We start from the raw sequence: 126,460 nt of genomic DNA on the forward strand, positions 1-126,460 counted from the left end.
TAGGAGTCCTTGGATCCAATGGGCAAAACATCAAAATAGCAGCAAATTATCTCCTAGAGGCTAAAAAATTCTGTGATTTTCTGTGCTCTAAGATAGTGACAGATTTGATTTTTGACAGACAGGGACAAGGCCTCATAATTGTGGGGTCCTTCTAAATTTTGTGACTATGATTAGAGCCCCCAATCTGTCACTTTGCACCACTCATTTGGAACCAGAACCAAAAGCCTAGTGCCCAGATAGGATAATTTTTTACTTTTGTTTTTTTTCTTTCCTAGAAAGAGAGTACTCTGTGATCTTTTTTTGGCTCTTTGTCCATAAAATTGTGGTTGAATTATGTCCATTGTCCTTTCAGAATTCCCCAGCATCCAGATATGGCCAACTTTCTATATTACACAGGCTTCCATGCAGCCAGGATATTATCTGGACAACATCAAATATCGATTGTTACTTACACTCAGGTTTATCAGGTTTTGTTTGGTTGGTTGGCTTTTGGTAGGGAACAGAAATAGTTTATATTTATTTATGCCCAGTTTCCCCAACCTCCAAATTTTTTTTTATATACCTCCACCATGATGACCTCCCTGCACTGGGCTGAACCAGATTTCCCTTAAATTGGTGGCAGCTGTCCTGCAGGAGTAGCATAAAGTGGATTGCCTGGGACTGGATTCTGTCTAATCATGGCCTAGTTACTTAACCTCATTGCCTCAGTGTCCACATCTGTAAAATGAAGATAATAATGGCATCTACTTTGTCAGTTGCTGGAGTACTAAGTATGTTGATACATACACAGGAGTTAATTTGGTGCCTGTCACATACTGAGAACATTAGGCATTAGCTAGTATCTTGTCCCATGCATGGGGCCATACTTGCAGATGATATGCAAGTGAATTCTCTGAAATCTAGACATTTGTCTGGTGGTATGAAGGATGGTTTGCACATTGGAAAGGGGACAATGGTCACTGGTTATCAGGGTGCACGTCTCATTCCCCAAGGATGCATATGAAAAATAAAAACCCAATTCGTTCATATTTGTACCCATAAGTACAGGCACAGGGAATTCCAAGGCACAGGGAATTTACCATCCCATTGGGTAGAGAAGTCAGAAGTTGAGATTTCTTTTCTGCTCTGTGACTGACCTTGAGAGCTACCATCTAAGCTGACGGAGTAGGAGGCTGGTCTCTTGCATGCCGAAGACACTCCCATACTCTTTCAAGAGTGTTTTACTCATTCGGAATATTTATTAAACACCTACTGTGTGCCGGGTACTACTGTAGGTCCTGGATGTGAGGCAGTAAACAAGACAGACAAGGTCTTTGCTCTTTTGAAGCTTGTATCATCAAGACCCCAACAAACTCCAGAATGCTATTAGAACTTCAGTAATCACCTCTTATTCAGTACAGCAGATTCTGAATGACCCCGAATGACCATAAGATTCTGAAGTGTCCTGTGAATCACCCAAAAAGGATGATATGACAGCCACTATAGTTTTGATGATATGCCTATTTTGTTGCATTCTACTATTTTTGGGAAATAATCTAACACATCTACATTTTCCATAAATACTGAATTAAACTGAATGGCCCATTCCTAGAACCCGTAGAAAAATAGACGCCTTTACTTGTACCATTTTGTCAGTTTTCACTTGTTTTCTTTTAAATTTTGTAAATGTTTTTTTTTTTTTTGAGAGAGTGAGACAGAGTGTGAGTGGGGGAGGGGCAGAGAGAGAGGAAGACACAGAATCGGAAGCAGGCTCCAGGCTCCGAGCTGTCAGCCCAGAGCCCGACATGGGGCTCGAACTCATGAACTGTGAGATCATGACCTGAGCCAAAGTCAGACACTTAACTGACTGAGCCACCCAGGCGCCCCGGTTTCACTTGTTTTGTATGTTTTCCTTGTATGTGGGCTTTGGCCTCTCACCAATTATTATTTCCTTTCTGAGCTGCTGGACTGTAAGCTCCACCAGGGGAGGAACCTTCCTAAGCCTGTGCACTTCCCACTGAGGAAGGACATTGCCTGGCCTGTTGCTGACCTGAGTCAGAAGGGCCTGGGAAAATTGAAGGGAGGAAGGGTCTTATCTGCTGCCTGGTGATATATGCAAGCCCTCTCTCAGAGCCCTGCCCCGGGAGCTTTTTTTCTGATGTTCGACAGAAAACTTTCATGGGAATGAGGTCCTAACACATTCCTTGTCCTGTGTTTCTCTCACCTTCTCTGAAATGACCCGATGGGGTAAAATTTCTCCACATTTCTTCCAGCACTAATGATCTCTGCTTCTAGGGGTCCTGGGCAGAAATTTAAAGAGAGTTTGTGAGTTGTTCCTCTTTTTAATCTTGAAGGAATCCATCTTGTAGGAAGCCAGAAAGAAGACACTAGGGGTGGAACAGACAAAAGAGAGAGAGAGAGAGAGAGAGAGAGAGAGAGAGAGAGAGAGAAGGGAAGGCAAGATTATGCCACAGAGGGAGAGCTGGGCAGAAGAAGGGAAAACTCACATATAGAAAAGGACACTAATGATAGGGAAAGAAATTTTATTTTCAAGCTTTTAAGAGAATAATACAAACAACAGAGAGTTTTAAAAAACCCTAAAAACTAGTTTAAAAAAGTACTTGACAGTGTCCCTTTAATACCCATGGATGGCGCGGCCATTGTGCATTGACAATGAGAAACTGTGCAGGTGACCACCCCAGTGGCCTTGCTGGCAAGGCCCCAGGAACCAGCAGTCTGGGCTGGAGGGACAGTGCTCCCTGACAGGGTCCCTGGGCCCTGCCTCGCTGCATGGGAGGGACCGGGGAGTATGTAGCACTGAGGGATTACACCCTCGGGTGAGGGTCCCAAGTTGCAAGGAATACTTAGATTGGTCTCCACTCCACTCCTTGGGACACATCCAGCCAATTTATTCCCATCTGCTACAACAGCTATCCTGGGGGGCCCCTGGGTGGGAGGTGCTCTGCCCTAGGGGGCCCTGGGTCTCTGCATGCGCCAAAGCAGGAGAAGGCATGACATTGAGCATGTCCTGGCCATGGGCAGGGTTGGGTAGTTGGGAAAGTCGCTCCTGGATTGACAGCTTTGAAGGCTGAAGCCACAGCAGCAGGACTGTGCTTGAGATACCCACAGGAAATCTGTACTTTTCTCTAGTTGTGTGTGTTTCTTGTAAACATCTTTGAGCCAAACCACCAGAAAATAAAGTAACAAGGGCACAAAAAGACACCCATCTCCAAACCTAAACCCTCTTTGAGCCCATCTGAAACTGGGAGTTCCCGGTTTGGAAGGAAGCCAAAATCTCCCTCCCTCTGGGGGCTCACACCAACATCTCCCTCCCTGCACCTTGCCCCAGAGCCCCTAAAGCCATCTGAGTCAGGAATCCTGCCCACCCAGATGAGCCCAGGAGCCACAAATGCCATCTGTCATCCTTGCCAGCCCACACCCATCCCTCTCCCTCCCCACCACTGCCCCAAAAACAGCCCAGGGAGAAACAAACAAACTCAAGGGGAAAACAAGGCAGGCTACAGTGCTTTTCCTTTGCACACTCTTTGCCCCTTTGCATTTTTTCTCCCACCACTTGCGCACACAGGGACGCCACTGCCGCCACCTCACCGTCGCCCTTCCCAAGCCTCCTTTTCTCCCAGGTGCCCTCACCCGAGGGCAGTAATCCCAGGTGGATGGGCACATCTGGGATTTTTGTCCTTGTGTTTTGTTATGTTCAAGCTGTATTGCGCTTCCTTGTTGAGTTTGTACTGGTTCTTCTTGCTCTTGTTGGAGGATGGGGGTTGACCGATTAGAATCACAAAAAGCGCCCTGGACACCCGACTCACTCGCTCCAGCTCTGACCCTGCCTCCAGGGCCCCCATGAGGCCCACTGCCTTCTGCCTGCCCTCTGCTCCGGCCCCTGGGATGCCACTTTGCCTCCCCACACCTGCTCCCCAGACTGTGGCCTGCCAGGCCTTGGCCCCTTCCTGGCCCAGCCTCCCCATCTCTGTGCATGGTCACGGCCTCCTTTCCAGGTCTCTCCCCTCACACTGTCGTGACCCTCATGACAAGCTCCCGGCTCCCGCCCTGGGGGCCCCGCTGTTCATGAGGTCGTAAGTGACTCAAGATGTGCAGGATGGTGTAAGCACAGTGGTGATCGGACAGAGGGCCTGAGGGGTGGCTGGCCGCCCTGGCAGGGCCTTCCTCAGGGCCGGGGGCACCCACAGCCTCCTCTTCGGAGGAGGGGACATCGGCCTGGGTGGATGAGGAGGTCCGGGGGTTTGTCCTGCCTCCTGACTTTTGATCTTCCAGGTCTTTCGTCCTGTCATAGTTCAGCACTTTCCACTGCTGGTTGACAGCCTGCCACCGTTTAAAGATGCGGTACACAGAGGGTCCCTCGTGCACGATGAGACCTGGAGGGGCAGGGAGGGAGAGAGAAAAGGACAAGAAAGAGACAGGATGTCACTGCTGGAAAAATGGTCTCCCTATGCTTACACACAGATGTACACATTGGGGCAAGCTGGATTTGTATCGGTTTGATTTGTTCTTTTCAAACCTCCCTTTCAGATCTGAGCCCCTGTATGCCTAGGCTTCACGAGTCTTCAGAAATAGAAGGTGGAAGGCTACCACACGAGTTCAGGAAATGGTCCAGTGCCTACATGCAACGCGTTTGCCCACCTCTCCTCCACCCCTCCCACTTCTTGGCTTGACAAAACCCCAAGTCATCATCTGTTGAGGCATAATATAAATATATTTTCCTCCCTCTACCATGTAGCCATGGCACCAGGCATTGAGCAGATGTTGAATGAACCGTGTGCTTTCAAAGGCACCATGAAAGATACCAAGGGTCATTCCATACCTGCTAGATGATGTCTGGAATTACATTGGTTAACTCTTCGCTATTTAACAAATAGTCGAATTCTCTTGAAACACACCCCTGGGAAGGAGAGCTTTGATACAGTTCTACTGGCCAGAAGCAGTGTAGAGTCAGAAAGAAGCCATACCAGACAACCGGAAGATAAATATTATGTGCCTACTATGTGCCAAGCACTAGGTGTAGTGCAGTGAGCAGGACAGGCAGAGTCCTGCCCTCCAAGAGCTTATATTCTAGCAGAGAGACAATAGTAGGCACACAACCAAACTGATAAGACTATTTCAGGTGATGGCAAATGCTATGAGGAAGATGAAATAGGGTTAAATAGCCACTGGCTGCAGATACTGAGGGTCCTGCTTTATCGAAAGGATGGTGAATAAGGAGGTGGTGTTTACATTGAGACATAAATGATGAGAAGGGGGGGACCATGCAAAGATCTGGAGAGAGAGCATGTTGGTGGTAGGAACTGCTAGTGCAAAGGCCAGGAGGTGGGAATGGAATGCACGTGCATCAGAAAGAAGGTCAACGTGGCCAGGGTGCAGTGATGAGTGGGAAGTACAAGGAGATAAGGGGGCACAGAGGGGCACAATATGATGAGGCCTTATAAGCCATGGCAAGGGATTTCTGTTTTGTCCTGAGTATAATGGGAAGCCATTGAAGGGTTTTAAGGGAGGGGTGAGGGGTGATGTGATCTAGTTTACCCTGCAGAAAGTTCATTCTGGCTCCTGTGAAACAATAAACTGATGAGGGAGAACAGTAGGAGCAGGCGACCAAGCAGGAAGTGATGTAGTGATTCAAGCAGGAACGGATGGTGGTCTCTACCAGGGTTATAGCAGTAGGTTGCATGGAAAATTGTGTGGTCAGGACGTATGTAGAGGCAGAGCTCACAGGCTTGCTGACAGATAAGTTGTGAGTCAAGTGAAAAATCTGGACAGCCCAGGAGCTTTTGGCCAACAATACACTAGTGGTGTGCCATTTACTGAGATGTGGATAGCATGAGGGCAGGGCGGGGAGGATTTATGTGGTGGTGGCCATGACTATATTAGTTTCCTACTGTTGTTGTAACAAATGACCACACACTCAGTGGCTTAAAACACACAAGTGTTTTCTTATAGTTCTGGAGACAGAAGTCTATAGTGAAGGTATCAGAGGGCTGGTTCTTTCTGGTGGCTTTGAGAGGAGAATCCATCTTCTTGCCTTTAAGCTTCTAGAAGACACCTGCATTCCATGTCTCTTTCCTACATCACTCCACCTCTTTGTTCCAATGTCACATCTCCTACCCTTCTGTCATTGTCTCTTTCTTATAAGAACCTTGTGATTACAAGTCCACCCAAATGACCCAGAATATCCTCCTCATTTCAAGAGTCTTAAATTAGTCATGTCTGCAAGTCCCTTTTGCCATAAAAGGTAACATTAACAGGCTCCAAGGATTAGGACCTGGATCTTTGGGGGGTCATTATTCAGCCTACCACAGTGATTAATAGTTATATTTTGATTATGGTAAATTTAAGATGTCTGTTAGAAATGTCACTGGAAGGGCCAGGTATACAGTTGAACATATGAGTCTGAAGGTTAGAGAGAGGTCTGGCCTGGAGGTAGAAGTCATCAGTGTAGAGGTAGAATCTGAAGTCTCAGGAATGGCCCAGGAAGGCAGACAGATTAGAAAAGAGGGACAATGACAGATTCCTGGGCCTTTTGATATATAGAATTTTGGCGGAGGTAGAGCCAGCAAAGGAGGTCCTGAATGAGCAATAAATGGCATAGAAGCAAGACCACCAAGTGTAAAGACCCAGAAATCTAGAGAAGGACACATTTCAATAAAAAGAGTGTGCTAACTCTTAAATTCTGTTGAGAAAACAGCTCATGTGGAATGAGGGGTGACCACTGCCTTGGTGGGCACAGGTGGAAGGAGGTTGATAGAAAATCAAGTAGTTCTCATCCAAGTGTCTTTTTCTTCTATGATTCATCAGTTAAGATGGAAGGGATACAGGAGGAAGTGTTGAAGATTATTGGGGAGAAGAAAAAGGGGGAAATGATTATCTTAGAAAAGTGGGAGACTGAATTTACAAAGGAGATATGGTAGAATTGTCTGACAGTGCTCAGCAACCATTTGAGGTTTGTGGCCACAAATTTGAGGTGAGTTGTATAGTTTTTCTCCATAACTTCAACTGCTGGCTAGGTGCACCTATGGAGTAAGAAAGTTGGGTTTCATTAGTGTAGACTTTTTCTGTGAAAGAAAGACAAGTAAGAGAAGACATAAGATTTACGGATGTTGGCAAGGGAGGGATTATTAAACTGACCCGTGGAGTCTGAGCTGGAGAGGAGGAAAGGGATACACAAAAGTGATAAAGAATAATGAAAAAAGGAAAAATGGAAAGTAATAGGGTCAATGCCAAGAGTTCTCTTTGAAGTTATAGAATTGCTAGAGTCAGTGAGCTACAAGGATAGGGGTGTGGAGTGATGGGCAGAGTGGGATGTTTAAATCCAGATTTTGGAAGTGGTATTGTTCTTGGTGATGATGAGGTCTAGGGAATGTCCACTTGAGCAGAGGCTGAGGTGAGCTAGAGGAAAAGGCTTGTGGAGTAAAGAGATAACCAAAGAGTTGGACAGGTTATCTGTATCAGCCATCCTCAGTGCTATTAGGACAAATGTCCCCTTTTTATAATAGGTATAGTTTAATATTCCCTTTCCTATCCTGAAGTGAAATTCATAAGGTAATATAAGCTACTATGGTTTCTTTTTTAAAAATAAATTAATATAATGCACTGACAAATAATGTAAAAAAGAACAAAGGAGACGTCATTTAGACCAGACAATATAAGTTTCAGCATAAATTCTAGGGCACAACTACATTAGAAAACAAACAAAAACCTCAAACATTTCTGAAATGCCCCCCTAGGAGATGGTACCACCTCCACTGAGAGGCACTGATCATAGAGATGCTGAAGACAAGAATAGTGGGAGGGAGTGCATGAACCAGCTGCACCCAGGAATGGGAGGAGTGAGTAGGCAGCCAACAGCCAACAGCATCAACAAGGGGAAAGGGACAATCAAATATGATGATATGCACTTCAAAGGGGCTGGGGCTTCTGAAGGATAAAGGAAGAGAGGTGGTTTGGAAGGGGTGATGGAGAACAAGAAGGATGTGGACCTCACCTCCAGTCCCCGTATAATACAGCATATGGGAAAAAAAGCAGCTACCACTTGAGAAAGCAAGAAACAGTGTCCTCAGAAGAAGCTGTTTCCATGAAAGGAACACTCAGAGAAGTTGCTGGTGACAGGCCATGACACCCAGAGGAAGGGCTGGGAAGATGAAGCCAGCTAAGGGATGGGCAGAATAGGAAAGTGATGATTGTCCATATTGTGAGAGTGGTGCAGGAAGCTGGGCCCTGTGATGGGGAATGAGATGACTCGGGATTCACCCTGCAGCAACTGTCAGTGTAGGGATGGCTGCTGGCCTGGCCTCTGGAGGGAAGAGCTGACTCACAGGAGCAAACAGTGATGAGTCACTCCAGCATCCTCAATGTCAAGCAAAGAGACCAGATGGAAACCTCTCAGTGCTCCTCCAACCTTGAACACACTGTGATTCTAGGAGACAAGATAGCCACCCACCACCGCTCCTTCTTCTAGTATGACAATAGTTCCTGAGATTGCACTCTGGCCACATGTTTTCAAAAGTTTGTTGGAGAGACCATCTCCCTGTGACCCAGTTGTTCCTAATCTTTTCGGTCACATGCCCCTTTGAGGATCTGATGAAGGCTAAGGACCATCTCCCTGGAACACAAACCAGACATAAGAGTTTAGGATTCATATATCTTCTGAAGACCATCAATGGATCCCTATTTGTGGCCTGATTCTAGACAAGGAGACCTCCTCTCTGCCCCTTGTCTCATCGCTCTCTCCCAGTGTACCAACCCTCATCACTTCCTTCAACCTTGTGAATATGAGTCCTATGGCACTGCTTCATTCATATGTTGATTAGTTCCACAAGCTCTTTTCCCTGTGCGGTAAGCCCCTCGAGGACTGAGTCCAGGAATGGTTGAGGCCTGGGCAGTCAACACAGTAACAGGAGTTTAATGAAGCCTTGGTGATGATGGAGGAGATAGGGGCCTCAGGGAGAGAGAAGCAGAATCTTTTGAAGCCCCAAACTAACTCTTTCCAATAAGAGCCATACACTTGATTCTTAATTAGCTTCTTGATCACACAATTTTACCCTGATTGAAGAGGGTGGCTTAAATTTTTGGTCTGAATGCTGCCTTCTAATTATCTAACTGTCTAGTGATCAGGAAGTAATTAAACCACTTTAATGGATAGGAGGCTGAAGGGGAGAAAGTGCACCTGTTTTTGTAGATAATGCTTGTTTGGCAAAAGTGAAAAAGCACAAACTACCTTATTTGCATCCACTCCCCTTAGTTCTTCCTCTGCTTCCCGCTCTACAAATTACTTATTGATTCCTTGGCTTGTGGAAATAAAAAAAAAAAAAAAAATGGAGGAAGATGGGTGGGGATCATCTAATTGGGACAAGTGAAAATAGGCAAGTTGAAGAGTTGGGAGAGAAGGAAGATGAGTTGGAAATGGCAGTGGATGGAGAGAGAGGATGAAATTAGAATAGGAGGGAAAGAAGTTACTGGTGAAGGGAGGCAGAGAAATAGTAGAAGAGGATGGAACATTATAATGCATGGCAACACCAGCAACTCAGTAAGTTTTGATTCACTGGGTGCTTCTCTCAAGTTGTTTTCTTTTTTTTAAAGTTTATTTATTTATTTAGAGAGAGAGCTTAGGTGGGGCAGAGAGAGAGGGAGAGTGAGAATCCCAAGCAGGCTCCGAGTTGTCAGTGCAGGGTCCGACGTGGGGCTTGATCTCACAAACTGTGAGATCATGACCTGAGCCGAAATCAAGAGTCAGATGCTTAACCAATTGAGCCACTTAGGCGCCCCTCTGGGGTTGTTTTCTATTTAATTTAATAGTTACCTTGTAACCACCCACAAGGTGCCCCACCCTGGGCTGTATTGTTGGGACATCCAGTCCCAGAAGAATTGCCATCTTCATCTCCCTAATGTCTCTCCACCTTTGGGGGCAACTCTTCCTCATGGAGCTGGAGGATCCTTAAGTGTCAGAACCCTTTGCTTGTCATCATATCTCTCCCCTGAGCCTCCAGCTGAAGCGGCCCTTTGGTTAGCCCATGAGGAGCGAAGGAAGGTGGCCATTGTGAGTGGGTGGTCCTGTCTGCTTGGCTCCCTCTTCCCCTAAGTCGCTGATGACACAGCTTTGTCAGGGAGTCCTCAATCCTTGGTTGGGATTGGCCTCCCAATCATGGCCTGCTGAATTTTGGCCACTGGCTCTTGCTGTATCCCAAGCAGTGAGATACAATTTAATTCTATTTAGGTGATATTTCCTGAGTACCTACTATGTGCTTCTTTGAACACCTGTGATAGGACAAAAAAAACTTGTTCTTATTATATACGGAGGTAACAGGCCAAGGTTAACTGAGAAGCCTGCAGAGAAGCCTCTGGCCCCTCAGCAATGCCAAAATCCCTTCTTCCCACCCCCTATTTCCTGTTACTATCCTGATCTAAGTGGCAAAAAAGTTGCAGACAATTCTACAACAGTGCTTCTCAAACTTTAGCATGCATCAAAATCAGCCAGGGACCTTGTTAGAACCCAGATTTCTGGGCTCTGGACCAAGAGTCTGAATCAGTAGGTCTTGGTTGAGGCCTACGAATTTGCATTTCTAAGATGCTCTTGAGTGACACTGATCCTGCCTGTGTGTAGAGCACACTTGAGTAACACTGCCTAGAACATGATCCTTGTCGTGGCCTACTGCCTCATGGAAGGCTCGAGATTTTGATCAAATAAAGAGCTGTGGGTAATTTTTAAAAAATCTCTGGTTCCCGATGCAGTAGACATGAAGATGTGAGGCAACTAAAGAAATGGATGCTGCTTCTTCTGGACCCAAAGAACTTTGGGTCCCATGTTTTAGAGGCAACTTGCCAGTGAACGTGCATCGGACATGCAGAGTATCTACCACTTTCTAGCCTTGTGGATTTAGGTAAGTCACTTCCTCTTCTGAGCCTCAGTATTTCTGTCAGTAAATTGGGACTGATACCATCTTTCTTATAGGGTTGTTATGAGATTAGATGACGTAATGAGTCGTATGTGCTGATGCCTGGCACTGTGCCTGGCCGCATGATATTGAGTATTGGGGGGTGGGGTGGGGATGGAGATGACAAAAGAGGAAAAGCTCACTCATATCTTTTCCTCCTTCGCCAACCCTGTTCCCACGCACAAGCACCTGTTCTTCGTCTCCTAATTGTCCTTCCCAATCCTCAGTCTGAGTCATTGTTTACAGATGAACAAGATGCTGGCGCCAAAAGGAGCTCTGGAGGCCAGCTGATTCTGCAGATGTGGTGACAAGCCTCCACTCCTGCCTCCTCTCCCCCTGCCAGGAGCCTTCAGCAGTGCCAGTGGGGGAATGCTCCCTGCCTGCAGGGCTGTCCACTGTCACACAGCTGCGGGGCAGGACTTACACGGAAGGCCACCACTGCCAAACTCCTCTTCCGGACATTACCCCTCAAGAGCCCAGCCCTGTCAGAATCTGCACTAAAGAACCTGTCGGGCAAGTGTGGGAAAGATCAGTCTAACCACCTAGGGTTTTGGTTTTTTTTTTGCAGGGGAGTGGGGTGGTTAGGAAGTGGCGTTGTGAGGTGACATTGGCAGTGCCTCCACCTCCCCAGTATTCATGGTGACAGCTTTGTGCTCCTCAGAAGTGTAACCAGAATGTTCTTCTGGGGGTCTCCATATGGATGATGAGATGTGGATCCAGGGGCCTCATTTGGGCAGGCTCCCCTTGACTCAAATGCTTTGGGTCCTGGTTTGGCCTACTCTTTCAGTAATAAAGACCCAAAGGACAGAAGATACTGAAAGCCTTCGATGAGGGTGAAGCAAAATCACCTTCCCCTTCCGTTTCCATCCCGTTAATGCCTTGTCAGTGTCCAGGGAGAGGCTGTCCCCTTGGCAGTGACTTCTATTACAATTCCCTTCCTAGCAGGGTCCTTGCTGGACTGGTTGACCTTGGTCACGCCGTACAGAATGTGTCTAAACCCATCAGGGCCAGAACCTTGCTGGTCCCTCTGCCCACCCAGGGCATTGCAGAGACCTGTGAGAAGACCTCAGCCAGAAAATCATGAAGAGCACTGACGCTCCTTGAAATGAATGTGCTTAACTCGGTAGGACTGGGCAGGGAAGAGAGATATCCTCGGAGCCCCAAATTTCCTGCATTGGTATATGTGAGGGGTCCATGCCTGCAACTGTGTGTGTGAAGCTGATTCCCAAGATACTGTAGCTTTTACCTATGAGACTTCTCTACAAAGCTCAGGGCTCTCGCTATCTGGACTGAAACTGCCAGAATTGCATTGCTCAGTCACTCTAGGTGATGGTGATGAAGGTCACAGTGACGATGCTGATGATGGCAATGGTGACAATAGCAAGTACTTATGGAATGCTTGCTATGTTCTGTCACTCCAGCAGGGCTTTGCAAAAAATACAAACAAATAAATAAATAAATAAATAGGCTTTGCAAATCTAGTGTACCTCTCACAGAAAGCCCATAACGTAGGTGGTATTATCTGCACTTGACAGAAGAGGAAACTGAGCTTGGAGAGGCTTAACATCCTGCCCACAGACACACAGCTTGTCCATGTTGGGGGAACGTACACTCAGGTTCATCTGAAACAGAACAGTGCGGTGTGCCTGGGCTGCTGCTGCCTCCATGCTGCAGGTCATGTGCTCCCCCAGAGACAGCAGTTATGGAGATCTTTTTTTATAATAATCTGTAGGTATGAGTATACAATTTCTACTTGAATTTCTAATAAGCTGTCTTTTGTACTTTGTGTTTTGATGTATATGTGTTACATTGTTATAATAGAGTAGTTAAGGATATGGGCTTTGAAATCAGATGAAACCAGGTTCTACTTGTATGGCCTTGGGTGATTTACCTCTTAGTCTCAATTTTTCTTATCAGGAAAATGGGCATTTTAATAGTAACTACATCATAAGGTTATAGGGAATAAATAAGGTAATGCACGTAAAGTACTTTTTAGTGTTTGGTACATAATGAAGAGTAAATTTTGGTTCTTATTTTATAAGCATTATTACGAAGTAAGTTTCACACGGCTTCATCTCAAAGGAGTTATGTTAAAGTTACAAAAGTAGTTTATTTAAGCAAATATGCCCAAATTCTAAAAAGTGTTGTCTTTTAAAATCCTGGGATTTTAGGGGCGCTTGGGTGGCTCAGTCCGTTGAGCGTCTGACTTTGGCTCAGGTCATGATCTCACGGTTCATGAGTTCAAACCTCACATTGGGCTTGCTGCTCACAGCATGGAGCCTGCTCTGTATTCTCTCTCTCTCTCTCTCTCTCTCTCTCTCTCTCTCTCTCTCTCAAAAATAATAATTAAACATTAAAAAATGTTTAAATAAAGTAAAATAGAATAAAATAGAATCCTGGGATTTTAATTTTTGTTTTACAACTTTTTTTAGTAGAGTCACACCGAATGTGGGGCTTGAACTCATACTCATGACCCTGAGATCAAGATTCACAGGCTCTACCGACTGAGCCAGCCAGGTGCCCCTAAAATCCTGGCATTTTAAAAGATTACCCTGGCAAACTGGGACACTCTCTCTTAGGCTATCCTAGTTCAGAGCATTTCTGGAAATTTCTCAATGACATAGCCTGTGACAGACATGACTAACTGTCCACCAAAAACCCACTCTTCTCTTTCTCAGTAGAGAGCCGCCACTGAGAAGGAATTACATTTTTAGCACTTTGCATCCACGGGGAGCCAGGTGACCAGCATTTCATGTGAACATGAATCAGGCCAAGGTTAAAGAATGGGTATGAGGGGGAAAGTGTGTGTGTGTGTGTGTGTGTGTGTGTGTGTGCGCCTTATCCGTGCTCACTTTTATTTTCTATTAGCTGGAGATAAAAGACTCAAGAGCCTAGGGGACTGTGGCCACAAAATGGAAGAAGCCTATGTCCCTGAATCTGTGTGAAGGAGAATCTCCCACTGATCAGGAGCTTCCTACTGCATTAAATCACTGAAATTATATACACTTATTATATGTGTAATTTGCTCGGGTTACACTAACTAAGATACCTTCAGCGCCAGGGTGGGGGCCATAAGAGAAAAGCAGGTTTTGGCTCAGTGGCATATTTCATGTCATCCCTAAAATCTATAATTGGCTCAAGCAGCTACCTGATTTACCAGATTGGGGCTTTTTCTAGCCATAGACCCACTGTCAATGGACAGACACGCCATTGCCTGCAGACATGGCTGCAGGCATTTAAGACAGTTCCCAAGAGGTGTTCCTAAAATATTTTGAGCCCTGTCAGCACACTGCAATAAATGAATTGCCTCCCCAGGGGTCTCCTTTGAGGGGGACAGTGCTCACTTAGCGTGTCTGCTTCTAAATTCGTCATCTTCATTTTCGGAGCATCTAACAGCTCAGCGGTGGAGAGAGGTAGCCTTGCATAGGATGCCCTGGGTGGGGGGAGGCAGAGAGTGGGTAGACTAGGAGCTAACAGTTAATCTGGAAAGTTGGAGAAGCCACATGCATTTAATGGAACACGGATTGAAACATCATCTTGCCCATTTATGTGGCTGGCACTTATCAGTTGTTTGGTCTGGCCAAACATTATTGGGAATCCCCCCCCCCCAAAGCCACAGTTGTCAACCTCTGAGAATTATGACATCTTCTCACAATGGAAGGGACTTCAGAATCCTAGAATGTCAGATCTAGAAGGACTTGCAAGTTATCCGGCTCAACCCTCTCATTTTATAAATGAGTTAAAAAAAAAAGAGCTATAAAAAAAACTATAAAAAGAGCTATAAAAAAAAAAACATGAAGTAACTTACCCAAGGTCATCAAGGTTGTTAGTGGCTAATCTAGTCTTCAGACCTAAATTTCCTATTTCCCAGTCTCTCTAGGGCACCAGGCTGCCTTCTCCATATTTTCAGTTTCCTAATCAGGGAATTAAAAGGTTTGACAGATGGGGTCATTTCTAGCCTGAGGGAAGGAAGACAGGAAGGAATCTTTGTGCCATGTATGTGTTTTTAGTTAATGTGAATTAAAATTAAGTTTGAAAAATAATGTTTATCTTCTCCTGCTGCTCCCCACCTTTGCCCACTTCCTATAAATCAGAATTTGAGTTCCTTTATCTCAGAGGGCAGGCACCAGTTATCTCTAAATTATAGGAAAAGACCTCAAGGAACAGCACACAGAGGAAGCTTTAACAAAAGATTTCCTATAATTTTGTTAATTACCATAGTCCACTGTTTTAAAGGTTTGGAACAATCTCAGAAATGTTGTTTTCCTTCCTTTCCTTGACCACATCCTACTCACAAGTAAAAAAAAAAAAAAAAACAAACAAACATGATAAGTGTGAGGTCCGCATTTTTGCAGATTTGACTTTTGGGTGGTCAATCTCTTGAATCTGTAGAGTGAAAAAAAAATGTTTTTGGTGCCAAAGACCTTAATTAATTTGCTCTTGTTAAATCCTAATAACTTGACCTACTGGAGCAGAGACTGGCCCATTTGTTTGCTGCGAGATTCTGTCAAGCTTCTCTGCTGGGGCAGACAGCGTCATTAGAGATGACGGAAGAGGAGGCAGGTGTCATGAAGACATTCAATGTAATCAGATCTTCTCATTGAGAGGACACGGGTGAGGAAACCAAAAACCTTCCAGAAGAGGCACTGCTCCAAATAACAGCAGACTCTCAATTATATGAGGACATGAGGTCTGGCTCTCTAGGCTGTGACGGGCTTCTGGTTTTAACAGTACCAGCAAACCTTTACAGAGTGAGGAATAAACCTTGATCCTAGGGGAATCTACCTGACCAAGTGCTACCCAGCCAGGTCACTGATTTTTATGAACTCCTGCTCCTTTATGTATGCCATCTTTTCAACACTCTCAACAACCCTTGGAGGCTGGTATTGCTATCCCATTTCTCAGATGAGAAAAGGAAAGCAGAGAGTGGTTATGCAAATCGCTTGAGGTCCCAAGGTTAGTAAGAAACTGAGCAATATGTTGCCTGACCATTATGCAGCATGCTCCCACCGCTCCTTCCAGAAACTTGCCACTCTGGGTTTTACGACTCATTCCCTCCTGTTTTCCTCATTCTCTGTCTTCATCCATCTTTTAAGTGTTTAATACTCCCCAGGTCTCCATCCTTAGCCACCCACTCTTTGAAAGCTCCTCCTAAGTTATCTTGTCAAAACCCACAGCTTTACCCACCTTCTTGTTGACCCCCAAACCCATGCTCAAGTTTTATTATCCAACTACCTATAGAAATCTTTCCTTACCTCTGCCCTTCTCTTTAGTCACCAATCCTCATCAGAACGGGTCCAGCGCCCTCAAATCCTTCCTCTATGAACAAGAGGCCATAAAAGGCCCTTTTTTTCTTTCTACCCCTGCAAGGAGACTCTTTCCTGGCATAGCCTTCTCTTTGCAGCCCAAAATGCACTCCATGTGTCTTGCTTCTCTTCTACTGCAAACTCTTCACCTAGGAATTACCTCTTACCGCCTAGGTTTTAGGCTCACAGTGGTCCTTTTGTTTGGTGCTTTTGCCAGAGATACACCTTTCGTTCACCAATTGCCAGCCCCACTCTCGTGCTCAGCTATGGCATCCAGTCTCCACTCAAACCAGAGCCCTGGGGTTTCTGCTTGCTTCAAAGTTCATACAGCCCTATCTCATCCACATCCTTAGTGCTTCCCAAAGTCATCCCAAACACTTCTTCCCCACTGCACTTTTTCACATTTCTTTTCTTTTTGTTCAGACTATGACAAGCATTTTCCAATTGGCCCCTCCCTGCCTCTCTAGTCTGTCCAGCTCTTGGCCATCCTCCCCATAGTTGCCAAAGTTATCCCTTTAAAACACACATACATCTGACCATAATTCTTTCCTATATAAAAGATTGAAAAGAAAGATTTCTTATCGATGCCACTCTATCACCAACAGGTTAAAGTCTGAACTCCTTAGCACATGATTCCTGACACTGTGGGATTGGGCTCCACCAACCTCCATATCCTTATGGCCCATCACCCACCTTCCTACTCTGGCTCTTGACACTGAGCCATCCATACAAGCATGCTCCGAGTTTCCCAAGTGTACCTGGTTCTCTCAAGTCTCTGTGCTTCTACACATGCTAGTCCCTCTGCCTAGAATGTTCTTTCCCACTCTTCTGGACACACTTCGACCTATCCTTCAAAACTAGCTGAAGGATAGGGTTCCTTCCTTCATAAAGCTTTCCTGGACTCCTCCAAGAGAGAGGTAATTGCTCTCTGTTTTGTTCCCCCTTTCTCTACATCTTATCCCAGCTCCCACTGTGCTATGATTTATTTGTAGAGTATGAGCTCCTTGAGGGCAAAGATTCTTGTCTCATTCATTATTTTATTAAATTTCCCTAGTTTCAGGAACAAAACCAGACAGCCAGGAGATGCTACTGAATGAACAGATATGACCCTTCTGAGCCCCTTCTAACTTAGTCATCTTCTGTGTTCACTTATCTCTGTGTCCCAGCTCTTATTATTGACATAAATGATTAACTTGTCTACTACCCCAGTGAAATGTAAGATCCTTGAGAGCAAGTGACTCTCTTATTGGGAGTGCCCTTTCAATAAATATTTTTTCATCAATGAATGGATTCCCTAAGTTCATGTTGACCAGGGGATTTAGCTTCCCCTGCCCAAATTCCCTTCACCAGAGGAGAGATAAACCACCCAAATTTCATCTCAACTTCTTAAGCCACTCTCTCAGTTGGTATCAGAATAGCACTGATCAAAAGGGAAGTGTAACAATGGCTAACTCCCAAGACCCTGAATACAGGACAGGAGCAGCTAGGGCTCACTAAATTTCTTATTGCTCAGCTATTACCCTATGGGTGAAGGTATTACTGGACCAATTTCCCCTCAAGCTGCCTCCCCATCTGAGCTCTGCATTTGCAATTCCACAGAGCAATCAGAGATAAAAAATAGGCAGTAGAAGTCACCCTGGAATTGGAGCCCAAGGTTCTTGGTCCAATTCTCAGCTCTGCTATTTGTTTAGCTATGTGTCCTGGAGCACAATTACTTTAAAGCTTTTCTCACTTGTTAAATATGGATCATAATACTTACCCTGATTATCTTTTAGGGTTATTGTGCCCTTTCTCAGTTCTTCTCTGCCTTTTAGGGATTTGGTGCTTTGTTCTGTCCACAGCAACTTAGTTTTGGTTTTTCACAGTGGCATGGATTGGTCTAGGAAGTTAGGACTCTAAGCCAAGAGACGTTTAATCTGTAGGGGTGGTTTGTATCCAAGAATGTACAACCTTTTCATATAACTAAGTCTAGAGCTATTGTCCACAACCCTGGGTCCATGCTGCATCCAACAGAGAATGCAGACCCTCCTGGCACCCATTTCAGGCAAAATCCTTTGGTGAAAACCAAAGACTTTTCCCTGGAGGCCAACCAGGTGGACATAGGCATGGATGGGGCTGATGTGGCTTCGTGGAAACAAGATGACCACGTCCCAGACTCTGCATCTTCTTAGCTTCATGGCAGAGAATATCTGCTGAGCTGGTGTTGGTGACCAATGGGGTGTCTCTTGTCCTTCCCACCCTTAGGAGTTTTACCTCGGAGTGCTGCTCTGATAACAAAAGTAAATCTATTTTTAAGTATTAATTAAAGCTATATATTTTATGTTTACTCAGATTCTTTACTATCTGAGGCCATTTAACAGTCTTACAGAATAGAAAATTTTTTCTTGGTGTCTGAAAACTAGCAAAAGTCCAAAGACTCATCTTAACAGATGGTCTCATTCCTTTCTTACTCAGCCTTTTGAGCTAACACATGGATAGACTCATTTTCCTTCTTCTGATGATTGATTTTTATCAGGGACTGGGTTGCTCCATCCATCCAAGGAGCTTGGGTCTATGGATATGGATACTTTTATGTGACATCTTTTTTCAGCCAACATTTCTTGAGAACACTCACATTTCCCATTATCACTTCTACCTACTTTCCAGTAAGGAATCATCTCTTCCTCTGCCCACTCTTTCAGATCATTTTCTTCCACTTTCTTAGGACTTTTGGAAGGGAAACTTCCCCTTTCCCATGGAAATAAGTGACCAAGTTTTGAAACAGATGACCACCTTAATAGTAATATAGGTGCCACCCTGTAGCTCTCTTATCCATGCTGTCCATTTTTGTGCAGTAAGAAGATCACATATGTCTCATTCTGGCTCACCTAGCCAGGTCTCTGTTCCCTTTTCCAGCTCCTCTTCCTCTCAATGGTTCAGTGAAACAGGTTTGTGTGGCCAGTGGTCCAGATTCATGGATAGAGATAGGAGGTGGTAGGACAGAGGTGATGGCATACTTCCTCCTTCTCTCAAAACAAACTAGACCCCGGGTTGGCATTCTGTCTTGTTTGCCCTGGAAGTCTGATAAGGTTAGTGTCAGCTGTGTTACAACATTCTTTGGGTTGGAAGTAACCCCTGACTGGTGGGTGCTTCACTGTGAATGTCTGGTGGGAGTCTGTAGCTTTAGGCTTCCCAGAGTACAGTGACACTTGTAACTGTGCATGACTCTTGTGGGGAAACTATGTCAAGGTGGACCCTGCACCCCTCCTTGTGGGTCTCCTCTCCTTCTTTCTAAGCTATTATGTTGGGGCTGAGAGACTAGCCCTACACCAGAATATGGAATGCAGCAAGGACCCACCTGCAGAGAGGGTAAGCTAGACCTGCCTTGTGGAGGCTGTGGTTCCTGTCCTAAATTCCTCTAAGTGAGTCTAGTGCTAGCTGTGCTGTCTGGTATTTCTGTGAGTCTAAATGCCTAGTTGAGGCTAAAAATAAATATACCCCTAGAGACATTGCAGGCTCCACCTGATTGCCTCTTTCAGAAAGTCCCTAAAAGGCTGATACTTTACAACCACTTATGCAGTACTGGGTGCTTTCCCTCAACTGGCCAGAACACTACAGAAGAGAAGTGACCAGTACCTGAACTTCACCCTTAAAACCACCATCATCACCACTGATTATCATCACCATCATCAAAATCACCATCATTTCAACCACCACAAGAATTTGTGCATTTCAACTACTATCCATTACCTTCCACTCTCTTGTTTAGGTTGTTTAGGTCACATATTACTCTCTTTCTGATTCTGTCTCCTAGCATTTTCTTCTATGGACAACCTATCTTAGAAAAAAAATGCTGAACTGAGAGTCCTCCTCTGCTGCCTGAGTCAGCCTAAGACAAATCCTTCAGTATAAGTTTCACCATCTGAAAAATGGAAAAAAAGTTACTGGCCCTGGGAAAATGCACTCAAATGGAATTAGCTCCTGTTATAATCAACAAAATGATAGAACAGTCTAAACTCTTTAAAGGTGAGCTAGTCTAAATATAAATATATCTGACCACTTTTGGACAGCACCAAAAGCAATTACAGTTCCTATGCATCCCCCTCTTGTCCGATGGCTGTCTCCAAGCAGTCACTGGCTTGTCAGAGAAGAATGGATAGATCATGGTGTGGCTTTGCACTCTGGGAAATTATATTCCTAAAAGCTTAGAAGGAATGAAAGCAATATTAAAACTCTCAATATTTAGCTTGTTGTGCTGCTTCCAGAAATCGGGTGACTGATGTATGTATGTACATAAGAGAGAGAATTTCAGAGATGGAAGTGGGCTGGGGGGAGGCAGATGGAGAGGAGCCAAGAAAGAGACAGAGGACATGACGGTTCTGTGGAGGCCTACTCAGTGGGAGACACTATGACAGGAGAAACCAGAGTGCCAGGAAGGCCCAAGCAGGAAGGGGTGCTGGGTGCTGGGTGGCTCAGAGCCACAAGGAGCAGGACTGTTTGTGATGGCTCTTCCTACACCTGGGTCCAGGTGCACTCAAAGTCGGAGGTGGCATCTGCAGATGTGCCATAAGAGATACTGAAGACTCCTGGTGTCTGATGCAAGAGGATAATGGAAAGAGCACTGGACCACTAATCAAGAGATCTTGCTTCAAATCACAGCTGAGCAATCTTGAGCATATCACTTCCCTTCTCTGGGCCCCACTTCTCTCAACTTCAAAGCAGGAGTTGTACAGGTTGATCACATGTTCTCTTCTATGTTCACGTCTCTTGGTCTTCAAGTCTGTGGTCCCCTGAATGGTAGGTGGTATCTATGCTCCTCTTTGACTCCCATGCTCCCTCCAGGGGAGGAGCAGTATGCTTCCCTGGCCCACCCCCAACCCCCCACCTCTGATCTTGGGTTCGTTGATGACTTGCATTGGACCATGGGTTGTGGGCAGAAGACACAGTGTGCCAGTCCTCTTGTGCTTCTGCACCTGCCTAGAAGAGCACACTCAGCAGTCCCTACCTCTCCAGCCTGGGCCCCAGCATGAAGAGACACTCAGAGCAGGCTGGAACCCAATGCACAGTCAGAAGCTAAGCCGCGCCAAGCCCAGCTGAGCCACAGGCACCATGCAGACCCATGAATGGGAAATCAATGCTTGTTGTTGTGAGGCACTGCAATTCTGGAGTTGCTTGTTACCATAGCCAAAGCTGACTAATACACCACGTGTTGGGCAAGCATGTCTCACAGAAGCTCACATCAGGGACCAGTCAAAAGCCTGCCTGAAGGAGAATGAAGGGCAGCTGGAGAAGCTCCTACAGGCTCTCCACTGCTGCCCCCCTCATGCCAGAGCCATACACCTCCATATGGAGACACCCCTGGCTTCTGGCAGCAACAACCCACGCCTCAGCAGGGTGGGAAGGGATTTCGGTGGAGGGGGAACTAAATTAAAATGCTCAAAGTCAAATTCCTCCTTATTCACAGTCCTCTCTCTTCCACGGTCCTCCAAAACTGGGCAGTCTGTTTCTTTCACTGTCTAGGTGCCATAAAAGGCCGCCTTAAAAAAGGCTCTGGAACTTAGGGTTGATGTATTGGTTTAGTGAGCAGGGAGAGGCAGCAAAAAGCTTAGACAAGTATCCAAGCACCAGCATCACTAGTCTCTGGCTGCTGTAATCAGCATGCAAGTCTCCAGGCCTCTCTGATTCCTAATTTAAAGAACTCCAAAGAAATCCACATAGCATCCTCCTAGCCAAATCCTAGCTAATAGATGTTTTCTTGCCAAACAGAGCAGTGTAGCATAATTGATATAATATACAAAGTAAAGCACAGAGAAGACCACTGTGGAACTTAAGTGCTGTCAGCATCATGGCCTAGGGGACAACCTGAGAGTTCCAAGTAGGATGTATGACTAGGGCTTAACCATGCTTCATGTCATTCAGAGAAAACCAGGACCTCAGTCATTTGAATGAAGACTCCATAGTTGAAAACCGTAAGCATTTTTGGGGGAAAACAGAAAAGACTCAGCCCTCCACCAACCAACCTAACATACTAGAAGAGGAAGGAACATAGATTTGGGGATGGTGTGAAGGAACAGGCAGGAATTAGAGTGGCGGGTTTCCAACTTTTTTCTGAAACATCGAAGACTTTAAAACAAAGTTTTACCTAGAAGAGAAACATATGTAAACGGATAAAAGTGTAAAAACTAAGGGTGAAGCAAGGGTGAAGATTCAGAACCTCTCTGTGTTGCATTCCACTGCCCACTCCCAAAACTGGTTTCCTTGAAGCTGTGAGTGGAACACCAGGACTACATACAGTTTGAAAAACACTAGACTAGAGAAATCTGGGGTATTGTGATAGGCTCATGGAAAGCTGAGAAGGGGGGCAAGGGGCAGGTATCATCATGGCTGTTTCTGGGCATTTTGCTGTGAAGAGGATGGAGTTAAATGTATAATCGTCCCTTGTTATGGCTTGGCAGCCATGGAGTACGCAACAGAGAAGAGGGCTTGCACATCCTGTCTGAGGCAGATAGTCTGACCAACTGACCTCTCTCAAGTCTTCTTAGAGGCGAGCCTCCTTATCCTAATCTTCAACTAGGCAAGAACAGATTTGCTCGGGAAAGATTTAGACCTTCCTTCTCTGGCCTACTTCCTCCCCCATCCCATCTACCCCTCAAGTCTAAGATGTTGGCTCCTCCTGAGCTTGCAAGTCTCAAGCCTGGTGCTTTGGCCTTTAAGAGGGAGGGATCCTGAGAGATTGGTCTAACTCACCGCCACGTGGCTCTCCACTTCCCATAGAGACACGCCCCAGACCCACCTATGCACACCACGTCCATGAATCCGTACATCCCATAGCAGATCTGGAAGAGGAGGTCTTGGCGCTGCCATTTTGCCGAGGGACTGAAGGTCGACCAGATGAGCCAAGAGATACTGGCAATGAGGAAGAGGGAACCCAAGATGGCGGCTGCAATCTGCACCTTCTCAATGACTGTCAGAGAGATGGCCTGCCACTGCAAAGAAGAGAAGGGCGGGTTAGCTGTTGCTGGGACACCCTTACTCCATTTCCATTCCATCCCCATGCTTCTTGCTTCTGCTGCCTCGACCTCTCACCTCTGGTTCAGGATTTAATACAGGGCTTTTTAATTTGTAACACAATGGCTATTTTTACAAGTTTCTGAGTTTTATACTGCACTTTTAATATGGAGGAAACCTATAGCACACCAAATGATCAGAAATTATTGTAGGGAGTGAGTTCTGGGCAGCCATCACAGAGAAGGAAGGCCTGTATAACTGATTATGATACAGACAGAGAAATGGGAAGCAGAAAGTAAAAATGCACAGCCAGTGTGGGTGGTATTCTAGGGCCCAGAATATTCTTTCCGGAGCAACATTGTTTATTTTCACACTAATAGGTGCTTTTCACACTAATAGGACACAGGCCTTTCTTTTGCTTATTTTCTACAACAACACCTGGCGTGTCATTTAATATAAGTGCTAGGGATTACCAATTTAACAGACAAGCCGAAGACATGGGATGTGGGGGAGAGATAAGAAAAACAGTATAATTTACTGACTATATATAAACACTGAGATTTCATTTTTTAACAGAAAAAGCACCATGCTAATAGCAGTATTGATGGATGGATTGAAAACTGGGGTGTGGGTGGGCTTCAACTCTGAAATTCTGTGATTCTATGGCTGGCCTAGGTAGCACAGGCGTAAGTGGACCTGGAGTTGGATTTTAGTTTGGGATTTATTCATGCTCTCACTCAACAAATATGCACTCTGCTAGGTGCTGGAGATAAAGCAGTAAGCAAAAACACGTAAGATTTCCACCCTCGTGGAATTTAAAGTCTAGAGAACACAGATGGTCAAATAAATTTATTTACAGCTGCAATTTATCAGGCATAAGAGAAGAAGGTACACAGAACCGTGAGAGCCTTTGATGGGGGATTTGACTTGTCAGAAGAAGCAATGCTTGAGTTAGGTGAGAGTTTAGGCAAAGGGAGGAGGGAAGAGTGCTCTAGGCACAGGAGAAGGCGTGTGCAAAGGTCCTGTGGCAGCAAAAGCATAGTGAACATGAAAACCTGGAAGAAGGCCAGAGTGGGTGGAACAGAGAAAGCAAAAGGGAGTGTGGGGTGAGACAGCTGGGAAAATAAGAGAAGATCGTGTGGAATCTTGAAGAATATGCACAGAATTTTGGCTTTGTCCTAAGAGTAAACATGCTGCTATTGAACACTTTCAACCAGGGAAGTGACAGGATCAGATGTGGGAAGGTAGAGGGCGGGACAGTCTTCTGATTGTAAGGATTTGTGTAAAGCCCTGCAGAGGACACCCCCCAGCAGGCTTTTCAGCCTGAACGCCCCAGGAAAAGCAGACAACCTTCCATCAGCCAGTAGTGAGTCCTCGCTATGCATTAAATGGCCTGGATGGAAGCACTGATTCTGGCTCAGGAGGACTGACCAGTGGCCCCGAAGGAATTGTAACCATTGGAATACATTTCACTTGCTAGTCTAGATGTAGGACATCAGCCTTTACATTTAATTGTGCAGATAGCATTCCATTACAGGTAATTGGGCCTTTAAATTTTCCACTGCTTCCCCTAGCCTAGGGTTACACAAAACAAGGGAATTTTCCAGAAGATGGCCTGATCCTACAGACTCCTCTCAAACCCTCTACCACAAATGTTTTTTCCAGTGCCTGCCTCTCTGTGAAGAGGGTCCTTAACTGAGCTTTTTGTTTTGACCACTGGGTCATCATCAACCTTCACTTCCTCCTGCTCCAGACTTTAAAACCCCCCAAATGTAGTGGCGCAGAAAGGTCCCCTTAATCCCAAGAGTCACCCTAACCCCTGATCCCCCAAGCTGGCTGTAGAACGTAAGCAGGGCCCCTGACTGCTGTTTGAAGCATGATGCACAAGGAACAGGGTGGGGTGCTGTGGCCGGGCTCTTCTGTCTGTCCCATGTGAGCCCCCACGAGAGGTGTGGGGAACAGAGCAGCAAAGAGCGAGCAGAGAACAAGAGAGCTCTGAACTCTCAAAGGGAAAGTTGGTGAGGGGAGAAGGGTTCCAAACGAGGTTCTGATCATGGTATCAGGAGACCCTCCACGTCCTGGCCTCCTGTGCCGCAGCACCAGTGAACGGAAGAGCCTGAGGACTGGATGTTTCCTTTCGCACCAGGAAGGGTCCCTGAGCAAGGAGTCGGGACCCGGTTCTGGCAGAGCTCTGCCCCAGCCTGTGCAGTGTGGCCTCACAGAAGCCAGTAAGTCACGAGGACTGTCAGTTTTCCCTTTCATAAAAAATGGAAATAATTGGTCCTGCCCATGTCCTAGAGTATTGTGAGGGCTGAGTGAAATAGCTCTTCAATCAGAGCTTTGAACGGGACGAGCTGCCATCATCTCCACTCTTCGTTATGTTTCAGCAAAAACACAGTGATGCACGTCAAGGTGGGGGACTCCTAAACGCACCCAGCCAAGTCTTCGCCTGCACACTGGAGGTGAGAGGAGCCAGACCCCTGTATGCAAGCCTGCCCCATCAGGGCAACCCTGGGTAAATTGTGCCTCCACTGTTTCATCTGTAAATTGGGAATAACAATGCCCACTGCACTGGGTTGGTTTCAGTTTTAAATGAGATAATATGTGTGAATACTTAGTGTGACTGCCCCCCGCTCCTGCCCCACAAGCACTAACTAAACATTTATTTATTTTTTATTTTTTTTTTTCAACGTTTATTTATTTTTGGGACAGAGAGAGACAAAGCATGAACAGGGGAGGGGCAGAGAGAGAGGGAGACACAGAATCGGAAACAGGCTCCAGGCTCTGAGCCATCAGCCCAGAGCCTGACACGGGGCTCGAACTCATGGACCGCGAGATCGTGACCTGGCCGAAGTCGGACGCTTAACCAACTGCGCCACCCAGGCGCCCCACTAAACATTTATTAATGTAACTGCAGTTCAGGTGGCTCCCTCGGTTAAGCACCGACCCTTGATCTTGGCTCAGGTCATGGTCTCATGGTTCATGAGATCAAGCCTCGTGTCAGGCTCTGTGCTGAGAGTGTGGAGCCTGCTTGGGATTCTCTCTCTCTCTCCCTCTCTGCCCCTTCCCTGCTTATGCTCTGTCTCTCTCTCTCTAAATAAATAAATAAACTTAAAAAAAATGTTTAAAATTTTAAAAATATATAACTGCAGTTCAGTTGTAGCAGAGAGGGCCTGGGTACCACCCTAAAACTCCTTTCTCAGTGTTGCTTCTGCCACAGACAGAATCTTGCAGAGTATCTCTGGGATAATGTGCCGTCACAACCACTGTCTCTCACAACTTTGGATGGGGCATGGACCGTGAGGTGCATACCCCGAGACCTGGGAGAAATCTCCCCACTCTGACCGCAGAGGTATCCTGCCTGCTCCGTCCTGTCCTGCAGGTGGCTCAGCTGGGCTGTGGGAGCAGAAGTCAGCGCCACTGTGGCCGTCTCACTCCTGGCTGGGTCCGAGAAGCCCAGGGACACAAGCGGGAGCATCTGGGCCACAGCCACACAACACCACCGCTAGGCCAAACTACTTCCTCTTTCTGGTGCAATCTGGAAAAGTGCAGTGGCATTTACTGAGCACACACCATGTATTTCCAGGAGCAACAGAATCCAAGGGAGTCAGTCCCCAGTGTTCAGAAACTCACAGTTAAAGACATATTAGTAACTTAAATTAATACATCAGTATCGTCAATGCTGCCATTTGCTCACCATACTTAAAAAGATTAGAATAACCTTTTCTTTCTTTCTTTTTTCTTCCCAGGAAAAAATTATCCCTGAATGGTTTTTCATTCTACGAGTCAAGCTCCAATGCCTGTTTATGAGCCAAGGGGACACTGTGGGGTAGTCCCGTGGATCTGGACTCTGACCCTTTTCTAAGGCTTGAGTGAGCTGAGAAGGAAGAAGAGAGTTAATACACCCCAGAGGGCATGGAATCAGCAGTCTCATGACACTGCTATTTTAAGACACTTCAAGATTTGAAATGAATGATTAAAGATGGAACCAGCACAGCGAGAGGCATCTCTTACTCTGACCCCTCCATATACCATCAGGATGGCTGAGGTGCCTGGGAGTCTTAGGGCCTCCTTCCAGAAACGATGCCCCCTGCTGGCCCACATGCATGCAGTAGCTCACACACGCACGCACGCACGCACACGCACGCACGCACACACGCACGCACGCACACACACTCATTCCTGACAGTGCCTCATTTACGACTACATTGTGTTTAAAATAAAACGCGCCAGACACTGCAGCTCCAGGTTTCTGGCTCACCCTCCCTGCAAAGACCCCACCCCCACAGTCACCCCGAACCACCGCCCTCCTGGGCTCGCAGAATCGACTCTGCCCCCTCCCCCTGAGAAAGGAGAAAGGGAACAGCTAGGTCCGGCCCCTGAAGCTCCCTTCCTCACTGGCATGCTGGCTGATTGACTGTGTGGCAGCTTCACTGGCTGACCATGCACATGTAGAGGTATTTCCAGAAGCAAAGTGCTCTCTGTACGTGTGGGTGCGCCTCGCAGGGACCGCTGTTGGGTTTGGAGGATTTTCGAGGCAGGGCAGGGCCCGCCAGCAGCTCCGGACAGGGCAGGAGGATGGGAGACAACAGGGTGCGGGTGCGGCCCTGTCCGAATCCCTGCGGCGGGCCCCACCCGGCCTGGCCCTCTCTGCCCCTCAGGGTCGCCCCTTCCCAGTCCTCCCTTTTCCTTTTTCCTTCCATTCTGTTTCTCGCCACCTCCCTCTCCTGTCTCTTCTCCATTTCCCCCTGTCCCTTGTCACTAGGAGTGTGGTGGTCCGTGGACCAGCGGCATCAGCATCACCCCTGGGTTGTTAGACATGCAGAATCTCGGGCTCTGCCCCAGACTCCTGAGTCACAGTCTGCTTTTTTTTTTTTTAATTTTTTTTTTAATATATGAAATGTATTGTCAACAGTCTGCTTTTTAAACAAGACTCCGGGTGAACTGAGTGCACATTAAAGTCTGGGCAGTGGCCCTGAGTCTCCTCCCTCCTCATTTCTTCTCCCCCCCCCCCCCCCTTAGCTTTCCCTCAGTCTTCCTCCTCACACCCCTCACCCTCTGTCCTTTTTCCATTCTGCTATCACCTGACCTCTGGTCTGTCCCTCTTTCCTTTCTTTTCCTCCCTGCCTCCCCTCCGTCGTTTCTTTCTTTCCATCCCCTTCCATCCATCCATCCAGCCAGCCAGCCATCTCTCCCTCCTTCCCTCCCTCCCTTGGCTCACTGATCCTGTGTACCATCTCACGCTCACACTTCTTTCTTTCTAAATCTTTCCTTTCCCTTTGCCCCATCCCTTTCCCTTCTTACTGAGGCCGAGGAGAAAACACGAGTTCTCTCATCCCCTCTGCCCACAGGCCACTGCCGTCTTGCCCACGCGGCCCGTCTCGTTCCTTTTCTCCAGACTGGCCTGGACTCTAAGGGGAGACCATCCTCGCTCCCGGTCATACCTGCAGAGGATTCTTTGTGCTTATGGCGATGACATGATACTTGTAGTAGCACAGCTCACAGCTCCAGCAGCCCCGCTCGCTGATCCACTTGATGAGGCAGGGCTGGTGCGTGCACTTGACCGAGCCATCACAGCGGCATGGGCTCAGCAGCTCCCCCTGCAGGGAGAGAGGCAGAGGGCGGTGAGGTCCCCGCCTGGCGCGTGGAGCGACGGGTGGGGCCACCCAGGTATGGCAGACCACACCACTGAAGCCAGGTCACGGGCTTTGTCGGGAAGCACCAGAGGTCCATGGGGGACAGGGGAGCCAGGCAGCCTCAGTGAATTCAACTAACAGTTCAGAGCCTCAGCACCCATTGGGTGCCGCCCAAGGCCTAGGGTGCCTGTAAAAATGAGCGGGTCGGTGTCTATGGAAGCCCCTTGCTGTCCAAAGAGGGTGCCAGCCTGGCGGACTTCTCTGTGAAGGGGGTCTCAAGCTCTAATGCCCTCAGAGCCAGGCAGACCATGCAAGTGACACAGGCAGCCAGCTGGTAGGGACACGAGCCAATCTAAGGTCCAGACCCCAAGTTAAAGAAAAGGAAAGCCACTGTCAGCGCCAGCCCATTCTGCACGTGGGAATCTAGGGAGCGATTTTTATGTAAAGTCTCCCAATAGTGAGATGCCCACAACAAAGGCAAGTCTTCTAAACATATCGTGAGCGTCATTTTGCCCGAGTTTGGAGCTCTGGTCTGAAGCCTTTGCACTCCCCCGCAGACCAGCACGTGGAGACTCAGGTCCCTCTGTGAAGCCTCCCTCCCCGGGCCCCTGAGTGACTAAACCTTGGCAGGTGGGGGCAGGCCTGAATCCCAAGGACCTAAGAGGTGTGTATCCATCCCTCCAGGCATGTCCTTTGGGCCTGGCTGGGAGTGGCCACGAAGCCTAGTCTAGGGTAGGCCTGGAAGCAGGGAGGCAGAGGACCTGGCCCAGCGAGATGGTGGCAGGATCTGAAGACCCTTGTGAGTAGACTGCAGAGATGGGCTTAGCCTCCAGAACACCCTGTGACGACATGTCAATGACCGTGACTGAAGCTGGCGTGTATCTGCTTCCTGCCAGGCCCGACGTGGTGGCCCCAAAGTGCCTCTGTGAGCCTCCCTGACTTTTTTTCTCTCTCTCTCCCCTCCCCGTTCCCCCCTTCCCCATCTGGCTTGTCTTTCTCCCTCCCAGCTCAGAGTCCATGGTTTCTACTTGCTAAATCCCACCACCCCCAAGTCCCTCATTTACTTTCGTAAGGACTTGACAGTTGGGCCACCCCCCATCCCCAGCCTGTGCCTTCTTCTGACCTGCCCCAGGTACTCTTTCTCCTTACTCCCTATGCCTTCCCTTCCCATTCCAACTCGTTTATTGTGGACCCAGCCCCTCCACCTCACTCCTATCAAAGGACCCAGAAGATGTCCCTGTGCCCCACACTGGTGTGTTTGCGATTTGGCCACGTAAGCCACGTCCCTGCTAACTTGGAGATCCCACCATTCAGGAAACCACATCTTGTTCCCCATTTTGAATAAGCAAGCACAGGAGCACCTGACCTGTAAGACACACATTTAACCCATGGTCTTTGCTGTTGACTGTAGAACCAGCTATTCCCTCCAAAGATGCACAGAATCATCTTTCCCTTCCAATTCAACCCCTATCACTCAAAGACCACACCTTGGCCTGGATGAGGTCTACAATGTTCTTTTGTACCTGGTCTACCTGTCACACTGCTTCTCTATCTTCATGATAGTTCCAATACCACCTCCTACAGGGAGTCACCCCTGACTTTTCCAGGTTGAGCTCAGTTCTTTGATCTCTGAGTGCCTTGTGCGAGCACCTTGGGCAGATCCCTGTTAGAGCACTGAGTACCTCCTTATAAGGATCTGTGAGTATGCCTGTCTACTTGTCAGAGAAGCCCTGGAAGGCAGGGATGAGGGGTTGTTCACTCCTTTCCCCCAATGCCTAGCCCTCCTCCCCAAAGGCCCTCAACAACATTTGTGTTTGAGTAAATGAAAAAGTTAATCAAGTGTCTGTTCAGGTTCCCTGCACTGTCCCGAGGAACAGGAATGAGACTGCCCAGTCCAGGAGAATAGGGACCATGTCCACTTGTGGACCTCTGGACCCCAGCACCTTGCCCAGTGCCCAGCACTCATTGTATGTATGCGCCATGAATGAACTTGGTGGTAGAAATTCTCAAAGTGCCTGGTCCCCATACAACCCTTCCTGGTTCCCCACGCTGCTCCTCCAGTATTGACGGGCCCCCTTCACGGTGGCTCCCGCCCTTCCCATCCCCTCTGTTGCGGCACTTCCCCCATTTGTCTCTAGGTTACTACACCGTGATCCCTTACAGGGACAATATCTTTTCCATCTTTGCATCCTTAACACCTAATATAGTGCCTGAAACAGACTCTCCATCCAATATTGGTGGCAAAATGCATTCATATCTGTTTGATGAACAAGTTTTGCTCCCCTCAAACATGGCCAGCTCTGGCTCCAGGTGGGCAGCTGTGGTGCCTGGGAGAGTAGAAGAGGCAGGAGACGGCCACACTGCTGGACGCTCACCACACCCTTCCAGGTCCAAGGGCTCTTGGTAGTGAGTCGTTGCTGTGTGGCTCTCAGAAAGAAGCAGGAGGGAGAGAGTGGGGAGAGGTGTTGGGGGAGGGGCAAAAGCCCTCATCATTCATGGCAGCATTTCCCAGGCTCATTAATTCTAACAGGATGAGCTGGGTTTGATTAATCGGGTTGTTAAGCAGCCACGTCAAATTGCCAGTGGAGTAAGAGACATGACTTCCGGTCCCTGGCAACATTGCCAAGTGGCAGAGAAGTCTACACTCCTTGCTTCCAAGCAGCAGCCAGGAGACAGGGCAGGAAGAGCTGCTGGCCAGGCACAACTGGTCACAAGACCTGGACTCCCCATCGAGGCTGTAGATGTGCAACCACCAGGGCACAGGAGTCTCAGCGCCTCAATATACTTATCTGGGGAAAGGGAGAGCATGACCTGGCCTGGCTGGCCCCAGCACCTGGTTAACAGGCCAAAGGTGTGCTGTTTGCCCAGGGGCTCCTGGTCCCTCACGCTTTCCCTGGGAACCAGACAACCCCAAAAGGCAGACTACGAACTTGCTTCAGGTGCTACAAAGATTAGAAAGAAAGGTTTAACTTGATAAAGGAAGCAATCTAGGATTTTAGCAAAAATAATGATGATGATGATAATCATAATAATAACAACAATAATAATAATAAATCTGGAAAGATGTTATTTTAACCTTAGCATTTACATAAGTTTTGTATGTGATGATTTAGTATATTTTTATGTACATTTGGGAGAAGGGTCATAATCTTTGTCATGTTTAAGTCTTCTAAGAGGCCGCTTTACCACCTTTGACCGGTCAGGCCTATGCTTCTTCAAGAGCAGAAGAGATGGAAATGAGCCCTAGCCAGACGAACTCAGGTTAGCCTTAAGATGATCTGTGCAGGAAACTCTGTTAAAAGCTGAAGTGTTGGAGCAGGAAGTGGTAAATGCCTCTGAGTGTAAGAACGACCCCTATTGAAGAGAAAGGTTAAATGACCAGCTCAGAGTCACTCAGCCAGCCAGTGGCACGGGCAGAATCTAATGCCAGGTCTTTGTGACACCAGCCTCCAAGCTTCTCAGCACCCCACTCTGTTCATCCCTCCTGTGGACTCTGTCCCCACTGTCCCTCCCACACCTGTGCCCAAGGTCTCTTCTCTGTCTCTCCTCCAGCCTCCTTGCCCAGCTGGTACCCCTCTGCCAAGTCTCTCCAGACTGCTAGCTACAGACCTGTCTCCTCTCCCCATGCTGCCACCCACAGTTGAGTGGTTCTTCTCTGTGTCTTCCAGGATTGGAGCTGTTCCTGTGTGCCCCATAGAACTCAGCACATTACAGGTGCACAGTAAGGGGCATTTGCTGAATGGATGGGCACCAGGTGTAGAAGAGGATGAGCCCCTCTGGTCCAGCTCCTGAGACACCAGCCCTCGGGCTGGGGGGATTATTATGATCTTGTCTGCAGAGCTCAGCAAACTCCACGGATCAAAGGGGCTCATTAAATGCAAAGGGCCCTAAACGCTCCTTGATGTTCTACTTGAAGCTTTGGGGCCCAGGGAATGACTAAGGCAAGACAAATCAGGTCTTCTCGAAAACCCTGGCCCCCAAGGGACATGGTGTCGGGGAGGCATGAAGAGCATGTTTTTCAGAGATTGGCTCCTTAGGTTTTGAATGCCTCTTCACACTTACCAGCTGTGCAAACTTGGGCAGGCTGCTCAACCTCTCTGAGGCTTCTTTATCTTTCTGTTGCAAGCAACTCTTACCTCCTCCAAGGGTGGCATGATGTCATGCCCACAAAGTGCTAGATACAGTGCCTGGCACAAGTAAGTCCTCTTGTGCAAGTATTGCAATTCTAACTCGTGTTTCCATGAGGACTTTAATTTCATAGTTTTTTTCTACTATAGCTCTATTCTGTTCTCCTACTAGCAAATAAGGAAGAAGCCATGCCTTAGGTAAAGGGTCTGTCAAGCCCCTGTGGGAGGGTGAGATTAAAGAACTATCGAAGACAGTCTGCCCTTGTGAGATGGATGAGGGATCAGAATATAGATCCTGCCGAATTCCGGTCCAGGACTGTCCTCTGTCTTACCACGGGGATGCTGAGAGCATTTGGGGGGCTCTCCTTCCCTGGGGATGTTGCACAGAAGAGCACGACCCTCCTGGATGGGTTAAGCGGGGTCACGCTAGAGGCAAGAGGCAGGACGGGTGGATCTGCAGCCTTTGGCTGTGGCTGAGCTGGTGGGCGGGGAGGAGAACTGGGTGGATTCTCCTCACTGCCAATGACAAGGCAAGCTGCAGGTGTGAGACTCCAGTCGTTTCTCCATTCACAGATTTCTTTCTGTTTATTTTCAGCTTTCTTCCATTCTTTCTCCTCTCCATCTGAAAGGACTTGCTTCTGGAGTCCTTAGGTTACCTGGTTGCCATGACAGTGGCAGGTAAGCCAAGACTTCCCATTCCACCCACACAGGCACCAGGCATCCCTGCCACAGAAAGACACAAATACAGTCTAGTGACGCAAAGACAGCCCCAGCCCTGCTGCAATGTGCAGCTCCAGAAGATCAGAAAAAAGGAGACAACAGAAGCCCTAGCCTTGGGGTGCAGTTTAGGTACATCATCCATTACCGACACTAATGTGGTGGTTAAGAGCTCGGACTCTAATCCTAGGAAGGCTCAGGTATATCCAGGCTCTTACAATCTGTGTGACGCTGGGAAAGTTGCTTAACCTCTCTGGGCCTCATTCAGTCATTCCTGTATTCATCAAGCATTCATCTAGTATGTTCCAGGTTCTGTTCTAGGTGACAAGGATACAATGGCAAGTAGAACTAACCAAATTCTCTAGTAGACAGAGAAAGACAATGAAAAATATAAACAAATAAACTATAAGTACCTAAGATGCTGTCATGTGCTATGGAGAAAAATGAGCAGGGAAAAGGACAGTAGAAGAGTAGGGAGTAGGAAGGTTGGTATTCTAAATAGGGTGGCTGACAGGCTTCACCAAACAGGGACATTTGAGTGAAGACTTGGGGAAGGTCAAGAGGCACACCATGCAGATACCTGGGAGCTGAACATTTCAGGCAGCGGGAACATCATGTGCAAAGGCCCTGAGGCAGAAGCATGCTTGGCATGTTTTGGGGGACACCAAAGAGACTGGTGTGTCTGGGGTAGAGTGAATGAGGGGAAGGGGAGTAGGAGATGAGGTCAGAGATCTAAGGGGGAGGAAGAATGAGAGACAAATCAGGAGACAGCCACTTTAAAAACTTGGCACTCACTATGAATGAGAAAAGAGAGTTTTGAGGAGAGGAGAGTGATATGATCCGACCATGTTTGACAGGATCACTCTGGCTGCTGTACTGAAAACAGACCAGACAGAAGTAAGGGCCAAGTAGAAAGACAAGGCTGTCGCAGTAATCCAGGCGGGTGATGATGCTGTTTTGGACCCGTATGGAAGCAGTGGGAGTTCTGAGAAGCAGTCGGCTTCTAGATCTGTTTTGAAGACACTGATAATAAGATTTGCCGATGGCCTGGATGGGTGGATGGAAGGAGAGAAATCGAGGATGACGCTGATTCTGACCTGAGCCATGAGACGGATGGGGAGTTGCTTTCATTTGAGATGGGAAAGACTCAGGGAAGGACAGGTTTTGGAGGGCGGATTGGGAGCTCGGTTTTGGACGTGTCAAGGTTGAGATGCCTGTTACATAGGCACCAAACAGAGACCCTTCCCAGCCAGACCGTCCAGTTCCTCGTTTCCCGTCTCAGTGTTGCCAAGGCCAGACCTTGGCTCCTGGAGACTAACAGTGTGTCAACCCTGGCACAAAGAAATAAGGAGTTGTTGCAAGGTAATTTGATTTTAAAAAGAAAGAACTCTATTCCCAAGTAGGAAAAAAAAAAAAAGATTTAAGGCCTTAATGAGCTATAGTTATCCACACTAAATCCAATTAGCCACATAATTATTTCTAGTTCTGCTCTCATACCAAGCAGCTTAATTTCACAAACACACACACAAAACACACGCGTAGAATCTCCCTCCCTCTTCATGGAAAAATCTCCAGCCTCGCTGCTCATCAGTTCAGAAAAAAAGAATACAGAAAGACACAAGGAACACCAACACACAGACCCAGACCCAACCCTCCAAACCATGGGCTTTCATTTTCGTGATAATTATTTTATTCCTGCAATGCTTTTCCCCTTATAATTTAACCGGTATAAGACAAACGTACCTATTTCCTCTAACTGCCTCTAAATTTACTCAACTGGTACTAGAAAGAAGAACCTAACCTCACAGTAATTGAATTTAAATAACATCTAATTCCATACAGTCAAACACAGCCTGCATAATAAATAAACGAAGCTATATGAGGGGCTGGAGGAAAGAAAGGAGGTCATGTCTTATGCGTATATTCATAATCATATCTGTATTTCTAATGACCTAAATGGGCAATATCCTGTCCGTTTGTCTTTCTGTGTAACTCATCATGGTCCTTGCCTTCGTTACCAAAGAGCTCAAATTAAAGGCTGTTCTGCCCTCAGTCCTTTGCCTGACTCAATAGAAAAATGTAATTTCGACAAACCCCCGCTGGCCAGAATCGGGCGATGTGCGTACGGCAGAGGGCTGGGCTTGTTTCCAGGGCTCCAGGCCGCCAGGGTGAAAGTGCAGAAATTCCAGGTCACAACGTCCTCTTTCTTTCCCTCAAAGGTGGCCAAAGCAGGGGCACAAGTCAATGGCATGTTAATAAGGGGCGAATACGGAACTGCCCCCTGGGGTCGGCCCTCCACACTCCCTGTACATTGGTAGAGGGATGCCCGGTTCCAGTTGTGCAAAACCTTTGTATTCTTTGAAGGGGTGATGGTGCAATTCTGCAAAAATTCATTTTCAGCCACTGTAATGAGCACATCACTCAGTGTGTAGAGGGGATACAGCAGATGTTACAAGTGTAAATGAACGATGATGATGTGCCACCCTTGATGAACGTTTCAAACAACACAACCCTAGGCACTCAGAACCTTCTCTGTGGCTGACTCCTACAAAGCAGGACAGCTGGGTCTCTCCTGGGTGCCCACACCAGCGCTGCCAACCTCTGGCTGGTGAGCTTGGCTTTAGGCCATCTAGGCCTTGAGTCCTTGGTTCTCAGAATTCAGCATACGTAAGAACCACTTGGAAGCTTGTTACGAGGCTACCCAGGCTTTGCTCCAGAGATTCTGATTCCATGTGGACCCACTCTTCCTCTCTTTGAAGCGAGGTTGGCTGAGACTCATTTTGCAAAGCCCTGGACCAGATACTTTTCAGCAAACCTTCTGTCTCCTACATCACTCTAAGACTCTTATGCATGCAAAGATAAAAACAAATACCAATAGCTAACACATATTGAATGCTTACTATGTACTGAGCCCTGTGTGCCAGCTTTGACTGCTGAGTTCAAATCCTGGTTCTTCCACTCAGTGGTGAAGGGCACCGAGCAGATTACTTACCCACACTGAGCCGCAGGCCCATCATGCCCATCTGTACGGTTTTAGAAACGCTGCCACTGCTATGGCTGACTCTCTTACTAGCTCACACTCACTGAGCATGCGTTGGGGTCGGCTGTTGTTCTAAGCACTTGCCACGCGTGAGCCGGTATAGCATGGCTACTAGGGCCGGTGGATGCAGACTGGCTGGTTTGAATCCTTGCTCTGTCATTTGTTACCTGTGTGACTGCGGTAAGTCTGCTCAGAGGTAAAGTGGGACCAAAGATGCTTCCCCTGCCTCCCCAGCGTCTCCCGGAGATTCAACGAAATAAACAACGACAAGTACCCAGCTGGCACATAGTGGGTGCTCGTTGTAGATCATTCCTCATTGTCTCTCATGTACCCATCAGGTCTTACGGAGTCTCTCCACATCCTAACGAAAGGAGGCAGGCAGGGGGTATGCTCTCTCGCACTGCGGCCGAGGGGTCTCTGCCGTTGGCTACCTCACCAAGGACTTCACCTGACCACCTTGTAGACGAAGCTCCTCGGTCTGAAACCAGTGACCACTTAAGCTGCCTGGGAGCCTGGATAATGAGTGTCAGGTAATAACAGTGTGTGGAAGGCCAGGGGCCTCCAGGTGCTGCTAACTACCCTGCTATTTCGGGGGAGGGAAGAACAAACCAGATACCCCAGCTCCCGTTCACCTGCTGGCCTCGGCCTCTCCTGGGAGCCCTCCCCGCGCTTTCTCCCTCACATGCTTGTGCTCCTTCCTCCCATGATGGGGTAAACGACAAGGCATTAAGCTGTGAGTGTTTGCAGCCATCACTCCACTCTCCCCTTGCCCTTTCAGGCAAGGCTGTGAAAATGTGTCCCCAGGGCCGACCGACGACTTGGTGATGCCCTTATGAGGGGCAGAGAAAGCAGAGCAGAGAGGCTAATCTGTGTCACAAGGAGTTTAGCGAGAGAAGAGAAGTACGAGAGGGAAAAGAGATTTTTGCCGTATAATATGCCCTGCCTGCTTTACAAAGAGTAAACACCGACGTGCTTTTCGGTTCTTTCTCGGCATGGGACTTCCATTTCTTCTTCGTGACAAGCTTCGTTCAGATTATCCTCTGTTCAGAGGGCAAAGCCTGAAGCCCAGAGAGGGCGGGGGACTTCCCCAGGGTGGCATGGAGGGGTGCTCTCCCACCGTGGGCTCAGGGCTTCCTCCCCTGCCGGACTGACGCCTCTCACAGGGCCATTCCCATTCCAGACTCTGCCGCAAGCTCAGCCCAGTTCTTTTCACACCTCTCAAGGAAGCATACTATTCCTGAAGTCTTGGCTGTGCTTCCCTGTCAGGAATAAGCTCGCTAAGTAGAATTGGAATTACTATGGCGTGTGAATAGACTCCGGTCTGTTGACTCCAAGCTTCTGTTAAGCTGCTCCGAGCAGCTTCTGTCATGTTGGCAATTTTACTTTTTGTTTGAGAGAACTCTATATTCCTTACTTCTGGGGCTGGGAAGGAGGTGGTCTTCAAAGGCCCTTCTCTTTATCCCCCAAGCCTCTGGTCAGAGGGCCTGCCCCCAACCCTGAAGTATGGAGTGGTCCTGTATAGAGATTATGCCGGGAAAGGGGGGTCCCAGAGGTTCCCATGTTCACCAGTGCCCTCCAGTTTTCCCTTTTGGATGCATATACGAGAAACACCATAGAACAAGTCCAAAGTTCATAGAACAGCCCAGGCTTCTGTACTCAAGGAAGAGGGTGTGGGTATTTGTGGACTGGCAGTGTTTCCCTCCAAAAGACTGAGACTATAGCCCACAGTCTCCTTCTTTAAGGAGCCATTCAGGGGCCTTGGTTGAGCATTGGCTCTGGGCCCTCGTGCAGAGACCACAAGATGGTGCCTGCCCAGGACACACACACACACTGGGACGTGTTTTCTCAAACCCATCTGGATTCTCAGCTTTTGCCATGGTTTTTAGGCCTGTGCTTCGTTTAATCAGTGGCTGGTAAGCATAATATCACTTCCTTTTATTTGCCTTTAACCTTTTTCAGATGGCGAGGTGGTCAGGCAGACAATCAAGACTTTTCTGGGACTTTAGTCATTGTCTGGGATTTGGTGAGCCTCATCCACACTGCTCCTCCCCTTAGATGTCGTGACTGTGTAAAACCACATTCGTCTCCCCCCTAGCAGCCATCCATCAGCAAAAAGTTTTAGCTTTAGATCCCGTTCTCATGTCATGCATCATTTCAGCCACTTTCTTCTGGTTCTTCACCAATTGCTTGGGTTTTTAAGGTAAGTTTTCCTACTACATCTCAGACAGCCAAGGATCCTCGTGTCCAAAGGCTGGGACAGACAAAATCACATAAAAACATGGAGAGATTTATTATATATCAAAATTTTCCTTATAACTATGCCCCCCCCCACAGACACATAATTTCCCCCAAATCAGAAACATAATATTCAGTCTATTTTTAACTTGTATCTTTCCATTCACACTATGTCATGAAAAGCTTCTCATGGTGAGGGCGCCTGGATGGTCCAATCAGTTAAGCATCCAACTGTTGATCTCAGCTCAGGTCTTGATCTCAGGGTTGTGAGTTCGAGCCCTGTGTTGGGCTCCACGCTCAGGGTGGAGCCTACTTAAAAAAAAAAAAAAAGGAAAATTTTCTCATGGTGACCCATGATTTCACGGTTCATATCCATGATTATTTCCTTAAAAGACAGTCCTGGAATGGAATTCCTAATTCAAAGGGCATTAGCATTTGTAAGGCTGTTGGTGCACATTACCAAATTGTCCTCTTCTGCAAGATGACCCGTTTTCCATCCCTATCATTACCGTGTGTCATTACCTCCTGTTATTGCCTCATATTCAAGATCTTGTCCTTTCTCCACATTCTCATGGGCATCTGTCAGTAATACCACAGCTGTGACCCTGAGAAAAAAGGCTCAGAAAACACAGGCGGTCTATTCCTTTCTACCTTTGTTTCCACTGTGGGGGATGAGCAGGAGGTGACCACAGGATTGGGGCAGAATTAAGTCCAGAATTTTCAGCAAGATAACTGAGGCAATCTTGGGGGAGAGTCTCAGCCATAAAGGAGAAACAGGGAGTACGTAGCCCACTGGAAGCTGCAGAATCTTACCCTGGGTGCTGGGGGCAAGGGGGGGATTTTTTTCTCCAAGGACCTGATATATGATGACAGGAATGACTCAGTGTTTTTATCAAGAGCCAGGACAGCTCAGTCTCTGGGATGGTGACCTACAAAGCTAAGACACCTGGGGCTAACGGGTTCCACATTAAGACCCCTCACCTGGATAACTGCCCCCTAAGACAGCTAGGTATGGATATATACACTCACTGCATGCAGCAATACTCATATGTGACTGGGCGACTTTGCTGTTAAAGGTATCATCTAGCCTTATTGTCCCTGCTACAATTTCAGTCTTTTCCTATATTTTCATGATGAATGGACAATGCTTTAAGATCAAACAACTTCTAGCCCTGCTGTTTGCTAGCCGTGTCAGTTAGTTTTAGCTGCTAACTATGCTCCTGCATATGCACCCCAAAATTAATGGCATAAAATTACGACCACCTATTATTTTTCACAAGTCTACAAGTTGGCTGAGTCGTACTGCTCTGGTTTGGCTGGGCTTGGCTGGGCTTGGCCGGGCTCGTTCATGCATATGTGAGTTGGCTAGAGGCTGCTGATCAGGGATGAGCCCCCCTCTGTTCACATGTCTCTTATCATCCAATAGGACTGCCTGGGCTTGTTCACATAATGCCGGAAGAGTTCCTGCCAGTAAGAGAGGGTAGGCCCAGATGTGCAAGCTCTTTTCAAGCCTTTGCTTATATCAAGTTTGCTAATGTCCCATTGGCCAAGTCATGTGGCTTACTCCAGACTCAATGTGAGGAGGCATTACCAAAAGGAAGGGACTATAGGGAAGCATAAAGATCTAAGGCCATTAGTACAATCAATCTATCACATTAGCTCTATGACCTTGGACAATTTCCTTAACTTCTCTGAGTCTTGCTTCCATCATCTGTAAAAATGCAGAGCTTCGTAGGATTCCTTGCTATAATATATGTACAATGTCTGTAAACGCAGTAAACACTCCATATGTGTTAATTTCCTTCTCTTCTCCTTTTCTGTCATTTGGACTTTTCTCTTTTTTCACTTAAATGCATTATTTCTATGCATTACCTTCTTCATTTAAAGCTTCCACATAATAACACTAAACATTATGCTTATGGCTTCTGTTGAATCCCCAACTCTTAGCCTGTGGCTAACACAGTGGGTAGGCCCTCAATTCATTCCAATGAGCTGGAATTTGGATAGTAAGGGAATCTGGGGGTTTCTCCTCCCTGTGTTCCACGACTGCCCAGTTGAGAGATGACATCTTGGCTTTCTGATCCAGCTCTAATATCAAGAATGAAAAAGAAAGGGTTAACACATTTGCATTAACTGATGACTCAGAATAGAGGCAACAAGATGGGGAACCTCCATTTCCTAATTTATAGGTGGCCTTGGGGGTAGGATAAGTATCCTGGCCTCTCCTTAGCTAATCAGGCTCCAGAAGAGACATTAATTGCAGCCAGTCCAACCTGCTGGGGAGACCCAAGGCTGCCAGCTCCCTTGCTGGGAATGGAATAGAATTTTAATTGGCTGTGAAAGCATCATGGCAGGAGGTGCATGAAAGAGTTGATCCACTCCCCCAAAGCAGGTGAAAGAAGCTCTAGGGGAAAGGCCCTGAAGAGGTGTATGGCAGCAAAGACCAGCCACATTCAGGGCTCATCCCAGTGGCCACACCACTGGTCCAGTTCCAGGGCTGGACTCCAGCCAGGGTCAAGGACTCACACATTATGCTTGGTGTGTGTGGTCAGCACAGGAGCACTAAACCTGTAAACCTCATCTCTGTCAGCACCCCACCCTGGACTTTCATGACAGAAGCACTACATACTGTCACTTGCATGGCCAAGAAAGTCAGCATCCTCTGCCTCAGAGAATTCTCCAAATATAAGCTCCATCCCCCATTGTGTGTGTGTGTGTGTGTGTGTGCGCGCGCGTGCGCACGTGGGTATATCCATTTGTCCATTCGTATAGTTGGAATTGGTGGCACAGCATTCCTGTACTGTTGTTTCACAGCAATGTTAATTTTTTTCACTCAAGTAAATTAATGTGATAAGGTTTGGGAAAGATGTGTCCTTGTGGCAACATGTGTATTTTCTGCCAACGCATTTCCTGGCACATGTAGAACATGGGATCATGTGTAGGTCAGTGGATGTACCTATGAAAACGAGTGGAAATAAACATGTTCATGTAAGCATACAGTGATGCATGTTGTGGTTTTCAGAGACTCCTGGGCAAGTTATTTAACATCCTCGTGGCTTAGCTTCATTATCAATAAAATGAGGGCAATAGTAGTACTTATCTAATAAAACTGTTGGAAAGAATAAGATGTAAAGAGCTTAAAATAATGGAGAAACTCAATGAATGTGTTTTCAGGATTACGTCTAGTGAAGGGGAGAGTCAGGGAGCTCACCGTGCTCTGTTGACCTAGTGGTATAGTGAACCTGCAGGCAAAAAAGTAAAGCAGAAAACCAAAAAATATACAAGCAAAATCAGCGCTTTCAGAAAGCTGTTTTGTAAGATGAGAGCTTAATAAAAATTCAGAATTTTCAAGGAAACTACTTCATTAATCTTTAAAACTTAAGGCAATAAAACATCGTTTATAACTACTGAACAGTTTTATTTTTATTGTGTATTTAGATTTTTATTATCAAGGTTTTCTTAAAGATTTATCAAAAATTCAGTTAAGATAGAAGATATGCATTGAAGGACACCATTAAAAATGAAATTTTATGGGGTACCTGGGTGGCTCAGTAGGTTAGGCATCCAATTCTTGATTTCAGCTCAGGTCATAATTTCATAGTTCATGAGATCCGTGTTGGGCTCTGCACTGATAGTGTGGAATCTGCTTGAGATTTTCTCTTTCCCTCTCTCTCGGCCCCTCCTTTGCTCATGCTCTCCCTCTCTCAAAATAAATAAATAAACATTTTTTAAATGGAATTTTGTAATTTGTAGAGATAGGAAGACAAGCTTCTAAAACCAAAGCCTAAACCAAAACCTCATTTCTGTTTCCACTCTCACTGCACTCCTCCCATTCATGCCTCTTGTCTCCTTAATGGGGAACAAGACACCTTTCTGGTTTAAGCTCAGAATATAGAAATGAAAATAGCCAGGATAAAATAAATGACTGATAGAGAGCATCTTCTTTGAAATGGTGAGGACTTCATCTCCCAAAAAAAGCAGATGGAAGTTCTTGACCTTTGGGACAAAGAACCCAAGGAAGGTCACGTCAATTCATGCCCTTGAAGACAGAATAGCCCTGTCATACTGGAAACAGCTCTTTCCCCTCCAAACCTGCTCCCTAGATCACAGCTGGGTATACAAGCTCCTGTGCCTAACTTATTCCAATTGTACCATCAATGTTGGGGGAGGACAGCCATTTAAAGAAATAATTCGTTGCACAAATCAAATCACCCCTTCCGAGGATGATCTTTCTCACATTTCCTGCATTTGTAATAGATTAACAGCGTCAGTGGAGGCAGACTTTGTTGTTTTTCCACTGTTCAAGGGACTGAACAACATGGCTGGGCCACGTGATTAGGGGTGAGGCTGCAGGTGTCAAAGTTCGCCTCAGAGAGTACAGCTGCCCACAGGGGATGCATCCCTGATGGTGTAAGGGATGACTGAGCTCTGGGAGTAGATTAGATGAAAGCTTGGCTTTGAGTCCTGGCCACTCCTCTTGCCCCTTGGGTGTGTCTGTTTCTTTTTTCTTTTTCTAGGCCTCTCTCTTTTCTTTATTGAAATGGGGATGTGGGGTTAAACAATCCCTCCCAGTGTCTGATAGTTTCTGACTTTTTAAGATTCTATAATTTATACAAAGGCTCTATAGATGCAAAACATGAGATTCCAGGAGTTGCTTGAAGGTGAACTAGGCTGAAGGCATAGCAGCAGGAGCTCTTTGTGACTGAGGTGAGCACACTGCATGGGCAGAGGAGAAGGTCATTTGGAGTGGCACCATCAACCACTGGAAGCCCCCTCCCTGCCCATCCCAGAGCCCTGGAGCAGGGGATCCAGAGAGAGTGACTTAGGGTTGTGCATCCATGGTACAGCCAAGGGAGAAGCATGTAGCCGTGGGAGTCCTCAGGGTCCTAGAGACAGCTGTTCCCTATTGCTTGCCCCAAATTATTTTTATTATTTATTTTGAGAGAAAGAGAACATGAGCAGGGGAGGGGCAGAGAGAGAGGGAGAGAGAAAATCCCAAGCAGACTCTACACCATCAGTGCAGAGTCCTACTTGGGCTCAAACTCCTGAACTGTGAGATCATGACCAGAGCCAAAACCAAGAATCGGGCACTCAACTGACAGGTGCCTCACCCCAAATTATTTTTAAAGAGCATATGACTCACTTCCTCATGCCCCCATGTCACCTAACAAGCTTTTTATCTTTTGTTTGGCTGCTCAGCTATATGAGATCCTAGAATGAGCTCCTTGGACATAGGCACATAATCATTCTAGGTATTGAAAAGCAGTGTCTTCCACTATAAACATAAATCAGTTTTCTGGTCTCTATCTTGGTTTCTCACATGTTTTCTTGGCCCAAATAGGTCTTTTCAAAATATGACCAGATACTGACCAAATCTTTTACCCTGACCAGAATAAAAGGTCATTAAATCAAGGTTCCAGACTTCCCTCAGCACAACCTTGCGGGGAAGTTGAGGACAAAACTCCTCTTTAAGTTGTTGTTCATTCCCATCCATTCCTCCTGCTCCCTGCACCCCCATCCAGCAAAGGAGATGAATTACTCCTGATAGGTACATGATGTAAAGTCATACCATCTATTTATGTTTTTATTCTGTTGTTTGGTCTTTGCTCTTTAAATTCCTATAAGTCAAGTCTGTCTTAAACCCTAGGACAGTGTGAAAAACATTCACAGACCCCATGGAAACCAATCAACTCAGCATGCAAGCATCCCTGTGTTATTCTTAATGACTCACCAGCTTCTCAGTGACAGGGAGCTCACTACCTTAAAGGCTACCCATTGTATTTTTAAATAGTTCCAACCAGTGAATGCTTGCTGGAGAAACGATAAATACTCAGTTGCAAGCTGCAGGAAGACAGGGCTTTGTGCAAGCCATGGTGAAGAGGCATTGCAAAAGATTGGACAATGATCATGATATATGGCATGTGCGTCTGGATTAGTGTGTGGAGAAAAAAGGAGATAGGCGGGTATAAGTTCAAGGTTGTGTACTATGTGTGTGAACGTTCAGGTGGTCATGGTACGTGGCCTGAGTGCCCTTTCCCATCACCTCTGCAACAATTTCCCCCATCCTGTGTCCTACTTCCCTTATCTGGAATAAATACTTATCTCTACTCACCCAGAGCATCACCTTTTTTGTCTGGGCTCTAATCCTCAGACAAAAATGCCAGAGGCAAGAAGAACGCAAGAGAAGCAGAGAAGAGGAGGGGAACGTGAGTCAAAAGAGCCAATGTGGGGTACTTAGGAGTTGCCAAAAGACTCAACAAGAAAAGTAGTGGAATGGATGGGCAGGGCGCTCATGGCCCCAGCGAAGCTGGCAGACATCCACATGTAAATACTCAGACGCTATGGCAAAGAGCTCCAGTTCCATGAATTTTTGGCTTCCTGCCTCTCATCCCAGAGTTATCGTAGGCCCATGAAGGAACTGAATAACCTGTGCCAGGGTCTGTTCTGGGTGGTTTGGTCATGTGGAAGGAATCAAGGGCTGGTCTTCACCAGCCATCTCCCTATATCCATTGTTGTGCTGTTACCCGAGCCCTTCAGAGTAATAACACAGCAGAAACCTAAAGAATAAAGAGGCAAGAGACCACACACGCCCTATCCGAGCATGCTTTCTATCTAAACACTCCTTTTTGGTCAAGACATCCCAACACATCTACCTAACCACCCCACACCCACTTTCATCTAAACATTTTTCATGATGGTTGTCATCATCATCATCATGAGGGTTGAGATTGCTTCAGTTTCACCATTTGTACTCCAAGGACATTTGATTCTGTGTTTACAAGTGCAAAGTTTTAATAGGAATTATATATGCATCAATACACTCTCCTTGAGAATGTATTTTGCAAAAAGAATCCCATCAAGTCAACTTAATTTTTGATCAACCTTTTTTAATATAGAGCAGCTAACGATTTCTATTTCTCATTTAATGTTATTGAAACTTTCCATTGGGTAATTCATTTTATATGAAAAAAATGTGTGTTAACCACTTGATCAGTTGATCTGGTTTGGGTCCATGTTAAAATTCACTCGATATAGCTTCCATCATTGAAAGTTTTATTTTGTGGCCTTTAAAATCCTTCCAAATTTAATTTTTTCTGGATCAAAGTTTGCCAGTCTGAATTTTCTCAAGAAGCTGTGGTCTTGTGCCAGATTTTAATAAATTGTAAATTTCACTGAGGGCAGTTTTGGCCACTGACAGTTTTCTTGTAGTGAGTGTCTCTAAACACCATCAAGATGCCCTCCCACGGAAGAGCAAGGGTGCTTTGTTAACTGCCAAGTACATGTGGGCGTCAAATAAATATGACCTCATTTAAGCCTACAACAGCGGTGAGAGGCAAGTATTATTATCCCCATTTTATAGATCAGTGAAGTCAAAAGAAGTGAGGTCATCTGCGCAATGTTATACAGCAGTTATATGATGAAGCTGGGAATTGAAAACTAAGCTTTTGAGTCTTAAAAGTTTTTATTGTTTCTACTGTATCACACTAGCTTTGTCTTCATTTATAATTGTACTGTGTTCACTGGCTGCACATACTCTCATGGTATCTTCTGCCTTGCTCTTGCTATTTACTGTTCTCTGTCACACACACACGCTTACACGCACCCCTTGTGCTTCTAACAAAGCACACCAGACTGCCGTTGTACTCTAGGCCTCACCCCCAGGAGCAGAAGAGAAAGACCTCCTTCTCCAGAAGAGAAAGACCTGGGAGGAGCTCCTGGTGACAGCACCTTAGGTGGGTCCTCACATGTTCACATCCATGTATGCCACCGAGTTCAAGGTCCAGCTGGAAACCTGAATGAGGTGGCCAGGTGGTGCTGGTGGTGGTGGTGGTGGTGTGTGTGAGTGTGTGAGTGTATGTGTCAGTAAATGGGCCCCACCCAGGGCAGGGGAGCAGGCTGCTGCACAGAAGCCCGGGCCCCACAGCCCTGCCACTGATGGTGGCACACAGAGTCTTGACCACCAGGCTGGGGGGTACATCAGCCTGTTGTTTTATTTAGTCAGGAAGAGCATGTCTTTTCAGTGGAGCACATCCAGACAGTTTCCTTTTTTACAACAAATTACAGGGGGATGGGAAGGAAAGGAAATGGAGGGAGGGAGGGAGGGAGGGAGGGAGAGGGGCTTCTATTTTTAAACCCTTGCCAGGCATTAGTTCTATGGAGGTTTCTGTGAGGAAAAGAGAAGGGAAGAAAAGATGGGAAGCAGCAAGGGATAGCTGACTGGAAGGGCAAGGTCTAGGATAGTGGTCTTCAAACATACTTCTTTTCTCAAACATACTTTTTTTTTTTTAAGTAGCCGGAAACTTTTCTTCCAATGTATCCTATGAGGAATGCCAATGTTTAAAATAAATAAAAGGAGTGTTGTTTTAATTGACGAGACAGTAGGCGATTCCAGATCCCCACCCACTTGGTCTTGCCCCTGAGAACACATGGCTCTTGTGATAGCTCTACTGAAAGCGGGCCTCAAGGAACATAGTATACGAAGAGGATCACCTTTCCACGGGTTCACTCACTTGGCCACTCACGAAATTCTTGTTGATGCGTATTATGGGCCAAGTGCCATGCTAGGTGCTAGGGCATATTGCGGCAAATAAAACACACCTGGCCCCTGCTAATGGTCTAGCACAGGAGACAAACATTTGTGAAATAACCACACAAAAGAATGTAAAACTGCTGCTTTGATAAGTGCTGTGTAAAAGCACATGGCGTCACCCAGCAGGAGGCTGCCCTGAGGGAGCCATGTGCAGGCTGAGGGCGAAGACAGGCACTAACTACATGACGAGGGGAGGAAAGGGCCTTCCAGAGAGAGAGGACAGCAAATTCTGAGGTCCTGTGGCAGGAGAGAGCATGGCAAGGGTTCCTATTATGAATTCCTACCTAGGAATCCATCCCAAAACTCTGCGGCTTAGAGCAACCACAACTTTTCCCCGTCTCACAACTTTGTGGGTCAGAAATGTGGACAATGCTTGGCTGGGCACTTCTTCTGCTTCATGTGACATTGACTGAGGCCACTCAGCGATATTCAGTTGGCAAATGGGCTGGTCTGGAGGGCCCAAGATGGCTTCCCTCACACGTCTGGGACTTTGGTGAGGATGACTGGAAGCTAGACCCGGTTGAGACCGTTAGCCTACATGTGGTCACTCCAACATGGCAGTTTCAGAGTAGTTGGACTACGTACATGGAAATCTCGGGCTCCCAGAAAGAGTATTGCAAGAGGCAGGAAGTGAAAGCCCCTGGTTGCTTAAGGTCTAGACCAGACACCAAGCCCCATGTTACTTTTACTGTATTCTATTATCCAAAGCAGTTTCAAAGCCACTTCAAGAAGCGGGAACATGGACCCATCTCTCAATGAGAGACTGTAAAAGAGATTGTGGCCATCTTTATTCCACCACAGCAAATATATGGGATTGAAAGAGAACCAGTGGAGCTAGTGTGTAGAGTGAAGAACAGTGTAGAAAGGGGGAAAGGGGAGGGGCCAGACCTCACAGGCAGGGTTGAGGCACATATTTGTGTAGGTTGTACACAGCACAATTCTGGAAGGCACCATTCCATAACCTACATGGCCACGCTGACTCCAGGAGCCAAACTGCCCCAGGAACCACTTGAGACTGTTGAAAGTCTTTGCTGATTGACTCTCAGAGCTTTTCTATCCCACAGAGATGATATACAGGCAGCTGCAACTTAAAGAGTAGTTGGCTTAAAATTTACAGTTTGTGTCATTGCCATTTGGAAGCTGCGATACGCTGAATGTTTGTGTCCCACCCCCAAATTCATGTGTTGCAGCCTAACACCCAATGTGGTGGTATTTAGGAGGTGGCACCATTGGGAGGTGATTAGGTCATGAGAGTAGAGCCCTCAGGAATGGGATTAGTGCTCTTATGGAAAAGATCCCAGAGAAGTCCCTCACTGCTTCCACCATGTGAGGACACATCTATGCACCAGGAGGCAGGGCTTCACCAGACACTGGATCTGCTTGCCCCTTGATCATGGACTTCCCAGGCTCTAGAACCGTGAGCAATAAATGCTTATTGTTTATAGTTCACCCAGTCAATGGTATTCCCTTATAGAATCCTGAACTAAGTCTGGACTAAGACAGAAGCCATACCTACATACATTATCAAAGGTTATGGGCGCCTGGGTGGCGCAGTCGGTTAAGCGTCCGACTTCAGCCAGGTCACGATCTCGCGGTCCGTGAGTTCGAGCCCCGCGTCAGGCTCTGGGCTGATGGCTCAGAGCCTGGAGCCTGTTTCCGATTCTGTGTCTCCCTCTCTCTCTGCCCCTCCCCCGTTCATGCTCTGTCTCTCTCTGTCCCAAAAATAAATAAATGTTGAAAAAAAAATTAAAAAAAAAAAAAGGTTACATTAGCTTTTAAAAGTAGGCATGCCTTCCCCCAGGCTCACCCCAGGTGCTGTGGGCAAAGGGCTTGTCTTTTCTGAACCACCCTTTCAAACCAATGGCAAAGGCATCCTGCCCAGCCTACTCTGCTGTGTCCCTCAGGTACCAAGCCCTTCCTTATCTGTCCCAATTTGCCTACTGGACTTTCACAAGGACTCTCTGGCCCTCACCAGGCTCTTCCTGGACAGCCTTCCCTTTTGGGCTCAGCAATTACATTAGTTCTTCCTGACACACTGTGGCTCAGCTTCGACCTGGTGCACTCCTGACCAAGCCCCTGAGATTGGCCCGCACCCCAGCACTGGATGGGGACTTAGCAGAACACAGTTACCAATGGGTTCAAGCTGTTACATACAGCAGTAATTTGAACACTTCATTGCAGTAGAATGCACTGTGTGAATACATCATAATGATGATACAGTTTGGGATTGTTTCTAGTTTGGAATTACTGTGAACATTCTTGTACACGTCTCAGTAAGAAGGACAGCCTCATGAGGAAGGGGCACCAAAGGAGGCAAGGTCTCCCTCACTGGCCTAATGAAAGTTCCAGACCCTCCAGCAGCCATACTCTCAGCCCAGCTGACTCTCCTCTGCCAGGAGCACCCCCCACATACAGTGTGCCACATATAGCCCTTCCCATGTGGCTTCAGGCTTGATCAGAGTCAGAAGACTCACTTCCAAATATGGCCCCAACTGTTAATGGTTAACTGCAATTCTGCACCTTGCAAGTCTTGAAAATATTTGACCAGCCAAAAGATGGGATCAGAGGTTCTCCGAAGAGTTCCCACAAGGATTTCAGCCTTGCTCTCTGCCCTCGGAATTAACCTGGAATCAATATGTGTGGCCCTAGTTACTGTGCTTTGTCTTCTTGTCAACTATTCCCAGTCTTGGCTTTAAATTTGTCTCTGGACTTCCAGAGCTATTTGGTAGCTATTTTGCTTGTCTAGCCCTGACTCCAACTAGTGGGAAAGAATCTACTTTTATTTCACAGACAAAGTTTTGGCCTCTTCTCCACATCATCCTGAGACCCCAGCATATTGTCCTATAATGAATGCCATGTGATCCTGGGCAGGTCATCCGACCCCTGTAAACCTCTTAGTTCCCTTGTCTGTGGGCTGGAGGTAGCAATTAGCCCTTGTTCAGCTTTAGCATAATTGTTAAAAACCTATGTCTTAGAGGTAGGCTCCCCAGGGTTCAAATCTGAGCTCCAGCACTTACTAGCTGCCTTAGTCTGTTCAAGCTGCTATAACAGAATGTCCTAGATTGGGTGGCTTATAAACAACAAACATTTATTTCTTATGGTTCCAGGAAGCTAAGTAGCTCAAGATTAAGGCATCAGCAGATTCAGTGTCTGGTAAGATCCTAGTTCCTGGTTTATAGAAGGGTATGTTCTCACTGTGTCCTCACATAATGGAAGGGATGAGGAAACTCCCTGGGCTCTCTTTTAAGAGCACCAACCCCAGTCATGAGGGCTCCATTTTCATGACCTAATGACCCCCAAAGGCTCCACCTCCTAATGCCATCACACTGAGGTTAAGACTTAAACATATGAATTTGGGGCAGGGGGACACAGACATTCAGTTGGTAGCACTAGCAATGTGACATTCCTCTGTACAAGTCACTGAAATTCTCAGTTCCACAGTGTCCTTACCTGCAAAATGAATAGTACCTATCTCATGGGGTTGTGGTGAGGATTGCATGAGTTGATACACAGAAGGCACTAACAGCACTTGGCACACAGCCATTTATAAATAAGCATTCGCTAGTATCATTAATACTTTGTCCCACACGATGTTGACGGGATAAAAGGAGGTAACAGTTGCAGGGAGCCATCATCCATGCCATGTGGCAAAGTGTTTCTCTAAGTCTTAAGGAAACAGGTTGGCCCATGACCCTCCAGATGGGAGTGCATAGTCTTCAGAGTCTAAAGGACCTTGGTTTCAATCCCACTGTGCCATGGCTGGGTGCCCTTGAACAAGTTCCTTAAGTGAGAGTTTTGTTGTCTGCCTGGGGGGTTGATGATGAAAATTAAAAGAGTAGTAGGTGGCCTGCCTGGCACCAGTTGGAACTGAGTTCAGGTCAGTTTTCTGCCCCACCACATGGCGCTGCTCTGGCCTGGGCAGTGCCTGGGCACGCTGCCTAATGGAGTTCTACCTGCTCACAGAGAGGTTTGCTGGCTTGCAGACAAGGCAGGACTTACAGGAAGGTTCGGTCTCGAGCGTAGATGTGAAGCATGCAGGTGCCAATGACAGTTTGGGAGCTGCTCTGCCCAGAGACATCACAGGTGCCTTGTTATGTGACCTGTCAATGTCTGTCTCCTGAATGGAAGGCCTTTAATGCTATTTCCAGAGAAAGATGTTTGTAAGCAATTAATAAGGACTAATAATGAACTGAATAAATTGCCATTGGGGTGGAGAGCTAATACCATTCCTGGGCAGAAATGGGCCAGGATTAACAAAGAGACAACAAAGGATGAAATGACTCTGAGCAACTGCCAACAGGAAGGCTGGGGCCACATGAGAAGGTCCTATCATCGCGGTGCCTGGAGCCCATCTTCACTGTGCCAGCCTCGCTCTTCAGAGCCTGGGGTCTCTGCAGGGGTGACCGAAAGCCCCTGAATACTCCCATCTCATCCCTAACCTTCACCTGGAGTAGATATACTTTAATCTACTTTATGTATTGTGTTTCCATGAATTTAATTTAAAAATTAAGTTTTGCCGGGGCACCTAGGTGTTGAGTGTCTGTCTGACTTCAGCTCAGGTGATGATCTTGCAGTTCGTGAGTTCGAGCCCCACATCGGGTTCTGCGCTGACAGCTCGGAGCCTGAAGCCTGCTTAGGATTCTGTGTCTCCCTCTCTCTCTGCCCCTCCCCCAACTTGCACTCTGTCTCTCAAAAATGAATAAACATTAAAAAAATTAAAAAATAAAAATAAAATAAAAGTAAGTTTTGCTGATGGAAAAAATCTGAGAACTATTGCATTAGTTAATCACAGAAGCTTGATTTTTTAAAGATGCTAATTTCGTTTTAGCCCCCACTTTGAGCTTTTCTGTTACAAAAGAGAATGATTTAAAAGTATGTAAATGAAGAAAATAATAGCAATGCTTCCTTACATTTTCATATCATATTCCAGTTTGCACTGTACAATCATATTTCTTATTGGATTCTCACAGTAGCCCAGTTAGCTATTCACCAGGGCCTCTTCCTCATTTTTAGATGAGGAGAATGGGGCTAGGGACCCTAGAATTTTCCAAGACAGATGAACACCTGTTTGGGAACAAGTCTAACACTCTCTGGATGGTGATGTGAATGATGATGCTAATCATAGAGCAAAGAGTTTTTAGGTGCTTATTTTTGTCAGTTCCTGTGCTAAGAACTTTAGATATTATCTCTCTTGGTTCTCATAACGACCCTATGAAGTATGTAATGTTATCAGTGAATTGAGGCTCTGTGACATTGAGCAACTTGCTAAAGGTCACACTGCTAAGAATTCATGGATTTAACTTGAATCTAATCAGGTGGAAATGATCAAACAAATCCAAAATGAGAAACAGTCTACAAACCAATGGGTCTGGACCCTTCACTCTCCAAAAATGTCAGTGTTCTGACCATAGACAAAGTTGGGAGCTAGGTAGAAAAAAGTCAGTTTAAAGGACATTATAAGCACGATCAGGGATATTTGAAGATAAATTTTATATTATCTCTTAGCATTGTATCAATTCTAAATTCTTGGGTGTAATGACTGTATTGTGTTTTTATAGGAGAGTATGCTTTTAGGAGATTTATGAAGATGTATGTAGGGGTAAAGTATTATGAAGTGTGCAACTTAATCTCACATGGTTTAGGGAAAAGTTTTTGATAGATATACATACATATTCACATATGTATACATGTGCATGCATATATACATACACATACCTTATATAGATATATAGATCTCCTACATATATATACCATATCTATCTATATCTCTTTATAGATTATCTATCATCTATCTATCTATCATCTCAATACCTAAATATCTATCTACCTATCTAGATATCTATATCTACCTATCTATCCACCTAGAGAGAGTGTACAATGTGTCAAAATGAATCTGGATAAAGGCTATATGAGTGTTCATTGGACTATTCTTTCAACTTTTTCTATGTATTTGAATCTTTTTAAAATTAAAAGTTGGAGAAGACATTTGGTTTTGAAGAGGTAAAGCCAGACACATGGAGCTCCTATCCTGGACTCCAGACCTACTCCCTTCAACAGCAATGGACACTAGTTTCCTGTGTCAGCCACCTTGCTGGCTGATGATGGGCCCATGCAACCAGGTAAGCAGATTGTATGGGAGAGCCCTACAGTGTGCCCAGGCTTCCCTAAAGTGTGACTTGTGAGCCCAGCCTGCACTTTGCTCCCTGAAGCCTGTGTTATGACCCTCCCACTAAGCAGTGTGCTTCCCAGCATTTGTCCCTGACAGTCCTCAGAAAGAAGTGTTGCAGGTTGACAGTGGAGCCCAGACTGTGACGTCCGCACACTGCCCAGACAGTTATACATCATTCATAGCTCATTAACCTGAGCTAAAAAAGGAAAGCCACTCAACACAGCCAGCTGCTAATCCTTGGGGCGCTCATCCTGGTTGGATTTGGATTATACAACCTGTTTAGCCACTCCTGGGCCCCTGTTCTCACCCTCTATTCCTTTCAGAGAAGGGTAACATTCAAATCTATCATGATTGTTCTTTGTGTTTACTTCTCATGAATGGCAGAGGCATAGTATTTGAAGAGGAAAAAGAATGGCTATCATGGTCACGATGAAGTCTCAGTGCTATTTGCAAACTTCAATTTCCTTGCCTTTTGATGCAGCCTCACCTCCATCCCTGATAAGCATAAAAAATAAAGAGTTGATTCCAATGGCAACATATCTTTACAAAGCATCTGGTTCTGACGATCCTATGGCACTTTACAGATGGTTTCTGGAAAACCTAATTAATCCTCACGGTGTGTCTGTGAGGAAAGAGGTTTTGATCTAAATCTACCCTGAAGATGGGACAGAATAAGATGGGTGGAAATTATAGCAGAAGGAATTCAAGCTAGAAGAGAGGTAGAATTACCAGATGGTAAGGACAGGAAATAGATTTCTGTGGCATCTGGTACGTCTCCTTTTCCAAAATAGTTTTAAAATAAGAGAGAACTCCTCATAGTGGACATAGGACACTTGCCTTTCCATTTCCGGCTCAACCCACACGGTCCATGTAAGGCTGATTTGCCCCCACCACACCCAGGTTCCTGGTGTGTGTATGTCGCCCAGACTAACCAATCAGTAGACAGCTACCCTGGGACACAGCGATTGGTTCAGGAATGATTCACATGACCCAAACCATCTAAGGAGGTCTTCCTAAAGAATCTACTTAAGTTTTGGAGAAAGACACTCTTGGTCTGAGATCCTGAGCTCTAAGTACATCTTACCGCCACATGAAGAGACCTGTATGGTGGTGATGCAAACAGATTTCACTACATGAACTGAAGAATGGAAATTCAAACTGGATTCCCCTGTCATTTAAATGATTTGCATCGGCCTATAAATACCATGGAAATTAGAAAAAAATTACTGGTATTAAAATTTTAAAACTAATTGAAAGTGAAATTGCTAGGGATAAAAACCCTTGGCTCCAGGCACGGTTCACTCAGCTCCATTCACTTTGGCTTCCTTGGTTTGTTTGTTTTGTTTTTTTTCCTGGTAATACACTATTTTGCTTAATACAGTTTCAGTTGTTCTCTGTCACTTACAACCAAGAGTGCTGATATAGCTCCATTTCCCATCTTCAAACCCCATTCCATCCCATCCCCAAGCATACACCGCTCATCTCAAATGGCTTTGATGCCTTCATACTTGGAACAGAGGAACTAGCAGAGAGAAAGGGGAATGATGTCTCCAGGACTCCCCTCCCCATTTTACAATGGGCAAAGCACAGAATCCTCAGCCTGGATGAGACCCTGAAGGGTAGCTAACCAGTACAACCACTCAAGTGATGCCAGAATTCTCTCAATGTTGCCACCACGTGGTCACCCAGCCTTGCCCCTAGCAGTGAGGCTCCCTCCTCACAAGGCTCCCTTTTTCTTTTGGGACAGTTCCAATCATTACACAGTTCTTATAGTGAACCCAAGTCTAGTTGTTTGCTATTTCCAGCCATGGAGCTTGCTTTCTGAGGTGACACAGAGGCATTTACTCTCTTTGATCCATGATAACCTTCAGGTACATTTAGACAGCCAGACTGGCCTCCTGCCCCTGCCCCTATACCTAGCCATTTTTCATGTCACTTGGTTTTAAGACCCTTCATCATTCCGCCCTTTTATTAACCCAGTTCCATAGGTATATGCTCTTAAAGGCTGACAAGAGAGGCATATACGAGAGCTCTTACTTCTCTTTTTTAGATTGGATACGTCAGTGAATGTAGCCCAAGACCACATTGTCATCACCAAGGAAGGGGAAGGGAGAGGAGGAGGGAAGACTCCTTTTAAATTAAAAAGTGGGACGCCTGGGTGGTTCGGTCAGGTAAGCGTTGGACTCTTGATTTCAGCCCAGGTCATGCGTGATCTCACAGTCATGAGATCAAGCTCCACATCGGGCTCCATGTTGGGCATGTGGCCTGCTTAAGATTGTCTCTCTCTCTCTCTCTCTCTCTCTCTCTCATCTACCCCTCCCCCACTCACTCGCATGCTCTCCTTCTCAAAAAAATAAATAAAAATAAAATCTATTTTTTAAAAAAGTAATATAATGGATTATAAAGAATTTGGGAAATAGTAAGAAGGAAACAAAAGATTTCCTTTAATTCTACCACCTAGAGTTAAGCACTGTCACTACTTTATTATTTCTCTTCTAATTGTTTTCCTAAAAAATATAAATTAAAAATAAAATCTGGAATTAAACTCTGGATAATTATTAAATTGAGGAATATATCCAATGTAATTAATTAACATTATTGTTAATGATTCCAGAATAGCCCATACTGTAGCTGAACCATGTCCTCACTGTCAAATATTTTGGTTTTCTCACACTTTCACTTCAATAAGTAATCACATGATATGAGCATTTTAGTAGAAGATACCATTGTATAAGTAAGATTAGAAGCCAGTAGAGTATGGACGGTTGTAAGGCTCTTGCTTCTTTCTGGAAAATTCCATTCCACAAACACTGTATCCATTTATTCTCCACTCACAGTTTATGAAGCACTTGTCTTACCACATTCTGCTCAGCATTATGTATAATTTCCTGTATTGCAATGAATTTATTAGGAGCAAGTGGTATCTAGCTGTGGTTCCAAGTTGTATCTTCTGATTATTTGTAAAGTTGAAAATGTCTTAAGTTTAATAAAACAATTGTTAAATGGAGTAAAATTGGTTCCTCTTTTGTGACTTCCATTTTTTCAGAGGTAAATAGTATCTGCTCCCTTAAGTTTCATTTCTTCGATTATTAGTAAAGTTGAACATTCTTAGGTTCATTACGACAGTTTTTAAATAAAGTAAAACCAGTTCTTTTGGCTTCTTCCATTATTTTATGCCTGGTGTATTACTTTCATAAATTAGATAAACTTTACTGATAACAAATTTTAAATACTAAAAGTTATGGCCTCCTTAGGCCAGATCATAGCTACTCCACTGGTCAGTTTTTTTCCTTTCCTTTCCTTTCCTTTCCTTTCCTTTCCTTTCCTTTCCTTTCCGTTCTTCTTTTTTTTTCCTTTTCCTCTTTCTTTCTTTCCTTCCTTCTTTCTTTATTTTAATTGCATGCCATTTGCTCCTTGAAAACTGCACAGGTCAGTCTTAAAGGAGCAAATGACATGTAGCATGAGATAACACTTCAAAATTTTAAAAGCACATGTGAAGGCGCACTGTCACCTTCCTCCCACTGGCTGGCTCTGACTACCTCCCTGTCTCTCTCATCTTCATTCAAAATGTTCGATGTGAGCCCTAGATTTGGAAAGAATGTAGAGAAGTCTAGTTTCTGAGGGTTATGGAGGGAAAGAGATTTTTCCAGGCTCCCAAAGACTGATGTGGATATTGTGTGAAACACATCAAAGATATCTGATGCCCTGCCATTTACATTATTTGAATCAGTCATTAAATACCATTATTTAAGGATCCACTCTGGGCTGAACCCTGAAATAAACACTATGAGAAGCACTTAGGGACTAGGCAATAATGGAGAAAAGGAAGTCATTGTAGAGAGAGGAGACGACAGGACTAGAGAGCCATGATAATGAGAGCCATTGATTCTCTCCCCCTCTTGCTTCCTAGGTTTTACTCCTGATTTCCAAGTGAAATGGGGATTATAAGAACCAATCTGCATTATAGTTGTGCGTTGTAATCACAAGATACTATTTAGGGACACTTAAATTAGATCTCTAGTTTAAACATTATACCAAAATAAATTCTAGATGAATTTAACACTCAACAACTTTTAACAAATGTCTTTCGTGTATCTAGGTTAGACACCAGGTTAGGTGCTGGGAATACAAAACAGACATTTCTGCCCTCCATAGAGTCTACAGTCTAGTTGCAAATATTAAGTAGACAAGTAAAATACGTAACTGTGATTCTTGACACAGCTCATGAAAGAAAACAATAGAGTGCTAAGAGAAGGAAAAACAGGAGACCGGAAAATCTTTTTTAGATTCCATAACAAAATAAAGAAAAGCTTCTCTGAGATGATATTTACTCTGAGTCTTGAGGAATGGGAAGGCGCCACCCAGTTGCAGAGTGGAGAAAGATCACTCCAGGCAGAGGATAGCTGCCGAAAGACCATAAGAGTTGAGAGAGCTAAAACACACAAGAAGAAAATACAGATAAATATTTTTATAACCATGAAATATAGACACCCTTTCTATACGTGGTTCCAAAAAAGCTGGAAACACAGAAGTTTAACAACATCAGAATGCTTAACTTCATGGCAGAAAGCACATAAAGACCGATGGTAAATGAGGCAAAATGGCTGTAACTTATATGACGGTTACTATCTTTACTGTTTAGAAAATCCTTAAATCCAAATATGAGAAAGGTTAATGCTCCCAAGGAGGGGGCAAAGGTCAAGGGAGATCACAAAACAAGAAACACAAATGGCCAATACACAGAGGAAAAACTGTTAAACTCCTCCACTCAATAGAAAAATACACACAAAAACAATAGTCAGGTACCATTTTTTCACTCACAAAATGGGCAAAGACTGAGAGCTGTAATCCCCAGAATTAAGGGGAGTAAAAAGAAGCAGTTCTCATATCCCCTGCTGGGGGATGTAAATCGCTCCAACCCTTCTAGAGGACAGGGAGCAGAAGTCTGAAAGACACGCACATGCAATTCTAGCTCTAGGAATTTATCATAAGGAAATATCCTCAGTTCCTTAGGAAGATTTATCAATGAAGCTGTTCATTGAAACACGCTAGAAGTATGTTCTGCTATCATGTATACATGATAGAAGTATATTCTACCATACTTAAACGTCAGAGGCAACCTCCAGAGATTCATTCATACAATGGATACAGTGAAATCATTAAGAATGATTTTATAATGGGGGCGCCCGGGTAGCTGTTGGTTGAGCGTCTGACTTCAGCTCAGGTCATGATCTCATGGTCCGTAGGTTTGAGCCCCACGTCAGGCTCTGTGCTGTCAGCTCAGAACCTGGAGCCTGCTTCGGATTCTGTGTCTCCCTCTCTCTGCCCCTCCCCCATTCGCACTCTGTGTCTATCAAAAAATGAATAAACGTTTAAAAAATTTTTTTAAATAAATTTTAAAAATTAAAAAAAAGAATGATTTTATAATAATTTCAAAATTTATATTTTGGACATGGAACTGTGTTCAAGCTGTTAAGTGAAAGATGCAAGGTTTGTGTTAAACAATAGATGTGCATCGAAGTGTCCTTAAAATATTAACAATGGTTATCACTGACTGATGGGATTCCAGCTAGTTTTTACTTTCTTTGTTATACCTTTGTATATTGTATGGTAATTTTAGAACAACCGTGCATTACTATTTGTCACAAGAAAAAAAAATAAAGCTGTTTTTATATTGGGGTGGGTAAGAAGTGAATCATCACAGCCCCTTGAACCAGAAAGGGCTGGAAGATGATCCCATTTCACTTCTTAGGAGCAGGTCTGTTTGATCAGCATTACCCGAGCCTCGGGAACAGGACTAATCCTCCGGGAAGGCAATATCCTCCTCCAATCCCTTTCTATCCCTGGTTTAGACACAGTCATCCCATCCACATAAGCCCCCTGCTCAATGTTTTCTCTTTTCCTGGGAAACAAAGCCCTTTGCGTGCTCTGATTCATTGCCCGGTTGGAAGCTAAGTCACCAGAGCCTCAGACGCAGGTGTCTGGGGTGACACAGCGCGACACAACGCCTCCGGAATAAGGGCAGCCCTTCCGCCTTCGAGGCTGTGAAATGTCAGGCGTGATTAGAAAGGTCACTTGTCCTGACAGCTCTCTGTGCTTCCCGGAGAGCAGCCTTCCTGCTGGGAATGTTCTTAATTGTACTCCCCGTTGTGGGGTCCCTGCCTGCTAACTCCCTTATAATAAAGGAGGCCCTAATCTCCCCAAGTCCTTTCTGAACATGAAGAAGAAAAAAAAAAAACGCCAAAGAGTGCAAAACCTTGCAAAACAGAGCAGCATTCTGATTCAATATCTGGATGAAAGGTGAATTTCTAGGAAAGAGTGTTGCATGGTTGAAGAAGGAAACCTCATTCTTGAAAAAAGAAATATGCGGTCCTGGAGAGTGTGTAGGGAGGTGGGGGGCAAAGGGGCCAGAGGAACAGAGAAAAGAACAGACACAACCAAAAGCCATGTCTTTAGAGCAAGGAAGGAAGAAAAGTCCATGACACTACAAAGCACAGACTCCAAAGGCTGAGGCAGAAGCCCTGTTACAGCTGTGTGCTCCTGGCCCCAGCCCTGCAAGTCACGGGTGCCCCTCAGAAATCTGCGTTTTAGAAAAGCAGCCCGTCTGTGCACCCCACTTTAGGAATCCCAGCACAGAGACTAAGGATGGACATGTTGAGAGACTAGTTGCTCAGCACATCAGAGATATCCAAGGTGGGTAGCGAGTGAAGGATGGGATGAGGTGAGAGGAAGACTGCCTGAAAGGAAGGATAAGAAGGATAGCTGCATACCTCTCTAGCAACTGGAGCCCCAAATGACCCAGGAGTGGCTTCTGACCCTGTTAAATACATACCTGATACGAGTGTTCCCCCGCCAACCCATAGTCTCTATCTGGTGTCCTTCTACAGGACCTGTACTCTGGTAAAGCACTGTCTGGACACTTGCCCTATAGCAGAGTTTCCAATGTATGTACAATTGGCCAGAGGATCCCATTCGAATGCAGATTCTGACTCAGTAGGTCTGGGGTGGGGTCGGCGATTCTGATTTCTAGCAAGGTCCCAGACAGTGGTTCTTGGTTCAGGCTGCCTGGGGCAATCAGCTGAGGAGCTTTGGGAAAGGCAATGTCTGAGTCCCACCGCCAGAGATTTGGATGGAATTGGTCTAAGGCATCAGGATATTTAAAGCTCTCCACTAAAGCTGGCCTCCACTGCTCAGAGAACCCCAAGGAGGGTCAGGCAGAGGACTAGAGGGTGCTGTCAGGCTATATTCCTTCTTCTTCAATAAGTACTAATTAGGCAGATGAATGTGGAAACTCTGGATGTACATCCAGATGCAGACTCAGACCCTGCGCTTAAATATGGCTTCAACCATATTTTAAATTTCAATCACTATTACAATAATTGTTGTAAATATCTTGAAAGTTCTCTCCCATACATTATATATTAACTAATCTTCATAATACCTCTGTGAGGTAAGACATATTATGCACATTTTATAGGAGGTAAAACAGGATTCACAAGAATACTGAGCATCAGGTATCAGCTTCCACCTCAGACCTGCTGAATCAGATTCTGCATTTTAACCAGATCCATAATTTGTTTACCTACACATTAACATTGGAGAAACACTGCATGCCACATGTCTCCAATCTCTGGCTGGCTCCTGAAGGGTTGAAGAAAATGCTCTTAGGTCAACTGATGGTCGTTTCAAAAATGCAGTCTTAGCTCTTTTAATATTGCCTAATTATGGGGCGCCTGGGTGGCTCCGTCGGTTAAGCGTCAGACTTCGGTTCAGGTCATGATCTCACGGTTCGAGAGTTCGAGCTGCTCCTCAGCTCTGTCCTGACAGCTCAGAGCCTGGAGCCTGTTTCAGATTCTGTGCCTTCCTCTCTCTCTGCCCCTCCCCCGCTCGTGCTCTGTCTCTCATAAATAAACATTAAAAAATTAATAAATATTGTCTAATTATCCTTAAAGAATCTTGGGATAATGTCTGAATTAGGAGCTATGTTTGAGAGCATTTAGTTCAGTTTTTGGCAAAATGTGGCCTGTAGAAAACCACCTCCACTGAAATCACCTAGACCTGCCCAGACTTCCTGAAACAGTATCTTGGGGGTGGAACCAGGAATCTGCATTTTGACTGGCTCCCCAGATGGTCCTTACACTTAGGCTGAGAACTACTACCCTAGTCGTGTAAAGGGAAAGATATCACCAATATTAAGCTGCTATTTTAGGAAGTGGATGACATTTTTATTCCCTGTGTTATTGGCTCTAAATTATCCATGTTAATAGGATGGCCTGGGGGTGGGGTGCAGATATGATGTATGGGGGATATTTTCCTTTCATTTCCATTTCATTTCCACCTTCTGGCTGCTTCCTCCCTACTGTGGTTGCCCCCAGAGTGTGGACAGGGCAGAGGGGACCACGCAGCCCTTGGCTCGTGACTCTGCTGAAAGATGAAAGGGGGGTTGAGACAACTAGAAAGGTGATAACATCAACCAAAATGAAGTTTCAGGGATCATCTATGGGTTTTAATATGTCTGTTTGCCCCATTGGTTGGCGGTGTTATTTTCTCATCTCGGGGTTTCCTGGATAATGGGAGTGTTTTGTGTGTATTTAGCTTTTATCATGTCTTGCCAAGGAAATGCAGCTGGGACACTAGGCTCAAAAACATCAAATCCAATTCTCGTGGTCATTCAACACCCCCCACCATGAGGAGCCAGTTTGGGCTCTGATGTACATCAGCTTCCTGTTCCTTTTAAAGCAAACTCTTTTTACACTCCTCCATGGGCAGAGAAAGGAGAGAAAAGATACGACCAGCTCACGTGGTGATGGTGTGGAAGATACAAATGGAAGAGGGAACAATGGACACATTGACTCTCCAGAGAATTCTGCAACTGCAAGGTAGTCAGTGGTGATGGAAGACATGGTGAAAATCTCAGCCATTGCTCCGGCTGTCTGACACTGAGTAGGTAAAGGAAGCATGTGTTAAAATTGCCAAAAAGAACTAAAACTTACCAATGACAGAAATTAAAAAAGGCACAAACAAGTGGAAAGCTGTACTATTAATAGATGAGAAGACTGAATAGTGTTACAATGTCCGTACTACTCAAAGCAGTCTACAGATTCAGGGCAATCTCTATCCAAATCCCAATGGCATATTTTTACAGAAATAGGAAAGGTTATCTTAAATTTCATACGGAACCACAAAAGATCCGAAGAAATCTTGAGAAAGAAGAACAACTCCTTCTGATGGAGGCACCAACTTCCTGATCTCAAGATATTTTGCAAAGCCACAGTAATTAAAACAATATGGCACTGGCATAAACACATATATACAGATCAACAGAGCACAGTAGAGAGCCCAGAAATCAACTCGTGCATATATGGTCATCTTCAAAAAGGATGACAAGAATACACAATGAGGAAAGGATAGTGTCTTTAACAAGTAGTGCTGGGCAGGGCGGGGGGACGCCTGGGTGTCTCAGTTGGTTAAGTGTCTGACTCTTGATTTTGGCTCAGGTCATGATCTCACAGTTCGTGAGTTCGAGGTCCATGTCAGGCTCTGCACTGACAGCATGGAGCCTGCTTGAGATTCTCTCTTTGCTCCTCCCCTGCTCATGATCTCTCTCTCTCTCTCAAAATAAATAAACTTAAAAAAAAAAAAAGTAGTGCTGGGAAAACTGGATATCCACAATGCAAAAGAATGAAATTGAACCCTCATCTTAAACCATACACAAAAAAATCAACTTAAAATGGTTTAAAGATTTAAATAAGAACAGAAACTACAAAACATCTAGAAGAAAACATAGGGGTAAATCTTCATGAGATTGGGCTGGCAGTGATTTCTTGGATGTGACACCAAGAGCCCAGGAAAGAGAAACAAAATTAGACAAGTGGGACTACATCAAACTAAAAAGCTTCTGCACAGCAAAGAAATAATCAACAGAGTGAAAAGGCAACCTATAGAATGGGAGAAAATATTTGCAAACCATATGTCTTAGAAGGGGTTAATATCCGGAATATATGAGAAACTCCCATGGCTCAACTGGGAAGAAAAACAACAACAACAACAACAATAACCTGATTGAAAACTGGGCAAAGCACTTGAACAGACATTTTTCCAAACAATACATACAAATGGCCAACTGGTATGTAAAAAGATGCCACACATCATTAACCATCAGGGAAGTGCAAATCAAAACCACAACAAGGGGCACCTGGGTGGCTCAGTCCGTTCAGCATCTGACTTCAGCTTAGGTCATGATCCCTTCATGAGTTTGAGTCTCACATCAGGCTCTCTGCTCTCAGAATGGAGCCCACCTCAAATACTCTTATCTCTCTCTCTCTCTGCCTCACCCCCTGAGTGCTCTCTCTCTCTCAAAAATAAATAAACATTAAAAAAATTACAGAGCCACAGTGAGATACCACCTCACACCTGTTAAAATGGCTATTATGAAAAAGACAAATAAGAAAAATTGGAAACTTTGTACATTGTTGGTGGGAATGTAAAATGGTGCTGCTCCTATGGAGAACAGTATGGAGTTTCCTACCATAGATTCAGCAATCCTACTTTTGGGCTTATATCCAAAAGAACTGAAACCAGGAATTCAAAAAGAGATCTGTATTCACATGTTCACTGCAGCATTATTCACAATAGCTGAGATATGGAAACAATCTAAATGGCCACCAGTGGATGATCCTACTGAGAAAGTGTGGTATATACATATGGTGAAATATTATTCAACCTTAAAAAAGAAGGAAATCTTGGCATATTACAACTGGATAAACCACAAGGACATAATTCTAAGTGAAATAAGTCAGACAAATACTGGCACTGGGAAAAGAGGGAAACGGGGAGCTGCTGTTTAAATGGATATAGTCTCAGTAATGCAAGACTGTAAGTTCTAGAAGATCTGCTGTACAACATAGAACATATAGTTAAGATACTGTATTGTGCACTTAAAATTTTAAGAGGGTAGATATCATGTCTAGTGCTCTTACTACAATAATAAAGAAAAAAGGTTACCAGGGAGAAGGTTTTGCCAAGCAAATACAACCAGCCCTTGTCAACTGACTTGGATGTGAGCTGCAGAAATGACAGGGTGTGGCTCATTGGATCATCTCCCCTTCTTGCAGCAGGAAGCTCACTACAAGTAGCTGTAGGGAGCAGAGTAGTCTCTGTGTTTTTCATCTCCAGACTCTGCAAGTTAGTGCTTACATTTGAGCAGTTCATCCCTAAAAGAATGTGACACTGAGGAAGGCGGGTAGTTCCTCCCCACCTGCATTGAGCAAAATGTAAGGAGTAGGGAGCCAAAGCAGAAGCATCATTCAGAAGTCAGGTGTGTATCTGTCAGGCCAGCCACAGCTCTAGGTGTCAGGGAGACATCAGTGAAGAAACCAGGCAGTACCCTTGTTGTCTGGTGATTCAGTTCAATGGGAAGGGCGGCCACAAATTAGTACTTTAAAATACGTATGTCAGGTGTCATAAATGCTGTGAACATCATTACATCAGGATAAAGGGATGGAGAGTGATAGAAGCTACTAGCAAGTAATCAAGGAAGGCCTCTGGAAGGAGATGAAATTTAAGCAGTGACAGAAACAAGTGAGGGAATGAACTATGTGAATATCGAGGGGAACTGTGCTCCAGACAGAGGAGTGCAAGTTCCCACATGCTGAGGGAGGAGCAGTCTGGGGTGAGCAAAGAACCCCATGAAGGCCTCCATGAATAGAAGAACAGCACAAAATGACATCAGAGAGGTGGTCAGGGCCTTGTTGGTCATGGGTGGAAATTTGAATTAGCTACTGGGAAGTGCTTACAACTTCAGAGATTTTCTCCCCAAAACTTTAGCGATGTGACTAAGAAAAATCATCAAAACTACTTCTTTAGAGACTGTGAAAAACAAAGGCATTAGAAAATGAAAGTAATCATGTTAGGGCGGTGGGATTATGGAATTTTTTTTTAAATTTGTGATTGCTGCAATGCTTGCAGAATATATCACGTCTTTTCCTAGAGATGAATCAGCCACCTCAGGGGCAGAATGGTGCATCCCTAGTCTTGGAGTTGCACGCAAATGCATGTCTCTCATAGATGCTCATGGACTCAGTGACCCTCTTGAGATGGGTTACATGTTCTGTCTGGAGCAGGAGAATAAGAAACGCCTCAGGCCTTTCCCAAATAGGTCAATATAATCTGAGCTTCTGTACTTCATCCTCAAGGTCTCAAATAGCCATGCCTGTAGAAAGCTCGAGAGCTAGAAAAGTACACTATGATTTTGAGCAAAGAGGCTACAGACCTTCTACTGGCCTTCTGAGAAACACAACAAGTTTGCTGCCTGGTGCCCCCACCACCCTCATCCAGCCTGGAAGCCCCTATGATTGTGAAAGTTCCCAGTACTTTGGTTAAGTTCTTCTTCATCTCCCTAGTGAGCTGGGCTGTGTCAAAGGGAAAGTGAAAAATCTGCTTATACCCTAGGACCATTGTGAGACATAAAGGTAGATTCAGAGAACACAAAGGACTCAATGTTAAACAAATCCATGAATTATGCCAGCTATTAAGGTATTTTTCCTGTGATGTTTTCTGGAAAATAAATAATAAAGGTACATGTCACATTTTAGCCTTTTGTGGGCCAGTTCCTATAGGTGCTTAATTCTCTACCTCTCTTATGAGCATCCAATTTAGTTAATAACAAAAATGTCCACTGATTGATTGCCTACTATGGGTCAGGTTCTCTGAAAAGCATATCACTTAACTCATTTATCCTTGTAATAACGTAACTCATTTATCCTTGTAATCCTACAAGGAAGACAGTATTACCTCATTTTGCAGATCAAAGTAACTGAGACTAAGACACATTAAACCATTTGCTCAAAATCACACAGCCAGCAAGTGTACAACCCAGGTTTAAAACCTAGCTCTACCAGATTTCCAAAGCCCGTGATTTTAACCACCACACTGGATAGCCTCTTAGGGCATATAAGGGTGTATAGTGTAGCCTCCTTTCCTTTAAGTCAGGTATTGAAAAATTTGGCTGAAGTTGGGTAAGAGCAAAGAAGAATGATGATGTTAAAATGCCAGAGCTGTAATACACAAATAGAAGTTCAAAATAGAAGGATGGAGTGTGACAAGAGGGTCATTTAGTCTAGGAAATAGACTTCCTAGTGTTTGTATGAGGACCTTAACACCCCAGTCAAAACTCCAAGGCTTCCCACAACCTGGACTAAGTACTTCCCATTCATTCATCCATTCAAACAAACTTTTAACACCTACCATGTGCCAGGCAACAAAGATACAATGGTAAACACAAACAGAATGATTTCCACTCTCATGGAGCATATGTCTATATACAATAATATCCCAAGTAATATAAAATTGTAATGGTGGTAAGTCCAATGCAAGAGAGCTATGCAGTGCTAGAAAAAACATATATGAGGGGGTTGGTCTGTCCTTGAAAAAGTGATGCTTGAGCCAAGATGTGACTGATGGATAGTAGTTAAGGAGGTAAAAAAGAAGGAAAAATGCTAATAGAATTATCCATCCATTCTCAGGCTCTCTTCTTCTCAGTTTGCCATGGCAGAAATCTGAATCCTGTGAAATGGAGATGGTATTCTATAGGAAATGGATCCATCAGGTCTCATTTTTCCAAGCGAATGTAGCCCTGGGAACACTGAAAGTTTTATTCATTAAGGAGAAAGAAAAGATCAGGTGACTTGATGATACAAAACCAGAATGGGGATGTTGGTATTTTATACTCTGGTATATCAGTCTTCTGGACTCCTTGGTAACACTGCTAATCAGGCAGGACAGCCATTGTCTCACACACTGCATTTGTCTGAGCTAGAAAAAGACACCCATTCCTCCAAGGAAGACCCAACTCAGTCCAAGACATCTGGCTGGAAGAGTAAAGCATGGTCTAGATTTCTACTCCCATGACCAGTTCCCTCAACCCAAACCAGGCACTCTTGTCCAGTGACCAACTGTCACATCTGTAGATGGTGGACCTGTGGGCAGATCTCTGTTACACAAGTCACTGTAGCTGAGACAGGTATGAAACAAGGACTAGGGGTGCCTAGGTGCCTCAGTTGGTTAAGTGTCCAACTCTTGGTCTTGGCTCAGGTCACGATCTCGAGGTTCATGAGTTCAAGACCCATGTCAGGCTCTGTGCTGACAGTGCAGAGCCTGCTTGGGATTCTCTCTCACTCTCTCTCCACTGCCCCCTGTTCATGCTCTCCCTCTCTCTCTCTCTCTCTCTCTCTCTCTCTAAATAAATAAATAAACTTTAAAAAAAGACAAGGACTAGATGATAAAGGGTTGTGTACAATGATGCACACTTGTGTGTGTGTGTGTGTGTCCTAGTGAATAACACAGGTCATCAAAGATAACTAGAGAAGTCCAAGGGGAGTAACAAGAATGAGAACCCGCAAAAACAGCTTGGCCTGGAATGTATGTACCAGAACCAGTAATAAGGAGAAATGTATTTACTGTAGACAAGGAAAAAGCAAGAGGTGAACAGGAAGCCATTAGGAGAGAAGAAAACCAACACCAGATGACTGGCGACAGGTGATAAGGTGCCTGTAATAATCAGAGAAGTTGAAGGTTGGTTTGGTCCCTGGAACTTGGCCCCATTTTGATTGAGAGCAAAGGTTTTAAGCTTTGGCTCCATGAATGAGCTTCAGGGGATCTCTGAGCTTCCTGAAATTGTAGTATTATTTTGCACATAAGTGTACATGAACATTTTTTTTTTCTGTGTGTATGGTTCTTAGCATCAGATGCTCACATGAACAACTGCTGGTCTCAGGATATACAGATGACCTCCCTGAGTAGGTCAGAGCATTCTCTGTAAAGATAGAAACATCTTAGTCTCTGGGGTACCTGGGTGGCTCAGTCGGTTAAGCAGCCAACTTTGGCTCTCAGGTCATGATCTCTTGGTTTGTGAGTTTGAGCCCTGCGTCGGGCTCTGTGCTGATAGCCCAGAGGAGCTTGGAGCCTGCTTCAGAATCTGTGTCTCCCTTTCTCTCCGTCCCTCCTCCACTCACGCTCTGTCTCTCTCTGTCTCTTAAAATTTATGGTTAAAAATTTAAAAAAAAACAACAAACATCTTGTCATGAGATGTCCTGACAATGAAGTCATAACTATCCTTGAAAACAGAGCTACCAATGCTTCAAAGTGCCCTTTCCCTCTTGTGTGGAATTTGACTGCCCTGCCCATAAGAACCCAATGGTAATTCCAAGTGGCTTGGGTTTTCTGAATGAGTATTCCAAAAATTGAGTAAGCAAAGTGTGTTCATTAACAGATGTTTACATTGGTACTTCAGTAAGTTACATTCACATCATCTTCCTCCTCAAACTTATAGCAATTAATTTTCTCTTTCTTTGTAATCATCCAAATGATTAGAACACAGAATAGAACAGATGAGGATCTAGGTAGGCACTGGAGTCCTTCAATGTGGAGTTCAAGACTTGTCTCTTCCACTTACCAGCTGGAGAAATTGGTAGGTTATTTCATCACCCTGAACTTCAATTTCAATACCTGGCAAATTGGGGATAATTGCAGTACCTACCTTGGAAGGTATTGTGAGGATAAAATAATTTAATTTACCCCATGCCTCCTTTTTAAAATTCTGTTTTCACTGTGTGCTTTTTAAAATTGAATATAATTTATATAAAGTGGGAATCTCAGATTCTGAGTGGAAAGTTTAATAAGTTTTGACAAACCCATGCGTCTTTTTGACAATCAAAGGTGGCATGCTTTTTCTGTTGTCTATTTAGTGAAACTCTTTGCTTCCCAAATGTTGAGTTATATCACAATATATAATTTATCTATAAAAAATCTCCACCTTCTCTCCCTCCAACATACAGTTTCTAAAATAGCTCCTCCCCACCCCCAGACCAATTTAAAACCTGGAAGGAACTTGGTGCAGTCATTTCGTCCTTCCCCTGCATTCAGGAGAGGCTGTGCATAAATCTGCTTTATTTTTAGATCTCAAGGGAAAGTATTTCTACAACCGCCCTCAGTCACCTGTTTCAGCACAGGGCAACACTTAACACTAGAAAACTCCATCCCTGTGCGTCTCTGAAAATGAGTAGTAACAACTAATATTGAGAATGCCTTAGCAAGGCCCAATGAGCAAAAAACAGGCAGAGATGTGTAAAGTCAGCAACACGAGTGCACATGGGAATGTTTTGAGAATTGGGGGGCAGGGGGTAGGGTACAAAGAATTAACACTGCTCAGCTCCAGCCCTCTGGTCAGGAAGCCAGGTCTACATGTGGGTGCTATATATTTAGATTTTTTTCCACAAGGAAAGGCAGAAATCCTTATTTTTATGTGAAATATAATTTTTTAGTGTTGCCTTGGTTGAAAAAAACAGAGCACTCTGTAGGCCAAACATTGATCTATCTATCTAATCTATCTAGATATATCTATATCTATATCTATATCTATATCTATATCTATATCTAATCTAGATATACCTATATCTATATCCATCTAATCTATCTAGATATATCTATATCTATATCTGTATCTATATCTATATCTATATCTATATCTATCTAGATATATCTATATCTATCTAATATATCTATATCTATCTAGATATATCTATATCTATCTAATATATCTATATCTATCTATATCTATCTATATATCTATATCTATATCTATATCTATATCATCTATATATCTGCTACCTGTGTGCAGGGCGTGGGTCAGTTTACAATCTCTGTTTTAGAATTTATACAGTGTTTCACATTTGCTGTCTCATTTAACCTTAAATATACCTGTAAGACAGGTAAGGCCAACAGGTATACAATCTGGTTTTTAAGAGATGAAGAAACTGAGGCTCAGAAATGATAAATGAGTTGTTTAGTCTACGTAGCCAGCAGAGCCCAGGTCTTATGGTTCTGTTTCACGGTTTCTCCTGCTATGTCCCAGCTTTGATTCAGGGGCAGTTAGAGTCCTCGTCCACATCTCAGTGGACAGACTACCACCCACAGCTTATCAGTTGTTTGCGGCAAATGCAGGAAGAAATGAGGAGCAACTCAAAGAGTAAATATGTGCATAAATAAAATGGAATACTGACACACAAGACAATAACAATGATATTTTATGGGGTTTTAAATCTTTGTAGGATTTAAATTCATGATAAAAATAAAAATGGCCAGAAACAGTTGCAATGGACTGAATGTTTGTGCCCCTCCCAAACTCATATGTTGAAATTCTAACCCCCCGTATGATGGTATTAGAAGATGGTAATCAGATGATGAGGGTGCAGCCCTTATGACTGGAATTAGTGTCTTAAGAGAGGGACCCCAGAGAACTCTCTGGCCCTCTGTCTGCTCTGTAAGGTACAAGATCACAGCAGTCCATAACCTGCAAGACAGTTCTCACCAGAAGCCCACCACGCTGGTGCCCATCTCAGACTCTCAGCCTCCAGAAATGTGAGGAATAAGCCATCCAGGTGACAATACTTTGTTCCAGCAGCCCAAACTGACTAAGATTGTCGTTAAGAGGTTTAAATGTTCTAAGGTTTGATAATCCTTAGCAATGTCTGAAAAATGGGTAAAGTACCAGTTTATATCAGACTCTAGTAAGTAAAGTTGACCACTTGAAAAAGAAAAGAATATATAATTAAAAAGCTAAAAGAGAGGGGAGTTACTGGATAAATACCAATGAAGACAAGAAAAGAGAGGGGAAAATCATAACTCATGTAGGACAAACAAAGCAATGGACAGATAGTAGGTATAAACCCAACTATATAAGTCATTATATTAAATATAAACTGACTAAATACTTTAGTTAAAATATAAATTTTATCAAGGGTACCAGGCTGGCTGAGTTGTAGAGTATGAGACTCTTGATCTTGGGGCTGTGAGTTCGAGTCCCACGTGGGGTGTAGAGATTACACAGAAAGAAAATATTTAGGGGCACCTGGGTGGCTCAGTTGGTTAAGCATCCGACTTCGGCTCAGTCATGATCTCACAGTTTGTGAGTTTGAGCCCCACATCAGTCTCTGTACTAACAGCTCATAGCCTGGAGCTTGCTTCAGATTCTGTGTCTCCCTCCCTCTCTGACCCTCCCCTGCTCACGTCTGTCTCTCTCTCTCAAAAATAAATAAACAAAAAAAATTGTTTTAAAAGAAAATATTTAGGGGTGGCGGGGTGGCTTAGTCAGTTGAACATTGACTCTTGACTTTGGCTCAGGTAATGATCCCAAGGTTGTGGGATGGAGCCTGCTTAAGATTCTCTCTCTCTCTCTCTCTCTCTCTCTCTCTCTCTCTTTGCCCTTCTCCCACACTCACACTTGCTTTCTTGCTCTCTCTCTCTCTAAAATAAAAAAGAAAAGAAAATCTTTAAAATATATATATATATATATATATATATATATATATATAAATTATCAGGCTGGATTAAAAAATAAAAACCCAATTATATGTTCCTTAAATATAACGACATAAAAGATTGAAAGTAAAGGATGAAAAGTGATAGAATGTAAACACTGACCAAAAGAAAACTGTAGACAAAGTAGATTTTACAGCATAAAGCACTACTGGAGACATTTTATAATGATAATGTGGTCAGTCTATCAAGAATATATAACAATTCTTAATTTATATATAACTTACATGTAACTCAATATATAAAAAGCAAAAATGGGCAGAACTTTAATAAGGAGAAATAAAGCCACAACCACAAAGGAAACCCTTAACACATCTCCCTTAATAACAGATAGAATAATCAGACCAAAAAAAATCAGTAAGGATATGAAAGATCTGAAAAACAAAATCGACAAACAAATCTAAACTACAGATACAGGTAAAACACTGCTCATCCTGATGACAATATGTGCATTCTTATCAAGTGCACATGAAACATTTTCCAAATTTGAACATATATTGTGCTAAAAGGCAAATTCTAAGAAAACTCTAAGAACTGAAATTACTCAGTTTTCTCTGAGCATCTCCAATAAACAAGAAATCAAGAACAAAAAATGACTAGAATATCACCAAATGTTTAGAGATTAATAAAATTCTACCTAATTCATGGGTCCAAGAAGAAATCACATGGAAATTTCCATTATTAATAATAGAAATGTAACATATCAAAAAGACGTGATACGACCAAAACTTTACTTGGAGACTTATACGTTTATATTGGAAAACAGAAAGACTAAAAAAAATCAGTAATCTAAGCATTCAACTGAACAATTTAGAAATAGAACAGAAAATTAAACCCAAAGTAAGTAGAAGAAAGGGAATCATAAAAATAAGATCAGAGGTTAATGAAGCAGAAAATAAATGCACATTAGAGAAGTCCAACAAAGCCAAAAATTGGGTCTTTGAGAAGAATAATAAAATGGATGGATCTCTGGCAAGACCCATCAAGACAAAAAAAAAAAAAAAAAAAAAAAAAAAAACAAACCCAAATCATACGTATCAGGAATTAAGTTCACCACAGACCTTTAAGACATTAAAAAGTTAATAATAGAACATTATAAATTTCTATACCAAAAGTTTTAGAAAATTTAAGTGAAATAAATAACTTTCTAGAAAAGTACAGCTTACAAAACTAATATAAAAGCAATAGGAAATCTAATATTTCTGTATCTACTAAATAAATGTTTAACTAAACATCTTCCCACAGAGAAAACTCTAGGCCCAAATGTCTCCACTGGTGAATTAGCCTAAATATTTAATAATTAAACAATATCAATATTACATAAACTAAAAGGAAGAAAGAAAGGAAGGAAGGAAGGAAGGAAGGAAGGAAGGAAGGAAGAAAGGGTGCCTGGGTGGCTCAGTTGGTTAAAGGTCTGACTTCAGCTCAGGTCATGATCTCACAGCTTGTGGGTTTGAGCCCAGCTTCAGTCTCTTTGCTAACAGCCTAGAGCCTGAAGCCTGCCTCAGATCCTGTGTCTCCCTCTCTCTCTGTCCCTCCCCAACTTGTTCTCTCTCTCTCTCTCTCTCTCAAAAATAAATATTAAAAAATTTTTTTAATTGGGGCGCCTGGGTGGCGCAGTCGGTTAAGCATCCGACTTCAGCCAGGTCACGATCTCGCGGTCCGTGGGCTCGAGCCCCGCGTCAGGCTATGGGCTGACGGCTCAGAGCCTGGAGCCTGTTTCCGATTCTGTGTCTCCCTCTCTCTCTGCCCCTCCCCCGTTCATGCTCTGTCTCTCTCTGCCCCAAAAATAAATAAAAGTTGAAAAAAAAAATTAAAAAAAAATTTTTTTTAATTAAAAAAAAAAGGAAGGAAGGAAAGGAGAGAAGGAGGAAGGAAGGGAGGGAAGAAGAAAGGATAAAGAAAAGAGAATATTACATCCAAAGCCAGTATAAGTTTGATACTAAAATCTGACATTAAAAGGAAAGAAAAGGGGTTCCTGGGTGGTTCAGTCAGTTAAGCATCTGGCTCATGATGTCAGCTTGGGTCATGATCTCATGGCTCATGAGTTCCAGCCTCGCAAAATGAGTTCGAGTCCTTTGAGTTTGGCCGGTGAGTTCAAGCCCCACTGTGCTGACAGTGCAGAACCTGCTTGAGATTCTCTGTCTCTCCCTCTCTCTGCTCCTTCCCTGTGGGCACTCTCTCTCTCTCTCTCTATCAAAATAAACAAATGAACTTTAGAAAGAGAGAGAGAGAGAGAGGAAAGAAAGGAAAGGAAAGAAAAGGAAAGGAAAGGAAAGGAAAAATTAAATTTCTGGCCAATCTGTTTCATGAACATGCCACAAAAATCCCTAACAAAATGCATATCAGCAAATTGAACCCAGTGACACATAAAAAGAACAACACACAAGGACCAAGTGGACTTATTCAGAAATGCAGGGACTGTTTAACAAGTGAAAGCCAGTCAATGTTGTTCATTTCATACACATAATAAACATGTTTATTTATTTATAAAGGAAAAAAGTCATATAGCCATCTCACTAGATGAAGAAAAAAATTAATAGAACTTAACACCCATTAATGATTAAAGTTCCTAGTGATTTAGGACTAAAAGAGAATTTCCAAATCTTTTATAGAATATCTGCAAGAATTCTAATGCAAAAATATTACTCAATGGAGAACTATTAAAAGATTTTCCTCTGAAATCAGAAATGAGACAAAAATGCTCACTACCTTTATTTCTATTCAAACTCTCCTGGAAGTCTTAACCACCTCAGTAAATGAAGAAAAGACATAAACTTATATAAAAATTGGAAAGAAAGAAGTAAGGTTGCCATCATTTGTAGTCAATATGATCGTGCGCATAGGAAAAAATAATCTATATGTTATTATAGTTAAAAATGATCTGGCAAAAGTTCTTGATTTTTAGGGCCAATAAAAAAATTGGAAATCAATGCATATATCAGTGGTAAACAGAAAGTAAAACGTTTAGAATATTATTTAAAATAGCATCAAGAATATTGAATACTTGAAAATAAATCTTGTGAAAGATACGCAAGAACCTTATACTGAGAACTACAAAAGTTTGCGGAGAAAAACTTAGTAAAATATAAAGATGTTTATCTCCCTAAGCACATCTGTGGATTCAATGCAATACCAATCAAAATCCCTTCTTTTCTGTGGAAATTGACATGTGGATTCTAAAATGTATGTGGAAATGCAAAGGGCTGAAAATAACCAATACAATCTCGAAGAACAGAGTTGTTTGCAATTACCAGGCTTTAAGACTAATGACAGGGCCACAGTAATTAATTCAGCATGGTATTGAACTAATTCAAAGAGACTAGTGGAAAGGTGTCACAAACAGGACAAATCCATGATTACTTGACTTATGGCAAATGGGAAATTGCAGGACCAAGGGGGTCCTCAATAAATGGTGCCATGCCAGTAGCATATCCATATGGGGAAAAAAGGGGAATCTGGAACCCACATCATCTCCTACACAAACATTAGATCTAGATGTATTGCAGTGCTAAATGTGAAAGTAAAATCTATAAAGCTTCTAGAAGAAAACAAAGAAGAAAATTTTCATGATCTTTGGGATGGGTGAAGTTTTCTTACATTGCACACAAAGAGCATCACCCATGGTGTGGGGAGCATTTGGTCAACTTAAGAACTTTAATTTGTCCAAAGACTTAATTTAGGAAGGAAAGAGGCAACTCCCAGAATAGGAGAAGATTATTTGCAAAACACAGGTATGACAAATGCCTTAAATCCAGAACGTTTAAAGAAGTCTGACAAATCAAAAGAAAGTGGCAGATAACTCAGGAGAGCAGGAGGCAAAAGGCTAGAACAGGTCCTTCACAAGAAGTTGGCCAACGGGCAGTAAGTTTATTAAGCAAAAAAAAAGTGCTCAGCTACAGTAATCATGAAAAAAATAAGTTTAAAGCCACAATGACATACTACGCAACCCAACTGGTTTGGCTAAAATTAAGACACATGAAAGAGGAGTGTGGAGCATTCTGTTTGACGGGGCGGGGCGGGGGCTGGGGCGGGGGGCGGGGAGGGGAGTACTAATTGCTACAATAAATGTGGACACTGTTTGGCAGTCTCTACTCAAAGGGAACGTGCATACCCCTTGTCGCAGCAAATGCCAGGTACGTGAATCAAATTCAGCCCCTCGGTTGCTCCCCCTTTACACATTCCTCTCTGCTCTAAAATGATTTCTTTGACCCCAGTTTCTCTAAAATCCTCCAGCTTTCTTCTCGCCTGTTTCCACTCCATTCTGCTATATTTCGCTTGCCTGGCCTCTGGGAGACACGTGTCCCTGGGCCGTCGTTCCTGCTTATTGCCAACAGGGCCCTGGGCACCCACAGGTACAGACTACACCTGAAGTCACTTCCACCCAGGATTTGGGTGTGTCGTGTTTTTGTAACACAGTGCCAAAGCAACCGTTGGTCCCCTATCCCACAATCTACGTCTAGGCCTGAAATAAGCCTAGCTGAGGTGATTCTCTTTTTTAACTGCAATAGCTAATGTGGGCGTGGTAGGCAGCTATGGCCTCCCAAAGACATCCATATCTTAAACTGGGGAGCCTGTGAATATGTTATATTACATCACAAAAGGGAGTTAGGGTTTCTAGTCAGCTGACCTAAAATTAGAGAGATTAGCCTAGATCAGCCAGGTGGACCCGGTCTAATCATAGCAGCCTTCCAAGTGGAAAAGGAAGGCCAAGCATAGGTCATACAGGGTCATGGGGAGTACTAACCGCTGTTGCTGGCTTGAAGATGAAGAAAGGGTCCCACGAGCTGAGGAATGTGCTGGCCTGTAATTGCTGGGAGGGTCCTCAGTGTAAGCAAGCAAGAGAGGGTCCTCAGTCTCAGCCAGCAAGAGAGCAGGGCATTCAGTCCTGTCATCACAAGGAATTGACTTCTGCCAACAACCCAAAAGAACAGAAACAAATTGTCTCCAAAGGCCTCCAGAAACAAACGCAACCTGCCAACATCTTCATTTTAGTCTGGTGAGACAGACCCGTACTGGACTTGGAAACCACAGGACTGTAAGAGAATAAGTGTGTGCTATTTATAGCTACAACGATTGTAGCAATTTGTTACAGCAGCAACAGAAAACTAATATAGTTGGCAAGGATGCAAGGAGATGGGACTTTTGCAAGGAAACAGGCTGTTTTATCAGAAAAGAATTCACTAAAACACACACTTTGCAAATAGCCAGTTAGCCCAATAAATCGGCAAACTGGATCCTCCCTAAGGTAAGCTGTGGCTTCTGCAGTACTGTGGGGACAAAACCTTCAGAGCTGCTCCCACTATCAAATGGCTATGTGCTATTTCTAGTAATGATGTATGACTTACATGTTGGAAAAAAATAAACGGGAATATCCGCTTGGTAGCAGTTTGCAGAAAATCTATATGGTTCACAATTCAAGACAAAATTGGTTCAAAACACGAAAAAGAAGATACCAATGACAGAGCGGAATCACTAAATCTGCTATCCGTGCACCATAAATATGAAATTGCTAACAACAGAGCCAAACGTTCATTGGCCCCAAATCTTATAAACACCCGAAGATGGGCTAAGAGAGAAAAAGACAGAAACAATTGCATCCATTAATTTCAGAAATTCAAAATTAAAGCTGATGTCATTTGAGGAGGTGATGAAAGAATGCCCCCAAACGACTAAAAATTGGAAAACCAGAGAATGGCAGGCACAGGTGTCCAAAACAATCTTATCACAGGGGCAATGCCAAAATGTGAAAATTTAACTGCTAGGAATGTATTAAGGCTGATACACAATTTGGGGAATTAGCTAATGAATGCTAAAAATGCATACAGTTGAAAAACTTTAAAAGATATTTCCCAGATTGCTAAAGCAATCAGAGGGCACAGTCCCATCCAACAGGAAGTCTTGAGACGTGGGTTTCTAACAACGAGTCATTGGAATACGATGGCTTCGTAGAAGTTTGTGGAAGGCTAGACGTGAGAGGGCAAGCAGCAGAAAAAAAGAGAACAAGAATCCAGAAGAGAATGGACAGTGTGACCAGTGCCTCAAATATGACAGACATTAGCCATCAATATACAATGACTGAGGAGAGAGAATAAATTAGTTACCAATCCTAAAAATGCTGGACAATTTTAAGCCAGCAGGGGAACGAAGAAGTGACTAGTACCCATATCATATATTAAATTTTGTTTACTAATTGCTAGAAATCAATCAAAGAACCATTGAGAAATGAGCTGATGTCTCATAAAAACGTCAAAAGTGTAGCAACAGAGAGTGATGTAAAAAGGAATTCAAAAGAAATCAGTAAAAACAGGAAGATTCCTACTTACAGTGTCAGCAACATAGTTTCTAATGGGGAAATATACTTTTTTGATTATTAAAGATACACCTGGGGCACCTGGCTGGCTCAGTTGGTGGAACATATGATGCTTGATCTCCAGGTCATGAGTTCAAGCCCCATGTTGGGTACAGAGATTACTCAAAAATAAAATCTTAAGAATAAATAAATAAATAAAAATTTAAAAATACTCTCAAAAAAGCACATCATTTCAACAAACTGAGCAATTTTTTTTTGGTGTTTGTTTATTTTGAGATAGAGTGGGAGTGCGCAAGCAGGGAGAGGGGCAGAGAGAGGGGAAAGACAGAATCCTAAGCAGGGCATGGAGCCTGACAGGGGACTTGATCCCACAAACTGTGAGATCATGGCCTGAACTGAAATCAAGAGTCGGATGCTCAACCCACTGAGCCACCCAGGTGTCCCCAGACCTGCTGCAGTAGGGACAAAATGAGACCAGTCCACTCACACATGATGACAATCTCCAAGGCACAGGAAAACCTTCTTGTGCAATAGAAATTGCTTTGCAACAATGTTAATAAGTGCATTTATTACATTATTTATTCTGTTAATAGATCATTTAATCAGTTGGCTTTGACTTGCCCTGTCTATCTATCTATCATCTATCTATCTATCTATCTATCTATCTTTCTACCTACCTATCTATCTATCATCTTCTTAACTGGTCATTTTGTAAATGGGTCATTTGATTAATTGATTTTGACAAAATAACATTAGATCAATTCTAGGTTTACCTAGAACCATTTCCTCTACAGCACATAGGAATGCGAATAATTTAAAAAAGGAAAACAACTTTCTAGAAAGCAATTCGGCAATGCCCGTTAAAAGCTATAAAAATGTGAATGTGCTTTGACCATTACCCTGAAGAAATAATGACAATGTGTAAAAGGATTAGGCTGTATGGACTTCCTCATAGGATTTTCTAGTACAGTAAAATATTAAAGACAAGCAAAAACTTCAATAAGAGAGGGTGGGTTAAATGAATCAAATGAATGTGTACAGCAGACTGTCATGATGCTTTATAATTTGTGCTGTAAAAGAGTATGTAATATCTTGGAAAGTTGCTCAAGCATTATTGTTAAGTTTTAAAAAGTAGGTTGCAAAACAGATTGATACTACTCTTGGTAGAAAAAAAATGCCATATGTATATGACTCAGTGGATAAACTCCAAAATATTTACTGTGATTATTTTGGGGGCTTAGCATTATGTATAATTTTTATTTTCTTTGTTTTGCTTACCTGACTTTTCTAAATTTTCCACAGTTAACATATGTTATTTTTTTATAAAGAGAAAAAAGTAAAAAAAAAATTTTTTTTTGAGAGAGAGAGAGAGAAAGCACGTGCACCCAAGCAGGGGAGTAGGCAAAGGGAGAGGGAGCATCTTAAGCAGGCTCCACGTTGATCGTGGAGCCTGATGTGGGGCTCGATCTCACAACCCTGAGATTATGACCTGAGCTGAACAATCCAGTGAAGAAATGGGCAAAAGACATGAATAGACACTTCTCCAAAGAAGACATCCAGATGGCTAACAGACACATGAAAAAATGCTCAACGTCACTCGTTATCAGAGAAATACAAATTAAAACCACAATGAGATGCCACCTCACGCCTGTCAGAATGGCTCACATTAACAACTCAGGCCACAACAGATGTTGGCGAGGATGCGGAAAGAGAGGATCTCTTTTGCATTGTTGGTGGGAATGCAAGCTGGTGCAGCCACTCTGGAAAACAGTATGGACGCTCCTTAAAAAATTAAAAATAGAGGGGCGCCTGGGTGGCTCAGTCGGCTCAGGTCATGATCTCGCAATCCGTGAGTTGTAGCCCCGAGTCAGGCTGTGTGCTGACAGTTCAGAGCCTGGAGACTGTTTCAGATTCTGTGTGTGTGTGTCTCTCTCTCTGACCCTCCCCCATTCATGCTCTGTCTCTCTCTGTCTCAAAAATAAATAAACGTTAAAAAAATTGTTTTTTTAATTAAAAATAGAACTACCCTACAACCCAGCAATTGCACTACTAGGTATTTATCCAAGGGATACGGTGTGCTGTTTTGAAGGAGCACACGCACCCCAATGTTTATAGCAGCACTATTGACAATAGCCAAAGTATGGAAAGAGTCCAACTGTCCATCAATGGATGAATCGATAAAGAAGATGTGGTATGTATATATAATGGTGTATTACTCAGCAATCAAAAAGAATGAAATTTTGCCATTTGCAACAATGTGGATTGAACTAGAGGGTATCATGCTAAGCAAAATTAGTCAGTCAGAGAAAGACAAATAGCATATGACTTCACTCACATGAGGAATTTAAGATACAAAACAGATGAACATAAGGGAAGGGAAGCAAAAAAATATATAAAAACAAGGAGGGGGACAAAACATAAGAGACTCTTAAATACAGAGAACAAACTGAGGGTTGCTGGAGGGGTTGTGGGTGGGGAGATGGGCTAAATGGGGAAGGGGCATTAAGGAAGACACTTGTTGGGATGAGCACTGGGTGTTATACATAGGGGGTGAATCACTGGAATCTACTCCTGAAATCATCATTGCACTATATGCTAACTAACATGGATGTAAATTGAAAAATAAAAATAAAGAGTTGGATGCTTAACCAAAGGAGCCACCCAGGCTCCCCCAAAATTAGATTTTTTTAATCACCTACTAGCTTAAAAGCCAGAAAATCTGGCAGCCCTCACTACGTGTGTGACCTTGAATAAGCCCCTGTGTCTTTCTCCAAAATTTCATACCTCCCATCTTCCTTGAACTTCACGCTTCTCTTCTTGTCTTTTCTTTCCCCCCACTAAAATTCCATTAGTGACACACTACTAGAAATCCATATCCCATGAACTCCAGCATTGCTTAGAGAATGTTTTGAACAGTTACGTTTTGTGTGTGGACCTGCAAAGCTTCCATCCAATGACTACTGAATGACAGGCCCTTCCGGAGCAACGGCTGCCAAGCAGAGGAAGTCACTCCTCGAAGCTCATCCTCTAGTGGCAGAGACAGATACCTGATCCCACAAGGCACTGCAGTGTGATAGAGGCTCTACTGAAAGTATGAGCAAGGTGGTGTAAGGTCATAGAGATCAGCAGTGACTTCCAGAAGACCATAGGAGCTGGTACCAGAAAGGAGGAGTAGATTGAGTGTGCCATCATTGAATACTTGGTAGGACCACTGTGGGCTTTTTCAGCCCTAGCCCATGGGAGCCGCACAACAGCTACACCACATCAGTCATCAGGCATCCTCTCCCTTCCCCCACTTTTTCTTAAGCAGTTTAAGACACTAAGCTACAGAGGGTAAGTCATGTGTCCCACATCCCCGTGTGGGTCACTCCTTGCCTTGCCCCGTTCTGCTCTATGTCACAGTGCACTAACCCCTGTAAACTACACTTCTGAGTCTCCATTGCCAACTGGTTCAGCCAAGTGGGAGGTTGGAGGGTGGGAGTTAGGGAGGAGCCAGGGTGGTTCTTTGTTCCCTCCAAGTTTTGGGTACCCCATACAACCGCTCCTCCTGGATTCCACCAGGAAGCCTCCAGTAACCTGCCTCCTCCCTCTGTCCCTCCAGCTTAGGGACGGTACCACCTTACTACATTGCTTCTCTGCTCTGTCTCAAGGTCTCCTGCTGACTCACAGCTCCACCAACAGCACCATAACTAGTCCCCTCCTGAACTGACTAACCTGGGCTCCTGTTTCCTAAACAGACTCTGATCTAGCCAGTCGCACAGCTACTCATTGCCTGAGCCAAGACACTCATGGCCCTTGGACTCCAAAGCCTTCAAAGATGGCAGTCCACATCTACTGCACACTTAACTATGTGTCAAGGTCCTTAAATGGATCACCTGTTTACAAGAGCCCTCTGAAGTGAGTGCGATCGTTATCTCCCACTTATAATACAAGAAGCGGAGGCCCAGAAAACAAAGTAACTTTCCCCAAAGACACAGCCAGCAAGCGGGGTAAGGAGGAGTTTGAGGACCCAGGCACTCTGAGTCCAGGGCCTGTGTCTCCAACCACTGCGCAGTCCTCAGATTGGACAGCAGGGAGCGGGGCGGTGGGAGAGGGTCTCAAGTCCGGTGAGAGCGAAGCACAAAGAACACAAGAGTGACCCTGGACCAGTCCCTTGACCTTTAGAACTGCAGTCCCTGAGCAATAGTTGAAAGGATAGACCTGGTCACCAGGACCCCTCCTTGGGCTGCAGAGCCATCATACTGGCATCTGTGAGAAGAGAGTGCTTGGCGGGTCACAGGAGAGGCCAAGATGTTAAATGACCTTGCCCTTCTGGGCACCTCCTCAGTTCCTCCCCCACCCTCCCCCACCTTCTGCAGTCCTGGATCCTCAATTGGGAAAAGCCCATGATCCATCCTCGGAAAATCTACCCATCCTTCCGGCTCCCCCCCCCTTGTCACTTGCACATCACAGGGAATGCAGGTTGCTCTGACTCGAATTAGCAGGTGCTAAGCAGCTTCCACATTTCCTAGTAAATATGTCAAAATACAAAATCCATTCATTCTTTCACCCCCTCTCCCCGCCCTTCCTGCTTTAAGGCATGCTTTACTCTCTTAGCTGCTCAGCAGAGAAGTGTTCTCCTTCAGCAAGAGCGAACGTGGCATTAACACCGTGAGTCTGGCTGGCAGTTTTACAATCCTTTTCAAATCCTCATCCGCCTTCCTGGTCATTCATCCCTCTGCTCATTCGTCCATTCATTTGCCCACTCTGGGGCGGACAGAGTCTGGCTTTGGCTTTTATTGGGGCTTTGGCTTTTATTGGGGTCTCTCAAGAATAAAGCTGGCATCACGAGGGAGCCCATGGAGACCCTCCTGGAGGCCCCATTATCGTCCAGGACTCCGCGGGGCCACAGGGTACCAGGGAGCCTGCGTGGGCGGGGGGGGGGGGGGGGGCGGTGCACTTGATTTCCCTGGGCCTCCCGCTGGGGTGATTTGGAAACAAGTCGGTACATCCAGCGGCGGCGGCCGTGGCTCCGCCCGCAGCGCCCGCCCCCTCGGAGTCCCGGGTGGCGACGCCCAATTTGCAGCCGCCCTCCCGCGCACCGCTCTCCAGCGCCCGGCTCCGGACCCCGCGCCCCAAAGGAAACAGGAAGTGGAGCGAGTGGGGCCGGCTGCTCAGCCGGTCCCTCCCGGAGCATCTCGCAAAGGCGGCTGCCGGATGGGTTTTACAGCCTGGGTTCTGGATGCCAGGCTGAGATTTCATGACCAAAATGAGGGATCTCTGGGTGGTCCGGGGGAGGGGGGACCTTTCCCATCTGCGTGTTGTTGTTGTTGTTTGAATCTAGGGTAGCACGGGAATATAAAACCCAGAATGATTTTGAAGGGCCGGCCGTGCAGTTTCAGCCAGGAGCTCACTCACACGTGATGCCCTCCACCCCCCTTCCCCTGGCAGCTTTCACCCGGACAGCATCTGTGGGGGAGGAAAGGAAGAGGCAGACGGGGCTTCCCGGTCTGAGCCTCCGTGGGAATGTAATGAATCCCCCACCACCACCCCCGGCCGGTCAAAGCCAACGGTGTCCTAATCTGACCCCACCCTTCCTTTGTAAGTAGCCCGGCGGGCTACTGCCTTCAACAGCCTTAGCCACCCGCAAGGCTGCCCCTGTGTCCTTCATTCCATCACTCCAGCCGACCCCACACCTTCCATGCCCTTAGAGCCTCATGATCAAAAAGAGAAAGGAGATGATTCTTGGCTTTGAGGACAGTTCCCAGCTGTGGAAGACAGATACATCAGCCAAATAATTTCAACAGAGGAAATGGGGGTGGGGAAGTGCATGAAAAAGTATTCCGGGGGCCGTAGAATATCGAGGCTGACTGGGACTTGCAAACTCCACTAGCAACTCTGTATGGTGACATGAAAACCAAGGCCCAGAGAGGTGAGGCAACTTGCCCAAGGTCACCCAGCTGGCCAGGAGCAGCACAGGACTCACGTGGAAGCCTCATGGGTTCTCAGATTGCACATGTGCACGTGTCTGTCCAGGCTGTGAAAGGCTCCATGGCTGTCAGTCCCCCTCTCGCCCCCCACATTCTTTTTTTTTTTTTTAATTTTTTTTTTCAACATTTATTTATTTTGGGGACAGAGAGAGACAGAGCATGAACAGGGGAGGGGCAGAGAGAGAGGGAGACACAGAATCGGAAACAGGCTCCAGGCTCTGAGCCATCAGCCCAGAGCCTGACGCGGGGCTCGAACTCACGGACCGCGAGATCGTGACCTGAGCCGAAGTCGGACGCTTAACCGACTGCGCCACCCAGGCGCCCCTCGCCCCCCACATTCTAATGACACTCCCTTCTGCTACCAAATCCTCAAGTTTTTGGCCTCTCAGAGTGCCTGGCCCCCAAGTGCTCGGGCCCCCGGAAAGCAGTGGCTAGAACCATTCCAAGAAGGCAGGCAGGCGGCGAGAACCGCCAAAAGAATCGTTTTCATTAATTTATACTATTTTGCAGTTCCTCCCATCTGCGTGCTCCCTGCTGGTCCTTCTACGTCCTGACTGAGATTGCTGTTCTGTTTGTTTCTATTGTCTGAGAAATAAAATGGTTTTGATTACACCCACGGTCTCTCGTGCATGACTACGTTTTGGCTGCCCACAAGGCAGAAGGCTCCGTCTGTATTCCTCTGCCACTGGCTTCTGGAAGAGGCGTGCCTGCTGCTCAGGGCTGGTGGGCCCAAGGACACCATCAGACCCAACCCAGCCCATCCCCCCAGAAATTGGGTGTTGGGAGGGAATTCTGGGTAGTAAAAGGGCAAGATCCAGGATGACCCAGTTTCCCGTTAGCTTCGAAAGTAGGGAAGGGTAAGGAAAAGAGTGGGCTAAAAAGAAAAGCATAGGCCCAAAATGGCATCACTTAGGCCAAGTGACCAAACTGGGGCTTCATACCTAATCTAACTGCAATTTCAGCCTCCCCCGGAATGTAAGTCTTAACCAGTCAGTCAGGAGTTTCCTGATCAGCACCAGTGAGGTTATGTGTCACGTGCACCCTCTCAACCACAGCCTCCCCAAACACGATAACCCACCTGACAAGAACCCCTGCCCTTCCCCAAAGGGAAGGTGACCTTTACTTTTCTTTTGCTAATAACTTCCTTGCCCCGCCCCCCTTCCTATAAACACCTTCCATTTTGTACAGCTCCCTGGAGTTCCCCTCTACCTGCTGGAGGGGATGCTGCCTGATTCATGAGCTGCTTAGTAAAGCCAGTTAGATCTTCAAATTTACTCGGTTGAACTTTTGTTCTTTAACAAGGGGAAATAACATTTTTGAGAAGATGAGGCAGAGTCAATCCGTCAGCCAGTCAACAAGCAACACCTACTGTGTGTTGGGTCCTCTTGTCAGGGCTGGGGACTCGGAGGTGAACGTGGGACACAGGTTCTAGTACATCTGGGTGGTGATGTTGTTCAAAATGTTTAAGGACTGGACCTGCACAGCCACCAACCAATCAGCTCTCTGTAGCCCTGCCTGAGGGTCCCAGAGGCACCCTACTATGCTGGGCATTAACCCTTTAGTCGCTGGATCCTGGTGGAGCTCAGGCAGCGCGAATCCCAATCGGGATGGTGGCGCTTCAGACAGCAGTCACTCCCTAGCTGGTGCTCAAAAATTGCAGTATTTCAACAATATTAACATCAGTCATTGGGGCACCTGGGTGACTCAGTCCGTTAAGGATCTGACTCTTGATTTCGGCTCAGGTCATGATCTCAGTTTCATGAGATTGAGCCTCTCGTTGGGCTCTGGGCTGAGAGTGTGGAGCCTGCTTGGGATTCTCTCTCCCTCTCTCTCTGCCCCTCCCCTGATCACTCGCTTGTGTGCACTCTCTCTCTCTCTCTCTCTCTCTCTCTCTCTCTGTCTCGCTCTTGCTCTCTCTCTCTCTCTCCCCCTTTCAAAATAAATAATTAAACTATATATATATATATATATATATATATATGTATAGAGAGAGAGAGGGATAGATAGAGAGAAAGAGAGAGAGAGAGAGAGAGAGAGAGAGAGAGAGAGAGAGTCAGATCAGGAAGGTGTGGAAGGACTATAGCTAACTGTCTGTAATTAGAGGTAACCACTACTTAGTGATGGCCCATAATTGGGAAGAAAAGACCCAATCTAACAATTTCAAGGGGAGTCATTTCTAGGGTGTATGTGTATGATTTTTATAATAAACAAATTATATACCTAACCCCAGTCAAAGAAAATATACCTTTACCCACACACCTCCAGAGAGCCCCAAGTTTGAGCCCTGTGGCCTTGTGCTACCAGGAACTGGGCTGGGCTTTACAGGCTATAACTACAGTTAATCTTCACAACCACCGTCCAGCTAACAGATGAGAAGAACCAAGGATCAGTTATCTATGGGGGACAGGAGTCACAAGGGCGTCTGTCCGGTACAAGAGAGGGCAGCTAGTTGAACCCAGGGCTGCCCGTCTCTAGGAGGAGAAAGGACCCCCTCTGGTGCACAGATGTTCTGGTGTTCCAGTCGGCACCTGTCTTGTGGATGAGATGGGCTACTGAGGGCAGATGTGCAGAAGGACCAGCAAGGGAGCTGAGGTGGCCGTGACTGGCCTAGGATGCTATACTGTAGGAGCAGCAGGGAAGGGGGGGGCACAAATCTCTCTGTAGAAGTGAGAATGGGGAGTAGAAGTTACAAAAACTCTGGAGCTTATTCCAGTCAGAGGAATGAGTGAATTTAGGTCACGGTGAGGGCTGGGAGGTAGGCAGGGAGCCCGCACAGAGGGTTGAGGAATAGACTGATGTTTTATCTTCCACATCCCTGCGGAAAGATCCGCAGGCCACCTTCTTCTCTGCACTGGGCCGTGGGGGCTGGTTCCCATGTGCAGCAGTGCACCTGGCCTCTAAGACACCTGCAGCATCTGGGCTCGAACCCAATCAACTTCCACGGTCTCCAGTGGGACCACCAGTGGGTGGGAAGGCTCTTGTGTTCCCCTTCTGCAAGACTGTACTGGAACGCCAATGACAGGGGACAGGTGGAACTTAGGGGAGGGACCAGTTGAACACAAGGAACTGCCAGGAAAAGAACATGAAGACAGGAACCTGCAGGTCTGTGACAGGAATGGTGGCCAGTCCCACTGTCCAAAAAAACAGGGACTAGTAGAAAACAAAGGTTTAAATGGACGGCTACGACCAAGTTGAAGAACTCTCTTAGGGGACTAGGACCAGAATTGAGGTATTTTATTCAGTAGGTGAAAGGGAGCCATAGAAGGTTTGATAGCGGGGTGCCTGGTGAATTAGGAGACTGGCAGCTAACAGCTGAGTTCCTAACTTGTGCCAGACTCTTTATAGTCCTTCATCCAGCTTTATATATATTCTTTTATTGCTTTCAATGAATCCTGAGAACAGTCCTGTGGGAAAAGTATTTGCAGGTAATGATATTGAAACTCAGAAATATCAAACAACATCTCTGAGGTCATACAGCTCACAAATGACAGTTTGGGATTGTAACTGCACTGGGGAGGGGGTGCTTCACAAAACTGGAGGTGGGGAGAGTAGCTAGAAGTCTATCGAAATATCCTAGGTATGAATAGAAAGATCTCAGACTGCAGCGGAAGCAAGGGGAAATGCAGGGGAGGGGGTGGATGCTGAAGTCTTTGGAGTGGGCCCTGGTGACTGATTCGGTGCCACGGAGGTGTGCAGGGAGGGAGAAGAAGAGGGAGAAGTCGTAGGATGCAGGATGCGGGCATGGGAACCCTGGAGAGAACGTCAGCAGCGTACAGGGAATTTGGCAGGAGGGCTCAGTTCTCAGAAGAGAGTCTTCCTGTGATTTCAGAAATGTTGCAGAGGTGTGGGAATGTCGTTTTCATTTCCCAGTTTGGCAGTACAGAAAGACAAAGTAGAACAGAAGCTTCTCAACTTTTTTTTTTAACTAATCTGCAGCGAAAATATACATTTAACAATACTTACCCTTCCTACGTGTAAAGTACTTGAATTTCATCCTATCCTATTCCGGTCTATCTCATGGGAGGGCAGAGGGTAGGGAAAGAGAATGCGGACTACAACACAGTCGTACAGTTGACTTCATGACTCGTGCGCCGGGACGGCCCGCAGTTGGGATCAGTCTTCACCAGAAGCCGGGTGGGAGGGACGAGGAGCAGTCAGTCCTCATGTGCATGGCACACAAACATTAACAAAGACAGACCCCGGAGAGGGAAGCCTAGAGGCACAGAGGGAAGACTTGAGGGTGTCTAATGGGCAGAGGAACCACTGAGGGACCACTTCTAAGAGGCCATTGGGTTTTAGAATTAGGTCATGAGGGACCTTCCAGGGAACATTTTCAGACAGTGGTGGAGGTAGAAACCAGACTGCACAACAGAAGTGCACATGAGGGGATGAAAGAGTGTTACACCTTCAAGGGACATTAAAGACCTAAGCACACCTGCTTGCCAGTGAGTGGGGCCAGCATGGACGACATGATTGGAATGTCCGAGAGCATGTGTGCTGGTGAAGGCAGCAATGGATGATTCAAAGTCCCGGTGGAGATAGAAGATGCTGGGGTGAGCCAGCACAAAGGGCGCTGGTATCGTCATTTGGGGAAGGAGGCAGACAGCAGCGAGAGGGAGACACTAGGTAACGGCACATTTGCAGAAGAGGCAAGTAGAAGTGGGGAGATGATGGAATGTGAATGGCTGACCTCAAACTTCTGAGTGAAGTAGGAAGCGAGTTCGTCTGTCGAGAAGGAGATGGGCAATTTGATGAGCATGAGCAGTGTTTGGAACAGCTGCTAGGAAGCATTAACAAGCAAGGAAACAAGAGAAATTCTGAAGAGTTGGAAGAGCATCGTAGAGGAATTGTCTGTGGAACTTGTTGGTATCGGTTTCAGAAGACCTCTGCCCTCTCCTATCGGCTGCTTTCAGAGCAGGGCACCTTCTCCCCAGGGTTGTGCACTGGGCTCCATCACCCTGGGAGTTCAAAGAATGTTGTTGATTCCCAGCTAAACGGCCAAAGAATACAAACCATCATGCCCTGGTTGTTTTTTTTTTTTAAAGAATCTTGCCTCTAGGCTTTCCAAAATAAGCTCCCTCTTTTAGATTCCTGACTCTACTTCCAATAAATCACTTGACAGCACAGCCTATAGCCCATCTGGACCAATCAATCAACCCTTATCATCCGCAGTATTTTTCTCTCTTTCCCCTCTTCGGGATTTGCAACCCTGTCTGCACATTGGAATCACCCGGGAAGAGTTAAAAATACTGATGCCTGTTCCCACCCTACAGACTGACTTAGTCTGGGTTTGTGACTGGGCAGCTATCGAGTCCCCCCAGATAATTCTAATATGCCAGCTAAGAGTGAGAACCACGGAGCCCCTTGCACTCAAAGTGTGCTCTGTGGACCAGAAGTCTCAGCATTGACCTGGGAGTCTACAGAAATGCAGGAACTGGGGCTCTACCCCAGGCACGCAGAATCAGATGCTGCAATTCAATTGGGACTCCCTACAGTTCATATGTATTTTAAAGTCTGAGAAGCTCTGTGCTAGAGATCTAACTTATGGTCTCCCCCCTGCACTGTGTAAGATCTAATAGAAGGGTCTCAGAGATCACACCTCCTTGACTCTAAGCAGCCTGGCAGACAGCTGATGGCTGCTTTCTCCTGGAGTGTGAAAACAGGTATCTATCAGCCAAGCAACAAGTGCTTCTGGACTTACAGCAAGCAGACACTGAGTATCCGAGGTGTTGTCCCTGGAAGGAGCAGTCTACAGCGCAGTTAGCTGGAGCGTTGTTGTAGGGTGACCAATGGTCCAGGGCCATCTGGGACTATTCCAGGTTTAGCACTGAAATTCTGCATTGTGGGAAATTCATTAGTTCTCCAGGAAGCTGGAATGGTTGATGGTTGGCCACCCTGATAATTCACCCTGATAATGTCATGTAACATTTGGAACTGATTTTTCCCCACTCTACACACACACACACACACACACACACACACACACACAGAGTTGGGGAATGTGATCAAAAAAAGGTAAGCATCGGTTGACCTGTGAGCTGGACCCGGGCACTCGGAGGCCCTCCTTCACCTTCTCTGTCCTTGGAATGTTGTTTCACTTGCTTTCCTCATTCTCAGAGGCTGCTCTGAGGACAGAGCCTTGAGATGGTGATGTGGTGTTGAAAACACTTGCAAGGTATACACGGCTGAGCCCAGTTAGGGCCTCTTCACAAGCTTTTAAGATTTGGACTTGCTGCTGCCCAAGACAAGCCTCCTATGTAAGTTCCCTTTGCTATTGTTAAAATTGCCATCTACGAACATGGAGGGACCTGCCTCTTTCTTTAGTCTCTCCTTGACATCTGTGTACAAGGCCAGTTTCAGATGATACCAGGAAAGCTCAGGAGACTATTGTGAATCTACACACACACACACACACACACACACACACGCATGCACATCCTCACACATATGTGTCAAAGGTAAGATCTGTTTCTTTGGTACCCACCACCCCCTCATGAACACACATAACTTGGAGGTATTGTTTAGATGCATAAAGCTAATGCTTAGAAATGAGCTATTGCTCATTCCTTCAGCAATAATTCATTGAGTGTGTTCAGTGTATCAACCTTTGTGCAAAATGCTGGAAAGCAATAAGACCCAAGTAGATACAACACCTGCCCTCACGGGGCTTACAGTCTAAGAAGGAATACAAGAGCAACGACAGTGCAGTGGGGTGGGTGCTGTGATTGGCAGAGTGAGTGCAGGGATCCGCGAAGCTTATAGGAGGAGTGCCCAACCCATACAGGGACTAGGGACTTCCGAAGGATGCGAGATGCCAATCAGGTGAGGGGAGAAATGCATATGTGAGGGGGCAGAGAGCTTCCTTATCAGAGAGAATGGGGTTTGCATGGGAGCTCCTCTGAATTGGAAAGAAGGATAAGGAAGGTGGGAGGGGAGGGGAGGCAACCAAAGAATCTGGACAGGTAGGCAAAGGCTGGCTGCCCTTGTAAAGCAGGACAAGGAGCTGGGATATGGTCCAGAGAGAAAGGGATCCATAGACTCATTTTAAGCTAATTTTAAGAACCCTATATGGGTGAAGGGTCACTGCAATTCTGTAGAGAGCAGACATGGAGTAAAACAGGAGTGAAAGCAGAGGCTTAGGAACCTGAGAGAGAAATGGTTGCAGCTCTGACTGAGAAGTGGCTGTCTAGGTCCAGAGAAGCAGATGGATTGGAGAGGTCTTTTGGAAGTAAAAGCAATGGAAGAATATGTTCACTGAAAAACACCCATGATGGAGAAAAGGTAGAGTAAAAGAGGAGAACTGAAGCTTATGCTCAGGTTGCTTTTTGTTCCCTTTAAGTTTTTATTTACAATGACCTTTAGACTTACAGAAAAGTTGCAAAAATAGTAGTTTCTGTATATCCCTCTTTGAGTCTCTCCCAATGCTGACATTGTACACATTCACCCTACAACTATGAGAACCAGAAATTATGGTAAATACCAACACAAATGAAAGAGCCCACTCAAACTTCACTACTTTTCCCAAGAGCATGTCTGGTTTGGGTTCCAGGCTCCCACACAGCATTTCGTGTTTATCTCTGGTCTCCTGCCATCTGGGACAGGCCCTCAGCCTTTTCTGTGTTTCAGGATCTTAAAATCCCTGAAGACTAGTTGTTTTGCTAATTGTCGCTCAATTCCACCTGTGTAGTGTCCTGGGGTTTCTGCCTCTGACAGTGAGAAGACAAGCTCCTTATGGGCAGGGGCATGTCTGATTGCTCGCTGACTGACTCCCAGTCTCAGAAGCAGCACTGAGTGTGTTGAAGGAACGATAGGGAGGGTGATGTGCCAGCCACTGAGATGGTTAAAAACATTCTTCATAGATCTCCCCTCCCCCACGGTATTTGTCTGCTCAGCGGCCATAACGAAATATCACAGATTGGTGACTTAAACAACAGGCATTTATTTCTTACAGTTCTGGAAGATAGAAGTCCAAGATTGGGGTTCCTGCACAGCTGGATTCTGGAGACAGAGAGCCCTGGCTGGCAGACGGCCACCTTCTTGCCGTGTCCTCACTGTGGTAGAGACAGAGCCAGAAATTCTCTGGTATCTCTTCTTATAAGGGCACTAATCCCTTCATGATGGACCCACCCTCATGACCTCACCTAATCCTTTTACCCCCCTAAAGCCCCATCTCCACATATCATCACATAGAGCCTTGGGGGTTCAACATGTGAATTTGAGAGAGCAATAATTCAGTCCACAGCAGCCATATTAGCAGAAAGGGGAAAATGTTGGTTAGGAAAAAAAAATGCTTTTCTTGAGTGGATCCACGAAAGTATTCAAATACCTACCTGGCTTAGATTCTGTACATTAAATTGCCTTTTTGAGCCCCTATGACTGCTAGGCACAGCGAGTGATACAAAGGTGAATTATGCATATGAAACAAGCTCTCTTGAGCTCACCTTCCGCGGGGAAAGGAAATGGAAGTAGCTGGTGCTAACAGGGCAGGCAGCCTGTGGTAAGTGCTATGGGAGCACAGCCAGGGTAAGATAAAATACAGGAGGGAGATCTCCTGGAGAAGGTGACAAGTGAGGTAGGGCTTGGAGGTGGTTAGAGTTTGGGTTGGTGAAGGAAAAAGGGAAAGATGTCCCTAGTGAAACAAAGCCTTTGAATGGGAATCAAAAGGCAGAGAGCCAAGGGATGTGTTCAGGGAATGGAAAATGGAAGGCAGTAAGGATGGGCTAGAGAGGCTGATGGGATGTAGGGGTGCTGAGGCTGGAGGCTGGAGGCTGGAGGCTGGAAGGAAAGATTAGGTCCAAATCCCAATAGTTGTCACCAAACTGAAGGCATTTAGCTTTTTTCCATGTCAGTAAGAAGCAGGAGAGTGAACTGCTCAGAACTCATTCTGTGGACCAGACTCATCCAGGGTCTGGTCTGGATGTTTCCTCACCACCTTACTGCAAGGAGTTGCTTTAGTGGAGCTAACACCCTGGACATGCTCAAGGGCCTTTGGTCCTTGCCCTCCTGTCTCCTGATGCTCCTCGTGTGAACCACGACCACCACACCATGCCACACCACCTCACTTTTCAGGTGCCATGTTGCCCCTTCCCCTGCAGGTCTCTGGTGAACTCTTGCCCATTCCCCTAGCACCAGCTGGAGGTTCTTGTCTGTGAGGCCACCCACCTGATTCACTCAGGCAGAATTGACCCTTCCCTCTTTTCTTCCTACGTTGTAACTAGAATATCTCTCCATCATTGTTATTGCGACAATTCCCTCACATACTTATCCCTCTGAAAGGCCACTAACAGAAGGAGCCATGTTTCTTTCTCTACATTCCTAAGGTTGGCAGGATGTGCCTGGCACATCATAGCTGCTTAACAAATAACTGCTGGATTTAATTATTTTTAATTAAATAGTGGAATGAGCACTGGACTAGGAGCCAGGAGCCCAGAATCTAAACTCCAGCCCTACAAACCAACATAGATACAAGACCTTTCTGAGTCTGCCTGCACATCCATAAGGGGAGCAAAGGATGGTAATCTCTATTTCATAGTTTTGTTGTTCCTGGAACAACATAGTATGTTCCTGGAATATAACAACTGAAGTTCTGTCATCACACTTACCTCACCTTTAATTATTTGCTCAGAGTTTGGAGAGTTTACAGAGCAACAATAGGCATAAAACAGAGATTGCTGCTACCCCTGGTAGTTCTGCTTCATGCCAGATATTGCCAAATGCAAAAAAAACAAAAAACAAAAAAGAAAAAACATGCATATTTGAAGCAGAAATGCCGTGGGGAAGAGACTAGAAAGTTGATCAAGACATTTGCATTATCCAGGAGAGGACGAAGGCCTGTCAGCAGAGGGAAGGCAAGAGCTATAAACAGAACTGTGCCAAAAGAAGCTAGAGCATTTGCCCAGGATGGCCAGGGCCTACCAGGACCACTAGCATGACCAGGGGCCTATAATTCCACCAGACTTCACCTCTAGACTGCAGGTTCTATGAGAGTTGAGGCCTTGTCTGTGTTGTTCATGGCTACACTACCTACACCTGGCTCAGTGTGTGTACAGAACAGTAGCAAAGAAACATCTTTGTAACCTCTTTGGACGTTGATTCCTTTGATCTCAAAATTGACAGGACCTCCCTTTCTCCCAACATACTCTTCTACAAGCAACAAAACCTATTAACATTTTGTAGCATGTACATAGGTAGCAATAATGCTGATGACAACTGGGGAATGACAATTTAAAAAGGAAAAAAGAGGGGCACCTGGGTGACTCAGTAAGTTAAGTGTCCAACTCTTGGTTTCAGCTCAGGTCATGATCTCTTGGTTCATGAGATCATGTCCTGAGTCAGGCCCCACACTGGGTGTGGAGCCAGCTTAAGATTCTCTCTCCTTCTCTCTCCTTCTGCCTCTCCCCCAGTCATGTGAACACGTGCACTCTCTCTCTCTCAAAAAAATAATTAAAAAGGAAAAAAGATAGGCAAACATAGTATCCTGGTTCTGTGTCTCCCTGATCTCCACAGATACGAGCAAGCACAGAGAAATGGGAGAGCCAGAGACACTGAAGGTCTGGAAAACTAAGGGGCCGGGCTATATCAATGACATTTTTTTGACTCTCTGGCCAAAAATGGCCTGTAGGTTAGAAGGCTAAGAGGTAAATGTGCCTGGACCTTGAAAGAGACACTGTCTGCCAACCACAGTGAAACACAGACCTCCACATGTTTGTAGTTCTTGGGCTCTACACCCCTTTTGTCAACCTGCTGCACTCTCCAGCAACCTGAAGTGGTGGTTGCCATGGTGGCCACCCACAATGGGGGGACCCCTGTGTCCTCCTCCTCAAGTGGGCTAAGTGAGGCAGCTTCCTGGTGGGAGCCAGGCTGGACTAGGCCAGGACGGGTACAGATAAGTCAAGCTAAGCAAGATTCACAGTTTCTGCAGTCAATGTCCGTGGAAGGCAGACCCAACCTCACCACCCAGAGGGCGCAAAGAAAGGAAGATGAGTGAATGTTTATGTCTTGAAGAGAACTGGGCTTTTCCATTCCTCCTGGGGGTTGGCACTCCTTTCCACCCTCCAAGTTTTTGGAAAACCTCCTACTTCTGCTTGGAATGCCCTATTCTTGCCCATGCTCCCTCCCTAATCTTTTCCATACTCCAAATGTTCTGGTAAATTAACACTTTAATGCAATAGAGGAGTGTGTTAGGAAGTGAATGAATAAATACTTTTATGGCTGAAAGAAGCTCTAAGATATTTACTGGTATTTCCCAGTCTGAAAAGAGGAGACTCCAGCTTAAGGATTTGCCTTCCATCTTGAACACAACACCTCACCTCTCTGGATCCTAGTTTCTCAATTCTAAAAATTGGGAAAATATTGTCTGCTTGTCCCTCCTTACCACAGGAATATGAGCTAGTGCCTCTGCATGTGTTATAGGATAAGGAAGCTCCTGGACCCCAAGAGTCCTTCCAGACTCTCCTGAAGCTTCCCAGATAAAAACTGAGTTCAATTAACCATGCAAATTTCTGTGGCATTACTATTCCCAGGCAGGTGGCTCCCAAGCACCGCCAGACCACAAGGCTCCTATTACAGAAAGGTCATTAGAACCAAGCCCAGAGAAGCCAGCATTGAGAGTAATTGCTAGAGAGGAGTAAGCTCACCCCTCCCCTCTCTGCACCCTGCCCACACTTTAATCTGCCCAGCTCTCTGAGGAAAGCTATACTGGGTCTTAAAACATAGCAGGGCAATTTGAAAAGCAATGAGAGGGAGAGAGGATGAGGCCAAGTGGAAAGGAATCTGTTTCTAATGAGGAGAATGAGGTAGGTCTTGTATTGCTATACTTTGTCATACACTTCCACTGGGAGAATTCTTCCTTCTCATCTCTATTTGGCCACTTGAAGATTAGCATGTCTGGCAGTGCTTGTCCAGTTTTCTCAGACATCACTAGTCACCTGTCCTATGCAGTCATTCAGCAAGCACAATGGATGCAACCCTGGGTCGAGGAAATCATCATGTCATCTTGTGACATCTCCTAGACTCTGAGCTCCCCATCTTATCTCCACATGCCAGCACCTGGCACCCAGCTGTGTTCAGTCACTGTCTGCTGAGTCAATGGTCACACTGATCCTTTTGCTGCCACCAGACCAGGTGGACCAGAAAGGAAATGGACATCAGGACATTTTCATCTTCAAATCATGACCTTTGGGGATGGAAGACCCCTTAAGATGTCATCAAATTTATTCCCCTTCAATGAACAAGACTAATGAAGTGCCCAGTAGGAGACACTCAAGTTCTATCTTTGACTTGGGTCCCCAGCATTATTGTGCCTAAAGCTATCTTGCCCATCCTCAGGTAACTTTATCTCCTCTTTTGTAAAACCTTTTAAAAATTGTCTTTCTAAGGGCACCTGGGTGGTTCAGTTAGTTGAGCATCTGACTCTTGATTTTGGCTCAGGTCATGATCTCAAGGGCATGGGATTAAGCCCTGTGTCAGGCTCTGTGCTAATAGCACAGAGCCTGCTTGGAATTCTCTCTCTCCCTCTCTCTCTGCCACTCTCTTTAAAATAAATAAAAATAAAAATAATTGTCTTTTGGGGGTGCCTGGGCAGCTCAACTGGTTAAGCATCTGGCTTTACCTCAGGTCATGATCTCATGGTTCATGGGTTCAAACCCTGCGTTGAGCTCTGTGCTGACACCTCAGAGCCTGCAGCCTATTTCGAATTCTGTGTCTCCCTCTCTCTCTGCCTCTCCCTTGCTTGTGCTCTCTCTCTCTCTCTCTCTCTCTCTCTCTCTCAAAAATAATCATTAAAATTTTTTACGTAAAAAATTAAAAAATTGTCTTTTTATAGCAAATAATATGTCAATTTTTATTATAGAAAGTTTCAATCACACATAAAAGTAGAGAAAATATATAAAATATACATAATTATAATACATATAAATATAAACAAAATATAATGTAATGAAAAAGCTTTAAGTAGAGAAAATAGTAGAATGAACCCATCACCCAATTTCAGCACTTCTAAACATATGATCAGTCTTGTATCATCTATAGTCACTGGATTTTTTGGAAACATATTCCAGTTATCATGTCAGATAAACACTTTTTTACTTCCTTTACATTCATAGGAAAGACGAAAATTAATTTAAATCATGAAGAACCTCTATGTGGTTTTTTTTTTGGGGGGGGGTGGAGAGGAAGAACCTTTGAAATTGTATTATATACTTGTCCAAAGTCCCAAACTAATTTTTTTTTCTAGGAAGCACTTAATGGGTGTTCAAAGCAAGAGACAAGGCAGTGTGTATTATGTAAAACATCACCATTGACTTTGCAAAGACTAGACACTCTGGGCTCTCTCTGGAGCAAAGGTATGCAAAAGGCTGGAAGAGCCAAAGGATCAACACCTTCAAATGTCTTTTTCTTCTGAATTAGTTGTATTCCACGTGCACACACACCCGCACTCCCTCCCCTCCTCGTTGTTCTCGCTCACTCCCACAAACATGCACCCAACAAGAGTGGACACCTTTGCACTCCCACGCACACCTGCTCTCATTCACCTGCAGCTGCCTGGTTTGGGCAGCTGTTTTCTAAACACATTGAATAACTCAGCGCCCCAGTACTAGAAAGCTTTCCTTTATAAAGTAGCACATTGCTACATGGAGGCTTAATTCTTCAGCTCCTGGGGGGATCGCCACAGGATGTATCAAAATATACAACCCACACTCACTCAATGTGCCAAAGAGCTCCTTTTGGGGTGTTAGGTTAAAAACTGCTAAAGAACACTGCATAATGGCCAACGCTGTTTTTGCTGATGGTTATTAACTCTGTTTATATGCTTAAGATCCCATATTGGGAAAACTTCATTGCCCACTCAACACTTTCACAGCTCAGGCATCACCTTGTCAATCTCAAAGCACTTAGCACACAGTACTTATAACGAGGGAAATGTGCAAGGCATGTTTATCATCCTCCCTGGATAGAGGTGGAAGGAGAGACCAGACAGAGAGCACGTGTTTATGGGGAGCCCCTTCATGCACTGCGGTAAGTGTTGTCTACTCAAATCCTTGCAGCAGTGCTATAAAGTATTTCTTTTATTTGCTCCATGGTACAGACAGAAGACACTGAAGTTCAAAGGATCTTAATGATTTGCCTGAAATCCACAGCTAGGAAGTTCTAGAGCCCAAATTCTAAACGAGGTTTTTGTAACCCATGGTCTTTTTTTGGTACTAGTAATTCCCAATTTTTCCCCGTATGAGTAACCATCTCCATTTAAATTATTTTTATTTTTAACTTTTTATTTTGCAATAATTTCAGATTAATCTAAGAACTTGTCAAAACAGCACAAAGAGTTCCCATTGACCCTTCAACCAGCTTCCCCAAAGGTTAACATGTATCATAGTACAATGACCAAAATGAGGAACTTAATGTTGATACAATACTGCTTACTGGTTTACACACTTTATTCAAGTGTCACCACCTGTCCCACTAATGTCCTTTAACTGGTACAGAATCTAATTCGAATCACACATTGTATTTAAATATCATCATCTTCTTAGACTCCTCTAATCTGGGACATTTCCCTCATTGTTCTTCATTCCTCATAACCTTGACACTTTTGGAAATTACTGGCTGGTTGTTTTGTAGAATATCCCTCAATTTAGATCCACTTTAATGCTTAAAGTTTCACAAGCCCTCAAGTGACCAGAATTGTAGTTTGAGTATCTACTGATGGAGAATGTACTTATTGACAAGATGCTACACTAAAAGGAAGGATGCTTTTGATTTTGTTCATCACAATGGCTTCCACACATTTGGGGGGAAAGTATGTATATCTGTGAGATAATTTTTACTTAGTCTACCAGCAGTGCTTTGGTATATTTAGCTTCATCTACCCCTATGATGTCTTGGAAGCATCTCCTGAGATCAGCAGCCACAGGCAGACACACACACACACACACACACACACACACACACACGCCAAGGCAGAAATTCTCAAAGAAAGTTTGAAGAAAACAATAGAGAGTCAGTGAGATCAGATAACAACATCAAGAGCTAATGTTTATTGGACATTTTTAAATTTATCGTATGTTTTCATTCCACACTGTGCCAAGAGTTTCACATGTGTTATATCATTTGAGCTTCACAGCAATCTCTAAACAGATACTGTTATTATCATTCCCATTCTATAGCAGAGGAAATGAAGATTCTGGGCCTGTAAATGATTTGCTCAAGGTCACACAGTGACCGCACAGCAACAGTGAGATTTGAAAGATGTTCTGCTTGGCTATGTAGACGCCATGTTCTTATCCACCCTGCCAATTTTCTGCAAAAGCATCTCTGATTCCTTGCTTCCATTGTTCCAATGCCTGGAACAGTCTTCATTCTCCTATTTTCCTAATTCTTTCCCTGATTGGGTCTTTAAGTTCCAGTTCTAAGTTCATTCTTCTAGGCAGAGGGCTATTGGTGGTGGGGAAATTGGTATGCCAGCCCCAGGTACAGCTCCCCCACCTGATACGGCATGGAGAGAACAGCAGAACTAGTAGGGGCTTGGATATTTCTGGGCACGATTTCCTTCTTGTAGAACTGAGAAGATGATAATAAAACTACTAGCATTTCCTGAGTGCTTACTGTGGGTCAAGCCGTGTTCTGCATGCTTTCATTTACCTTTCATGTTCTGTCACGTGTTTATGGGGAGCCCCTTCATGCACTGCGGTAAGTGTTGTCTACTCAAATTCTTGCAGCAGTGCTATGAAGTATTTCTTTTATTTGCTCCATGGTACAGACAGAAGACTTTCTTTCATTTACCTTTCTTTCATTTACCTTTCATTCTTTCATTTACCTTTCTCACAACCCTAAGAGGGAGGTACTAATACTGTTGAGGGGGACTTCTAGAGCTCACTACATCTGAGTTTCCTCTCTTTACAGGCACCCAGGAGGATGACAGTCTCCATCCCTACTGCTATTAGGTAGAGTCATGTTTCTAAACCCAGCCAATGAGCTATAGGCAAAAGTGATGTGTGATTCGTGAACTGACGCATGTCGTTGTGGGGACTCGGTGAGCTATGGGGCGGCAAGCTGTGCACTTTCCATTGCCTTGCTTTGAGACCCTCGGGCTTCCCTAAGGAGTCCCCTGATTTGACTTGACTCAGGAATACTCTCTGAACATAATTCAGAAGTAGGAATTAATGGTTGTATTAGCCAGGGAATTTAACATTAGCTGGGCAGCAGACAAAGCTCTGAGTCTCAGCATCTTAACACAATCAAAGTTTCCATCTCCCTGGTGTTACAATCCCGTGTGGGCTAGTGTTTCCGTCTTGTGTCTATCCCGTCTGAAACATATAGCTCTCAGATGAAGGAAGCAGGGAAAGAGAGAGAGGCAAGATATATCCCTTCCTGCCTCTGCCCTGAGTGACACATGTCATTTCCTTCTTGGTCACGTGGCCCTGTGCCCTCCCTGCCCTCCAGGGCCCAGCTCCCTGCTCCTTGTATGTCTGAGAACCTCAGGTCTGCTGGAAGTTATCTCTCCTTCCCATTTTATTGCCCCTCCAAACTGCTGCCTAACACACAGTATTCCTGAATCACCTACTTCAGAATTGTCAAAAACAGCTGTTGAAAATGCAGATTCCAGGATGCCATGGAATGTGCATGACCCAACTCTGCATTTTCCCCCTTCTTGAAGCACTTCTTGGTATCCACAAATGTTTCGGAACTATTATAAAGTGTACATCCCAGAACCGTATCACATAAACTTCAGTTGCATACACTTTTTAACATATGCATGTACCATCTATCCTATTATTTACTTCATACTTAACATTTTTCTCTGTCTTACATTTTTACTTCAATAAATTTATTTCCAAAAAAGACTTTTGTCACTACCATAAATAAAAAACTGATGTCATTTACCCAAGAAGGAATAGACAAGCTGTGTCTCTACGATAGAATATTATTCAGTGCTAAAAAAAAAAAATGCACTATCGGGGTACAAAAAGACATGGAGGAACTGTAAATGCATATTACTAAGTGAAAGGAGCCAGTCATAAAAGGCTACACATTGTATAATTCCAACTATATGACATTCTGGAAGAGGCCAGGCTATATTGTCAGGAATCCGAGGGTGGGAGCAAAAAGATGAATGGGTGAAGCACAGGGGATTTTTAAGTCAGTAAAACTATAATGATAGGGTAGATACATGCCACTATCCATTTGTCAAAACCCTTCAAACCTACGACACCAAGAATGAAGCCCGATGTAAACTATGAACCTTGAGTGATAATGATGTGTCAGTGTTAGTTCATCCATTATAACGAATCACCACTCTAATACAAGATGAGGTTGGGTTGGGGGGTTCACAAGGAGGGAGTACATGAGAACTCTGTACTTGCAGCCCAGTTTTGCTTCAAACCTAGAACTGCTTTTCAAAATAGTCGATTAATAAAAAACAGAACAGATGCACACGACTGCAAACAAAACAAGATTAACAAATTCTAGCTAGATATTACTGTAGGTCCAAGGACTCTAAGGCTGATGACTTCTCTTTGTTTGCAAAGAAGACTGACAAGTGTTAAAAAGGTGTTAAAGACATATTATCACTCCAGTGAGATTTTCTCCTAGACATAATCATAAGGCATGAAAACACACTGAAAAGAGAACAACGTTCTCACTTGACGACCAACATTATTTAACATTGTGTCTGTCGGGGGTACCATCTCATCCCAGGCTTTCAGAAACACTAGTCTAAGGATGACCCTGAAGGCAAACACCATTCTGTCACACGTTGGGCAAGCATTTCTTCTGCCACTTCCTCTACATGCTCCTCTGCGTGCAGAGTCTGCTCCTGGCCTCTAGGGACTCAGAGTCCAGGAAAGTGTCTTTCTGCACAGTTCCTGCCAAGAAGAGAGTACTGCTTAATAAAGATCTGTCAGGAACATAGTGGTGATGGAGATAGATAAAGACAACTATGTTGGGGATGAGAGACCTGAGCAGGAGAGCAGAGGGGTTGAACTGAGTGAGGCAATACAGAGGCAAAAAGTCAGCTAAACAGACACACTGGATCTGAACACTGATCTGAACTGGATCCCTGATGTCAGGAACAAAAACAGCTGGGGGTTTACTGTGTGGTCAAAGTACAGCTTTACTTACAGCATCTGATTTTTTAAGGCTGTAGTAAGAGAGAGTAGTAGGAAAGGCAGCAGTGTGATCTTGGGGCCCCACTCCAGGTCTCTGAGCCACATTGACAGAACGGAGGTATAGATGGCTCCCATTTAATGAACAGCTGCTATGTTCCTAAAACTTTAATACAGCATGGCCACTATTTATGATGAGTATTCAAGTTGAGTATTGTATTCCTGCTTTATAAACGATGAAAGCAAAGTCCAGGGAGGTTAAGTAAGTTGCCCAAGATCACTCAGCTGGGTAGGGTCGAAATTGGTATTTAAATTCATGTCTTTCTGACTTCAAAGCCTGTGTTCCTCTCATCATTCAGCAATAGAATAAGAAAAGGTCTGCTCCTGGCCAAGTGGACTCAAGCCAGGACAGTGATCACTATGATTACTAGAAAAAGAATCATCACTATTTGTCATTATAGAATCTGAAAAGGAGATTGGATGGGGTGGAGGGGGTCTCAAGACAGCATCCATATCCCTTTTGCCTGGCATTTTAACTTGCATACAGTCACATACACATATGTGCACATGTACACACACACACACACACACACACACACACACAAAGACAAATATACCTTCTACCATGCATACACTAGGGACCAAAGATAGCACTATGAATCTGGAATGAACATGTGCCAGGAAAGAGACCAAGAGATCAACAAATATTGAGCTCCTACTGCATGCAGAGTCATACAGGCCACTATGGGTGGCTATGAGAGGCTTCTTTTGCAGAAACTGATGTTGATTCACTTCCACCACATCCAAAGTGACCATTCCATAAAGAAGGAAACTAATTTGATCTGTCCACCTCAACATCTCTGAGCAGGAACCTGGGGAAATCCTCATGAGAGCAATGAGCTAGGTCCAAAACTGGGACCTGTGTATCCCCCCTCGAGGTGTGTATCCCCCCTCGAGGGCTTGAATCATGGAGTTAGAGCCTATATTTGTGAATCCTCTTTTTCTCTGACAGTTTGCATCTACCGGAACTCAAATTGTAACTAATTCAATTTTGCCTATTTTGTTATGAGGTAGCCAGTCCCATGTGCACCCCATTTTTACTTTTAACATATGCAGAGGGAGGTATCAAACGTGTACTATAGGCAATATGCACACTTAGGCTGCATCTCACATTGATACACTCGGTAGGGGGATGGTGTGCAACTCAGGCCACACAGTATTCACTTGCCAGCTCCTTTACATCCGGGCTCACTTCCAACTTGGCTTCCTTCCCAGCAAACAAGAAGAAGCTCGCTCATTCCCACACTCTTTCGAGTAGCCCCTCCCCCTTCGAACCAGCTCCCCCTCCCCCAACTCACAGGCCACAGCTGGGCTTCTCCAACATACCAGCTGGAAAAGAGGATGGCGGTGGTTGGGGGGTGGGGAGGAGAGAGAGAAAGAGAGTTCCAGTATCTGGCCTTTCTCCTCCCAGGCTCTTTAGAAATCCTTATTTTACTCCTGCCCTACCAGCTTTATTAAGTATATTTCTGGTGGGGAGGGGCTCAGCTAGAAGCCCCACCCAATAAATTAACCAACCCATCACAAGCAGAGGCAGGCTGGCAAGTGAGGAAGCATGACTCTAAAGTGAACACCAGGTAAAGGATCTACAGACAATTGAGGTGAGAATCACTCCACACCTGTCAAGACACCAGGTGCCTCCTTTCCTCCAATCCCTAATTCTTCCTGTGAAGGTGAGACAGGTGCACTCAGTGCTTTATTCCCACGCATGTGTGTGCATGTATGTGCATGTAAAAACAATAGATAGCTAAATTTGGAAAGCAGCCAGGGATGTGATGGTGGAGGTTGAGCATCCTTACATCATCTCCTAGTAAAGAATGAGAGTGCACTGGTGAGAACCCTGGGTGGGTCCTTGGAGCTTTCAGTTTAAACAGGACCAAGACTAGCCGAAGTAGGAATGGAAAAACTACCATGGAAGATCCAAGATGGAAAAATGAAAACAGCCCTCTCATGACTCTGGGAAGGGGTTAACTGGGCTTCCCCTTTTCTGGGATGGTGTTGCATCCTTAGCTCCATGTTGGCATCTGTTGCCTATCATTCACGACATGCTGCTTTCCTACTGTGATATGTGCCAGGTATAAATTCATGATTGCCAACAACTTGGGATTTCCATGAACACAGGACAGAGACTATTCTTTGTGATCTTTGCTGAAGGCACATCTGTACATGCCATGTACACTAGCATTAGATATGGGGAAGAGATGACCCCTTGAATTGAAAAAGGATGCAAGTTCATCTCTCTCCGCTTAGATTAAAATGTTTCTGGGAGGGGTGCCTGGGTGGCTCAGTCGGTTAAACCTCGACTTTGGCTTAGGTCATGATCTCGAGATTCTTGAGTTAGAGACCTGTTTGGGGCTCTGAGTTGATAGCTCAGGGCCTGGACCTGCTTCGGATTCTGTGTCTCCCTCTCTCTCTGCCCCTTCCTCACTCACGCTTTGTCTCTCTCCCTCTGAATAATAAATAAACATTTAAAAAATTTTTAAAAATGTTTCTGGGCCCTCAAGCAATCTCATTGTAATGAACCCCAACTTTCAAGCCCAGGAAGGATCTTGAGGGTCACTAGTTCCAGTCCCCCACTTGAGCCCCTTTCTAAGGCAGCCTATACTATCTTGGGACAGCTTTGATAGAAAGTTCTTTCTAATATTAAGCCCAAGTTGGCTTCCCTGAAGATTTCATCACTAGCCAAGGCACTGCCGTTTGTGATTCCACAGAACAGTTCTGCCCTTTCTGCATAGCACACATTCAAGCACCTGATGCCAGCAAATATTTTTCTCCTTGATAGTCTCTTCTCCCCAGTCCCCCTCCCTGTGGAGCTGCCCACTGGATGAGCTCTAGAAACTCATTCATTCAACAAAAGTTTACTGAGTGTGAAACAGGTGCCAGGCAGTAGTTTGGGAGCTGATGACCCAATGATGTGAAAACACACACAAGTCGCTGCTTCCAGGGGTCTTACAATCCCTTTGCAGTGCTTCTCCTAGACCCAGGCAAGAGGGTCCCTTGCTATAGAAGGCCCCACTCTGGCCCTTTTTCGGCTGCAACCTTTGCATAGGAAGTCTGTGAGGTCAAGGAGCTATACCCTTCTTCTAGAACATGCTCCAATTACCTGGAACCCTGGAATCCCTGTGTATTCAGACATGAGCCTACTTCCAGAGCATTCAGGTTTCTCTTCCTCAGGTTCAAAAGGAGAGGGGCAAGGAAAAACTGTTTAGGGTTAGGATGGACAGAGCTTGGGTAAGCCAGCTGGAGAGTCCACGCATGTGTGACAAAAGCTGATCCTGGTGCAAGATGTAGCCAGCAGAGGAAAGAGAATCCAAGTGGCCTGTAGACCAAGGGCCAGGTACCCCCATTTGGCTAGCACAGAATTCTAAGGAATCCAATAATTCTAAATTCAAAGCTGTCTTCCAGGTTGTTTTGACATTTTATTTGCCAAGATAGGAAGATAAAATTCATTTTATTTAACAGTTTGTTAGCTGGACTTATGACTTTTAAATACTTTGGCTTATGGTATGTGAGCCCCCACCTATACTATTGCTCTACAGTCAATAAATGTTAGGGATAGGCCTATTCTCTGTGGAGACTGATACTAATTAAATAATCATACACACACACACACACACACACAGTGTAAAATCGAATCAGAACACTAAGAAAAATAATATACTCTATGGGTCTCTCCTAAAATTCTCTCCTTGATCTCCATTCCCAAGGTTCTTAATGCATCTTTGGGTCTCCAGTTTCCCCTGAGCACTGCAAACCTCTTCTCTTACTACCCCAGGACCTAAAACACTGACTGAAATATTTCACACTACTCTTGCCCCTTCTCAATGTGGAGCTCTAGGGAAGCCAACCCCAGGAAGAATAAGGGAGGCAGGCCAAGCAGGTTAATCTCTCCCAGACTCATTTCCACTTTTCCATTAGGTCCAAAGCAGGTGCCCCCCCCCCACCACTGCCATGATGGATTTCATCCTTGTAGCAACCTCTAGGTGTTCCACAGCTGACTCCACCTAGGAGATGGTTTCACCTCTTTGTCGAGGTATCCATGTGTCTCACAGCTTTTCTGCTTCCAGCTGTCTAAACTCATCCTACATCTATTTCTTCTCACTTGGTCTTCAGCAGAAACAGAGAAGCCTTCTCTGACTAATTGGGGGAAAGGTAGCACATTCCTCCACTTGTCTCTCTGAAAAGGCACCCCACACACTAGCCACTTTTAAGCACACGTCTCTTTCTTGTATCCAATATTACTATAATTCCCCTGTGACCCACTGTCTGTGTTCTTGATCCCTATCAGCTTCTGTGATGTCTGGGTTAGATTGTGAAACTCCTGGAGGGCAGGGCCACATCTGCCCTGTGTCTCCAGACACTGCTTGCCAGAGCAGCAGGCATAGGTAGGCACTTACTTAATAGAGACTTTTGATGATGGAAATAGAGAAGCAGCACTCTGAACCTAGAGGATTGTGAGTGCACAGGAAGCAATCTACTATCACACCAGACCACAATCACAGCAGTCCTGCTAGGGACTAGACTGGGAAATGGGGCACACTTTTCCTTTTAAATGAGGCAGAAGGAGCACTGTCTTGCCTCTGACATAATAACAACAAAACACTGTGACAGCATGGCTCTGTGTTGACTGATCTGATGCTCAGAATGACCATCAATTGAGGACTATCATTATTATCCCTGTTTTACAGAGGAAGAACCTGAAGCGGAGAGAGGCTGTCCTACTTGTTCATGCCTTGAACTGGGGCCATCTGGCTTCAGAGATCTCAGCTGATCCACCATGGTCCATCGAAGTGAACCAGTACAGTTTCAGTCAGAAACAGAGAGTAAAGAGCTGCCAGCTGGGCTCTTGTCCCACACTTCCATGTATCCTTGACCCCTGTCCAACCTAAATGAATGGCTGGGAAGAGGAGGGTGGCTACTCAGTCAGCTTGTGAGCATGGAGCCAAGTTGGCTTTCAAAGCATTTGTTCACACACACCCTCCATCTGCCTCCTCCTGTCCTCTCTTCTGGTTCTCAAACACGCTAAGCTTGTTCGCACTCAGGTCTTTGAACTTGCTATTTCCTCCACCTTGAGTGCTTTTCCCCCAGGCCTATGCATCAGTGCCTCCTTCTCATCATGTAGGGCCAGCTCGGATGGCACATTCTTGGGAAGGCTGTCTCTGATCACTCTTTCTAATGTTGATGCTTCTTTCTCAAACCCTCCCTTTCATTTTTGTCTAAGTCATTCTCCTATTTGACTTTCACCATAGTACTCAACACCATCTGAAATAGCTTTATTTATCTACTAGGCTACTGGTCCATTCCTGCATCTCCACTAGAATGTCACCTTTAGAAGAGAAGAGACCTCACTTATTTTTTTCATGCCTGGATACTCAGTGCCTGGAACAGCATCTGGCACACTGTAGGTTCCCAACAAACATTTTTTAGGTAAAAGAATGCATGAACAAATGAGTGTAAAGTCCATTATAGGTATGTGCAAAAGTAGAACTGGCTGGCTCCTCCAGTCGCCCCTTACCCCATACATTACAAACCCTTATCAGGAAGAGACCAAATCTTCATTTAGGGCAGTCTTTTAGCCCTTGGAGTAGTGGCAAATGACCAGGGAGCTCTTTGGTTCCTTTGTTTGGGCAAAGAAAAGACCAAGACATTCAGCCACTGAGATTGCAGACTGCCCTCCCCTTACAGCCACATGTGGACAGTTGCTGGATAGCTTGCTTCCTGAACAGAAAATGAAATACTGACATCTCAGCTCTTTACTTTCTGTCTTTTTCTCTTCCTACTCTAAAGAGTTTTCCCCATCTCCCCTTTGTCGCTCTTCCTCACTGATATCCTGTGAAGAAAAACAAGTAAAAGTGGGAAAATGTGTTCATATCTAACACATGCTCCTCTTATTACTATGAGAGCACAATTTCATTAAAATCTCTTGGCCCTTGCACAAATAATGCAAACCCCCAAAATATCATCATTGTCTGCAGGAAGTGCTTGACCGAATTCAGTCTTAATGTGCTAACATGACCCCCCTATTCCTTGCATAATAATAGAGCTCATTCCTTTATTGTGTTAGTGTTTTAATTCAATGCTTTATTTATGACACACCATAAAAATAATGAAGAAGAAAGGAAACTCCTAACCTCTGCCTAGACCCTGTATCACGTGAGGGTATTTCACAATAGCCCTAATGATCCTTTTCTTCTTCTTTCTTCAACAAAATACTGCTTTCCCATGATCAAAATACCTGCCATTATATTTTAATCCTTCTCAAGATGTTTTCAGGCTCATTATCTTCTGAATCCTCCTAACAGACTTATAAGGAAAAAAGGAGGACAGAGAAAGGTGCCTCTAAATCACAGAAGTTGGAAAAGGGGCCCTGAGGCATAAAGCAATTTGAGGAAGTTCACACAGCAGGTGAAATATCATCCAGAAAAGGCTCCAAGTCCTGCCGGTTTCTAGAGACAAGGGTGTTTTTGCCAGAAGCCACACTTCCAGCAGCCTCGGTGACATGTAGACCTAAGCCAACCCATATGGGAGAAGAAAGAAACAGCTTAAGGAGTTAGGAAGCTAAATAATTCTTCCTTTTGGAAAAGATGAGGTTCCTGATTGGGGCAGAATGCTGAACAGGAGCATCCCACAAGGCCCATTCTTTGCTGCCAGCCAAGCCCCTGCACTCTGTGCCTCTGTTGGAGGCCCACCAATGGAAGTGGAGAGAAGGGCTGGAAGAAAGGCACTGAGCAGGCACCCTGGACCTTCTCACCTAACAGAGTCCTCAGCTCTGGGCAGGACTTCATTGGGGACTCCAGGCAAGCCTCGTCACAAGAAGAAGGAACCCAACCCTCAGCCCCTTAGAAACATTTATTCACTGAGATCCACATCACCTCCTTTCATAATGCCCAAGTAGGGACCCCTGTCATCATCTGTCCCAGAAGTGTGTTGCCCACTCAGAGCAAAGGTGAAATGAATGAAATTGTCAGCTAAGCCTATCTCTCAGAGAGCAAGCCTTCAGAAAGAGCCAGGGCCACTCAGGATCACTGGCATGGCATCCTGATGCTCTGCCTCTTGCTCAGGAAACACCCAGAAGTCTTCCCTCCACTTCTGGGAAACTACTGAAAAAGTGGCTGAGCAACCACACAACCCTGACCAAGGTGCGACTGAATGTTCCTTCTCCAGCATCACTAACTAGGTCAAATTTTCAGGTGAGTCTTTTCCATCTGGGATTCTGTGGTAAGTGTTGCCACAATTCATGACTTTGGGAGAATGTCCACCTGCTATCTCCAGCCTCTAGAAAACACTAGATTGGAAGTGGAGCTGGAAGGGCTGGCATGAGTCTGTCTGAAAATTTGAGTGAATGGGGTAGGGAGGACCTTCAGACTTAGCAAGATTGGCTCATGATTATAGTTGGCATCCCCTATCCTGGATGGGGAGAGCTTAAGGGACATTCTAAGTTGATGTGCTTCAGGCCTGAGAAAAGTAGATATGACAAGGTTCCCTTTCTTCCTTCTCCATATCCCTTCAACTCACTCTCAACCTGCTTACCTATTTGCTTTCAAACTAGGAAAACCTTGAGTCTGCCAAGAAGTGTCTTAGCAAATTGTAGAGTCTTCTTGGACCTAGAATCTCTCTCCATTTCCTCCTCAGTGGCTAAAACATACTCCTGAGGGTGTCAATGTAATATGGGAGGGGGGAGTTCAAAGTGAAAGAATAGGGTCAGGCTTGTTGTGTTTCAGTCTGTGAGAATAAGGGAAAGAGGACAAGATGTCTGCACATGTCCCTCCAAAGAGGGAAGAAGTTTAAATCTGGGACTGAAAACAGGCTGGGGGGAATGTCAGCAAACAACAAATCAGATAAAAAGATATCTCGGCTACAAGCATGAATGTACCACCACGTTCCTTCATTTCATCACTTTTGACTTCTGAATCGTCTATTCTGAGGATGGTTATGGAGTTTTGGGATGGAACTGGAGACACTAGCATTGGAAAGAAAATGCAAAAACTGGGGTGCAACTCAGCCACCAAACAGGCTCTGCTGGGAACCAGGCACCTTTTGGACAAACTTAACCAAAAGAAACATCACTGAAGAGCCCTTAGAGACGGCACAATCGTTCCCGAGGGCAAGCAGGTGAGTACTTATCTGCAAGACCTGAGGACACCATAAGGCAGCAGGAAAAGGGAAAAGGGGTCTCACCTGTTCCGGCCCCTGGAAGCAGATGCGGCAGAGCGGGGTCCTCATGCCACTGTCCAGGCTGCTGCCCAGTGAGTAGCAATCCTCAGCCTTCCCCTTACAGAAGTCATCTGAGGAGGCACTGCTGAGCAGCGAGGCGGGTGGCTCTGTGGCTGGGCCACCCCAGTCATCTTCCACAGAAGAAGGTGGCAAAGGTGGTGGAGGTGGCAGAGGAGTGGTCTCCCTGCCCACCCCTTCTCGAGGGCCCCTCCAGCCTGCCCACCCCCCGGCACCTAGAGCCGGAAGGGTGTTGTTGTTGGCCGCCAAGATGGGGGGCTGGGGGTCTCCGTGCATGGGCAGGGGCGCTGGAGGGGGGCGCCGCAGTAGGAAAACCTTCAGGTCATTGAAGAGCATGCGGCAGCGGCACTTGAGGAGACCCTGGTGGCGCAACATCTGGGGAGCCGGGGCGCACAATCCACAGCAGGAGTGGGCACAGCAGCAGCACCACCACCAGAAGAGTCCACTCAGGGGCATCAGCATGTGCCCAGTGGAAGCAGAGAGCCCGGGAGGGGCAGCTGGAGTCTTTTCAGAGGAAGATAGTAGAATGGTTTGGGGTGGGGGTGGGGGGTCCACAGCAAAGCTGTGTTATGGGGGGGATCTGCTTTCTCACTGGCTCCTCTTACACCCCCTCCAAGTAGCAAATCAATTGCCCCCAGGACTTAGAACTGTGAGTCACTGATTTTGAACTCTCCCTGGAAAGCCCGACAACAACAAAAAAGGTTTTCTTTCCTCCCTCCCACCAGCCTTAGCTTTGCTCAGGGTGTCTCCTTTTTGCCTGTGACTGGGGCACTGGGAGGGGAAGGGGGGTTTTAAAAAATGTTGAGGAAGGGCTGTTTGGGCCTTGAGATCAAGGTCTAGTTGTTAGAAAGTTTCCCAGGAGAAGATTGTTAGGTTCTTCTCAAATTCCTAGGCAATGGGAAATCTCTTTTCTTTTGTATAAAAGGGTGGGGAAGATTATAAATCAAATTTAGAGTGGACTGAGCTGGGCTTAGGGCAAACCAGCCCAGTGAAAAATTGAGTACTGCATGTGCAGAGAGAAATAGTTTTCCTCAGGTAGCAGGTGATCGGTTGGGGGGGGGGAGTGTAAGGTGGGGAGGGAGAGGAGGTTGGGAGAAGTTTTAATTCTCCTGGGCAGAAAACTGGGGCAATTAATCCCCAGAAGCACCAGAGTTGCTTTTAAGAGAGCAGTTGGATGGGGGGGGGGGGTGAGGGGGCGGGGAGGAGGGATTGCAGGTGAAATTGGGCAAGGGGCTTGTGCTTTGCCTCCGCAGCCAAAGGGTTGCGCAAAAGAGGGAAAAGCCAATTAGGAGAATAGAAGTGGGAACATAATGGGCTGGGGAGGGGGAAAGAAATGGGGGGGGGGGGGCGGAGAGGAAAGATCGTTTAACCCTTGCAGATCCGCTTCCTTCCTGAGCATGAAGATCCTGGCTAGAGGAAGGGTGTGTGTGTAGGGGACGGGAGGCAGTGGAGCAGAGAGAAGGGGTAGAGAAAAGGGGCGTGTGGGAAGAGACAGGAGGAAGGAGTAGTTACATGATCTCAGCCCCCAGCCCACCCCTGCGGTAGTCTGTAAATCCGCGGCCCCTTCCCCTTGGCTCCATCAAAGGTCCCTTCGGGCGAGGGGCAAGGGCCGGGAGAAGGGCAGATCCGGGAGGGTGAGTGGCCTCGCCTTCTCTTCCTCTTCCTCTTCCTCTTCTGGGCCGTTGTCGCCCTCCTCCTCTTGCTCCGAGTCTGCCCGCGGCCGCTGATTCTGCTGTGGCGGCGGCAGTGAACGCTGGTCGGCGTCCCGGTGTCTCCGGGGCGGGGGCTGCTCTGGCTCGTCCTCTGGCTGCTGCTCGCCGTCCGGCGCGGCCGCGACTCCCGGCTTCATGATCCTCCTCCTCCTCCTCCTCCTTCCCTGGGGGCCGGCTCTGAGCCCCCGCGCCCGGGCAGCGCTGCCATGCAACCGGAGGCGAGGCAGGCGTTGGGGTGGGGGCGGCTGGGGAGTGAGGAGGGGGGGCAATAAAAAATGAAATAAAACTAGTGGAAGAATAACAATTCGGTTCTCAATCAGGCAAGAGTGCTTCTGGAGGGGTGGGGGTGGAGGAGGGCGGCTGCCGGGTCTTCACGGCAGCTCTGCCCCCACTACCCCCCCCCCAAGGGCGGCCTCGGCCGGCTCTCTGCCCCCCCACGCCCCTCCCTCCTCTCCGCTGCCTCCGGCTGGTTGGGCTCGCTGTTGCTACCTCCTCGCAGATGCAACGAGGTAAGGCTTGTTTGCGGTGCCAGTTGCAGGTGGGGAGGGGGAAACGAAGCCGTGTGGCCGAGGTGGGAGACAGCCAGCACTTGGCTCCGGCTTGGTCCTCGCGACTCCTCAAAACCGTATATAAATATATCTCTTATAAAAGGCGAGAGGAAGCAAATCAGATTCCAGGCTGCTGCCAGGTGTTGTCTCGTCTTCCGCCGTTGCTCAGCACCCGCCGCCGCGACTGCTGCCCCCCTGGCTCAATTCCCAAAGGGGTGGTGCTGGAAGGGAGGTGGCGGGGCGGTGAGCTGACCGTCCGAGGAATGGAAACAAGATTCCTGGAGCGGAGAAGGCTCTCAGCTGTCTCCGCTGCCGCCGCTGCCGCCGCCGCCGCTGCTGCTGCATTCAGCACCCCAGGCAAGTGGACAGCTCCCACCCAGACCCCGCGCGTCACGCAAGTAGGGGCCTGACGCAGACGCCGCGGAGGGATGGAGGAGGGAAAGGGGCCAAGAGGAAAAGAGGCTAGGGAGAGAGGGGAGGGAGGGAGAAAGAGAGAGAGGGAGAGAGAGAGAAGGAGAGAACTGTTCGAAGGAAGGGGGTGGGGAGGGACCAAGGGAAGGGAAGGAAGGACGCGAGGGAGGGATTTAGGAAGGAAGGGAGGAGGGAGCAAAGTGGAGGAAGAAGGAGAAAGGCAAGTGGAGTGGAAGGGAGCAATTCAGGTACATTTCCCCCCAGCTCGAAAGTATCAGTGTGGAGAGTTCGGTTGTAGAATTTCTTCCCAATGGACACTATCACCAGCCCTCTCAATGCGCATACACAGAGCCTTCTATGTCGCAACCAGAGTCCATTTCCCTGCTTATATAAACATTTTAAGCAGATATCAGTATGCCAGCTTTGGGAAAGATAAAGTTTTGTGATTCTCGCACTAACACTGAGACTTGGTGGAGACTAAGTCCCTCATGACTAGGAACTCATGAGAAGAAAATGCTTCGAAGAAGGAGGAGATACCAGCACCATTTCTGCCAGTTGCTTCTAGAATTCAAGCTACAAAGGGCAGGGTTTGTTTGTCTGTTGCTGTTGTTTTGGTCCATTTTGATCATATGTGCATAGGTCAGTGGTGGCATGCAGTGAGTGCCCAATACATATTTGTTGAATGGACTGTGACCACCATCGCTACCACCAAAGTCATCATTACTCCAAGCCATAGACCTCTTTCAATTGTGGATCATAAGAATCCAGAACAGTATTATGGCTGCATCTTAACCAATATCTCCAACATGCCCTGATCCAAGCTTTTCATTGAGCTGCTGACAAGAGGTAATTTGAAATGGATTTTAATTTCCTCTTTCATTTGTTTCTGACTCATGTCACCCTACCGCATCCTTCTCAAGGAGTTCCTAATGAGTAGAAAGAAAGAGAAAACTTAAGGTGGTCTGTACAAATGTTCAGTACTTACAGGTGTAGATTTCAGTCATTTAAAACTTAGGCTTGCTTTCTTGCCTTTCTTCATAACCTCCCCTCCCTCTCCCTCTGAACACTCACACACACCTCCAGGGTCATGGACTTGGACAAGCTATCCCAATGAGTCATCTACACAGCTGTGGTAATGCCTTTAGAAATATTGGAGCCACAGACAGAGAGCATGCAAAATCTCTGCACCAAAATATCACTGGCATGAAGCTGAGCCCTATGAATCATAAGAAAATACCCCTTTGCTGCCATCTCCTTGAATGTTTTATTCTTACAAGTGCTAAGGAGCAAGGACCTAAGTCTGGGTCTTGATTAAGCCAGGGTGGCTGCTTGTATGAATCATGTCTCAGCACCCACCATGGAGGCTGACACCTGGCCCAAGGTGAATGGTTAGAAGAGGATACTACAAAAATGACTACAAAATCAACTACAAAATAATATGTATGTTATGGATATCAGCACACCCACTCTGCTGCAAAAGAGAATTTCTTTGTTACAAAAATCCATCTGCTCTCAAAGAAAATTCTCTGTGTGCCACATCGCCCTGTGCCTGATTCTGACATTGTGCAAATCACACTCTATAATAATGATCTTATCATATATTCATCTCCTTTTACAAGACACAGAACTCCTTGAAGGCAGGGACCAGTTTTATATTTGTATCATCAGCACATAACATAGTGCCTAAAGCCCAATGTGTGATAGAGAAAACAAACATGAAATGAAAGAAAGACCTTTTTGTTTTAGTGAAGCTTACCCTATTTCTCCCCTTCAACCTAAACACATTCATGTGAGTGCTCTCATACATGGCTGAATATCTGCTTTACCTAAAGTTGGATTTCAGGGTCTTGTAAAATACAAATACTCACAAAATACTGGTTACAAGTACGTCGTGCAAGTGAGTCAGGGCAGGAAATAAAGGAGCCATATGAAGCCTATATTCAGAGTTACAGAAAGGGGTGTTATCCATAAGACTGTCTTTCCCAACCCTTCCACTGAAAGGAAAAGGATTTCCAGAAACAGAAAACTGCTAAGGATGTGGAGCAAGGACAAGGCTGTCTGCGGAAAGACTGGAAGGCTTGAGAGTTCTGTTTTGAATATAATGTAAATCCTGAAAAGCACCTCACTGAGTTACATTCTCCTTATGCTGATAATGAAACAATGGTTGTGAACCCCAAGAGTAAAAGCCACAGTAAAGAAAATGTCAAATCAATGGGTCTCCATTAAAGTATTCAAAATATTTATCGAACACCAATCATAGCCAAGGCATTGTACTGGAAGATGAAAACACAAAAATGGATTGGTTGGGATTGCTTCCTCAAGGGTCTAGTACTGTAAATATGTACATAATCATAATATAAGATATAAAATAATAAATTCTATAAAGGTATAAAACGTTTGGGGCATGTTTAAAATAAGGAGGTAACTATGTTTATGGCTTGGCAACAATTAGGATAGGTAGGGAGAGGTGGAGACATCAGAGCTCCAAGAAAGTCTTTTTCAAAAAGTGACACTTGAACTGAGTTAAAATATGTAGAGTTCAGAGGAAGGAAGCATATTTCTGCCAGTGGGGATGTTGAATACTTTAGTTCTTCCATTTGTCTGGAGTAGTTGGTGCTTGAAATTAAGTAGCCGGAAGGAAAGTTTGAAAGGTAGGCTGGAGCCAGATCACAGAAGGCCCTGAACGCCAATCTGAGAGATTTATTCATTGACCAGTTACTTGTTTTAATGGTTTTAAAGATTTGGAGTTGAAGGTGAAGGGCAGAAATAAACTTTATCTCTGAGCAGGTTAATTAACTGGATGAGATTTCATTGCTAACAGGTGAGAAGCAATCAATATTTTTCATTTCATGCCAGAAAGTTCTCAGTTCCCTAATAGATTTATTCTTTTAAGTGAGGTTGTTTTTCAGATATATTTCATTACATACAGAGATACCGGGGTCATATGAATTAAAAGAGTAACAGAGTGAGAGGCTCCAAGGAATAGTCTTCTGGAACAAATGTTAGGAGGTGAAGATTTCAGAAAAGACTATTACAGAGGCTATTGCACTTACTTCTCCAACCAGGGGAGCCCTAAAGTGATCCCATGCTAACTGCTGTTGTTTCTTCTTTATCTAGACAGAGAGTACTCAGGCTAGAAGGCATTTTTACAGGGGCTGGGGGGAAAAAAGAAGTCTGGAAGGATTAGGTGGCTCTGTTCCCAAGATCCTGCAGCAAAGTAAGTGTCAGACAAGGACTCAAACTTCCACATCTTCTAATTGTCATTACAGTTTGCTTTCTACTATATCACAGTTGGTTCTCTTCAAACTTAGAGTTTCTCAAGAATAATTGCGGAATTACTGTTATACAAACTGTTAATAACTACCATTTACTGAGCCACACACCTTTTTTTGTATGTACTGAGAAATGCCTGTGCATTTATTAAAAATATAAATCCTTTGTGCAAGTAATCCTTAAAATTGGAATTGTATTAGGTGTTAAAATAAAGTTTTTAAAAAATTAAAAAAAAAAATATAAATCCTTAAGTGCCACCCAAGTCTACTGAGTAAGAACTTCTTGGAGAGAACCTGGGAATGTGAATCTTAACAAGTGCCTTACCCAAGTGACTTTTTATTTTCAAAACTCCTTAGGTAGTAGGTATTTTCCACATTTTCGGGGTCAGAAAACTGAGGTTCAGAGAAACTAAGTCTAAGATTATAAAGTTGGTGAACACCAAAGCTGAGATTCTAACACCAAAGCTGACAGGCCTCTCTCACCCTAAAGTCTATGCTCTTCTTATGATGCAGCAGTGACTTTTAAATTAAATTTCCTGGTGCCAGTAGAGTCCCCACACAGCTATTATCTGTCTGCCATACTGTGTCCTATTTCAAATGATAACTCAAAACTCAGGCTGAGGAAGCTTCTAAAAGGGCTCCCAATGATCCCCATTTCCTGGTAGTCAAGCTCTTATGTAATCTCCTACTTTTGAGTGTGGGTTGAACCTAGTGACTTGCTTCTGGTAAATAGAATGCAGCAAAAGTGATGGCATATCACTTCAGAGATCAGGTTACAAAAGACTGATTTCCATATTGCTCTCACTCTCTCTTGGCTCTCCTCACTTGCCCATTCTGATAGATACCAGGTGCCATGTTGTGAGCTGCACTATGGAGAGGCCTGTGTGGCAGGTAACTGAAGATAACCTCAACTATGTAGCCATCCAACAGCCAGTGAGGAACCAAGGCCCTTAGTCCAACAGCCCATGAAGAACCAAATCTTGCTAACAATGATATGAGTGAGCTTGGAAATGAATCCTTCCCGAGTTGAGCCTTGAGATGACTGTAGCCCTGGCCAACATTTTGACTGCAGTCTCATGAAAGAAGCTGAGCCAGAGGACCCAGCTAAGATGTGCCTGAATTCCTGACTTACAGAAACTTCGAGATAAATGTAGTTGTTTTAAGCCCTCTGTACACTGTCAAATCCCCTACTCCAACACACATACACAGAGACATCCACCTCTCCACCTGAGTCCATTTCCCTGCATATAAGGATATACATGAGTATTTGAGTAGATTTCCATCTGCAAACGCTGGAAGAGATAAAGTTTTGGGAATCCCTCATTGAACCTGGGAACTTTATGGAGACTAAGACCCTCATGACCAAGAACTCATAAGAAAGAAATGCTTCACATAAGAAGAGAGACACTAGCATCATTTCCTCTTCTAGAAGTTAAGGTCTGTGGGGACAGGGATCTTTTTTTTCTTGGTCAATTTGAATCCCATGTGCCTAGGTCATGATGGCATGTAGTAGGCACTCAATACTCACTTGTTAAATGGACTATAACCATCATCACTATCAGCAAAGTCATTACTCCAAGCCATAGACCTCTTTCAATTGTGGATCACAAGAATCCAGAGCAATATTACAGCCTCATCTTCACCAATAGTCCAGGTTCCTCCTTATCTAAGACTTTCACTGAGCCACTGATAAGGGGGCATTTGACATGGATTTTAATTTTCTCTTCTATTTCTGCCCCGACACATATCTCCCTACCCCATCCTTCTCAAGGAGTTTCTAATGAGCAAAAAAGTGTCCCAAATGTGAGAAAAACACAAGTTTTGGGGTCATTTCTTACACAGCAATTGATAACTCATACATAAGGGCACTGAGAACATTAGTCATTGTGCCCATGCTTTCTGTGCCCCAACACACACTACTCTGATGTCAAACAGAGTCTGATAATTCACAAGATAATCCAAGTATCAATGTGAGAAGTCACCAGGAAAAAAAACAAAAGTATTTTGTATGCTTAATTGATGGACTGAACTTAACACCTAAGAGAGCTCCTCTGAAGCCTAACTGTGCCTCTAAGATGACCTGTGGTACTTGTTAAAAGTGCATGTTGCCCAGTAGACTCTCACCTCCAGAGATTCTGACTTCTTTGTCAAGTATAGACTTGGGATATGTGTTTTCTACTAGATCCTTTAGAAACTCTGAAACAGGTGGTACTTGAGCTCCACTGTGGAGAACACTGACTTAGAAGAGGAAGCTCAAAATCAAGACTTACTCCCTAGTTACCAGCCACCACATGAGCAGGGTGGCCACTCCCCTGCTATAAGTTGATATTCTTCTCCAGATATGAGTGAGGAAAGAGCAAGTTCCAAATCAATATCCAAAAGAGGCAACATAAAGATATGGAAAAGGTGCTGAGCACAGATTTGTGCATTCACCCCTCAAGTCCTGGACCATTCTTAGTGATGGGGATACAGTAGGAAGAAAGATAGATGAAGGCCTTACTCTCACAAAGTTCCCATCCTAGTGTGGAAAACAGAGAGCTAGGGAAATAAATTAATTTCATATGGGGGTAAGTGCTAGAGAGAAACTAAACAGGGTAGTGTGATGGAGAGTGACCCACTAGCCTGTGTACTGACTGGTGGGAAATAGATAGCAAGGACAGGGAAGGCTTCCTGAATTTAGACCTAAGACGTGAAGAGGAACTAATGATGTGAAGATCTGAGGCAGTGTTTCTGTTAGAGAAGGGAGCAATCACAGAGTTTGAGGGAGGAATGATGTAGCTTTTCAGGGTGACAATGAGAAGCCCAAAGTAATGGGAGACGAAGGAATGAGAAGAGGTGATGGAAGATGAAACTGGAGAGAAGGACAAAATTATATCAAGTAGATACTGTAATAATAGTTAGAGAAATTGCATTTAATTCTAAATGAGCTGGGAAGCCACTAAAGGATTTTAGGTAATAGATTTTTATTTTTAAAAGGTCACTCTGGTTGCTGAGTAGGAAAAGAAGTAGAGGTCTACCATTTCTTGAACACTTACAGTATGCCAGACACTATGCCAAGCACTTTTTGTGCTTTATCTCATTTAATTCTGCACCCAAAACCTTATGGATTAGATACTACTGTTTTCCCCATTTTATAGAAGATGGAACAGACTCAGAGAATTAAACAACTTGCCAAAGATCAAACAGCTGATAAGTGACTAGGATCGTTAATACCCATGGTCACCAATAGTTCTGATCTTCTTCCCCTTCCTGGGTACATGGAAAACTATATTTCCCACCTCTCCTTGCAATTGGGGAGGGTTTTGTGACTAGTGTTCTCAATGGGTTGTGACTTCAAGTGACAAGGTATTCCTGGGCTGACACATTTCAGAGCTGGCATGTGATCTTCAGTCTTAATTCCTCTGCCTCCAGGAGTCACAGGAGCATGTGTTGAGATGGGATGCCATAGCATTAAAAAAAAGCTTGGACTAATGAGCACTACATGAAGGCAAGTTGCCCTGCCGAGTCACTCAGACCTGCCTGCACTGACTTGGGAGAGGCAAAATAAACTTTTGTTATGTTAAGAAACTGGAAACCTGGTATTGTTTGTTACTGCAGCATAACCTAACCATTCCATGGACTCTTGGGTTATAGAAACTGCTTGGCCAATCATCAGCTGGGTGACTTCAGGGATTGGTTGTACTCTGGATCTCAGTTTTCCAGTCTGTAAAACGCTTGCTTGGGACCAGAAGAGTGATGTGGTTCATTCTACCTTCACCATTCAGTGAAATACACTGCAGTAGCCTGGATTTGAGCCAAGCTCTTACGCGTTATTGGAAAATAAGTCTCTGGTTTCCCTCTCACCACATACCATGGTCACGTGATACCAGCTCAGCACTTCCTCTTCCTCTCTAAGCCTCCTGACTGGTGCCTGAACCCACCAGCCTGGCCTCCTTTCCCTGCCACATCCTTAGCTCAGAGCCATCTGTTAGGGTTTTCGGTTTGAGGATGCTCAGAGAGAGGAATGCCTGGCCAGCTTGTTCCATGTCATCACTGCCCTACTACTCACCACTTGTACCAATGACTGCTCAGGCTTCTCCAGGCTCTGTTTCTGGAAAGGCAAATTGTATTATTAAATACTCAAGAAAGCCAGTAATGAGACAGTGGACACGAAAGATGGAATCTACTCCTCAGTTATGCTGAGAGGGCAGTTGCCTGCCCAGAGCCATCCTAGGGCAAAGAAAGAGGTGGTCTCAGCTGAAGATTCCCCAGGCTCCTCTGGATATACCTTTGATATGTCCACTGCACACCTGGTCCAGAACGTGAAGGCCTTTTGTCCTTCATGGGGACCAACCAACCCTTTTGGGGAACATATTATCTTATTCCAGTGACATGTGACTATGCATGGAATTACAGGTACCTGAGATGTACACAAACATATGTAATCCTAAACAGAAATATAATCTATATTTATACTACAAACCACCCCTAGTTCACACATGTAAAATGATACCCACACCCTGCAAACTTTAACCATGTGCATATAACCCATTTTAACAGAGAACTCACTGAATGCAACGTGGCTTTAAAAAGAGTCTGTTTTAAATGGCTGCCTGAGTTGCACATGTAGATCGATAGCCAGACAGATAGAAACATTGATTTTTAGATACATACATAGCAATAATAAGACCTTGAATTTATATACCCTCCTTCTCCTGGGGAATTCACAGGATATGTCGTCTCCCCTATGTGGAGAGCACAAAAGTTTATCTGTGCATGAGATGTGAAACAGAGTTAATATAAACCAAAGAAAGCCCCTTAGCATCCTGATTTATGCCACCTTGGACCTCATACATCCCGAATGTCTGGATTCATATACCCTCCAAAACAGGGAAGACTTGAGCTCTATAAATTATGCTGAGAAGATGTATGTAATGCCATCCATGTGCATGCTATATCACTATATTCTAAACAATATTACCCAGAAATTTTAAAATTGTACCTTCACTTCCTACAATATTTATCATCTCTACCTTTCCAGATTAGATATAGCTATGAATATAGAGAGCTATTACATGAGTATTTAATTGTGTAAAAACCCATTAAGCTAGCCACTTAAGATTTGTGCCCTTTACTGTGTATAAGTAAATACCCCAATATAAAAACGTAAGACAACACACATTTGCCTCTTGAAATCCAGGATGCATCTGCATAAACTAGAGTCAGGATAATAAAGGGTACTTAGGGTATGGGCGTGTCTTAAAATTCGGTTAGTGCAGATAAGGTGGGCCACGAATCTGAATCTGATAGTTCATGGTTGTGTGACCTTGGCCACCTTACTTAACCCTTCCGTGCCTGACTCTTCATCTGCACACTAAATAGAACCATGATATAAAGATTAAATGAGAAAATTAATGTAAAACACTTCACATGGTATCTAGCACAGTGAACTGTCAGTAACAGTTGGCTATTTCTGTTATGATTGTAGTGACCCCTAATTCCTTGTGCTGACACAGCCAGAAGCCAATCAATGCATAGCACAGTTTACATGCACGACTTCTGCCTCCACCCTACCAAAAGCATCTGCAAAAGCAAAAAGATTGAATTTAATCAGAAACCTAACTGATGATTTTTAAATGTGCTGGTTGTCCAATCCCATCCATAAGAGCCAAATGAATAAATTTTGGTCTTTCAAATTTCTGAAGACATCAGTGAGCAACATAATCTTTTCCCATCACCAGCTCCCCAACATTAACATACTGTCACACCTTTGCTCTGCTTTTTTAACCTTGAGAATCTACCTCCTGGTCCTGTCTCCCAGCAATTTCCCTTTATATACACCCCTACAGTTATACGCTCCAGAAAAAACAGCCCAGCCAACATTCTCTTCCAATTCACTTATGTAGCGAACGTATGTGTGAGCAGTGTGTGTGTAAAGAATGAACAAAGCACAGGCTTTTTGGTAAGAAAGACCTCGATGCTGATCCTAGGCATGTCTCTCAGTCCAAGTCACTTGACCTCTCTGAGCCTTAGTCTCCTTATCTAGAAAATGGGACCATTGATCCTTACCTCAGAGGGTGTGATGAGAATGGATAAGAACACACATACCAAGTAAGTGCCGAGCACAGTGCTCAGCACTAACAGCACTGACGAGAAGCAGAGATTACTGCTAAGGAGGAGGGAGCTTGCTGCAAATCCCTTGCTTAGGAGGCAGTTTGCAGTTTTGTTGGACAGGATAACTGTTTATTAGCTGGAAAAAAAAATTGTGTGCCTCCTTAAGAATTACCTTCTCTGAGCTTTTTCATTGAGAGCTGTCCTAGCTAAGACTGGCAAGATTTGTGCAATTCACACATACTTGTGAAATTCAAGCACATTATCTCTTACTGACAAACCATAATGGCTGTAATAAACAAGGAAGCCTCTGTTCTAATAAACAAGTAATTATAGTTGACAATAAATGTGTAAACATGATGCTAATTAGCACATCTTCTCATAGCTGCTCCCAGTTTGGGGATCCATGCACACATGCTTAGGAATATGGGGAAGTCCATGTTCTTATCCATAGGTATATGAATATGTGGGCAATTGGTGCCACGTTCTTTGCCAATCCTTATTTCCCCACAATAGAATGATCTTCTTCAGTGGAAAAAATGAGGTCATTTTAGCCTCTTGGTTTCCAATGTAATCCCTTTAAACTCAGGTTTCCTAGTAACCTTAGGGGACTGTGATTTATTACACAAAGTGCCTTTAGATATGGGGACACTGGCCTCATTACCTGGGTTCTTTCCAAACTTAGATACAAAGACATGGCCTGTCAATCTTGGGATTTGGGAATGGCAGGTAAAAGAAGGCTGAAAGGAGAAGGTGGATGAGTGTTGTAAACAGTCTTAAAACAACAAATTATTTTTATTGAACCAAGAAAAAGAAAAGCCACTCCAGGAGGCAGTGACAGGATAGAGGTTCTATCCCGTTTGCAGGCAGAGGGATATAGCTTTCAGCTCCTCTTCCAAAGCAGAGACCATTCCCATTTATGCTTCCCTAGAGATGAGCCACAAAATCATTTTCAATGAGGAGCAGCCACAATTAATTCCCTGACCATATGCAAAAATCCCAGAAGCCCTACTTATAAAAATTTTTCTAAGGAATCCTTTTTTTCTTTATTATTTTTTATTGATATAATGACCAAAGGAAGGACAGGCATGATTTTCTACTAATCTCTTTCCTAACTCTTTTAATCCTCTAGTAAGAGGGCTTCTGAGTATCACATTTCTTTCTTATGTCCGCTTTTTCTTATCTTTCCAAGGTGACAACTTCCAAGATGTCTTCTTGGGTAAAGATACAGAGAGAAGCAGTATTGCCCAGTAGTTTAGGACACTGAGTTTTGGTTCAAAAATACTTATATTTGATACCAGCTCCTCCACTCTTTCAGTCAGCATAGGTTAGATTATGCTGCAGTAACAGATAGCACCACACTTCTAGTGTCTTAACACACAATAAAAGTTTATTTTGCCTTTCCACCAAGTCAGTGCAGGCAGGTCTGAGTGACTCTGCAGGACAGCTGCCTTCATGTAATGCTTAGCAGTCCAGGCTACTTTAATGTTATCCCATCTCAACACATGCTATCACGACTGCAGAGGCAGAGGAATCAGGATCGAGTATCACATGCCAGCTCTGAAATACATCATCCCAGAAGCACCTTGTCACTTGAAGTCACAACCCATTCAGAACACTATTCACAAGATCTTCCCCACTTGCAAAGAAGGATGGGAAATATAGTTTCCCATGTATCCAGGAAAGGGAAGATCATCAGAAATATTGGTGACCACTGGTATTAATGACCATATTTACCAGCTGTTTTCTCCTGTTGCTTAACTGTCAGAGCCTCAGTTCTCTCAGCTATAAAACAGGAAAAATAATAGCACCTAACCCAAAAGTTTGTTGGGCAAATTAAATTAGGTAAAGCATATAAATTGTTTGGCAGAGTGTCTGGCACCTTATAAGTGTTCAAGAAATAGTATGTAGCATTTTTAAATATAGCATTATTAGCCCACTTTATACTTGCTTAGACAATAGGGTATAAATGTTCCAGGGACTAGAAGTGGAGAGGGATAATAACTCTCAAATCCATAATTTTAACTATTAGGCTTCCCAAGAAGGCTAGGTCCTAAAGAATATGTGTGAGTTCATATGTGGAATTTAAGAAAAAAAAAAAACAGAATAGGGGCACCTGGGTGGCTCAGTCATTTAAACATCTGACTCTTGATTCTGGCTCAGGTCATGATCTCATGATTCATGAGATAGCACAGAGCCTGCTTGGGATTCTCTCTATCTCTCTTTCTCCCTCTGCCCCTCCCCTGCTTTCTCCCAATCTCTCTCTCTCTCTCAAAATAAATAAACATTAAAAAAAAAAGAAAGAAACAAAACAGATGAACATAGATGAAAGAGAGAGAGAGGTAATCCAGGAAACAGACTCTTAACTACACAGAACAGACTGAAGGTTACTGGAGGGGAGGTGGGTAGGGGTGTGGATTAAATAGGTGATGGGTATTAAGGAGGGCGCTTGTTGTGATGAGCACTGGGTATTGTATGTAAGTGATGAATCACTAAATTCTACACCTGAAACTAATATTAAACTATATGTTAACTATCTAGAATTTAAATAAAAATTTGGAGATGGGGCACCTGGGTGGGTCAGTTGGTTGAGCATCTGACTTCGGCTCAGGTCATGATCTGTTTGTGAGTTTGAGCCCCATGTCGGGCTCTGTGCTGACAGCTCAGAGCCTGGAGCCTGCTTCAGATTCTGTGTCTCCCTCTCTCTCTCTGCCCCTCCCCCCCCCTCTCTCTGTCTCTCTCTCTCTGTTTCAAAAATAAACATTAAATATTTTTTTTTAATTGGAGAAAGAGAAAAAAAAAGAACAGGTTATGGGGGACTATTCTTTAGACTTCTAGAATATTAATCAGGTGTGATCAAGGAATTTGATACCTGGTATGACAGTGTGGCTGAGTGGATCCTGTACCTGTCAAATGCCTGTTATATCAGTTAGGATTCTTAGAGGAACCAGACAACATACTCAGAGACTTTCCATTGAAAGTATTATATACAGATGTGTAGGTAAGAATAAAGGAACCAATAGGAAGTATTGAGTCACTCAAGAAGGTAACCTCAGGGAGTTAATGCCATCTTTAGACCTGAAGGAACAAAGGGAGGAAGTGGTATTATGGAGTCTAAATGAAAGAAGCATCATGAAAAGAGTACAACTCGACAGAAGGTGGTAATGGAATGTGGCCACTGTAAGAACCATGACAGCAGGGAAGAATCAGGAGTAATAAATATCCAAATCTCCTCTCCCTCCCTTTCATCTCCTGGTGATGCCAACCATTGACCAAACCCAACCATAAGGCAGAAGACAAATGGTCCTGGGTGATGCAGTCCCATAGCGTTCAGTTCCAGGGCAGAGAAGTCATTTGAGATTAGGGACACAGCACACCTGTGCCCCAGCTCTCACTTTCTCTGAACACTTCTTAGCTGCCACCTCCTCCACTCCCTCCCCCTTCTCTGCCTCTCCTGCTCTCACTTTTCCAGGCTGACTGAGCATCTCCTTAGGTGAAAAGTGCTGCCTTCATGGAGGTAATTAAAGCCCCAGGACATCTACCTACCAAGTGCAATGAAAAATTCACTGGCGCCAGCCCAGAGTCTTCCTAGACAGTCCCATTGACCTCCCACTGCTGTTGCTGCTATTTTGAGTCCAA

At 44.9% G+C, this 126,460-nt stretch overlaps 1 protein-coding gene and 1 long non-coding RNA gene across 3 annotated transcripts; one reads left to right on the plus strand and one right to left on the minus strand.

Annotated features, from left to right (window-relative positions):
• Nucleotides 1-2,508: 2,508 nt before the first annotated feature.
• On the minus strand, nt 2,509-111,264 carry MARCHF4 (membrane associated ring-CH-type finger 4). 2 transcript variants are annotated; one of them, XM_003991123.3, is made up of 4 exons: nt 110,735-111,264; nt 28,675-28,830; nt 23,016-23,208; nt 2,509-4,373 (listed from the first exon to the last, which is right to left on the minus strand). In XM_003991123.3, the coding sequence occupies exons 1-4, from the start codon at nt 111,248-111,250 to the stop codon at nt 4,006-4,008; spliced, it is 1,233 nt and encodes a 410-aa protein (XP_003991172.2). In that variant the 5' UTR covers nt 111,251-111,264; the 3' UTR covers nt 2,509-4,005. The 2 variants fall into 2 exon arrangements, with proteins under 2 accessions (XP_003991172.2, XP_019694204.2); XM_019838645.2 differs by lacking the exon at nt 28,675-28,830.
• LOC109502851 lies at nt 23,202-27,471 on the plus strand. The gene is made up of 2 exons (XR_006583529.1): nt 23,202-25,745; nt 26,980-27,471. It is a non-coding gene; the product is annotated as an uncharacterized LOC109502851 (long non-coding RNA).
• Nucleotides 111,265-126,460: the final 15,196 nt, after the last annotated feature.

This window comes from Felis catus, chromosome C1, assembly GCF_018350175.1.
Source record: "Felis catus isolate Fca126 chromosome C1, F.catus_Fca126_mat1.0, whole genome shotgun sequence".
Classification (NCBI taxonomy): domain Eukaryota; kingdom Metazoa; phylum Chordata; class Mammalia; order Carnivora; family Felidae; genus Felis; species Felis catus.

What these genes read in the sequence shown, in the direction of transcription:
- MARCHF4 (XM_003991123.3), bottom strand. Translation starts at nt 111,250, where the DNA reads ATGCTGATGCCCCTGAGTGGACTCTTCTGGTGGTGGTGCTGCTGCTGT. An exon ending in GCTTCCAGGGGCCGGAACAG is followed by an intron (nt 28,831 to 110,734) that starts GTGAGACCCCTT and finishes CTCTCCCTGCAG; the next exon opens with GGGGAGCTGCTGAGCCCATG. An exon ending in CATGGACGTGGTGTGCATAG is followed by an intron (nt 4,374 to 23,015) that starts GTGGGTCTGGGG and finishes CTGCCCCTCCAG; the next exon opens with GTCTCATCGTGCACGAGGGA.